This window comes from Besnoitia besnoiti, chromosome VIII, assembly GCF_002563875.1.
Source record: "Besnoitia besnoiti strain Bb-Ger1 chromosome VIII, whole genome shotgun sequence".
Classification (NCBI taxonomy): Eukaryota; Apicomplexa; class Conoidasida; order Eucoccidiorida; family Sarcocystidae; genus Besnoitia; species Besnoitia besnoiti.
The window spans coordinates 2,219,559-2,355,528 of NC_042363.1; the positions used below are offsets into that span (position 1 = coordinate 2,219,559).

General features: G+C 56.1%; 23 protein-coding genes across 23 annotated transcripts in view; 13 read left to right on the plus strand and 10 right to left on the minus strand.

Annotated features, from left to right (window-relative positions):
- Window positions 1-1,120: 1,120 nt before the first annotated feature.
- On the minus strand, window positions 1,121-8,873 carry BESB_084340 (uncharacterized protein; the record flags this gene model as incomplete). Its single annotated transcript, XM_029366784.1, has 4 exons — window positions 1,121-1,902; window positions 2,027-2,173; window positions 2,474-2,675; window positions 3,030-8,873. 4 exons carry the CDS (start codon window positions 8,871-8,873, stop codon window positions 1,121-1,123), a joined length of 6,975 nt encoding a protein of 2,324 aa, XP_029217244.1.
- A 3,027-nt stretch (window positions 8,874-11,900) lies between these two features.
- BESB_084350 (uncharacterized protein) lies at window positions 11,901-14,612 on the plus strand (the record flags this gene model as incomplete). The annotated part of the gene is made up of 4 exons (XM_029366785.1): window positions 11,901-12,360; window positions 12,654-12,908; window positions 13,448-13,846; window positions 14,089-14,612. 4 exons carry the CDS (start codon window positions 11,901-11,903, stop codon window positions 14,610-14,612), a joined length of 1,638 nt encoding a protein of 545 aa, XP_029217245.1.
- Window positions 14,613-15,566: 954 nt separating this feature from the next.
- Window positions 15,567-16,911, minus strand: BESB_084360 (uncharacterized protein; the record flags this gene model as incomplete). The annotated part of the gene is made up of 3 exons (XM_029366786.1): window positions 15,567-15,719; window positions 15,869-16,275; window positions 16,686-16,911. The coding sequence occupies 3 exons, from the start codon at window positions 16,909-16,911 to the stop codon at window positions 15,567-15,569; spliced, it is 786 nt and encodes a 261-aa protein (XP_029217246.1).
- Window positions 16,912-18,858: 1,947 nt separating this feature from the next.
- On the plus strand, window positions 18,859-25,770 carry BESB_084370 (uncharacterized protein; the record flags this gene model as incomplete). The annotated part of the gene is made up of 7 exons (XM_029366787.1): window positions 18,859-18,934; window positions 19,478-19,572; window positions 19,772-21,388; window positions 21,766-21,954; window positions 22,500-22,586; window positions 22,791-22,958; window positions 23,107-25,770. The coding sequence occupies 7 exons, from the start codon at window positions 18,859-18,861 to the stop codon at window positions 25,768-25,770; spliced, it is 4,896 nt and encodes a 1,631-aa protein (XP_029217247.1).
- A 1,512-nt stretch (window positions 25,771-27,282) lies between these two features.
- Window positions 27,283-31,338, minus strand: BESB_084380 (uncharacterized protein; the record flags this gene model as incomplete). The annotated part of the gene is made up of 3 exons (XM_029366788.1): window positions 27,283-28,006; window positions 28,329-29,436; window positions 29,598-31,338. The coding sequence occupies 3 exons, from the start codon at window positions 31,336-31,338 to the stop codon at window positions 27,283-27,285; spliced, it is 3,573 nt and encodes a 1,190-aa protein (XP_029217248.1).
- A 1,250-nt stretch (window positions 31,339-32,588) lies between these two features.
- On the plus strand, window positions 32,589-35,804 carry BESB_084390 (uncharacterized protein; the record flags this gene model as incomplete). Its single annotated transcript, XM_029366789.1, has 7 exons — window positions 32,589-32,654; window positions 33,037-33,285; window positions 33,694-34,007; window positions 34,179-34,286; window positions 34,842-35,155; window positions 35,479-35,540; window positions 35,784-35,804. 7 exons carry the CDS (start codon window positions 32,589-32,591, stop codon window positions 35,802-35,804), a joined length of 1,134 nt encoding a protein of 377 aa, XP_029217249.1.
- A 1,418-nt stretch (window positions 35,805-37,222) lies between these two features.
- BESB_084400 (3'5'-cyclic nucleotide phosphodiesterase domain-containing protein) lies at window positions 37,223-44,574 on the minus strand (the record flags this gene model as incomplete). The annotated part of the gene is made up of 13 exons (XM_029366790.1): window positions 37,223-37,518; window positions 37,912-38,091; window positions 38,229-38,420; window positions 38,773-38,927; window positions 39,261-39,408; window positions 39,723-39,884; window positions 40,274-40,528; window positions 40,888-41,160; window positions 41,511-41,691; window positions 42,162-42,989; window positions 43,600-43,918; window positions 44,157-44,246; window positions 44,519-44,574. 13 exons carry the CDS (start codon window positions 44,572-44,574, stop codon window positions 37,223-37,225), a joined length of 3,135 nt encoding a protein of 1,044 aa, XP_029217250.1.
- Window positions 44,575-46,204: 1,630 nt separating this feature from the next.
- BESB_084410 (uncharacterized protein) lies at window positions 46,205-53,004 on the plus strand (the record flags this gene model as incomplete). Its single annotated transcript, XM_029366791.1, has 13 exons — window positions 46,205-46,436; window positions 46,777-46,884; window positions 47,250-47,351; window positions 47,480-47,846; window positions 48,168-48,469; window positions 49,063-49,413; window positions 49,679-49,762; window positions 49,810-50,145; window positions 50,513-50,721; window positions 51,077-51,206; window positions 51,526-51,785; window positions 51,980-52,125; window positions 52,863-53,004. The coding sequence occupies 13 exons, from the start codon at window positions 46,205-46,207 to the stop codon at window positions 53,002-53,004; spliced, it is 2,769 nt and encodes a 922-aa protein (XP_029217251.1).
- Window positions 53,005-53,874: 870 nt separating this feature from the next.
- BESB_084420 (flagellar associated protein) lies at window positions 53,875-58,029 on the minus strand (the record flags this gene model as incomplete). The annotated part of the gene is made up of 7 exons (XM_029366792.1): window positions 53,875-54,116; window positions 54,505-54,673; window positions 54,926-55,018; window positions 55,251-55,996; window positions 56,509-56,658; window positions 56,858-57,054; window positions 57,722-58,029. 7 exons carry the CDS (start codon window positions 58,027-58,029, stop codon window positions 53,875-53,877), a joined length of 1,905 nt encoding a protein of 634 aa, XP_029217252.1.
- Window positions 58,030-60,684: 2,655 nt separating this feature from the next.
- On the plus strand, window positions 60,685-71,445 carry BESB_084430 (uncharacterized protein; the record flags this gene model as incomplete). The annotated part of the gene is made up of 7 exons (XM_029366793.1): window positions 60,685-60,914; window positions 61,289-61,488; window positions 62,031-63,646; window positions 64,012-64,174; window positions 64,565-64,773; window positions 65,953-69,888; window positions 70,399-71,445. 7 exons carry the CDS (start codon window positions 60,685-60,687, stop codon window positions 71,443-71,445), a joined length of 7,401 nt encoding a protein of 2,466 aa, XP_029217253.1.
- A 376-nt stretch (window positions 71,446-71,821) lies between these two features.
- On the minus strand, window positions 71,822-72,817 carry BESB_084440 (SAG-related sequence SRS28; the record flags this gene model as incomplete). The annotated part of the gene is made up of 2 exons (XM_029366794.1): window positions 71,822-72,237; window positions 72,361-72,817. 2 exons carry the CDS (start codon window positions 72,815-72,817, stop codon window positions 71,822-71,824), a joined length of 873 nt encoding a protein of 290 aa, XP_029217254.1.
- A 1,820-nt stretch (window positions 72,818-74,637) lies between these two features.
- Window positions 74,638-78,374, plus strand: BESB_084450 (uncharacterized protein; the record flags this gene model as incomplete). Its single annotated transcript, XM_029366795.1, has 6 exons — window positions 74,638-76,050; window positions 76,297-76,467; window positions 76,651-76,821; window positions 77,260-77,408; window positions 77,573-77,653; window positions 78,137-78,374. The coding sequence occupies 6 exons, from the start codon at window positions 74,638-74,640 to the stop codon at window positions 78,372-78,374; spliced, it is 2,223 nt and encodes a 740-aa protein (XP_029217255.1).
- An 898-nt stretch (window positions 78,375-79,272) lies between these two features.
- On the minus strand, window positions 79,273-85,170 carry BESB_084460 (uncharacterized protein; the record flags this gene model as incomplete). The annotated part of the gene is made up of 9 exons (XM_029366796.1): window positions 79,273-79,434; window positions 80,041-80,189; window positions 80,512-80,700; window positions 81,202-81,865; window positions 82,201-82,514; window positions 82,731-83,163; window positions 83,504-83,818; window positions 84,029-84,111; window positions 84,963-85,170. The coding sequence occupies 9 exons, from the start codon at window positions 85,168-85,170 to the stop codon at window positions 79,273-79,275; spliced, it is 2,517 nt and encodes an 838-aa protein (XP_029217256.1).
- A 2,887-nt stretch (window positions 85,171-88,057) lies between these two features.
- Window positions 88,058-89,830, plus strand: BESB_084470 (rhoptry protein ROP17; the record flags this gene model as incomplete). Its single annotated transcript, XM_029366797.1, has 1 exon — window positions 88,058-89,830. One exon carries the CDS (start codon window positions 88,058-88,060, stop codon window positions 89,828-89,830), a length of 1,773 nt encoding a protein of 590 aa, XP_029217257.1.
- A 1,135-nt stretch (window positions 89,831-90,965) lies between these two features.
- Window positions 90,966-97,181, minus strand: BESB_084480 (uncharacterized protein; the record flags this gene model as incomplete). The annotated part of the gene is made up of 11 exons (XM_029366798.1): window positions 90,966-91,189; window positions 91,555-91,591; window positions 92,306-92,491; window positions 92,906-93,076; window positions 93,652-93,804; window positions 93,914-94,019; window positions 94,266-94,375; window positions 94,646-95,056; window positions 95,277-95,729; window positions 95,866-96,891; window positions 97,053-97,181. The coding sequence occupies 11 exons, from the start codon at window positions 97,179-97,181 to the stop codon at window positions 90,966-90,968; spliced, it is 3,006 nt and encodes a 1,001-aa protein (XP_029217258.1).
- A 3,778-nt stretch (window positions 97,182-100,959) lies between these two features.
- BESB_084490 (uncharacterized protein) lies at window positions 100,960-103,016 on the plus strand (the record flags this gene model as incomplete). Its single annotated transcript, XM_029366799.1, has 2 exons — window positions 100,960-102,439; window positions 102,790-103,016. 2 exons carry the CDS (start codon window positions 100,960-100,962, stop codon window positions 103,014-103,016), a joined length of 1,707 nt encoding a protein of 568 aa, XP_029217259.1.
- A 1,316-nt stretch (window positions 103,017-104,332) lies between these two features.
- BESB_084500 (uncharacterized protein) lies at window positions 104,333-107,289 on the plus strand (the record flags this gene model as incomplete). Its single annotated transcript, XM_029366800.1, has 2 exons — window positions 104,333-106,616; window positions 106,850-107,289. 2 exons carry the CDS (start codon window positions 104,333-104,335, stop codon window positions 107,287-107,289), a joined length of 2,724 nt encoding a protein of 907 aa, XP_029217260.1.
- Window positions 107,290-108,564: 1,275 nt separating this feature from the next.
- Window positions 108,565-111,179, minus strand: BESB_084510 (peptidyl-prolyl cis-trans isomerase, FKBP-type domain-containing protein; the record flags this gene model as incomplete). Its single annotated transcript, XM_029366801.1, has 4 exons — window positions 108,565-108,740; window positions 109,030-109,376; window positions 109,723-109,885; window positions 110,093-111,179. 4 exons carry the CDS (start codon window positions 111,177-111,179, stop codon window positions 108,565-108,567), a joined length of 1,773 nt encoding a protein of 590 aa, XP_029217261.1.
- Window positions 111,180-112,447: 1,268 nt separating this feature from the next.
- On the plus strand, window positions 112,448-116,100 carry BESB_084520 (uncharacterized protein; the record flags this gene model as incomplete). Its single annotated transcript, XM_029366802.1, has 5 exons — window positions 112,448-113,134; window positions 113,645-114,158; window positions 114,714-114,791; window positions 115,324-115,541; window positions 115,960-116,100. The coding sequence occupies 5 exons, from the start codon at window positions 112,448-112,450 to the stop codon at window positions 116,098-116,100; spliced, it is 1,638 nt and encodes a 545-aa protein (XP_029217262.1).
- A 1,501-nt stretch (window positions 116,101-117,601) lies between these two features.
- On the minus strand, window positions 117,602-119,531 carry BESB_084530 (adenylate kinase superfamily protein; the record flags this gene model as incomplete). The annotated part of the gene is made up of 2 exons (XM_029366803.1): window positions 117,602-118,167; window positions 118,751-119,531. 2 exons carry the CDS (start codon window positions 119,529-119,531, stop codon window positions 117,602-117,604), a joined length of 1,347 nt encoding a protein of 448 aa, XP_029217263.1.
- A 2,477-nt stretch (window positions 119,532-122,008) lies between these two features.
- On the plus strand, window positions 122,009-127,194 carry BESB_084540 (putative protoheme ferro-lyase; the record flags this gene model as incomplete). The annotated part of the gene is made up of 7 exons (XM_029366804.1): window positions 122,009-122,561; window positions 122,940-123,026; window positions 123,683-124,643; window positions 125,098-125,374; window positions 125,653-125,724; window positions 126,371-126,499; window positions 127,078-127,194. The coding sequence occupies 7 exons, from the start codon at window positions 122,009-122,011 to the stop codon at window positions 127,192-127,194; spliced, it is 2,196 nt and encodes a 731-aa protein (XP_029217264.1).
- Window positions 127,195-129,396: 2,202 nt separating this feature from the next.
- BESB_084550 (rhoptry protein ROP6) lies at window positions 129,397-131,440 on the plus strand (the record flags this gene model as incomplete). Its single annotated transcript, XM_029366805.1, has 4 exons — window positions 129,397-130,354; window positions 130,521-130,932; window positions 131,203-131,240; window positions 131,349-131,440. 4 exons carry the CDS (start codon window positions 129,397-129,399, stop codon window positions 131,438-131,440), a joined length of 1,500 nt encoding a protein of 499 aa, XP_029217265.1.
- A 1,639-nt stretch (window positions 131,441-133,079) lies between these two features.
- The window catches only part of BESB_084560 (uncharacterized protein), a gene marked incomplete at both ends in the record, with an annotated part of 7,289 nt that continues 4,398 nt past the window's right edge, over window positions 133,080-135,970 (plus strand). Inside the window, 2 exons of the mRNA XM_029366806.1 lie at window positions 133,080-133,164; window positions 133,782-135,970. The exon at window positions 133,782-135,970 is cut by the window's right edge and continues 4,398 nt beyond it. Coding sequence (XP_029217266.1) covers window positions 133,080-133,164; window positions 133,782-135,970 — 2,274 coding nt within the window. The remainder of the gene's footprint in view (window positions 133,165-133,781) is intronic.

The following is a 135,970-nucleotide window of genomic DNA, read 5'->3' on the forward strand; positions in this document are numbered from 1 at the left end:
AAAACGCGGGCAAAACCTTTTTCAGGAGCACGGAGGAGGTCAGAACATGCGACGGTTTTATCATCTTTTGCCAAGAAGACAGAGGATAGTGGCATGACAGGCTTTTCTATTTGTCCAGATACCGTTTGTCCGGCGCGTACTCGTGGCCTAGTCAGTGTGCGTCTCCACTACCACATCCCTTTGCGTGCTCACGGGAAACGCAGACAAATCACGATACCAGGACTTCCCTTCCGTTTCGGACTGCGCTGCAGGGTCGCCATTCGATCATGGCATTCCCTTCGGCATGCGTTCTCTCCTCGGAATGCCCCATATCCGTAAGCACTGGATATCGACGCCCGCAGGAAATCGAAGACGCACATGTGTGCACAAATTCTTTTCCGCCTTTCTTCCTCGTGCTACATCTCTTTGCACCACCTCCCCCTCGTCACCATCACGTGCTGAACTCTTTCGCCACGATTCTTCTCGCGACAGAAACTTCAACCGCGCACTCACCCAACCCGCACCGTCTCTCTGGTTTGCTTTCTCGACGACACACCACCTAGCGGAGCCGCCATCCCTGTCACAACCACCTTGTCTTAGTTCCTGTTCGGTCAACGCCGTGCACAAGGAAGAGAAAGAACGCCACGGAATGGAACAAGATGCCTCTCCACACCTAAAAAATCGGCGCTCTTCGAGAAGATTCATACTTGCTACCTGACACACAATACACACACACGCACGGCAGCCACCTCAACAGAACACGCGGCCACTCTAAACCGTGATGCAAGAAAATCAGGTCAGTTTCAGAAGAACAGAAGAAACTACCCCTCTCTTCCAAGGCCTGTCCTTCAGCCTCTATCTCGAGCGCAAGCATCGTGACAGGCGCCGGTCACGCCCCCTCTCTCCCACCGACTGATAGCTTGAGGCGGGCCGGTGGACACGCGAGTCGATGCGCCATCGGCGAAGGGCGCTGCCGCTTGCTGTCTGCAGTCCCGTTTGGATACCCGATAGCCGATTTCTTTGTCTATGATTCATCGTGCTTCACAACTTGTGAATCAGGATCATCATTCATGTGCCTGTACGAGCCTAGAGTGCGCAGACCCATCCGACAACGCACGACCTTCCTCCACCCCCTTGCACCTCAGTATTGCTCCCCTGCAGGACTCACCAGCGAGCTATCTTCAGCATCCCATAGTTCCACAGTGATGGAGGGCAGATGCTGGTTGTTTTCTTTTGACTCTTCAGTATGGAAAGCCTCCGGCGGCGCCTGAATTCTTTGGAGAGAGGCTCTACCCCCCGTCTCGCCAGATGCGGCGCCACGTTCTTCGTCACCGGCTGCGCGATAGACAACTTCCACGCGTTCGAGCGAAGCGCGCGTGCTGAGGCGCACAACGGCCATCTCTACACATCTCCACGTTGACTGATTCTCTTTTGGCGTCTCAGCCTCCTCCGCTTGCTCTCCCACTCCAAAAGCTGACAGGAGCACCTCTTGGCGCCTTTCTCCTGCCGCTCGCTCCTCTGGTTCCTCCTTCCTTCTTCTTTTCGGCGGGGGACCCACCGGAATGCTTGCGTCGTCCCATGCAACGATAGCCGCTCCTTTGAGCACGTCGCTGACTACTTCCACGCGGCCTTCCTCAACGCGTTCCAGCGCATCGTCTGAGTCTCCCCATACTTCGCCATACACACGAATTCGACGGACACCTGCAAATATTGTGTCGCCCTCAACTTCGCGCGCGAGTCCCTCTGCCTCCGCGCACACGTCGCGGTCTTGCCTCCGCGCTGCGAGGTGCAGCGAAACTCGAAGATGCGTGAGAGGTAAACCGTCGGTCCTTAGAGCGAACACGAGACGCTCCTCGTTCGGGAGGAGCGGCTCCAGCGACACAGCGGACTTCCACACGGATGGTGCCTCGCCATCCAACAAACCTGCAAACCTCAAACAACGGACCCAAGTCTTGATAGATGGGGGGAGGCGGGGGGTCGGTTTCACACGAGCTACATCCACAAGTGCGCCTCGCTCGCTACCCACGTGGGTATGTTGTTGGCTTACAGGATTCATCCGCTCCTCCGAAAAGGGAGGCGACATCAAGAGACATCTTCGCATCGTCTAGTAGCGTTCCCTCTCTCTTTTCTTCTCCGGTCCGCACCGCGCCGGCTCCACTTTGATCCAGAACGAGCTCAATGCCGTGCACGATAGCTGCACATATGCGAGATACAATCAGACCATAACCTTGGTCACGCGACGCCACGAAGATTGCAAGTGAAGCCCTTTGCTGGCCACTGCACCGCGGATGACTCCTGGAGCCCTCTGGAGTCAACCGTAGAGACGCATGCAGCCTCCACAGAACTGCCCATGACAAGAACCCAGACGAGCGCACAGCTGCTGAGGGTCTGAGCTTGCATGCATACATTCTCGAGGGACTACACATACGTTTAAAGTACAGACGCATGGAAAAGCTAGCATCAACGAAGCGTTCGATGATGTAAAATACCTCACCCGGTGAAGCGAGACGAACGATGATGCAGACGTCTTTGCTCGCGTCTCCCTCGTTCCATTCTGAGATCGCGGTGTGGCTCTCTTCCTTGCGCAGATACCGACGTTCGTCGTCCAGCGTGAGTGGATACTGACTCAGCAGGCGCATAGCGCTCAGCCGCGCACTCGGCCGCGAGCCGCTGCAGAAAATGACTTTCGCTCCCAGCTGGAGACACATCAGAACCAGGAGCAGCTCAAAATGCACCACCCTAGATCACAGTCTGTATTTAGAGTACGTCTACAAAAATATGCACATAGATGGTGAAACGGTGGAGGCACGCGGCAAGGTAACTACACACTCCGCACGTGATCTACGCCAGCAGAATTAGCACATTCTTAGAGCCTCAAGCAGCAGGTTGGCCAATGCATGCACACTAGAGGTCCACGAATTCCAAACTTCAAACCCTAAGATGCAGTGCATGAAATTCTGTCGCAGGGAGCTGTTTGGTCGAGCAGCAGTTGCGCGCTGAGCGCAGAGTTCCACTGAGGACGCTGAACGGGCGAACTCAGTCTCCCTCACCTGCGCGCTCGCCAGGTTGGGCAGTTCGCAGAAGGCGGGCGGAAGCGCCATCGCCAGGTCAGCCTTGGTCTCTTCATCGAGGAGAGACTCGACAACTCTGGCGGTCGCCACAGCAGCAAAGTCAGCCAGCTTTGTTTTCCACGTTGCCAGCACCGACTCAACTTTCTTTGCCAGTGACAGCGAGCCGACACACTCGCCCAGCACGCCCTGAAGCCACGCCTGACCCCGAGTGAACATTGGAAGAGACGAAACACTCTTCGGCTGCTTCCTGCTGGGGCGCGTCAGCGGCGACGCACTGGGCGAGACGGTCGCTGCCTGCGACGGAGACGGAGGCGAGGGCAGGGAGGAGCCGGCGTCACCAGGCACGCGCGGAGGCAAAGTCCGCGCGGCGCGTGTAGACGCGCGATGCTGACCGGAGACCGAGGATGACTCCTCTTCGATCTCTAGCCTCCGACAGCCTGTTTCGCTTCTTTCTTCTCCGCCCCTGTCCGGCACGCACTGGGACCTCACGGCGGAGACACGCGTCTCACTGACCTGTGCAGCGCCCCCACCGTCAGAGTGCCCGCCTGCTGCGCCTGCTCGGAGTTCAGCAGCTTCGACCGAGAGTCGACGGCAGTTGTCCGCTCCGCGGTGCTGGCGTCTGCCTCCCTCCACGGGTGCGTGGTGGACAGCAGGGCCAGAAGAAAGAGCAGAGGGAAGCAAGGAAGATGCAGGCGAGCGAAGAGAACTTGTCAAAGGGGAAGAAGCTGTGGAACCAGTTGTTGCTGTGCCGGTCTTCTCCTCTCGTTTTCCCACCACGGATGAGGCCTCTTTACCCCGCAGCCTCTTGCTGCTGTTTGCCAGCTCGCCCAGCGCGCCCGCCCGTCGGGCACTGTCGTTCTCTTCGCTCCGCCGGGACGCACTCGGCTGTCCTTCGCCAGCCTTCGTCTGCGAGTCGCGGCGGCTGCGGTCTCCTTTCTCCCTGCAGCGACCCACGGGGACAGGTACGGCGATAAAGAACGACTCACGCCGACCAACGGGAGAAGGCGACGAAGAGGAGCAAGGCGACGTGCAGGGAAGCCACTGCCTGCCGGAGATGGGTGAACTCCCCACGGGGGACGGTGGCTTTGCCTGTGTTGTCCCCTGTTGCTCATCTCCGGTGGACAGTCTCCTCTTCTCTACTCGTTTATGCGCTGCGCCTGCATCGGCTGTCGCGGAGGTCGAAGGGTGCTCCGCCGGTTGCCCGTGGCCTGCGCGTCCTCGCTGTCGCCCGTCGCCGCCTTCCCCCAAAGCAGCGGCTCGCTCACTTAAGCCTGGAAGCGACAGCGGAGATGAGTGCCAAGACGCGCGGGGCGACGACGGCCGCCTCCTGTCGCGCGTCCAGCCTGCGCGGTGAGGCAGCGCCGCCGACTGCGAAGGACTCACTAGAGGAGGAGGCACCTGCAAGAGGGAGGGCGGTGTGGCGCGCGCCGGATGCAGCGCCCCGGTGCCTGACGACGAACGCGACGAGGCCAGAAACGAGCAGCGACTCGGAGCAGGAGACGGAAGCGAGCTGTCTGCGCCCAAACCCTCCTGCACTTTTCCTCCTGCCCCCGCCGATGCGCCGAGCTCGCCTCCGCCGGAAGGGTCAGAAGCGACCAGCGGAGCCACGCGCCGCTCTCCCGTCGTATGCGGCGCTGCCACCGTCGCCGACAGACAAAACAGGGGAGATGAAGAAGAGGCGCCTGAGGGCGCGACTGAAGAAGCTGCACCACCCAGGCCGAAAGGCAGGAAAGCCGGCGCAGCCTGGCCTACGGGGAACGGAAGTTTCTCCTGTGTACCACGCAGAGACGCGTCGCCACGCGCCTGGTTTCGCGCATCCGTCGCTCCACGACAGCTTGCATTCGCCGGTGAGGAGGGTGGAGAGGCCGCCAACACAGAGATGGTCCCTGACTGGCTCTCCTCCTGCGTCCGCTTTGCGGAGTCTCCGTCGCTCTCTCTTCGTTCCCGCTGTGAACGCCTACCATCCTTCTCCACGCGGCTTTGCAGCGCGGGCCCCCTGGACAGACGAAAATCCGAGCTCTCCGCCCGCTCAGCATCTACGCCATCCTCAAGCTGATCCACGTCGCCGCGCAGAACCCAGCCTGGCTCGCCAGCTGCACTCGGGTGACCGCCGCTCGACTTGGGCACCTGCAGCTCAGCCCTCAAGTCGGCGACGAAGCCGGCGTCGCGAGCCCTCTTCCGTTCCCCGCTGTCTCTCCTCGCAGACTCCCGAGGCGACGATGAACACGAGCCAGATGAGAAAGAGGAAGGCTGCGTCGGCTGCATCGCCTCAGTTGCTTTCCCGTGGGTGGAGGGGGGTAAGCCGCGTCGAGCTCTTGCGTCGCCGTTCAGTGGAGAAGTGGGCGCCCTTGCTCTCATCGTGGCCTCACCTTCTGGAGCACTCCGATCGCGCGACGGCTGCCGGCTGGTCAACGAAGAAGAGCCGTGGGTGCTGCGGTGCGCGCCTTCCACCATCGGGGGAACAGAAGACACATCACACGTCGTCGGCGCGTCGCTCACGTCCCCGTCGTCTTCCTTGTCGTCTGTGGCTTCACCGTCTCGCGCAGCTTCGAGCGGTTCACTGGTGGTGCCTACCGGCTGAGCCACGAAGGAGCGTCCTGCCGCCAGTCGTCCTCTGTGGAAAGCAAGAATCCCAGGCGCACTCGCGGACTCTGGCTGCCGGCCAGTGGCTGCGACAGGTGAGGATGAAGAAGAAGAGCCTACACACGAAGCCGGATGCGTCCTTGCCGCAGACGACACACAGACGCCTCCGCCGTCGTGGGATCCATTTTCCAGCGGGGAAGCGGCACCTGCTTCACTGTTCTGTTCTTGAGCCAATTCCGCTGTCTTTCCCTCCTCGACTGTGCTGTCTTCTTCACCAGAGCGAACTTCACCACTGCTGGTTCTACACGGCCCAGTAAAGAGGCGACCCGCGGAAACGCGACGAGAGGGGAAGACGGTGGAAGACACCGAGGACGGCGGAGAAACAGGACGAGAGGCCGACTGCTCTTCTTCATCAAGAATGTGAACTGAAATCTGAGGACTCGCATGATCAAGACCGGACTGAGAGCTGGGCCCATGACGCGCTGCACACGTGTCTCTGGTCACGCCCTTCCCTTCTGAAACTTCCCCGCTCGCCAATCCTGGCCCTTGGCGCCAGGCAGGAGCCTGACTGTCTCCCACGCGGTTCGCCGCATCCTGAAGATGCTTTGCCGGCTCCACTGCCCGCGTCTGGAATAGCCCCGAGGTCGCTGCCGCCACAGGTCGTGCCTCCATTGCTGGCGACGTTGCCTCCGGCGCCAGCTCACTTCTCTCCTGCGTTTGGCTTTTCCTTTCTTCGTCCATCGAACGAGAGCTTTCCTTGGCGTCGGTCTCCACCGGGCTTCTCTGCGCCTTTTGGGGAGGCACAGCTCCCGCGAAGGTGCTAGATATTGCACTCTGCGAGGCAAGCGAACTCGCGTTCACGGTCTCTCCACGCCAAGGAGACTGACAGCGTTTCATCGGGGCCCAGCTCTCTTCTTTTCCTCCTTCCCGGCCCGGATCCCCCAGAAGCTCCACGTACCTGTCTCTCAGCTCTGCTGCACTGGGCGTTTCTGCAGACTCTACACTTCTGCCACTTGTACCTGGAGGACCTGCCGCTCTCCCGGCAGCGGCCTTGGCCTCGGGCACCGCACTCGCAGGGCTTGACACAGCCTGCCGCGCCTGCAGGTCTTCTGAGATGCTTCTCTGCCGTCTCTCGCCCGTTCTGCTTCCCTTCCCGCGCATTCCCTCTTCTTCCCCTTCCTTCTGAGCTTTTGCCGTACGCCCATCTCCCCTTCCTTCAGTCACAGAGACGGCCTGCCTTTTTCCAGGCGCCTCCGCAGCATCTGGCATCCCAGAAAGCTCTTCTCCCTCCTCGGGCACCGCCCTCGCCCCCCAGGCACGCGCGCCGTCCCTTCCTCCAGCGCCCGCGCTGGGCTCCACCCTGTCCCCACTCAGTCCGTTTTCTGCGGCCAAGCTTCCTCGGCAGGCGCTTTCACTGGGCGCTTCGCACAGACCCGAGTCAGGGCAGGACAGCCGATTCTGCGGACGCGGAAGGAAGGAAGGCGGACGACGCGGAGACGACACGGAGGCGCGAAGGCATTTCTGCGAAGAAGGCGGCAGGGAGGCTGCCGACGCTCGCCTACTCCGCCGCCGGTATTTACTCGTACTCCTCCGCGAGATCGACATCATCGACCGCAGCTGTCCCTCCTCAGCTGCGGCGTAGCACACACCTCGAAGCTGGCGTAAGTCTCCCATAAAGGATGTTGACAAGGAATGCAAGGATGAAGAAACAACGGCTAGCTCCGCCGACGCAGAAGGCGCAGCATCGCACACGGACTGCGAGGAGAGAGAGGGGGCGGAAACAGCCTGAGGCCCCTGAGCGGCGACCAGTCCTGACGAGGCACGCGATCCATACGAAGAAGCGCCCGCTTTCGATGCGGCTGTGTGCCGCCTTCCAGTACTCGATTTGCCAGATTCAGAGACCCTTTCGTGCCCTCCTCCCCGTTCGCCTCCGCGCACATTGTCGCCGTGGGGCCGCCGTGATCTCTCTGGAGACGGAAGGGAAGGATCTTTCTGCAGTTCGGAAGCTGTGAGTTGGTCACTGGTTGCCACTGGGGCACGGAGTGGGTGGCGCGTGCCGCCGTCCAGGTTTTCGACTGGTGAAACCGGAGGAATGCCGCGAACATTGCCTGCAGCAGGCGCGTCAGCGTCGGCCGCAGACATTCCCTCGACCTGGGCGGCTTTTCTTGTGCAATCTCCCGCAGACCGGCTGCGCCCAGAAGACGTCTTCAGTCCCGTCGGCCCAGCTGCACTACTGGCGGCTCCTCCGCAGTTCCGCGAGCACGCGATAGCAGCCCCTGAGCTGCGACGCACTCCCGACGGCCTGCAGGCGTTCATGAAGAAGCTCCTCGCCTCTCGAATGCGAAGGGAAGCATCCGAAGACAGCAGGAACGGGGGAGTGCTGCGGTCCTTGCCCCCTGCAATCCGTCCAGCGGAGAGCGCTCGTCTTCGCTCTGTATGGAACGCGTTTCCACGTTGCTCGTTCTCTGCACTTCCGTGGGGCTCCTCCGAAAGTGATGATGCACGCGGAGGCAAGTCGGCTTCTTCGAGCCCTTTCGCCGCCAGCGATCCTTGTTCCTGCTGCTCATCCGGCTCTCCCACTGGCGCTTTTTCAGGCCTTGCTCCAGACTGTCTGGATCCCAGCTTTGTCCGACCCCCTCCCGACTCTGTCTCTGCACGCGGCGGAGAAGTTCGGCCGGTCACACGTGAGTTTTCAACGCCCTCCACACCCCGCTCAACATCGCCGGTGCCGGTCTGTGCCTGAGTCACACCGTGCGCGCCGTCACCTGGGGGTGCATGGCGCTCGCCTGGATCGCTACCTCGTGAACATGAACCAGCAATCGGGTTGTCTGAAACAACTTCCGAAGCGAGACCCTCCCGAGTCGGGAGGCCACTGCCTTGATCTCGGAAGCCGTGGGGAAAAGACTTCTCTCTTCCATCCGCGGGGGCCGCGCACGTTGACGCCGCATCATTGGATTCACCTGCTAGCTGAACAGCTTGTGTAGAAGGCGGAGCGGATGAAACCGACTCAAGCAGTGTTCGAGGTGGCGAGCATCCTGAGAGAAGAGAAGCAGCAGAGGGAGAGAGGTACTGCACCCTGGCGCCGCTCGCGGCGGCATGAGATCCGGCAGCCGCGCTCGCTCGCTCTTCTTTGCTTCGAAGAATAGGCGACGGCGAAGCAGACGGGAAGGCAGACTGGGAGGAAGAAGACGAAGGCGTGGGCGGGAGGAAGCAAGGGGAAGGGAACAGATCTTCCATCATTCTGTCTACGAACAAGATGATACAAGGAGAAGAGCGATGCTGGGGAAAGCCAATACCTATTCAGCTCGAGTATATTTCTGCCGTTTGCATCCGTCGAAGAGCCCGTTAAAAATAAAGGAAACCGTTCTCCCCCCTATGGTACCAAAACGGACAGCGCCGTGTAAGAAAACAACGTGCACACGGGTGCCGAGTACCCGGGGGGTGCGTGTCGGAAAGAACGGCGAACCAGCTGTTCCTGGATTTTGCGCCTCAGCCGATGACATTGGCCTAATCAGAAGCGCCCACGGATAACGGAAAAAAATCGATCAGAGGAAAGCTCCTGTGTATCAAGAAACTAACCGAGCGGACAGAGCACTCGTTGACTACGATCAGGCTAAAAAAAAATGGAAAGGGGGTGACCCTTCCCACGCGCCGAATAGGGATCGCCTTCTTGGTGTCTATCGAAGCAGCTCTACAGTGACACAGGCAAAACCATCTCAAGTAAGTCCACGACAGGGAGGCAACGAAGACACGCTCGCTCGAGAGAGGAGCGGAAAAGTAGAACGGAGGCCTGCATGCCCACCGCAACACCCTCCACAACCAACCGACCCCAGGACACTTCTTGCGTTAGCAATAACAAACAAGAGGTTCTTACCTGTTCTTTGACATCATGTTGATCCTACGGCAAAAAAGGCCTATCTGACGCTAAGACGAAAAGGCGTGAGTTAGTACATCTCGCATATAAATGCCGCTACAGGGATTCGCAAGGTATTTTCTCAGGGTGTATGCTGCGAAAGCCTGCGTCGAGCCTGCTCCCGTGGACGTCTGGATGGAACAGCAGCTGTGCCCCGGCCAGCGAAGCCTTAGATACAATTTCTCTTATTTTTCTACAGGCTCGAATTGCATGGCATACTCCCAGGCCGAACAAAGGAGAAGATATGCAGTCCCCTAACTGCGCATGAGGCCAGAAAAACATTAATAACTCCTAGCTCACCTTGATGCACACGAATATTTCGACAAGGGGCCAAATGCGGAGAATGTTCCGTAGAAAGGGAGCGTGCTGAATCTGAAGTGGTCGCAGCCCTAGCCGATCACTCGGAACCCCGTCGGAGTGGAGGTCAAAGAAGGCTACCGCCTGCTTGACCGTGGTGTAACGATCAAACGGCCCGGAGGTTGCCCATCCGTGTAAGGACCTGTAACTGCCCTCGAGCACGCTCGAAGTGCCGCATAAGTGTTGCAAGCTCGGTCGTGCACCGCTGTCGCCTTCCAACGGGCTGCAGCATTCCATAACTGTTCCGTAACTATGTGGTTCGAACGGTAGACACATGTGGTGCGAGGTGTACACTGCCACTGGCCTCACCTTCTTCGCCCGGTGCGATTTCTGAATGCAAGGCAACAAAGCGGTTTCATGGCAAACCTGGTAAAAAACTGACTGGAGTGGGACAATGGCGGCGTAAAAGATTGAGGTCAACGAGCGACACGAGCTCGTACCAGCCCTGGCAAAAAAATTGCGCACACGTTTCTGTAGCACATCCGAGTTTCGCCGCGATCCCACGGCGGGACGAGACAGCTGCTGATGATGCTGTGCAGCAGCATGCACATCGTCATATCTCTGTTACTGTGGCTGACATATCATTTCTTGTTATTGGACTGGATGTTGTTCATTACGGCCAGGCCTCAACAGAGCAGTGGGGCGTTCGTTCAAGGCCCCATGACGAAAAAATGTTAGCCAATGCAAAGAATACCCTCGAACCACGCCTGCACTGGGAAACTCGTGTTCATGCTGATGTAGCATATGGTGTACGCCAAGGCAAACTGAGTGCCGGGCATTTCCTCAAAGAAGAACAGTACCGCGCCTGAGGGTGGTAACGTGTACAGGCGCTCCAGCAATCGAGTTTTCTCTCGCTGTTAAGATGAGTGAGAACAGGAATCCATATATTACGCCTGGAACATAACCGATCTGGAATAATCTTAATGTAGCAAGATGCTCTATCGTTCACGGTCACGACCACCCACTTCCCGTGCTCTACGCAGAAGCTGTCCCGCTGATACTCGCTAGCACGGCGCCAGAAGAAGCATCGCTAAAAGAAGGCTCAAAATGATAACCTCCCGACCTGCCACGATCCTCACTGTTGTAAGGGGCATATTGTGTTGGTTAAAAAATTAAAAGGCAAACGAAAAGTCACGGACGCGAGAGCAATTTGTCGCACACGAACCGCTGAAACAAATCTGTTACGCCGCCATCGGCTGCAGCTGCTACATTGCTGGTGGCGAAATTATGACGCGGCGTTTTCTTAGCTTTTTCTGTGTTGGCTACCGATAGTCAAACGCTCTAATTGCTCTTGCCACGTCTGCACTCTCTCAACATCCGGCAGATCACTGCTTGTTCGGTTCTACACATGCCCGGGGCGAACACAACCTACCGGCCTATCCAATGAGACACACGCGTCTCTGTAAGCGGCGAGGCGCATAGCGGCCTCGGTCCCGAGCTTAGAGGGTGGTTTCGGAAAAAAATGTTCGCCTGTACTACGCGAGAGAGCGGTGTGCCCCCATATCAATAAACGACACAGATGATACACGGATCATCTTGCAGTGGGAATAGCGACGCTTCTGTCGAGGAGGAGGGCCACCGCTTGGTCGCGGAACAGCCGATCATTGCAGAAACAGCTCTTGGACCGCTCGGGCGGGATCTCACTAAGCGGAGGGTTTATCACGTAGTCTGTCACTGTCAAGTCCAGTTGCAAGTGAGCGATCGAGCTGAGAGGACAGTGGACACCCCTCTGCGTGATTTTCCGAATATCAGAGGACATTTTTCGCTTGGTGATTGCGTTTTATTTGTGCAATGTCCACCAGCAGTAGGCGACCAGAGATTTGATGGTTCCGATCTAGCGAATCCGGTACTTCGGTCTCCATCGTGGATGCGAAGTAGCGGCGCGTTCTGGTAGTGCAGCCAGGCAAACAGAGACTGCAACTTGTGGGTCTGGCATCGCTGCGTGCAACAGGGGATTTGCGGTGCGCCTCGACTGCTTATGCCGGTGCCCCGCCACAATGAGCGAGTTGGTGACGACTACCCATGGACCACGTGAACGGTTTTCGGTCCGATTCCTGTGCTTCCTTCTTTTCACATCAATTTGTCTGAGTGGCCAGGTCTTTGCGCATGCGGATTCCTTGGAAGTTTCTCTTTGTGATGGACAAGAGAAGGAGGGCTCGCCATGCGATCCGACAAATCAAGACGTGACCCCTCCTTCGTACATTGTGGTCTCTACCACAACCTCCGGTTTCCTGAGCAGAACCACTCTGCAGCCAACTGCTAGGGATGGATACCTTGAGGGCTTTGAAATTCCGAGGCCCGTTCTCGCGTTCCCTGACATAGCCATAGTTGAAGACCCCAAAGATGTTGCTAAGAAAGCAGGGCAACTGGAGGGGCTTCCCTCGGCGACCGTGGAGTATATCAAAGTATCAGACAGCCCCCGCATGGTCCTGACTCGCAAAGGACTGTGCCTGAAAGGTAGGTGGCTACATCGTTTTTTTCGCGGGTAGGGAAAACAACGGTGTGAGATAACTGTGCAGATATGCAAGCTTCTACTGCGTAAGCCCCTTGGCATCTCTCCGGGCGGACGAGTGACAGCTTAGTGCCTCGTGTTCCCTGTACTTTCTTCAGCTGGGGTACGCAGGAGGTGCGGCTGTTCTGGATGAAGGATTGTTGCTTTTCACAAAATGCCTACGTCGCAGCTCCTCTGGATTTGCAGCCCGGAAGAATTAATTTACCTCTTCTTTGCGTTGTCATGCTTGTTGCTGCAGAATTTGACAGCGCCTCCGTCCACGTAGAACAGATTCACGAATTCGCAGGCCGCCACCTTCTCACACTGGGTTTTCCGCGCGCACAGTCATTCGCTGGAAGCTCCGACACGGTGCAAAAACTGGTCGCTGAATCGATTACCGATGTGTCTATGGACCCTTCGGGGTGGGAGCGAAGAAGCGACGCCTACTTGGTTTGCCTTGACAAGTATCAATTCCCGAAGATGTGGCCCGAGAGAAAAGCTGTTAGTTTCCCGGGTCAGACCCCGCTTCGCGCGACGGAACAAGCTCATTGTTTGCCGGCAGAGTGCTCTTGCAGAGGGCATCCTGCCGGGCTCTGGGGATGATAATCTGATGAAGTCTCTTGGTGTGGCCTATTTCTTCTCTTTCTGCAACGCTTCCACTGCGGGGTATCACTTCCCGTATGCGCCACGGTGCTTCATTCACGCTTTTCCGAGAGGAACCTGCGCGTATGCGACGATAGACGCGCCTTTGGCCCACTAGGTGGACTGGGTGTCTTTACATGCGGAATAAACCGTTTGCAAAGACATCATCTAGGAAACCCGGGTCTGGCGAGCGCCCGTAGCTGTGTGACTTTCTTTCATATTTGAGACTCGTGGTCGACTTGTTCTTGAGAGATTTCCGCCGTATGTAACCTTACGTGTGTCGTCAAAGCGGTAGATACTCTCTCTCGTCTTTCCCGTGTTTGCTCCGATGGGAGCTGATTGGCGTACCCGTGGCGGCGCAGCCGCAACCTGTGACAAGAGTTGTGTTGTGCGGCCGGTGCGATTGTGCAGAATTCAAGGAAGGTTCTTGGAGAAAACGCGTCAAAGTCCTAGAGGTGGTTCCGTTTTCCGTGGCCGGAGAGAAGAGCACGCATTCGTATAATCTACTGCTGACGCTGTCAGTCACCGTACCATGGGTTGAAGAGACACACCGACGGTCTTCAGGATCTGTCTCTTATGCACATGGGGATGGACATGATGACTTCGACATGGAGATCTTCAAGCGAGAGGAGGATAACCTTCAGGTTGAGAAGTTCTTGTTCGAGATAAAGCTCGTTGTTAAAAAACCCTATCACTTCGCAGTCGCGGTTGGCCTGCTTCATGGAGCCGTCTGCATGCTTTCGAGAGAACGGGACGCTGAGCCAATTGACTTCAGCTGCCCGGTATTTGACAGACTATGGAAGCGACTGCGTAAGTTCCACGGACTTCCTGTAACACTCAACCCGCATCTCACCCTCCTCGCGTTCTGTGTCCTAGCCGGCTGTTTTTGTCACCCTCCCTGTTTCAACAACGCGACTAGCGCGCAAGGGTTGAAAATTTGAGTGTTCTCTGTGATGAAGTGTAATAAGGTATGTGGGGTGCCTGATTCGCTTCTGTAGAAGATAACAGTTGTATCTCACGTATCGTTGCGTGGTATGCTTGATGCGCTACAGAGACGCTCAGGGAACAGGAGACCAAAATCAAGAAGAGAGCCAAGGCTCATTCCATCCTAGCGTCGGCTGCTGCTGGGGCAGCAGCTCTCGGTATCTGGAGCATCATATGGGGCCTGACTCAGCCACGGAAGCTCCGAAAGAGGTTGGACAACACCCTTCCTCAGCTACTGGAATATCAGTTCAAACTGGCGCAGCAGACCGCTCTAAGCGATGTAAGCCTTATGGTGCGTCCTACCAACATGATGACCATGTGGAGCACGAGGCACCGCAACCCGAGGGCGGCAGCGGGAGGTATTGCTGAAGGCGTTGGATTCTGGACGTTTCTGTCAGGTCTCGTAGGAACCAGTGCTGCCATGGTCAATAAGGTCACAACAGTAGACGTAGAGGAGAAAGCAAACAAAAGAATCAAGGCCAGTCTTGGACAGCGATTGGCTGCTGCCGCTGCCTCGGCGGTCACACTGTTTCGGAAAGGAACTCCATCTGTCCTGAGAATTCTGTTTATAGTTTCTGACGATTTTCAATGAACATAAAAACGGTGCCGTTTTTTTGTAGTTTTCTTTACAAGGTGGGACTCAGAGCGGCTTTATGCTACCCAGTTCTACGGTTGGCCTGCGCCGGTAACGCCGGGCGATGCAGTGTAACAACCCCCGCAGTGGTCGGTCGTATCGTTGCCACTGGCACGACAATGAAGCATGCTTGACGTGGATACTCGAAGCCATGAGGCCATTCCATACCACGATGCTGTCCTTGACCTCGATATTACCATGACAACCGCAGGCCCCACTGAGCAAATTGGCATCACTGTTGGGTTGTGAATTCCGCCTGTTTACAGAATATCTGTGAGGGCAGAGTCCGTGTAGGAGCCTCTGGAGGGTATTTCTTCCTGTGTGAAGTAATGAGCTTCGCAAACGGTCCACGGGCGCGTGCGTCAGCGTGCTTCATGTGTCACAGTGTGCATACAGAGCAAGTACTCGATATACAGCTTCTACCTGCTGAAATGTGAGGGTACACGGGGTACTAGCTCCTTTTGTCAACTAGATATATGCGCACGTGCCTAAACTCGCTGAAAGGCGTGCCAACGTACACTATATATGTGTGGCCATTCCAGGAGACTCCTGTGCTCCATCGTGCAGCGAATTTTTTTCTAGAAAATATGCTCATGAATGAGCATCCTTATGCAGTTCAGTTGGAAACTATTTTTTACCTGGGACTCCCCGATTATACTGGAGATACATAAAAAAAGTTGCCATTTTCGCAACCGCAGCATTTGCTGAATACAGCCTTCTGCGTGGTCATGAACAATGAATGGCGCAACTGACCTGTACGAAGGAAGAAAATACCATGAGACATATATACCTGAGTAAGACAGACTGTGCTCCGATGACCCTGGCACACTATTGAAACAACCGGCAGCAATTTGCTTCCACAAAATCCTCTCCCCGGAAAGCTCAATATTCCCTTATCTGCCCCGCAGTACATCAGCAGAGAAACCGGCACCGACGGTTTTTCGGCAGCGATGGCGCGATCCAAGCCTCGTTCTCTTCTACTGCTGGAACTCCGTAAGGATATGACACCAAGTAGTTGCCCGGCACGTAGATCGGCGAGGGGCTTGTCGGCAACATTAAAGCGTTCTGCGAATCAGACAATAACAGCATGTTTGACACACTGAAAAAAAACTGTAATGGGCTGCAACCACTATGAGATCTCGCTTGTCCTAATGGACCCGACCAGAACCGCTGCATGCTGCATGTGAGCTCATCCCCTGGTACGCTGTGCTTACCGGATAAGGAAGATTCATCATTTTGTATTCGTTAAGCTCCTTCCAGTCATACATTGGGGGTTTGATCTCGCCAGTGAACAATGGCCGCTGGATCTCAACTCTGGCAAAGTCCATGCTCGGGTGATGTGGATTATAGACGAAACCACCTTTAGGCGCCAACGTATAAAATGGCGCCGGTCTACCTGCTAGTTCCCGCCTCAGTGGCTCGCACGCTTTTTGGCTGTACCCTGGAAGGCTGGTATGGAAAGGTGTTGCAACAGGAGGGCGCTTGTACGGCTGCACAGAGGGGTCTGTCAATGACTGCTCTCCCCATGTGCGCAAGTCTGCTCTGCTTTTGAAAAATCCGATCGGAGTGCCGAAGAGAGCTGACGTCAGCGACCGGATGAGCCCATCTTGTGCTTTGCCCTCTGCAGTACAAATCACAGAATTAAAAAACTGAGGGGGCTTCTTCCATAGCCGAGCCAACTCTCAGGGTGGAGGCTATAAGATGAGGGAACTTAACCCACGTCTACCCTGCAGCACACTCGAACCCATATTAAGCAGCGGTGCGACACACGTTGTAGTCATTTGCACAGAAACAGTGTATGCTACCTTGTCGCAGCAACAGATCCTACGTAATGCCAGCGCACCCATACTAGGTGTCCGTCCACGAGCACCTCGCGCGCCAGTTTACGGCGACGAGAGTCTGCCCGTTTCGGGTTGATGCGCCGCCTACAAAACATCACTCATTCGAGACCTACACACTGCCGCCTGCCCAAGAAGCCAAAAGTGGAGCTGCGAGACTTTCGCAAACCCAGCCGCGCTCAGCTTTCCTTACCAGCAGAGCTGTAGCCTTTTTTGAATTCTTGCGTTTTCGACGCATCTTTCATGCCATCGGCAAACCCTACTCCTTTCAGCGTATCTTTCCGGCACGTTCCCATGCCATGCTCCGGGGAGCCACACTTGTCACCTAGAGTCTCGCCTCCTTTCCGCGGAGTCGTAACCCCCGACTCCGGGCGGCTGCCCGTGGAACTCCGGGGAGAGCTCTTGCCAGACTGCGACATATTTACGGCACGCAAACTGGGAAACCAAATCCTTTTCTGCAAGGCGGGACTTTTCGAGCCTATGCTGCTCTTGCGTCGTGTCACAATGGGGAAGCAGCACGCCGTTGCGTCGCGAGCCGCGCCGCCTTGTGCCTCGTTGAGAATTGAGGGAGGACTGTACGCGGGAAAAATACCTGAACGTGGAGTAAAACCTGTGCAGTTGAAAAAGGGAAGTTAACCTCGGGGAAACTTTGAATGCACTCTCGCAAAGGGAAACCAAATTACAATGAATTCTGATGCTCGTTACAGCTGCCCGGTCGCCCGTGTGCCATCCAAGCGTCGCCTACGCGGGAGAGAAACCAACACAGCGCGTGGCAAGCTAGCTGTTCCTTGCTATCCGCGTCAGTGGCGCGGGGCTGCGACCGTGGGGGTGAGCTAGAGACGGCTCGCCGAGTGGGGGGGAGGCGAGGGCGAAACCGAGGACCCTCTTTGTGCATAGAAGGTACCATGCACAACTGGCGCGCTCTTCTGTCGCAGGCTATGCTCTGTGCCGTGCCTCTGCCTGATACCGTATCGCGCACGCGGGCGACGCCGTGTCGTTACACTTGTGTACCCCTGGCCACGGCGGACTACACGTGGCGGACAACCTATCTCATCACCTCACCTCGACAGCAATTTTATAGGTAAAACAACGCGTAGAATCGAAAATCGGACCGGAAAACTAAGGCCTAGTTATCCAAGGGTTACTTCGAGCGCCATACAGCAGGGCCCCGCGCGGGCAGCAGGACACAACAAGTTGCTCTTGCTCACCGCGCTGGTACTGCCGAACCTGGCAACCACGCAAGGTACCATGGGGAATATAAACCCGGAAAAGAGAACAGCTGCGTCTCCATCTTGCAGACGCCCCTTCTACCGCTGACACTACCCGCATTGATCCCGGAGACCGTTAAGACACCAATTTCCTCATCCAGCCCTGTCATTTGTATCGCTTCGCGAAAACTGTTACCCGGGGCGGCGAGGTTGAAGGCCCCGGAGACTAACTAAATAGGACACACTCGCAGCACCATATAAGGGCTGAAGGCAGAGTACTGATGAGAGGATGGAGAGGTGTTGACTTCGCCGCCGTCACAACCAGCCCCATTACGAGGAAAAAAAAAGCGACACTCTGAGCTGTTATCCTTCTTTTAAGGTGCTGGACGGATTTTTCGTCGAAACAAACATTACGCTGCCGTCTCGTGGTGCGGTCCTTTCGAGCTTGTGCAACTCCTCAGTCTCTCCCATACAGTGGCGGGAAGCTGAAATCGAAGCCGACGTGCTCGTAGATGTGAGTCACCTTTTCATATTGCCAACCTTGCCCAGAACGCCAAGCCAACGGAACACCACGAGGGTGGAAGGTGGGTGGGGGGCGGGGACACAGGGAACGGTACCCTCCACCCACGTACAGCTTGATTTGAGGACAACCGCATGTGCTGAGAATAAGCAGTACATGTCTTGAATTTTTCACCAGCATCTGACTTTTTACACATCGTAGCCCTTCTGTTACCTCTGACACTCTTCTATGCCCAGCAGGTTTCGAATGCGGCGGAGACGGTTCCTCCTGTGTCCGTGTAGGCCGTGCAATTTCCTGGAACACTCGGTCTCTTCGATGCAGTTGTGTGCGTTACCCGTCCGCTGTCCCAGCTGCCCGTGTGCCTGATTCTTCTGCCCTCGGGTGTGACAGTCGGGTTTCATTGTAGTTGCTAGTCGCACTGTTTGCTGTTGCAATCCCAAGGGCCTCTATCAGATAGTTTTCGGCACTCTTGCGCAGCTGTGTCATGCGGCGTTGCGTCCTTGGAAGTCCTGCACGACAGGTCAGCCACTGAGACAGCCGAATATCTCTGTGCACTTGCTTTTCGTTTCATTTGGTGCCTGCCATGTGTCTGGCGTTTTCCGTTGGATGAGAGCAATCGCATCCACTGGTTTCATGCGATGGCGGACTCTAAGCTCACGCCGCCGCTGGCGGCGGCAGTCGCGCAGCGGATGATTAACGTCGACCAGCTCTCCGGTAAGGAAGAAGACGTACAGCCGACTCTCTAGAGAGTCAGAATGACTCTGTTCACATGTTCAATTCCCGGTATGTATTCAAACACCACCTCGGAAAGGCTCGGGTGCACGCCTGCGACACCTTTCCTGCCGCCCCTTTCAGCTTCGTACAATGGTCGCTAGCGCCCTCGACGGGAAGCGGTTCTGAAGATAGCAGGCTTGGGTAGCACTCCGTCCATGACTGCAAACAGGTCACTACGCAGGTTTTCGAAACAATCAAACAGGGATTATACGTGCCCACCCCGCGACAATGTGCTCTATATGAAAAACGGATGTGCGACGTGCTTACTCCAGCCCGTTTTCCAGTGCCCGCATTCTTTTCCGCAGGCAAAAGCGTGTTGCTGAAACATAAAACCGAATGCGTATCTTCCTTTACGTACAAGGCTGGTAGAGGCAGGATAACGTCGTTTCCCTCGTGAGTACCGCTGGACTGGGCGGTCCCACGCAACGCAAGCTTCGCACTCCGCACAGACCTCGCAGAACTGATTGTTTGATTATTCCTCAGCTTTCCAAGATCTGGAATACGCGGCAGTGGCGAAGTTTCTCAAGGTCGGCGGCGACTCGCTTGCCCCCGCAGTCCGCGAAGTGAAGCTTCAAGAGGTACGGTAGAGGACGAGAAAGTCCAGGTCATAGGACTCCCGAGCGGTAGTGACTAATCCTCCTTCGTGGCGCAGTATTTCTGGGGATGAACGCTTTGTGTAGCGGCGCTCCGTTTTCTTTTTTTCGCATATGCTCGGTACCCGCTCGCTCCGTCGCGTTTTTGCAGTCCGCGCCCCCTTGTCTTCCTGCTTTTCTTCAGTTTTCAGGGAAAGACTTGCTGGGTCTGTCGCCCTCAGAATACGCTAGCCGCCTTGGACTGAAATCTTCTGCGCAGCGATGCTTGCTTCAGCAGCTCCTTGACAGCGTTCGGGGTTGGAATTCCTCAAAGGCCTCTCCTCCCTCCTCACGCGCCAATGGTTCTCTTGCTCCAGCGTCGAGTTCGACAGAAAGCGCACCGACGCGCACGTTGTCAAGCGGCCGGGGCTTTGGCTCAGCGCAGGACGCTCCTGCGAATTCCTCTTCTTTGCTCACGCAGAAACGACCACGTGTCGCCGGCCTCCGCCGCGGAGCCGCAAAAGTGTCTCCCTCCGAGTCTCCTCCACTCGGGTCTGCCGCTCCCTCCGCTGCGACGAGAGGCGGAAGGCACGAGACGAAGAGCGACGGAGAGGAAGGAACCCACTCGAGTGCGGCTGCAGACGGCGCCGAAAACCGCGGCCAGGGGGGGCGGAGCGAGGAGAAAGGAGCTCCCGCCGAGGCAGCTGCCGCCACTCGCAAACGAAAGGCTGCGGAGAACGGCAAAGACAGTGCGAGAGACCCTGTCGAAGAGGTGGAGACCGGATGCAAGAAGCGCACGTCAGCGAATGGGCAGACTGGCAGAGAGCCCCTCGACGCAGAGGCTGAGGCGGAGAACCTGCCTTTGGCGCGTCCGGACGACATCACTCAAAAAGCGAACGCCGCCAAGGTCCGAGCTGGAAAAGGCCTTTTGGAGCGACTGCAAGGGAGCAAGGGAGGTGCCACAGGGAAAAATGCAGTAGAAAAACGAATAATTTACGTGTGTGGAGAGCGGGCAAGACCTGCGAAGGCGACCAAAAGGTGCCTCACGGATGAGCAACCGGGAGCCACCCTCGCCCAGAACTCCGCACAGGGAGAAGGAGCGGCGGCTGAGGACCGAGCGCCGAAGAAAGACCAGCGAGGCAGAGCGATGGCTGGCAAGGAAGCCGCGAAGAAGGCAGAGAAGAAGAAGGAAGAGCAGACACCAGACGACGCGAAGAAGAAAGCACCTTTGAAGGCAACCGCGGTAACAGAGGTGGGAGAACCGAAGAGGTCGAACAATACTCAGTGCAAGGCGCGGGAGGGAGCGCCATGCCGGAAGGCCGCTACCGCGTCGATGTTGACCCCTAAACGTGGGGACGGACCCAGAGAACAAGAGAAGAATAGAAAACAAGGTGCCAAGGAGGCAGCGCCGCAAACCACAGACGCGAAGAAAGGCACGCGAGCTGCAAGCGCCTCGTCCTCTGCGAGTCCTCTGAAGAGGGAGCGGGAAGGTGACGAAGGCGCCCTCGCGCAGGAGAGAAAGAAAGGTAAAAAACAACCCGACGCGGCGACCGGAGCGGCGGACCGTGGAGCGACCACGCGTAGGCTGAGTGGCGGAGGGGAGACGAAGAAGGCCGCGGCGGTAGAGGAGGAAGACGCAGCGAAGGAGCCGAAGCAAAGCCGTTCCAGCAAACCACGAGAGAAGGAAGTCAGAAGAAAGCCTGGACCACGACGAAAGAGCATTTCAACTAAACGGGTCAGTCCGGCGACCATGGATGAACAGGTTAAACAGGCGGGTCACAGCTGCATTACTCAGAAGCAGGTTGTGCCGATTCGTTTTGCTGTGAGGGCCTGCCTGTCTTTCTCATCCGCAGCCTCTTGCTTTGTTGCGTACGACGTCGTTCGAACGATTGAACGCTGTCTGAAGTATATCTTGCCAGCATTTGCTGTGGATACCTGTCTCCAGGTTTTTCTTCGCGAGCCTCTGTTCTCTCTTTTGGCTCTCTTCTGTTCCTTCTAGCGAGAACGGCCCTGGTCATCATCAGCGACCGTTTCGATATCCGGTTGTCGACCTGTGAACGTGGTCTCCTGGTTCTTTTGGTGTGGTGCTTGACTTTCCGTCATCCCGTTGTCGCTTTCCCGTACCCCCTAAATGCTGTGCTTGCTTCACTCGACCTCTATTTTTTCTCACTCTCTCCCGGGCTTCTCGTTATGCTGCAGGAGGCTAGACAGGACGACAGAGAAAAGATTCTGTCGTGTAGTGGGCAGATCAAGAAAACTGGAGAGGAGGATCTCGCAGCTCTCTGTTGCCGCGTCTGCTGCACGCTCGCCGACGCCTCGCTGAGATTCGAGAGAAATCCCAAAGACCTCGAAGCTATCACGCATCTTATCGTGCCTCACGACCAAGAGGTGAGCTTTTGCTTTGAAAGAGTCTCATTCACTTAGAAAGGTTAGACCGCACAACGCTGCTGCGGTTCCGGCGTCGCTATAGAGTTTTCAAAACAGATCGCTCCCCGCGGCGCTCTCGCAGATTCCTCTCGTAGAAACAGATGAGCTTCCTACTCACAGATCTCGTGCTGCGGTCGTGGCTCGCGACGACAGATGTGCTTTCGCATCTCACCTTTCTTCAAACTCGCTTGGACACCATTCATCGACGCGCCCCTTTGCTGGCATGTATGGCGGTCGCGCACCAGCCTCCTCTCCTTGCTTGCCTGTCGGCCTTGACTCAGGCTTCGGCGTGTGAATTTCTTTCCTGTCTCGCTAGATTTCACATCCTTGGAGGCTCGCCCTGCCTACCCTAGGGTCTCTCTTGCCTTGCTTTCCTCGCGCGCGGCTGCCGGTGGATTCGACGCTTCTCAACTCTGTGCTTTTTGGCCTCTCGTTCACGTTTTTCAGCGAATGCGTTTTTACCTTCTTGCGTGTATTTTCCTGTCTGTCGTTACGTCGTTTCTCAGAGACCCACTCTGAAGGTGTTGTTTGTTCTCGCTACCGGTGGCCTGGTCCTGAACCCCCAGTTCGTGAAGACTGCCGACGAAAACGAGGTAGGCGCTTGGCTGCTGTGCCGAGGCTCGGATTGACTCACTCGCGCGGCTTGAGGGAGAATAGATTTGCGCCTCCGCTCTTCATCGCTGTCTGTCCCTCCTCCGCACTTGCATGCGCCTTTACGATTGATGCTTTTTACATGAGCTCGCCTCCTTTCGAATACGATTTTGGGCGGTTTTTGCGTTCTCGTGACCTCTCGACAGAAGTGGCCTCGCGCCACGCCCCGATTCGAGATCTATCACTTCCCCACGCTCCTCCACCGGAAGGCCGTTGCGCCTCCTCTCAAAGGCAAACGCGTGGCTGTTGCGGGGACCTTCCAGCGTGCAAACGCGGCGAAGGGCGGCATGACCAAGGCGCTTCTCTGCAGACTGGTGAGCGAGTCCCTCCGTGCCGCTTGCAGCGCCGAGCTTTAGAGGTCGTCCCGCTCTGCAAAAGTCTCACGCGTAAGGGCGATAGGCGTTGTTTTATCCATTTTTCGAGTAAGGCACCTGCCAGTCGGTGTCGCTGCGTTGTCTTCAGATCGAGCTGAGTGGGGGCGTCCTGCTGGAGCCGACGGACCGCGTGCCCAGCAGCCCGGAGTTCCTCGTCTGTCCTGAGGACTTCCGCGCGACGCCTTCGGAGAAGAAGGAGAAAGTCAAACCTGGAAGTGGAGACGAGGCGGGCGAGGACGATTCTTCTCTCGCCCGCGTGGACGTCGTGACGGTTCAGTGGGTCGTGGAAAGCATTCGCACGTGGCAGACCGAGCCCCGCGATCTCCACACCCATCCGCACGCAGACGCGATTCGCCGCGTCTTTGGCTTCTCGCCAGTCCCGCCCGTCGATGTCAAGGGCGAGCAGGACGCGCTGAAGCAAGAGAAAGGAGAGGCGGACAAGGCCCCAGCCGCGAAAGCGAGCCGAGACGTTCAGGACGGAGAGAGGAACTTGGGAGCCTCTCTTGCCACGGCAGCGAAAGTGAAGAATTCGGCGCAGAGGAGGAACAAGAAAGAAGGCGACCTCGGGAAGGAGGAAGCGTCGAACAAGGCGACGATGGAGAAGACCCAGGGCTCGGCGCCATTTGCCGAGACGCCCAACAGAGCGAGTGGGGGTGCTGCTGGGGAGAGACAGCAGAAAGGAGGAAGCAAGAAGAAGGTGGAGGCGACAGAGACAGCGACCACGGCCGCACCGAAGGGAACGGCAGGCCGAGCGCGGCACGGAAAAGCGAAAAATGTAGGCGAAGATGGAGAGCAGGAGCGAGAGGCGGACGCCCCTCGTGAAACGAAACAGGGGAGGAGCGCGAAACACAGCCAGGCCCCAAAAGCTGCTCCAGCAGAGCAGAAAGAAGTACAAAGCCGGCCGCCGTCGCGTGCCCTCTCTCGCAAGACTGCTTTGGTATCGTTTAACGCTGACAAGAAGAGAGAGACCAACGAGAGGAAAACGAAGGGAAACGGCGACAAGGCAGCGAAGCCAGGGGAACAGGACGGGCTAAAACCCTCCTCAAGCAAAAAGGAAAAGGAAGACGCAACGCGCGATGAAAGTGGCGAGGCACTTTCGGAAAGAGCGAAACAGACCGTGAGTGGGGGTCGAAAGACTGCAGGCACTGTGCGAACAGCACAGGAGAAAACAGCAGCTGAAGCTTCTACCGCGAGCAGAGAGGGCAAACGCACAACAAAAAAGACGCTGCCGCATCAAAGTGGCGAGGCGGGTATCCAAGAAAGAAAACCAGACAATGAAGAAGATGTCTCCATGGATGACGATGAGGGAGAATTCGACGACGATGAAAGCGAAGAGGGCGACTCTGGGGACGAAGAGTTCGCAGACAGCGGAAGCGAGGAGGATGAAGAAAAAAGCAGCGAAGAGTCAGTTGCGGACAGTGAAGAAGATGCCGGCGAAGAAAGCGAAAGCGAGGAAGCCCACCGCACGAAGGACGTGAGTAGGGCTGCCGCAGGCGTAGGACGGAAGGAGGCAAGAGCGAAGGAGAGACCAGCGAAGGCCAAGAGAAGGGCGCCTGCGGAAAAAGACGATCGGAGTGCCTCGGGTGCGGGGTCGCAGGCCTCGGGTTCCTCCGCGAAGAAGCCGCGCGGGCGCCCCCAAACAGCTCCCTCAGCCCACCAGGCGAAACATGAAACAGAGGCAGACTCGACCGAGCTAGAAGACGCCGAACAGAAGAGGGAGGACAGCGAGCGCCTCGTCGGGGTGGCATTTTCTCAGGAAAAACAGAGCCACCCGGTAGAAGAAGACCACATGCTTCAGAGCGACGCGGCGTCAGCACGGAAGCAAGAAAGGGAACACGAGGCAACACGTGAGGCAGAGCAAGAGGGAAGCGAAGGAGACGAAATGGAAGATCAAACCAACACGACTCCGTCCTCCAGATACGCCGCCGAGAAGGGAGACGTGCGAGCTAACAACGCGGAGGGAGCTCAAGAGACACAACCGAAGCACCGTAGCACACAACTGGAGTCAGGCGAGAACGAAACAGCGGAGCCACGCGCAGCACATGCAGCGGAAGAAGAAAGAGGGCAAGAAAGATTAAGTGCTGACGGCAGAGCCAGCCAAAGTGGAGGATCTCCGCGCGGAGAAGACGCAGGACACTCACCATGTCACTCAGAAAATAGAGGGAACGAGAAGGGACCCGGCGAGGAAAACGATACGGAGACAGCGGAACAGAAAGAATGGCTATTCGAGGACGATAAAGACCACGTGTTCATGGAGGAGCACGGCAGCGACGGAAGCGACGAGTTCGATCTCGGGCCGTCGCAACTTGCGCATTTCCATCTTCCCGACTTCGGCAGCGACGACGAGAGTGACGGAGAGGACGACGAAGAGGAGTGGAAAGATGAAGAAAAGGAAGGAACTGCCGAGGCCGAGGAAGAGGAAGAACCAGGTGTAGAGGACGCCGAAGTGGACGTGCATCGCGTATCCCGTGAAGAGCAAAACGAGGAAGTTGCAACGAACCTGAACGAAGACGACAGGGAAGACGAGGAGACGGAGGCTTGCCCCCCTCCCTCGCCTCGAGGCTCCGAGGCCTGCGGCACGTCTGCGCGTCCCTTCTGCGAATCGGCAGCGACCGGAGGCAGCCGAGCTCACGAAGGCTTTGACCTTTCCCTGCCCACACAAAACAGCCAGAGGGACAGGGAGCTCACTAACGTGCAGTTCTGGACTCATGCCTCGCAGGATAACGACGACCCAGAGAGGCTCCATCTCTGATGTAGAAGGCACCACGTGAGAGGACGTCGAAATCTCTCGCGTCACCGCGCTTTCCCTGGAATCAGATCCCGTCGCTGTGCGGTCGGCTGCGCGTCTCGTGTGAGCCGTGAGACGGTCTCGCGTCTAAATGGGGAAGAGCCTCTTGTGGAAGAACCGCTCGATGGACTTCCACGCGCTGCAAGTCGTGAGCGCGGCTTTCGATTCGGGGTTTCAGCGGGACTGTGTAGGAAGCGTGCGGTGCCGTGGACGCACACAGACCGTGTATCCTTCCTCCGCGTTTTTTTCAATCTTGCACGTGGGAATTGCCTAAGATGACTATCCAGTTGCGACCCTCAAACATGCCCTGCTTTTTGCAGACCGAGTGGGGTGGTTGTAGGGAATCTTCCCTGGATAGATTCTTGTGCAGACGACGGATGTGTTCGCGTGAAAAAACGCTCGCGTAAACATCCGAAAACACCCCTGCCGATGCCGCGAGCTTGACTCGACTGTGGGAGAAACTTTCTGAAGCCCTGTCAAAGTTATTGTCGGGACAAAGTCGGTTGAACAGTCACATTTTTTCGAATCGAGGAGACGGCGTCCAGTTTCTGTCGCACACGCACCTTGCAGCCGCCGCGGCCGTGCTGCAGATGATTGCTGCCCTCCCCTCGCTTCGCCTCAACAAGCGAACGCAGTAAGCTCTGCGCTTGCACTGCGAAGACAGAGTGCCTCCTGGAACAGATGCCCTTCCGCCAGTATGGCGGAAGGGCACGCGCTCTCCCATCGCTTCCAGCGGAAGAGTGAGCCATGTTTAACTTTTCTGGTTAACACATTCTGCGAAGGCGTTGAGAGCCCCAAAGATTGATACAGGTTTGCGGTTTCGTGTCGCGGTTGCAGCGCGTTCCTTTCTGTTTCAGCACCGCGCTGTAGAGCGATCTGCGTCACACTCTGTGCACTACAATATTCAGACGTACGAGAGAAAAACCTGCCTGAATGAAAAAAAGGTGAAATACTGATTTACCTCCTCACATTCTACCCTCTAAAGAGGCTCCACGCGTTGTATACGCAGACTCTCTCGCGCAAAAAGATACATCTCTCTACATGCATATATATATGCACAGATGCGATGTGGCAGTTCAGCACCCGTTCACACACGTGGCGCACGCGGATGCCTTGTAGCCCCTAGCGGTTTCCGCGCAGAGGCACTTCAGTGAACGCACAGACAGCCTTCGGTTTCGAGCGAGAAATTCTGAGCGAGTCAAAAGAAAATGCAAAAGCCGCCCTCGCGGCCGGACGCGCGCCGCGCCAGCTTGATAGGCGCTCTTGAAACGAAAGACTTCCTCCCAAACGCAGAGACCTGCGCAGCGTAGCCCGCCCCGAATAGGCAGACACACAGCTGCAGCGGAGCCAGCCGCTGCACATACTCCCACACTCAAACAGTCGGCCCACTACGACATCGGGCTGCTTGCAGTGGTGTCTGAATAACATGCTTTGAGCCTCGTTTGGCTTCTTCGGAAGTGACTGTTTTGCCTAGTCTCAAAACACCTTGAGCTTTTTCTCTTTTCCTTTATCGCTGATGAGCTTTACCAGCACATTTTCTTCTTCCTTCATGCGCCTGAGTTGGTTTTCTTTCGCGGCGGCGATGCCTCCGTAGTACCCCGCGAAGGACTCTAGCCCGCCTCGAACTTTGCCGCCTTCTACGTGTCTTCTTTGGTTCGCCGTTGCAGCTCCAATTTCCTTGTGTAAGGCCTTCTGTCTCTGCTGGAGGTCGAAGAGCTGCTTGCGAAGCGCCTTCTCTCCGAGGCTCTTGTTCCTTCTCAGTTCCTGCAGCCTCCGCTGATGCTCTGCTTCCTCTTCTCTGCGGCGTCTCTCCTCGAGCTCCACCGGCGCCAAAGTTCTCTCCACGCACTCCTCCTCTTCGGCGTCAGCCCCGCCCCTCGACGTCGCCTGCCGTCCCCTGCGGTCTTTCTTGTTGTTTGCCTGGCGGCCGCCTCCCGCTTCGCTGCTGACGACGCTTGCGAATCCACTCGAGTAAATGCGGTTGATCAGCCCAAACGCGCCTTCGTTCGCCGCCGCTTCCGCGCGCGCCGCGGCTCGCGCTGCAGAGGGGTCACAGAACGAAGGGAGCAGCGCGCCTTCCGCGTACTGCCAAGAACCTGCCTCAGAAGCCCCGTCTTCTCCGCGCGCGCCGCGCTTCTTGCGACAGCGCGCCGCCGCAGGATCGCTGATGTAATCCAGCGAGAGGCGCGGAGGCAGCACTCTGCGAACACACGCACGCACACGAAAGGACACGACCGCGGGGACTGCAAAGATAGAAGATTGCAGGCCGAACTGAGCCCTGGATGTGGAAACAATTCCGCGAGTTTGCGTACGTAGCTCTCCAGCTGGGGCCCCCCTCGTCGAGCCCTCCCTCCCTTAAACCCCTGGCCCCGGCCGTTCCCGCCACCGGCAGCGAAACAGCTCTGCGCCGGCTCCCTCAGCCTGTGTGCGACTAAAAACGCACGCCTCGGAGCGAGAGAAAGACACACTTCTTCAACGTGGCGTCGGCGTCTGGCAAACACAGACACGTCCGCGCCACTCACCTGAAACCGAGAGGGTTCAGCAGCGGCGGCAAAGAAACAAGCGGCTCGTCCCCTGCTAGGCCTGCACCGACAACAGCCCCTGCGTCGTCTTCTCGCGGGCGGCCGCCGGTCTCCCACTCGCACCCCAACTCGCCAGCGGGCGACGACGCGCAAGTTGTTTCGGCGCGACGCTGGCCTTCCTCCGCGTTGGCTTTCTTCTCCCGCTCGCTCTGTTGAGACATTTGCAAGCGTTGAGTGCGGCCTAGGCACTCCCCCGGCCGATATCCCCAACGGCGCATGAGGCGCAGACCGACGCCGCTGGTGTAAAGCATCCAGCAGCCGAAATGAGAGCTGCTGCTCAAAGGACACGCCTCCGCAGATGGCGAGGCGCGAGAGGCAGAAGCACTTTTCCCGCCCTTCTTCGAAGAGGAAAAGGCCGCGGCAAACCGAGCGCGGAGGTCGCGTGCCTCGACTCCCAGCATGAACTCGAGACGACGGAGCTTGCGCCACCTTTCACCTATTTCGTCGTCTTCACTAGAGAAAGAGCACTCCTCTTCCTCCTCCTCCCCTGAGCTAGAACTGTCAACGGTGAGGACGTCACTATCGCAACCAGCGTCTCCGCCCTCTCCTTTTCTGTCCCTGAGTTTCCCTCCGCTCGTTTCGGCCTCCGTTAGCGCTCGGATGGCGTCGTCTGCGTCGTCTCTCACTTCTGTTTCCTGGGATCGTCTTCCGCCGCCGCGGCCGCCCTGCGCCGCCACGCGCGGGCAGATGCGGCTCGCGCGACAGAGCAGTCTCTGTCTCCGCCCGGCGCTCTCCGGCGCGTCTCCTTCCTCCAAAACTACGCGTCCATACACGGACCATTGGCCTCTTCCTCCCTCCGGGGCGGCCTGTTTTTCGCCTGCGCGCTCATCGGCATCCCTCCGTCGCCTCTTCCGGAGCGCTTGCAGCAGTTGGGCTTTGCGCCACGTGCTGCAGCCCTCGGGGCGGACGAAAACGGCCTGTCCTCTAACGAAAGGCGAGTGCCCGCTTGGACCTTCAGCGTCCTGCAACGCGGGGCTGCCTCCTCCCTCCGCGGCCCGTGCGCCGGCAGCTTCAGGAGACGCTGCCTCGCCCCCCCCCCAGACGCGCGCTGAAGCATCTTCCGCAGCGAGAGCTCAGAATCCCAACTGACCAGACAGACGTCGCAAGCCGGAACCCACATCCCGTGAGAGTAGTGACATCTCCAACTGAATGGGCAGCCCTTCGCCTCGACTTCGGTCGCGCTCGCCACGAAGGGCGAGCCTGGCGCACCGCCCCGCGCGCCCGCTTCTTCTTCCGCCGCGCCGCCTCGATGCTGCGCGCGGCCGCTCGTTTCCTCGTCCTCCGCTGCAAGCCGCGGGGGCGCAGACACTTTGGCGCTCGCGGCGCTGCTTGCCAGGCGCGCAGCGACCACGTGGGCGTTCCCTAAAACCACGAAACCTGCCTCGCGCGCCACCTGAGCAGCCACGGCCGCTTCGGCAGGCTCGCGCGCCTCCCTGGCCAAGGCGCCTGGAGCTGGGCCTTCTCGCGGCGCGCCTGCGGCCTCCTTGCCAGCCGCCGTAGCCAAGCCGCGGACGAACGACGACAGGCAAGACGCGTGGGGATCAAGGAACTCGACGAGGTGCTGACAGGGGACTTCCTGAGGAGACAGAGGGCACTGCAGCGTCACCAGAGCCCAATACCGCGAAGACGCCGACGCCTCAGGGGCCGGTGCCGAAGACTCGCCTGAAGACGCCGCAGCCGAAGAGCAATAGAGCTGCAACGGCGGCTGCTGGGCAAAAGAGGACGACGCACTCGTATGGGAAGAAGCGGCCGCCGAGGCGCCTCGGGGCGCAGAGGGAAGGAGACGCTCGCGCTGCTGGTGGCGCAACTTGGCACAGACCGCCACTGGGCGAAGGAAATCGAAAACAGACGTTTCTTGCTCGTGCTCAAGAGGAGACATGAGGCCGGGGGAGGAAGCAGAGGCCGAAGAGGCGGAAGATGCAGAAGAGGCTGAAGAGAGCGATCCTGACGGCTGAGAGGCATCCGGGGTCAGCGGGGGAAACGTAGAGGGCTGCCGCGCAGAGGGGCACTGAAGCAGCCCGCGAACGACTCCGACTCGCCACTCCACGTTCCCCCCAAAGTGAACAATCGGGAAGATGCACCGACACCCTTCCGGCTTGCGTGCCCTCGTCGCCTTCGCGTCCTTCTCTGCGGCCTCCTCCGCGTCGTCGTCGCTGTCGGAAAGAGACATTGCAGAGGAAGTGTCGCTGTCGTGAATCTGGACGATGGCGCTTCCTGGCTTGCCTCGTGGGAGGCGGCCACCGGCGCCGCCTCCAGCTTCTTCGACAGACAGTTCGGGCGCGGCTCGCCTCACTGGCGCTGCAACAATGGTGCCGACGCACACAGGCTGCCGGAGCCGCAGGAGACAGCCATCCTCTGTGGCGCGCGCGCCTGCGTCTCCGCTGGTCCTCTCGTCCGTGGGCGCCGCGTCTGAATTGGAGCCCGGCGCTAGAGGTCCCTCGAGTTCGAGGAGGAGCCTCGCCCGCTTGATTTCGAGCAGCGTTTGCTTCGTCAACTCAAGCGCCGCCGCCAGCTCCTCTTCGGCCGCTTCAATAGAGGCGAGCGAGCCCTTTATCTCCTCACGAAGCGCCTGCGCCTCGTCTGCGGCCGCCTGAGCCGCCACCAGGGCCTCCACCGCGACGTCGGAGTCACCTGGAGAAGCCAGCGCCGACGTCGCCGCTGCAGTTCCAGAGGTTTGAGCCCACGTGTCTTCCTGAGTCGCTAAGACCTCGCGCAAGCTCTCTTTCTGCGACTGCAGCGCCGCGAGCTCCTCCGCCAGCCGCTGGAGCGAGGCCTGCGTCTGCGCCTCTTGGTCGCAGAGATGCGCCAGCGAGGGAGCTCCGCCGCCGGCAGATGCAGCCGCGGCGGGATTTGTAGGCCATTCGCCAGGCTCGACCCCGAAGGAAGCTCGTTCCTCCGGCTGAGCAGATGAAGAGACACGACGAGAGAGACAGGAGGGGGCGAAATCCATCTTTGTCCTCAACGACGCTATACCGATACGAGGCAGAAATCACGCCAGGAGCATGGGCATCCAGCGTACCATTGTCCTCTCGCCTGCTCGGCCTCTCTTCCCGTCTCGCTTCACACCCAGTTGCCGGCTTTTTTGCCCGCGCGCCTCGTTTTTTCTGTCGCGTCGGCTCTCCTCTTCGGCGTCCGCGGCTCGCCTCGTGGAGACGACATTCCTCTGATGTTCCGGGCCGCTCCCTCTGCTACTCACATACGCGAAAAGAGAAGGAAAGGGAAGACAGAAGAGACAGAAGAGCGAGGCGACGAAGAAGAGTAAGGAAAGAAAGGAGAAAACGACCAGGCGCAGGCAACGGCAAACGGGGTAGACACACCATAGAGACAGACAGCGTCGGAACTGGAAGCGAGGACCACGGACATACATTCGGTTAGTGAATGTCCAAGTTCAGCAGAACTGTTTTCGATTCAGAATACAAGCACACAACGGAAAACGCGCGCGAGTCACTCGGTCCTTAGCTTATCATGGATCGAAGAACGCGCGGGCGACTTTGCGCAAGCGCTCATGCATGTGACGACGAGGGGAACGAGAAGTCTAAAAACCGCGGTGTTTCCGCTTTCTCGTCACATTCCACACTTCCCTCTCTTCTGTATGTCTTTTCTCTCTTGGGCGTGAGCTGCCTCGTGTCTCTCCCTTCTTCCAGCTCGCTCCTTCGGCGCCCCTCTCTGTCGCCCTCGACTTCGCCCCCGATTCTCATCAGTTTCTTGCGTATTTGATCTTGTGACCCGGCTGGTCCACAGCTGACAGGCGAGTGCCGGAATAAAGGAATTTGAGATCGATTAGTACAATTTTTTTGAGCAGGTCCCGCTCCCCGTTTTCCCGTCCTGTCTCTCTGTCGAAGCTTTCTCCCCTTGGCTCGGCGCCGCCGCCAGCTTTTCCCCCGCCAGCGGAAATCTGCAGAGCTGCCGCGTGACAGAAGGCTCTCATATTTCTGATAGGCGACGCACCGCCCATCCCCAGCCCTTGTGCCTAAGGCCCTTAAAACCGACTTTCTACCAACACGCCAACTGGATCACCCACAGACGTCGAGTCATATCTCCATACATGTGTGGCGCGATCTACTGATGCTCTTTTGTAGTCGTCACGCTCGTGGCGGTGTGCGCGGACGTGTCTCTCTCTGGCACATGCCTTATTAGGTGGATATTTGATTGCTGCTCGTTGGCCTGCATGGGTAAACGCGCTTCAGCCCCACTGGAAAGATGAAGCTCGAGTCTTTTCGTCGGCTGCGGATCCCCGCGCAGAAGGACTCGCCCTTCTGCTGGGAGGTGAGCAGAGTTGGAAAAGCATATGGGGCGTGTGAGAGCCTCCACCATATAACGGCTGCGTCCGCCACGGGAAAGCGACACAACGCTTCAAACTTTAGACCTCAACTCCAGAGGGAACAGTGAGGCGTGATCGTCGGACGTTGCCGGCTGTGCGAAGCCACACAAACACAAGACCGACCTGCTCATAGGCTAGTCATGACCCCCCCCGCCTCCCCCGCCCCCGGTCCGATATGTATATTCTTATCGATACGTGCTCCATGTGCAGCCCTAGGCGTGAAAAATTTCAACAGCCCCGCGACAACCCCGTGCCGCAGTTCCTTTTTCGATGCGAGTTTGATCCACTGAGCGCGCAGTCGGTGTGCGTGTCTGTGTCACTCTGCAGGTGTTGGTCAAGCAGGATGGGTTCTTTCCCACGAAATCTGCTCTCGACGCGGACGCAGAGACTGCGCAGCTCGAGGGAGGAGTGGACCGCGAGAAGTCCCGGCGCACGCTGTTTGTGACTTCCGTTCCGCCGCTTCTTTCTGTGGCGAAGCTCTCTCGAGTGTTTGAAGAGGCATTCGGGGAAATCGAAGACGTGAAGGAGAAGGTCGTCGTGCAGAGAGGCGCGGAGGAACGTCTCCGCAAACGCAAGGTCCGCCAAAGCCGTGCGCGGTGGCCGTCGAGCAGGGAGGAGAGACCGCATGCAGGGCGCCTCGGGGGGGCGGGGGGAAGAGGGGGGTGTCGCAACTGCAGGCGACGACGCTTGGACAGGCGACAGGCCGGAAGCAGCGGACGGGACAGGGGGGAAGTACGAGAAGGGATGAGCAGATCCGAGCACGAGAACGGAATCCGCCGGAGACTCCTCCTGGCAGCACAAGAAGAGGACGGCGGTGGGCAGCCGTCTAGGGGCGGAGAAGCACTGCTGGAACCGGGAGACGTGGGTCTGTCGCTGATATAAATATGTCTACTTAGAGAAAGAGGAGATGGAAATGGAGGATGCAAGTCGGGCGAGGAGACACGCGCGCCAGGATTGTGTGCCTCTTCCTTGTTGTGCACGCAGGCATCGGGCTACGGTGTCTCGTCTTCAACCCTGCAGCCGTCGTGCTCCGCCATTCGTCTTCTTCACTTCGTCTTCCGCTCGGCTCTCTCTGTGTCTTCGCTTCTTTCTTCTGCACTTCCTGTCGGTGGCGGACAGCCCAACGGCCCCCAGAGCAAGCACACCCCAGACAAGGCTGAGGACGGCCGAGGACCAAGGGAGGCTTTAGCATCTGATGCGAAAGCAGTCGATGGCAGTCTTCGCCTAAAGACTGACGGCGCCGCCGGCTGGCTCCAGGAAGCCGCGGCCTTCGCTAGAACCCCAGACGAGCTCCAGCGGTACGTCTACCCCTCTGTGCCGGTTTGTTTGTATGTGCATGCTTGCCTTATTTTGCCTGCATGGCGTTCGCTAAGCTCTTCGCATTCCCCGCGACCGGTCAAGGCGTAGAGCCGTTCTTCGAGGGCAAGATGAACTGAATTTAGACATCCTGTGTCCTGCATTCGGTTCAGGGAGGTCGACGAGTTCATGGAGAACCACGATTTGAAGAAGGAGATAGAGAGACAACGCCTCAAGCAGCAGCAAGTGACAGACGAGGACGGCTTCACTCTGGTCGTTGGGTAGGCGGCGTTTTGAAATTTCTCCTTTCCTCTTTCCTCCCGCGCCTCGCCTTCGAGGAATAGCTTAATTCTGTATCATAAATTCCAGTAGACTCACGTCCTTGTCGTTCATATAAATCCATTGATGCTGGTCAAATTCCTTTTCCTCTTTCGTGTTCTGTTGTTTTTCGGACGAGGCTGAATCTAAGCGAGCGTGACGCCTTAGTGTTAGCGGTCTACGCCGTCGTTTCCTTGACTTCGTGTGCCTCTCGTTTCATTTCTCTTCGCGCGGATGCCCTCTTTCGTCTTTCTCTTTTCCAGCGTATCCGGATTTTTTTGGCACCGTTGGAGAGGCTCGTGGATCCTTCCGTTTTGGCCGTGTCTCCGCGGGGGGCTCGACTTGGCTCCAGCACGATCTCCACGTTTCAGTGCTCGCCTCGGCTGTGCCTCTCCAAGGAGACTTTTGTTTGTCTTTTTCTGCTCTGGGTGTCCACTAGCGGTGACCCGCTTTTCTCCGTGTTGCTTCTTACTTTTCTTTCTTTTTTTTTTTGGCTGCCTGTCGTGTGCTCTCGTCAGGTCCTCCGCGACCGCCGCTGACGGCACGACCTTCAAGGCGATTCGCCGATCGGAGGCTGGCGGCTCTCCGCTGGGCGTCGCAGTCGCTGGCAGCCGCGGCTTCGCTGGGAGAGCGGGCGCGAGGCGGGGGGCGCCGGACGACGGCGAAGAAGGAGCTGTCAATCTTTTTGTTCAGCAGAACGCTGCTGCGTGCGGAGTTAGCAGTCTGGACGAAGCACGAGGCGGCACCGGCGGACGTAGGAGAAAGAAGAAGAGAAAAGGCGGCATCGAAGAGGACTTCTACCGATTTCAGAGACGCGAAAAAAGACGAAAAGGTATGCGGAGGGGAAGACGGGTTTTCTTGCCGCGTGTCGCTGGTTGCTGATTGTTTTTTCGCTTATCTTCTCAAGCGGATAAATACGCACGACATGACATTCGTTTCTGCTTTCATCTTGGACCGTGGGGATGCTCCGTTGGTTGTCACATTTCCCTTCAAGTCTGAAGAGATTCTGATCCCTGTTGACTTTCGTATTACGCTGTATCGTGCGCCTCCCGTGCTCTACGAGCGTAGTCATTAATTGTGCTTTTTGATAAGTTTTTCCGTCGGCAATCCCTTGCGGTGTGTACTTCTGCGTTCTCTTCCTTGCAATTTATGCAGAATTTCTCGACGTGCAGCGCTCCTTGGCAGCAGACGAAAAACGCGTGGAGGCGATGGAGAAGGTGAGTGATGCGTGTGGAAGGAGTCCTTGGTCCCACGCCACGCTTACCCGCTTAAAAGCCGTTCGGAAGAAGCAACTTTCCGTTTTCTGTCTCTTGCCGTAGAGCCATTTTTTACGCGCACGTCTCTCGTCTTGTTCTGTGTGACATTCGGAAGGAAGCACCAAATGATAGAGGCACACCGTGCTGCGCTCATTTTTCTTATGAGCGTTCATGAGTGTGCGCTGTGCCTCTGTCCTTATTCAGGCGAACAAGTTCTCTCTTTGACCAGATACGGCACCGCGCAGGAGGATCTCCTCAGAGGGCAGGCTACCGCATCTACGGTTATGCTCCAACTTCTGTCGTCTCGTGTTTCTGCCTTGCTTCTCTGGTTTGCCTCTCTGCTTCTTTCAGACTTCTAATACTACGTAATCAGCAGCACTCTCGCAAGTCGGTCTGCAAGCTGATGCCGTCATCATCTTGACTGTGGAATTGCTTGGTGTATCTTTCGGATTGCTCCTCGTCGGCTCCTCTGCGTGTCTACTGCTGTCGTGCCGTTCTGCGATTCACTGGCGTGAGTCCGAGACATCCAGACTCATGACCGCACAGTTTTCCCTTCCTTGTGTGCGGAAAACACCCTGAAACTGCCGTCTTGACTGAATGCCGAGGCCGGTTGCCTCCGCGACCAAGCGTGGTGGCAGCGGAGAGGGCGTGGGGAACCAAGTTGTACGCTGCCACTATCGGAGGGAATATGTGCGTACGCATGCATAGAGCACTAACTCCCGCGCTGTGATGGATCGCGTCTAGGTGTGGCGTTACACGCTCTGACAGCTTCACACTGCTAACCCTGCCTGCTAGGACAGGCTGAGTGAGTCTGTTCTCCGTGGGCAACGGAATAGTTTAGAAAGGCCATCGGCAATGTACTAGAAGAGTTTTGAAGGAATACACGATCATTATATGATGTAGAGGTTGGAATGTAGTGCGGGCGAATATCCACGTGATTTAATGTGCGGAACGGGTCAATGTACACCCAGACGCAGTCCCAGGGGCGCGGAACTAGGTGCTAGCTCTTGAGCGCGTTACGCGGTGTTCTTTGTGTTCTTCGCCGAAAGGACAGAGGCTAGGGCCACGGAAGCAGTCTTTGCTATGCTGCGATAAGGCGGAGCAACGTTAAACTCGGTTTCTGAAATCGAGTCTCTGAAGCAGGTTGACGCGCAGCAATTAGGGTAGCGCTTTGTACGCCCTGCCAATAGCTCCCTGCACACACGAATCTGTCGAGACGAAAAGATGCGCCGGGCGCTCTCGGGGTCGCTCGTGTGAGTTTTAATAGATTCGACGTGATCTGCGGCAAATCAGCACGCGACCACCGCAGAAGCTGGTGCCACAGGTTCCTCGTATGCACCATCGATCCCAGCCGGTACTTCTCCGCCACCCGGTTGAAAACAATGTTCTTAGAGAAAATATGTTCGACCATACGTTGCCAACCGAGAAAGACAACCGAAACTTGTCTCCACAGACAGATGCATTACGCACACAAGTTGCAACGGGGAGCGCACAACGCGCCCGTTGCCCGGGCAACGAGAAAAGCGCCGAGTTGCTTCAGGAAGCATCTGAACGGCAAGCCATTGCGATGGGTAAAAGACGTAAACGAAAGCCTCCGGACCGCTCGCAAGAGTGGAACGCGGCCAAAACTCCCGATGCGATACTTAATCATTCTTGTCAAGCTTTTGCATAAGATTCTTTTGGTTGGCCTCGAGTGTGTCCAGAACATCTTTCTGGAGGTGAGGCGCCAAGCCGAGGACGAGCACTTTCATGAGAGGCTTTACGGCAACCTCGATGAAGGCCACATGGCATTTATCAACGTTGGTGAGCTCTCTGTCGCAAAACGGTGAGACTGTCAAAGCCAGCTGCTTCTCCGTGTCGCCCATAGCAAAGAATTCGTCGATCATCCTGTCTTTCCACTTGCTGTAGAGAGCCAGTTGCCGGCATGTGAAGCTATAATCTGCAGGGAAGGACAAACGGCATTCATTTTTTCGCCTACTCGAACGTCGATTTGCAGTCCTTCTTCTATTCTGAAAACGCCACCCTCGATCATTTCTAAATATATTCCCTCAAATCTCCAAGTCGGGTTCTACTGTCACACATATTTTGCAGGCTTGGGCACAGCAAGAGGCGCGTTTCCTCTGGTGTTTGCCTTGTCTGTTCTCTGGTCTCCCCCACCTGCTACCAAGCCACGCATGGCGCAGCACTTCGTTGCAATACACCGTGAGGGGCTGGCAAGCAGTGCCCAGTATTCAGATCCTTGCGCGAGGGTGCATTGGCCGTAGGCGCAGCCATTTGCTTCGTCGCTCTTCGGTTTTCTTGGATGGAAACCAACTTCACATCTCTTTTTTACCTGCCGCCCTCAATAGGACTGTCAGAAGCAGTTGCTTGTCTGCCGCCGTCGAGGCGGTGAACTTAATCGACACTTTGGTTCGGAGCATTGCTACTTGGTGTGCGGACTTGGATATGTCGAAATTGAGGAGGATATCGATCATGTGCTGCCGGAAGGCCTGCCAGAGAGGCACCATATCACCTGTATAACACAGACAAGCACGCAATCGCGGGGGCCCGCGGCCGTGAACTGCACACACAAATTCGTCTCACCGTGCGCACGCAGCCAAGAGGTCGAAAGCCCCTTTGCAGCAGAGGCAGTGGCCTCCAATCACTCACCAAAGAAGTTGTATTTTTCCCTCGCGACCAAACACGAGATAGCGGAGGCGACGTAGTTCTCATTCACGGAGTCGTCATCGTATCGGATGGCCCGTGGATGACGAGACTTCACAAGAAACGTGTTTGTCACTCCAGGATGCCCGAAATGGCAGACCAGCGCACAAAAGTGGCTCAGAAAGACGTCGTATTCGCCTGCAAAGATCAGGGGTAGTGAAGGTCATGGCCACGCAGCTAGAGAGCGTCACATGCCAAACGCGTCACTCCCCTGCGTAGAGGGCTGCAATGTAGAACTGCGGGAGGCGGGCGTGGAACCAGTTCCGCGCTACACCCCTACCAGCCCACACGCATGATGCACCGGCACTGATGCATAGCTTGCGCGTATCACTGCACCAAGAAGTGCCGTGGAAGAAGGCTCGAGGCATGCTATTTCGTCAGAGTGAAAGAGTCGAAGCGCGGTCGCCCGTGGTGCTGCCCCCAAAACTCGTTTAGGCCGAAACCCCGATGCGGCATGCCCATCGGCGCACTTCTGCCACGCGTTACACACTTAGAAGAGTGCCCAGCTTTCCAATCGTGACGAAGTAGTGGACTGCCTGGATCATGTCAGCGGAGTGCGCTGCGCAGTGAAACTTCACGTTTTTCTGAAAGGATCCTTGCACAACTCGCAGAAATTCGAACAGACGATCCAAGTCGAAGTTGAATCTGAACGCAGCGAGTCCACCCCACAACAGCGATGCAGCAACAAGTGTGGCGTACTTCACACTATCGGGGCCGCGGCGAACCGAATCACTCGGCTTTCGTATTGAGTTCTTCAAAGCGTCCGCTGAGACAGGCACGTGAGTGTGTCTGTGCCTCATCCGTGAAGAAAAGTGTGTCCGGATACCAGGTGTTCCACGGCATGCTCGATGCTTCTCCTACGATAACCCAGTTCACCAGGCCCTCGACACCATGGGGAACGATGGGGCCGCTCGCATGAAACTAGCGCCCGAAGAAAAACAGCCGCATGAGGATTCCTCGCCGAGCCTCGGCGCTGACTTTGTCATGATGGTTGGAAACGTTGCGATTGCGCGAACGAAGACGACAGGCAGGAGATTCATGTCGCACACGTCGCCGGCGTGCAACGCATCCCATTGCCATTCATCGAACGGCCGCATCACTTCGTTGACCTGCTCCTGCTCGGCGCCTGCAGCAAAAAGAAAGATATCAGCGGATGCGGGAAAATGCATCTCCACTTGCCCCTTCGCTCACAAGAAGGACTCCAAATTGTTTAGCTACATAGAGTATATATTGAATATATAATATTTTATGTGACAATACACATATAATATGTACTATTATATAATTGCGCAGAAGATCGCTGAGACTCTTTGACCAATGGTCGCCGCAGTGTTGTGCCAGACAGTCGAAAGATAATACGGCTACCAGTCACATTATCGATACGGGCAAGCGGCAAGTGAACTCGGAGCCCTGGCCGTTGCAGCGTCGGTTCCTGCTTGCCCGTAATTTGCGCCGCCTGGTACAGGACAGAGAGAATGTCGATAGCCTTTTTGTTTCTTTCTGTTCGAAAGGACTTGGACGCAGACGTTGCCATCATCGAGTTCGATTTGCTTCCCTTTGTAAGCATTGATGGCGCAGCCTTCATTCCGCCGACAGAGGCAGCTACATACGACAAGAGAAGCACAGAGCGAAAGACGCAGGTCACCGGCATGCAGCGTTTTGGTGGCTTTGTGGTGACTCGGTGTCGAGCAGTAGGTCAGGTGTGCAGGAAAGCGACGCCCTATCCGTTCTGCCTACGGTGCTGCTGGAGAGGCATCCCCGCGTTCCCACACTTGATCAAAGAAAAGACGCCAAAGGTACGTTGCAGTGCGCCTATCGTACCTCTCGCAGGATAGCATCGTGGTGCATCATGAGGGAGGAAAGAGGCACCGCCACACGCCTGCTCCCCAGCGGCCGCTGAAAGCTAAACTATCCGCCTCAGGAGTTTCGTAGAATACTCTGAAACTTATCTTGCACGAGTGCATCGCCTGCCTCGCAGAGAGGCAGCTCACTCAAGGGGTCGAGGCTGCGTGTTTCGGATCTATACAGCGCGGTGTCCATCATGCGTGGATCGGGCTCGCGCAAGTTCTCCAGCATTTGACTTGACAAACGGCCGTTTGTGGCGTCAATCACCATGCTTGAAGATCCGTGCGGAACTTTCGACGCGCGCGGCTGGGCTCGGGACGCCCGCACAGCAGCTTGGGTCTTGCGCGTGGCATCAGGAGAGGAGATGATCGTCTGCAAAACGAGGAAGCGCACGCTGCTTCCTGACTGTCGCTCCCAGAAGTGAAGACCTGCCGGTGGCAGTTGCTAACCTGAAAAACCCCCCGCCCCTGTTTAGTCTGGCTTCAGTTGTTCACGTGAAACTGTGCTCTACAAAGGCAGTTTTTACGCATGTTTCGTGATTGCCCCGCCGGTGTGCGGACACACTAGCGCATGCACAGAGTCCACGGGGTGGAAGTGAGACGTGACCAAGAGACTGGACTTGTTGAGCTCCAGCAGCGAGATGGTTGCGTCTGAAAAACCTTATACCGGGAACTAAGATTTTTTGCCGCTAAGCACGTGTGCGGAGTGTGTTTGTTTCACGCGTGTGCAGACTTCGCGTTATGGGGAATCGAAAGCGAACTTGCCTCAGCGGGCTGATCGGTTTCCTGCTCCTCGGTTTCAACGACGTGGGAATCGTAGACCTTGTTCGACAGAATCGAGTCCCAAACCCATTCGAGCTCTGTCTTGAAGTACTTTGGAATATGGACATTAGTCAGAAGTCCCTCGACTATCGAGGAGGCTTTCTCCATTTTCGAGGAGTTGTCGCCGGACAGTTCTGGGCGCTTTTCTTTCGAGTCAGGATACTTATGCAGCAACGCTAGTGCGCTAAGCAGTCGAAGAATACGTAGCAGCCCTGGACGCAGAAAAGATGACGCACGCAGGGTAGGAGTTTTGATGCCATGAACCGAGCCAAGCGTGAATAGGGTGGGACTAAACACGACTTGCCGCACGATACCTCAAGCCTCGCTGCCGTAATCTCCAAGCCACCCGCCTTCACATCCTGCGTTTATGAGCAGACACCAGCTGATGCCCCTCGTAGGAGAACTCTGGATCGCCGATCCATCCACCAGCTCCCTGTGACAATACACTTAAGATCGCAGAGGTGCTGCACGGGAGCACTGGCTAAAACACCATGCGGCTACTTTTCGCCATCTGCCTTTTTTCCATCTAGAACTTGAGCAGTGTCACCGAAACAGCTCTTACCAATGCCGGCGACGTAGAAGCCTGACGCAAACAAGGCGAATACTGTCAAAACGACTAGGGTGTCAAATGTTTCGACGGGGTCTTTCAGATACGCTAAGCCGTAGCCGATGAACTTTCCCAATACCTCCGCGGTGAACACGACCGTGAAGACATTGTCGATTTGTCTGGCGATCACCCGCCCCTACGCGCACAGGGAGCCCCAAAACCTCGCTTCTTTTCTTTTTGAGTCGCCACGCTTGCCATGTCCGAGACTCCAGCACAGACGTGTGTGATACGTCTGACCGCCGCGTGGCGACGGTGCCAAGGAATCGGTCGAGTGCGACAAAGACCAAGGCACAATCCTGCGATGATGTTTAAGATGCCATCAGCGTATCTAGGGTCTGAACTCTACCGACGTGCTGTACAGCGGAATCACGCAAGCGCGAGATATGGCCTTCGGCGGTTGATCCTTGGTCCGATCGCTTCGATCGAAGATCTTCATGTCAAAGCTTGGTAAAAGGTGGGGGAGACAGAGGGATCTCTCGCTCTCTCGGTCTCGCGAAGATGCTTTCAGTTTGTATAGCCCGTTTTGCCAGGGTGGTAACGGGTAGCCCTTGGAGGGTGACTCAGGCCAAAGCGGGCAGCGGACAAGATGCAGGGTCGCATTCTTACCTGATCAATTTTAGGGACGACAGCAAGATTATACTCTGCCACATTGTTCAGGAGCAGAAACTGGAGGAGGAGGAAAGCCGTATAAGCCAGGAGAAGACAAAGAAGGACTCGCTGGAAGACGACAGTGGCCATGATGCCGCCGACTGTCTGCCTTATCGTGTCGACCAAAGATGTTTCCGTTTGGAACAGCGTGAGATAATCATCGTCATATTCTTGCACTCCAGCAGGCGACAGCTTGCCACATCGGCGTAAGATGATCCACCAGAGGAGGGGCTGGACCAGAAAGAACTTGAATTGATCAAAAGCAAGGGATAAAAAGAACGAAGTGACCAGGGCTTTCTCCAAGCTCAGTCGCTGAATAATGGTGACGGCGCCAAGCGTTGCGAACATTAGAACGCCTAGAATTGCGGACATCACAGATATATACAGGCATTTCCGGCTACGCAACGCAAGCGATTGCTCTATGAATTCATTCGCCATATCAAGCACTCGCAGCAGCAAAATTTCAAATACAAGCTGGAGAAAGTTCGCGGCAAAGATTGCCCCGAACAGCTGGAGGGCGCCGAAGCACCAGACTGGTGACGCGAAAAGGAACGGGTCTTCAGTTGGATCAGTCTCTTCAGGACTGCGGTGAGAGTAAATGCAAGTGGATCCGACCATCTTGCCGAAAAATGTATCTCCCGAAAGATCGTGGGGATAGATGCAAAGCAGAGGAGGCACCGTTTCTTCGCCTGGGGTACAAGGTTCGCGATTGTCCGCGGTATACCCGTTCGCTGCTGTGTCCTCTGGGCGCCGGCAGCCAAGGAAGCAAGTGTGAAGTCTGTCCTCCTGTAAGTCACAGGACGTGCGGCACACATACACACGCCGCCGATGTTGGAAACAAGAGGACTGTCTGGAAGTGCATAGTCTTTGCGTAGCCTCAGGCTCTGATGCCATGGCTATGTGGTAGAACCTCGCAATCTATCACGTCACAGGTTGTTTCAAGGCCTGTCAATCTTGTCACTTGTAGTTTCTCATATTTGCTGGAACAGGAAGCAGCGAGCCGGCGGGTGAATTTTGCTTTTTCCTGCTCGAAGCTATCGGAACGCCAGACGTGGGGCAGCAGAGAGCCGACCCTCAATAAGCGGGCACTTATTATGCAGAGGCTATCGATCGGGGGCAGTCCTCCCCCCTCCCCAGCACGATTCCCGTAGAAAGACAGGGATGGATGGGATCCCACGCTGGGAAAACACTGTGAGAGAGATTGGAGTAAGTTCATGCACTTCTATTACTGTGGTGAGCCAGAACAGGGAAGTGACAGTCTCTGCTCGGCGTCAAGGCGAGCGCCGTATGCCCATGTTGCCACGCTGAGCAGCGCCAAGCCGTTCCAGCGCAAGGCGCTGCGTCACTCCGTTGGGTCACGAAGAAGTTGGCCGTGACGAGCCCCCGGGCCGCTCACCTGATTGTCACAAAAGTCCGCTGAAGACCCGAATATTTCGCAGAGCTTCACGTAATCTTGTTGAATGATGAGCTGCCGATACGATCGCGAATAGAATTGTCTCCAGAGGGCACCGGAAGGATCAAGCGCCATGTCTTTGCAGCGAGTGTACGAGTGAAAGTAATTGCCGTAGTACTGAGACTTGCTAATGCCGTCAGGAGCTGGGAAAGCAAAGAACGTTGTATACTTGTTCCCACGGTACTCGACCACCCTGTCTTGAACCTGCTTGCAGCCGCCTTCAGGGAAGTTCTCTTGCGTGCACGCTAGCAGGCAGTCTGTCCTAAGGAGATCAGGAACGCAGGATTGATCGGATAGGCCTTAGTTTATGAAATGGGCAGATCGACGCTCTCCGACAGTGTGAGGAAGCCTTCGCTATGAGACATCACCTACACTACCACGCGATTAGGGTGCTTTTTGGCGCAAAGGCAGCTGGTAATGATCTGTAGAACTACGCCATTGATGTGGTGACCACTGAAATGCTGCTCCGAGGGAGGCAGGTATACTACTGGAGCACTCACCTGTGTCGCAATGTAGCAGCTACGTCAGTCATCCCCCAAGTGTAAGTGTAAGCGTTGACCGCGAAGAGAATAAACATCGCCACAAGGAACCTGCAAATACGCCAAAATATCCCCAGCCTTTGGTGCTCTGGCAGAAAGTCCTCTGTGAATACGAGCTTAAGAAAATCGTTATTCTGCTTGAAATGATTCCATAAAGTCGGCACCCGGAGGTGGCCCTCCTCACTCCTGCAGATCTCGAACCACATGATGCCAGTCTCTGTCGCTTCGAAAAAGGCGGCTTCAGCCAACCATATCGATGTTACAGGATGATGAGGCGGGTTCCACCTTTATATTGCGGCGGCCGCAGTGAAGTAGAACCGAACCAGCGAGCGTTGAAAGCGAGGGACACAACCCCACGATCAGCGTTATTTCGCATCATATGCCCCATGGTCTCAGGAGGACGTGTAATACGTCCGAGCCGCCCACTGCAAAAAGCAGGCAGCGGAGTAGTCGGCAGGCCTCAGCTATGTACAAGTAGGCGCCATGGGCGTCTACTTGACTGATGGCTTCTTTGCAGTAGTGTGTGTATGGCAGGCAGATGCTTCTAAACAAAATTCTGGTTTGTGTGACGGGGCCGAGCGATCGCGGCAGTCGCGGAATTCGGCGCGTCTGGCTCCCCTTGTTTTGCGGTGCCTACTTGTTGGACGCTCTGAGATGCGAGCGTGGTACCGCCTAGCCCAGTGGAAGACGACATCACCCCCAAGACGAGTCTGACAGCTGGCGTGCCAGTGCCATGAGAGTCATGCCTGATGGGCATGGAGGATGGCGAAAGTTATTACGTGTCCGACCTTGTGGGAAGCAGGTCAGCGCTTCTGTAGTTTTTCTGCTGTCGAGGCGAAGCCTACACTTGCGAAGCGCATACGTAATGGAACGTTTTCAAGCATCGAGCAGTGAAGAAGCTGAGCCTCATAACGTGACTCGTAAGCGAAGCAAGTGAATTCGCAACGTGATTTATATGGCACTCTCGGATGCTGAGAGCAATCACACAACATGGGCACGACGTGGATACCCGTATTACTTTGCGCACGAGGGAAACTAACACCAAACCGGATCTCCCCTGCTTACGCGCGCTAACTAGTTATTGCGCAAAGTCTAAAACGATGCGTGTAGGGAGCTGCGAACACTTTTCGAGACCACATTTTGCCTTCATGCCGCCTAGTTGACGCGCATGTGAATTGCGTCTGTTCAAAGACTTTGCCCTTGCACCGCAGCTTGCGTGCATTCTCCGGCGGAGGCCATCGAAGTCAAAGCACAAACTGAAACTGCAAGGGGTCTGTTTGTAAACTCGATTTTCCGTAGCCTCCTGGGTCCCACAAAAAGCGAGGTGCGCAGATAAAGGTGCGTAAAGGCTAGGTGCCCCGGGCAGCGCTTTCGTACAGTTGCAGTGCAACGGCAAGTGAAGGCTTGTTTTCGCATGATCACTCGCAAATTCTCAAGCAGAATGTCAGAATTTTTCTCTCGCGGCAGTGTGTGCGGCTAAGCCACTGCACTTCATGTTTCTTGATGGGACGGAAGTTTACACGCTGCTGTTCACTAGTCGCCAGCCTTCAAACGTAGCCACGCAGAGAGGCTCTTGTCCGTTTGTGATTCGCATTTGTTTCAAGCCACACTCCATTCCAACGGACATCAGGGGGCTCCCAGACGCGTCGATGCTCAAGCAATCCTGTACGCAGCTGTGGACCACGGCTATTCCACGCGCGGGGAAATCGCCGGTTCCGGCGGCCGCCAACCATGAAACACAAAGTGATGGTGGTGTCGTAGGTCCTCCATTGAGCAACAGTGCTACCATAGAGTTGTGTTGTTCAAGCGCGGCCCGAAAACTGCTGTGATGCGCACCGATCCGCTCAGCCGCGCGATCGCGACTCCCGCACTTAAGACTCAGCTCGGTTTACTACATGCTTGGCTGGTTGTCTGTTCATGCCCGGCAGGGTCTGGATTTTCGAAGAACATTGGGAAAAGTGCCGCGTGAGGCGGGAAGGCAAGCCGCCCGTCAATGGCTTCGTTCGGAAATGATGGTGGAGCCTGCCAGGAACGTCCCGAGCAAGGCGGTCGCTGGCGACGAAGGCAAGAGGAATCAAGAACGCCACGATAACAGTTCCCTCCTGCGAGTCAAGCCGTCCGCTCAGGGCTCGGCGAATTTCAGCCGCAGCACCAAAAACATCAGCCAGATACGGAAGTCGGCGTTCACAGTTTCAGGAAATCAGTCGAACATCAGGAACACAAAAGAGAGCGACCTTGTGGGTGAGACGCCCCTGAACATCCACGGGACTGACGGGGAAGCAATCCACTGCGCTCGCTGCCACTCTCTACGCAGCTATACGAAAACGTAGTCCAGGCACCCAGCCTATTTCGAGAGTCGCCTCTTTCGTGCTCTCCTATCTGGTAGTGGAGAAGGGCTGATCCACTGCGAAGCAAGCATCCTGCCGATTTCTCCCGTGGATCAACGGAAAAGGCGTTGCATGCCAGATAGGATGACGACACGGTAGGCTAAGAAACTGCCCCAGCGCACCCAGGCAGGCCGAAAGCATATGAGCTTGCTGATCGAGTGAGGAAGCCCGAGCTCTCTGTGTATTCAATGCAGGAGGAGGACAGATTCACGTCCTGCTCGGTGGCAAAATAGTTACGCCAAAGCCGTTGGTTTCGTTCCCTTGCCAACAGAATGGCGATGCAACTGATGTGGATAAGATTTGTAAGTCCGAGTTGAGGCCGCTCTGCGAAAGTGGGGCCAAGGAAACACACGAGATGCAGAGTAGCTTGAACGTCGCACCACCGGCAGGCGAAAACACTTTGTGCGCACCGAGCTACGCAGCACAACAAATCATACAAGAGTGAACTATGCATATAAATATGCTCCTTACGTTTCTAGCAAGCACGTCTGCCGCAGCTTCGTACCTCCACAAGCCGAATGATGTTGAAGAAGACCGGTGAATGTAACGCCCAGTAGTAACCCAACTCAAAGCGACTGGTGTATCGTTGCCTCTCTAACGTGGGCGGCAGTGAATCTGATTTCATGAGTATTGTTTCTATTTGCTTACCTGTCTCTTTACTGGATAGTGGAGGAGGCTGGTCAACCTGGAAAAGAGTGGCACGGAGACGAAAAAGGAGGTTCTGTGCCAAACGCCGATGCCGACGAAGATGAGGACAATAACCGAGTCGGTGAGGATGAACGTACGCTAGCGGCCACTTGATTGCAAGCCCCCCGTTTTCAGCACAGCACGCTGAATGCAATGCTATCTTCCCTATGACAGAGTAATCTACAAGGGGCCAGCGTCCTGTGCGCACAGACGACGCCTTTCTGTACACCCCCGGAGGTCCGTGTCATGCGCCGGAAGTGGGCGAAGAGCTTCTGGAGACGGAGGTGGAGATAACTCTACGAGAGACAGCGACAGAGATTTACTTCTGCCAGCCTGGCCTCGTTGTGGTAGTCGACACTGAGGAGTACTGGCGCCTGAAGGATAGGAACAGACAATACGAGGACTTAGCGGCGTCGAAGTCTTTGACAGAAAAATACGTGACAAACCACTCGCAGACCTTCAATTTTTATCAGAAGAACAAGGAAGTCTCAGCGGTGCCTGCCGCCCCCGTGTCCACGGGAGCAAGCACCAGCCCTGCGGATATTTTCGATGCGTTCAACTCTTTCCCAGTTCCTCGGTAGGAGCAACTTTGTGAACGTGCTCCCCGCTCCCTCAGTTCTTGACAGAAGTTCAGCAAAACAGCAGAACTGGAAGAGAGACACTGCCGCAGTTCTCCTCTCTTATCAAGCTCGTTGTAGTTCGTGCTTACGTGTGAACATCCAGTCGCGTTACCAGAGCTCGTCGAATAGCTGCCCAGCCAAATTGTAGTCCGGGCATGTCAAGCAACGAGTTATTCTTTCACGCCATCATCAACCTCTGTACTCCTGCAGGCCCCAGCATATCTGCCGTAAATGACCTTTGAAAAATGTGCTCTGCGTTTGTTGCTGTGCGTCTGTAGCGTCCGAGAGCTCCAACATCACTGGGCCAGGGAAGCCCAGTGTTACACCGAGAAAGGCTTGCGCATGACCGGCAGCCTTTTGGACGTCAATAAGGCCTCGGCGCAGGCGTGCTACCACTTTGATGCAACGTTAGCGTTTCGAAGAGGCGCCGAATGGGGAGGGGTCGTCGAGGGCGGCACTCCTAAGGACGTGACAGCTGCTTCGTTTTCCAAAGGCTCGACGATGCTAAGGGCTAGAAGGAACGACGGCTTCACGACTAGGGGCGTGTCGCGGGAGGCAAGCAGGAAGACTGGTTTGGCGGGTAACGCGTGCGTCACAGAACAGGCATTGCCACGGAGCCGCCCTGGGGTGCTGAGTCACTTCGTAGCACGACTGCAAGCATTTAAGAGCTTGGCCATTGAATGACAGCGGGCTCACCACATGGGGCTCTCCAGCTTTTTGCCACTGCAACCCGCACAGAACACGTGTCGTGTTCGCGCTGTTGAGGACATCGGCGAAGCTTAGTGCTTTTTAGTTGGAGCTCGCAGGCTTTCGCCTTTCTTGTCGTCGAACTGCAGTAGATGCTTTCTCTCGAGTTGTGGTCTGCTGTAGGGCAATCGCTCACTGCGTGGACAGCGCCCGCCCTAGGCGCGTGAAACAGATCCGCTGAGCGGTGGCCTGAAACTGCAAAGTAGTAGTTCTCTTGGGCTTCTCTCCTGGCCCCTTGGCCGGCCAATGCAGAAACACAGACTTCTTTGACTACGGGCATATTAGGCGAAGACACTTTGAACGCGTGATTGGCTCTGCATTCTGTTAGAGGGTGGTGCCGTCGATACCGGGGGCACATGTCCTGCAAACGAGATCACGAAGTTCTTGTCTCTTGTGCATATTGTTGCTGTCTGCGACCCGACACAGCGGGTCCGAGCATCATACAGGGTGGCAATTCAACGAGAAGCGCACGGCGACATTGCCCTTCCATTCGCATCAACGAACAACCGCACGCTGCAGCGTGGATTATGCAGACTGCAGCAGAAGGGGATAGCCCACCGCTTGAGAGGCTCCGCTGGCAGCTTGGAAAGGAAGCAGTCCTCCCAGAGCATCTCCACAGCAGCTTGACAGTCATAGAGAGGATGCTAGCCCAGACCCGGTACCACAGTGACCACATGGCATACCGCAGCTTTTTCTCCGAGAGTCGCATTCTTGAGACCGCGGACCGACAAGTGGATAGGCTGGTGACCCGCTCCCCATCGTCAACAGCAGGAGAGGGTACGCTCACTATAGCTCGGTTGCTCCATTCGCCTGAGCGACGATAATCTGCGGAGTCTTCATCTCTTGCGTAACAGAGTGTAGTTTGAGCCGTCAATATCCAGGCGCGAGAAGGCCTGTGAAAACGTGATGCACACCCCATGTGCGTCGCACCAATCCCGTGTTGTATTCCTCACAAATTCGGACGGAAGCATGCCCTCTTCGTCACAGTCAGTGCATCGCTTGTGTATGGTGTGCCCTGTGGGTTGTGGGCGTGGCTTTACAGTACGACGCTGCCAGGAGGAAGAACAGCGTGCGAGACTGAATCAGAAACTGTTGCATGCGCCCTTCGTGCATGACCTCTTTCCTTGTATGTGGTGGCTGCTTTGCTGACGCTTTGGTGGTGCGCGTCCGCAGTGGCTGTGCAGCAAATCCGAGGGAACTTGCAGACCAACTCGGTTGAGGCCGACGCAGAGCCGCAGGGCGGCGATGAGACCACAGGAGTCGCAAGTGGTGCGGCGGAGGATCGTGACGACGACGCTGGCGGCAGCGACAAAGAGTTCACAGATGAAGATGAGGAAACCTCAAGGCAACCGTCTTCGGCTGCGAGCGTTAGAGAGCTTTTCGATTTTGATGGTCGGGCGTTCACCTCGTCAACGAGTCTTTCCACTATGGAGTGGAATCCTGCAAATCAAGACTTGCTGGCAGTAGCGTATGGAACGAGCCCCGCTGCGCAGACAAGAGCTTCATCGGGTCAGCGGCGGCGAGTCAAACGCCAATCCGAATTACCAGGAATCGCTGAGTCTAGCCAGCTTCCACCTGCCCGATCACCATCTCTCATCGCAGCACGTTCGCGGGGTTTAGCACAAGCTCGGATCTCACATAAGCCTCCAACCCGGAAGCTTTTGCGTAGCTTCCAGACCTGACAAAACATGCTAGTGACATGCGATTGATAGCCCTGTAGCTGCTACGCAGACAAAGCCAGGCAGTCGATGCGCTGACCTCTGATTCCTTTGGACATGCTGCCAAACCGCGTTAGCGCGATCCGGCGATGTCACCTTCGGAGGAGGCCTCCAGTACGCGCCTTATGGCAAGCAGCACCTTGCGATATTGTCCGCAGACGGCTGGATTCTGTTTTGGTCCCTGAGAAATCCGCTTCACCCGGAGAGACGAATTCGCACGCCTTCTGGTGCAGTTTCCCTGAGCTTTTCATCCTTCAATCCGAACCTCCTCGCCGCTGGCATGGCAGACGGGCACGTCCTTTTGTGGGACCTGAGGAAGCCGAATGAGCAGCCCGTCTTGCGTAGTCATTCAGTTTTGTCAATGCAGGTAGGCAGTCCAATGCATTATTGGCCCCCAGGAGAGGCTGCTTTGCGGCATGCGAGTGTGCGTGAAATGGTCACAACTGCACGAACTACCATTGGGTGCTAACATAGAGATGCGCAATAATATGTGCGGTGAACTCACAGATACTATAGATGCGGAAGATGCCTAGAGGAAAAATTCTGCCTTCAGCCCCGAAACGCAGTACCCTGGAAGGGGTTGATTGAACGCTTTCAGTGTCTGCACTGACAGACGGCCGTAGCAGCACCGTAGGCCGCTCTGTTAGTATTCCCAATAGTGCCATTACCACGGTTGAGACTCGGCAATACCTTGAGATTTCACGTCTTGTGTCTTACCACAGGCATCCAGTCGCCACACTGATGCCGTGTGGGATATACGCTGGGTTGACCGAGGGTTGGAGAAAGTCCCCAGAGAGCAGCTACTCTCCATCGGGGGGGACGGCAAGGTATATCAGTGGACCATGAAGAAAGGTGAGGGACAGCTCTGACTCTACGCCTCCCGTCTTCGCCGATCTTTCAGACCTGCGGCAGCGCAGCGGGTGCGTGTCTCGGGCAGAAGACCGAAGGAGTCCAGCTTAGAACGAAATAATGTGTACATACATTTTCTGTGAGCTTCACTTCTTGGTACTGTGCAAGATCTTGTGGAAAGCCGCCCCCTTGCCTCACAGGACATCATCCCTATTGTTGAGTGCTTAGCGACGGACGCGGTGCCCCCAGCGGGAAGGCCACGTGAGTATTTTTTTATAATCTATGATATCGCCCATGTGTGCACGGCTGTCTTGCGCCTTAGTTCTGGAAAGGACAACAATGATGTCGATGAAGCGCGCAGCGAACCCATGTGCTCTAACAACTTGGGCCAGCAGCGGCGTTGACCAGGCAAATGACAGCGTCGTATTCATGTACGCTGCCGGTTTATGCATGGACATCAGCGGCTACGACTCATCCACTTACATTGTCGGCACCGACGAGGGCCTCGTTCACAGATGCTCAACATCGTACAACGAGCAGTACCTTGATACTTACGTCGGACATACCGGCCCTATCAATCGGGTAAGATCCACATCCATCATCAGAAGATGCATCAGTTCTCTTCTGCCTCGTGTGCCCCATTGTCCGAGTAACGTTACCACAGCCTCTACGCTTACGCGGTCTTTTTGAAAATCAAACTAGGACGTTTTCCTCTGCTCCCACACTCTGCCTAAGATAGGTGCTCATCGTTCTTCCTGTTCATTCCCTGAACCCAGGTTCGGTACAACCCTTTCGATAGCGATGTGTTCTCGAGCTGCTCGGATGACGGCACAGTTCGGCTGTGGAATGTGAAGGCAGCCGAATCACCGGTTGCAACGCTATTTCCCTCAACGCAGTACAGCGCTGTCACTGATTTCTCGTGGTAAGTGAATACCTTCCAAGTACCTCGTAACAAGGTTATCAGCTTTGACGACGTAATAGACGCGGGGCGATACAGTCTCTTGCGAGGAAGACGTAATGCCACGACGTGCTAATGCTGCCGTAGGTGTACCCGCATCCGTCACCAGTATGAAGATAAAAAATTTTCACGGTCTCGGTTCTACCACTTTTTTATGCTCAGTCCTCTAGTGCCGTGAAACTTGTTCATGTGGAATGGTTCTATTGCCAGTAACCACGCATCCCTTGTGTTTGGTTCCATAAGGTGCCCTGCTAATTCAACAAGATTTGCCGCATGTATGGGAGATGGACGAGTTGAGCTCTGGGATCTCTCTAGACAAGCGGTGGATCCCCTGGTGGTTCACTACCTGGCAACAGAATGCAGTAGTACCAGGAGGTTTCTTACTGCAGTCCGGTGAGCGGAAATCGAAAGAGTATTCTAGTATTATACGCCGAATCCCACCGGCACTGTAACTCTTGCACTCCCGCAAGATGTGCCGACCCCTCTGGATTGTCGTGTGTGGCTAAGACTAAAGACGCTGAGAATCGCCTCGTCGTATGCGAGACGAATTGCCGCCACCCGCTCTGATGCATCTGAGATCTCGCTGCGCGGGCAGCCAATGAATGGAACAGCATGCTGGGGTTTCGCTTGGCCTTTTCAACAGCCCTGATGTAGTTTTACCATGCTGATCCCCGTTGTGCTTGTGCTAACACATGCCGCAGGTTTGCCCTCAACTGCCCGGTCCTGGTCGTTGGAGACAGGGAGGGCTGCGCCACTATTCTCAGGGTAGATGATGAAGAAACACCCCGATATTCTTTTCTCGAGCAGAAAGACAGACTTCACGCAGCACTTGGACGAACGTGAATGCAGCGCTTGGCAGAGGCGGGGTCGCGGGCTCTTCTCAAGGGAAGAACTCGACGAACGCCGACAACACTCTACGGATCACGTGCAGATAAACACCGGGGGTGGTCTCCCACCCGCTCGCTCATAAAAGGGTTGCTGAGAAGTGCCGAAAGAAGTCTTTCCCTCCTCACTCACTTGAATAGGAGTCTTTCGGTTGTGGCTTCCATTCTGCCGGATGCTGGAGCACGAAAAGGATTTTCCGGAGCAGTCCGCCCAGTAGGGTGGGCCGAAGCCCATGAGGATGATCCATGCCGTCGCCGGCGCTTCCTTTGAATTAAGCACCTCTCACCATGAGTGTGAGATGCTGAAGACGGGACAGCCTTTTAAATATTGGTCTGAGAAGTACTGTGAGCTGCGGCAGTGTGGCGGCCTGCTAGTACAACAGTGAATTTATCTGCCCGTCCACTGCGTTGTACGAGAGTGGAACCGTGGGCCGGCGGGAAGAGGACGCTCGCGTGTCGTGGGGCGCCAGTTAGCTCTCATCTGGCGTACTACAAAAACACACCTCCTTTCAGTTCTTACCCGAGACCCATGGCAGCTGACTGAGCGGAATTGTCATTCGTGGAGAGCCCATCAGACGGGACAGGAGAATATAGGAAACCCATGAACGGAGCCTGGGCAAGCCACGAGTTGGTGTGCATTCAAAAGGATGTGGAGCATCGCTTTTCAGCAATGTGTACTTTCAGCACCAGAGAAAAGAGACGCGACAGAAAAGCGGACAAATTTTCATATCGCATACGCAGTGTCGAAGGACAATGAGACTCGTCCAGAGCAGACAATGTACGGCCATTCCTTAATGAGGGACACATTGTCATAGCAAGCGGACAAGAGTCACGTGTGGTTACGTTTTTCTAGGGACGCATGCGGGAGCCTTTCTGGCTTGTCATGGCTGCAGCACCTAATACCCTTGGGAATCTCCCACACGAATATTGCTCCTTCTTGCCCGGTAGAAACAAGTGTCGTCTGATCCGGGCTGATGCAGCAGCAAGTGACTGCATCGGTGTGCGCTGTTCCACGGTAGAGGGGTTCACCGCTCTCGTAGTCCCAAATCCGCAGCATTTTATCATCGCCTCCTGATGCGCAAAAAAACAGACCGTCATATGCGAGACGCACCAAGCTCAAGTAAGACACAACGCAAGACTACTAATAAATGCGCTTATTCGTGACTGCTGTACATGGCGTTCAAATGTCTGGAGAGCCCAAGAATCACGATCACAAGCACAACTCCGAACGCTACAGAAGAGGAAGATGTGCTAGCTCGAACCGTAGAATACGAAACCAGTGTTCTGCGGACCGGTGAGAAGTATCGCGGCACTGTTCGGTATATGGATGCTTCCTCGATATGGGGGTCTTCCCAGAGGAAGCGCCTGTGAGATGCCCTCTGGTTTGGCATGGCTGGGGCACCTAACACCCTTCGATCCTCCGTGTTAGCTTCTACTGTACATCCCAGGCCTCCCCTACCTGAGCAAAAGTAATTTCCATCCCGCGTTATTGCCAGGCAGTTTGTTTCACTTTTGTCGGATGCCTCAATATCGCGTATCTTGCCGCCGTCGTAGGTGTCCAGGAAGTGCACTTTTCTGTCGCTTCCAGTCGCGAGGAGCTGGATTTCATCAGGGTGATACGCTATGCTCTGCGAAAACGCACTCGAATGAGGCCACGCCACTCTTGCGAGCGAAGAGTAGAGGAAGTTGTAGTATGCTGAAGCAACTATTTTAGAGGCGCTCGCCTCTCCACAGAATAATACACAGCAGATGAAGTGGTCAGGAAAAGACTACAGAACGCGTTTCGAGTCACAGCGCCGTCGCGCGACTGTATTCTTCGGGCTCGCTCAGCGACGAGGTCCGGCTGTTCGGTGTGCCTCGAACTCCTCCGCACTCCTTACCTTAAAGATTGTGTTCTCCACCAATGACATAACAGAAGTATACGTTGCGAGATCCCACACAATAACGCTTCCGTCCGCGGAGGCAGACACTGCCTGAGAATGTCGGAAACAGGGGGTGGCACAGTGAACTGCAGTTGTTACGTGAAAGTTACGCTGGCTTCAGTAGGCTAGGACTGCTCGACGGAACATACCGGCTGTTTCGTTGCGGAAGGCCAGTTGCTGCACCCTCCTACTGCACTCCAACTCGGAGGCTATCAGGCGGTGATGCCGCTTCGTTACACGCGCTTCTTGAGGGCAATCTTGTCGCTGACTGTGAATTACTTACATGCATGTCATTCTTCCGCAACTGGAGCGACCAAATCCGGCTTCTGTGTTCTTTCAGACTTGCAAGCATCTTTCGGCTCAGTCCGTCGATGTTCCACACGCGGACTGTTCCCATAATCCCACCACTGATGATCCTTTTGCTGTCCTGGGTTCCGGCAATTGCTGTCACCCCATCTTTATGCGCATCATTGATTTCATACATCAGCCTTCCCGACTGAGGTAGAAAAGCCCTGATCTTGCCGTCGGACCAGCCTGACACGATCGACTCTCCATCACTCATAAATGCCACTGCGTAGCATTCCACGAGAGGGATTTGGATTCGCAGTAGCTCTCGATAAGTTCTTGCATTCCAGAGGCGAATCTCATGCAACGACGCTGTGGCGAAGAGCTCAGAAAGGTCTTGAGGGAAGGTAACACAGTTTATTCTCTCAGAGTGACAAGTGTACCGGATGTCCGGCGTCAGCGAGGCCACGTCCACCCAGTAAATGTTACCCTGCCTGGTCCCCGCGAAAAAATGCTGATGGTCGGGAGTGACCACAATGCTAGTCACTGGTCCAAGGATTTGGCACGTTCCTTTCGTGGCGAGGGACTCTGCTTCTATCTTTGCAATTATGCCTTCACCAGTCCCGATGAGCATGTCTCCATTTGGGAGGTGTGCGCCACTTGTTATTCCTCGAGGAAAGACGCCGTTGGTGGGACCCGACCGCTTATATAATCCGTGACGGAGCGAGATCTCCATAACATCTCCTGCTCGAAACACACGGCAGACAAGGGCGCTGCAGACTCACGGGGGGACGCCGCTGGTGTCGCCGAAGGCCGCGAACCGGGTTTGCCGACCCACACGACAAAATCATCAAAGTCACGAGGCTGAAAACTCCAGAGGACGAGTGAGCACTGGTATCCTAGAAGGCCACGCATTTTCGCCGAATTCCGCTCTTCTTGGCACCTATCCCATTGCGTATAAACGAATCTCATAACAAGTGAATCAAAGAAAGTAAATGTCGCGTTTCTTCCTGGTCCTAAAAATTGGATGAGAAAGGCATTTCCAAATGGCTCAGAGAGTGCCACCTCTCTGGCAGCATGTGAGATCGACGTACATGTATGCAGGCACTGGGTATGCCGTAAGTGTTGCCAAACGGTAACCGGCACACATTTGCCACCGGATCGCAGCATTCGCAGAATTATTTCATACACCAGGCAACTCATGTTTCAGTGTTCAAGGAATCCGTTAAACCGATGTGAACTAATTGAGAGAGTACCCGACTGAGTTCCACAGTACGCCAGTGAATCGTCGGGCGTGATCAGGACGCATTGCGTTACACGCTGAAGTTTCCCCAGCTGGCATTCATTGGGTCGAAGCTTCTTGTTCTTGGCATCTAGCTGCCAAATCCTGACATGATAACAGCCCGCTGCATCACCGGGCAGAGAAAGGAAAATACCAGTCAGGCACGAAACTGTTGACGTTCGGCTTATTCTGGAGTCCGTCCAATGCGCGGCGCCATAGTTGGGCAGGTAATGAACGAAACTGCAGAATAGCCCATGCGAAGGCGTCGCCTGCTTGCCATGTCGCGAGACTGGGTGCTGCTGTTATTTAGTGTCATCTGATACCGGTGAGCAGGTAAGTCTCAGTTTTGTTGAAGAACTTGACACAAAGCGTGGCGTCCGCTGCAGCTGTTGTGCCGCAGATTGCCTTTCCGTCCGCCACGTTCCAGACAACCAAGTTATTGTCATCCTGGCCTCCAAGAGTCGCCAGGTAGGTCTCATCTTTAGAAAACGCAAGATCCTGGACAGATTCTTTATGCAGCCTGAAGCATCGGAGAATTGTGCAGAGTGGAAGCCGACTTCATGCACCGATGCTACATCTTTCAATGGTGCTCCAATCGTGGCCAAGCATTTACGGCCCTAAAAACGTGTTCTCCCAGCGGGTCATTCTCCTCAATCGCGTATAATATTCATGCCACTCATACTGAATGTTACCTCAAATGCAAGATCACATGCGTTTCCGCATTACTTAAACCGCGGAACAGGGTTGAAGAGGCAAGTGTGTGTGTCAAGATGCGGATTGTGAGATACGCGAGTGCCGAGGCACATCCCATATCCATTTTACATCTTCGTGTCTGAGCATGAAACAGAGCCCTCAATCCGTGTCATGCCGCCAATAGTGGCTCTCTCCCTTTTCTTGCGTGCCAGCTCTCTACTCTGCTCTGCCGCTGCAAGATAGAAGCAGAGCAAGCGTCACCACTGACCTCGCGAAGGGGCATGTGAAGACAAACCAAAGTACGAAACGCTACAGGGGGTGGCAGCGGTTCGGGTGTACGCCAATTAAGCCATTCGAGTGACATCACAGGAATAGAGGAAAGTGACGCCGGGAGTCTCTCATATCTACACCGACAAGCGTGTGGTGGAAACACTATGAACCAAAGCAAATACCGAATTCGACGTGAAAAATACCAGTGCCAGGCAGAGTCCCACCGGAGCCTGTGGAGCTCTTTGGCTTGAAAAAAATCCCAGATAATGATGTCGGCGAGGAACCCTTTATGTGTGCGTTGGCCTGAGGCTATGAGCCGTCCAGATGGACTCAGAGCAATGCAACTGATTTTGTTGTCGTGTCCTTGCAGGAATTTCTGCGATTTCTCTGTCACGTTTCGAACGACGATGGCGGAGCCTAATCCGCAGATTAGGTACGTCGGATTTGGATGAAGTATTAGTCCGTTTGGCAAGGATCCACTGAAACCGACGACGGCCTTCAGCTGCAACTCTTTTTCTCCAGGTTCTACCATTGTCAATCACAGACTAGCTCCAAAACGGATGCGAAATGTGTCCGTCACTACTACAACAATATAAACCCTCTCGCAGCTTTACACCGCCTTATGTGTGACTGGTGATAGAGGGATGTTAGAGCGCGGCGAAAAGCCGCGTGATAATCTGCTAGCTTCTGGATACGCGTGAGGAGTCACAGGCTGCGGGTCACTGGATCGATGCAACGCGGCCACCTTTGCTTCCGCAAGCGGTCATCCGGATTCATTTGCGGAAATAGGGTCAAGCATAACGCTGCCTTCAAAAAACACTAAAAACCAACTTTTGTGGGAGGCAAGCCCCCACAATTGTTTCGTCGTTGCATTGCAAGCCCGGTATGGCGCTCATAGATCGAGGGGCGGCTCAAGAAAAAAGAAGCATGCAGCCATTTTTTTTTGAGGCCACGCCAGTCACGATTGAGGCATCACTATTGAGGAAGACCCTAGATAGTTGTGCGGCGTATAGGTTCTCCCCTCTGGGCACTGCGGCCTACGTGGAAATCTCCCGTATCTAACCACCAAGCCAGTCCCTGAGAACTCGGCCAGGCGATGCTCTTAGTTGATGCTTACTTCCCCGCAGCGTGATGCCACTAATTTGACGGCTTTAAAACGTCAATGCCCCCCGTTCAACGAACCAGTACAGTTACAGAGCAGCGATACTTTTATTTTTGAAGCAAAAAATGAATGCGTTAGCCGATCTGACTGTTCGCGTATTCTCCAGCTTCCTCTGTTTTTCATTTTTCACCACTCTGCATCCTCTCAGCATTCCCACGCAACTGACCCAGTAATATCAGGATGCAGACCGACAATTGTTTTAATAGTGAACTGACGGCTTTTATAAGGACAGCCGCTTACGACAGTGCCATGTCCCATGCCATGTCGTCCTCAAGCGCAATATGACGAGTCGTGCCCGGCACCGCTGACCCCTGCAGCCCCTTAACTTCTTAACCTTAAACCCGTTGTGAAATTGGTAGCACGAAACTCTTCATGTCAGATCATACAGGACCCCAAATGTCAGTATGCCGCCTTTCGAAAAACTCCCTGTCGCCGTCTGGCAATGGTAGTGCCGGCACAAATTCAGACGAAAGGCCTGGGCACACTTTGAAGAAACTGAGAACTCTCTAGGCTTTGTGAAACCTTCTCAACGTGACCTGGAACCAAAATGGGTGCCGCATTCTCCGTTATTCAAGGGACCCGTGATCGGCCTTCTGTACCACGTCCTGCCCAGCTGTTCATTTTTCAATAGCGACGTCGTCAGTGTCTCGCACGAGATATTTGTTTCAAGCCAAGACTACTCGGAACAGGCAGATTATACGGGCCGCCAGCACAGCTGCACCATTTAACTCACCACCATTGTCCTGCGAAGGATACTCCTGACCTGTTTTGAATTTGCCGCAGGGACAATATACCTATCTCACGGCGTCGAGCGCCTAAGGCTGACAGCGTTTATCTTCTTCCGCAGTCTGCGCATGTAGCAGCGGTGTGAGGTCACGGCAAAGGTGAAAAAACTGGAGTGGCCAATGTCTTTTTTGGGCACTCCGTCTTCTCCTATGTACGGAATACAGCAATCACGACCCCGCATGTCGCTGCAGTAGATCCCAGCTCCCACTGAATCTGGGTGTAGTAATTGTTGTTCCACCATAATGTAGACCAAAAGTCTTTGCTTACTGAGATTGAGCCGTAGCTTCACAATCTGTGCGCAACGAATTCGCTCTAGTTCAGGCGCGGCGGTGTGAATGCACAGGGAGGTCCGCTGCCTCAGTAGCACAGTTCCTGTGGGGTGTGGATATGAAGTGTTAGACGACCTTCGTTGCGATATGCATATTGGCTTAACACTCTCCCCCAACCCTCCCACCCTCCCCAACAAAAAGTTTGTGATTCGCGTGATGCAGTTTCCGTTTGGCTTCTGTTGTTGACATGCACCAGCGGAAGGACATACCTTCAAATCAATAGCGACCATCTGCTCGCACAGCTTGGCCCACCTCGAGACATGCTCGCATTGGCGGCGTCGCGTCGCCTCCATATCGCCACACTTGTAAATTGTGCAAATACACAAACCCGAGGGGGGCTAGCGCGCAATAACGAATTGAGACGCTCGGCAAGAACGGCCATACGCTTCCGTTCAACCATCACGGTGGCATTATGGCCGTTCAGCAAGACTACTCGGCAGGTGGGGGTTGAAAGAAGCTGATGAGCCGTGAGTCGGTGGGTCATCAGGCATCAAGCCCACATTCTGGATGGCAGCCCAGTACACCGGACCACTACCGCATAAAGTCCGTCGCGTTCCTGCGTTGTGCGGTAGAACAGCTCACGTGGGCACGCTCTAGAGGCGCTCTGTCTGCGTTAACTGCTCACATTAACTGAGTGGAAGCGAGCGTTGTGACGATCCGGTGCCTGATAAATTCTAAACCGGAAAAGTTTGCTCCAATTGCTTCCGCCTCTTCTTTTTCGATGGGTTGGAGGTGGAGGTCAGATCTATCCGGCATGCGTCTCTGTTCGCCATGCCACCGACACCGTTCTTAGAGACACACATCGTGTCCGACGTGTCTCGTCGGGTCGCCGATTGATTTCTCCATTCTGCGGTATATCTGGGATGCGCATCGCCTTTGAGTGCGTTCAACAGTAGCTGTGGGCATCCAGATGAGGGCTGCATCATGGAACACCGAAGAACGTTCTCTCCTTCGCAAGTGGCACACACTCGCTCCAGCGAGCAGCAATGTTGCGGTGTTGGTTACAAGTCTCAGCGTGGAGGGCCTCGCTTGGACTCACGGAACAGGACGCAGTCGAATGCTGTGTCTCGAGACCAGGGCGAGACCGACGCTGCTGGTACCAGTAACCGCAGGGACACTCTGTCCTCGCTCTGTCTGGCAGTAAGACCGGTGCCGACGCGGGAAGCGGTCGATTCTACAACGCATGTCTCTCCCCACTCTGTTGAGACAAAGGCCAACAGCGCGGCTTGTAATCCTCTGCACACGCGTTACAGTGACGTGCCGTCTCTGTGTCATGGTCCCCTGGCGGTGCCAGCTGCAGCAACTGCTTCTTCTAGCAAGGACGTGTGTGCGCGGCTTGTGGGGGCGGGACTTGATCTTCACAAAATACGTGGGTGCCGTCGTTCGCTGTCAGATTTTCGTGTGTCCGGCACCCTGCAACGAAGGGCGACTGCAGACCGTCAAAGGAAGCCATTACGGGAAACACATGCTGCACGAGGCCCGTGCGACCTCGCGTCCGGCGTAAAAGTGTGCAGGCCTCCTGCGGAAGACGTGAGCGTTCCCGTTGACGAGAAGAGACAACCATCCGATCTTGTGTCTGCACTCCCCGAAGACGCTCGCCCGCCGTGTAACGCGGCTGGGAATGCCGGGGAAGGACCTGATCAAAGACCTTTCGACAGCTCGTCTGAACGCGGAGTGACGGTGCCCTTCATTTCTCGCGCCGCCGACGAAGATGGTACGTGTTTGCCACTGACCTGCGCTGGGCCGCTCTTCACACTACAGTTGTCAGTCTCAAGCCACCAAGGCCCGTCGTCCCCTACAGAAAAAGCAACTCAGGAGCCGAAAGGAACCCCCCAATACTTGTACTGGTTTCAGCAGCATCCGATCACATGACTGCATCTCACCTCTTTCCATGCGTTTCTGCGAGACGTTGTTGCTTTTCACACCGCGTCTACGGGCCGCGGATGCCGACTGCATGTCTTTCGTGAACAATAACAGGCACTGCTTCTCAGATACCAGGGTCCAGCGTAGAGTCACACCACCGACATCCACAGTCCGTCAGGGTCGGACACGTGAGGAAGAGGCTCTGACAGGGCGTTGTCCACAGCAAGGACAAGCACTATGTTCGTGGGTGTGGCAGGTGGCAGCAGTCCGGGGTGCTTGCGACGACTGACTGGGAACACTCACTGGGCTGAGGCGGCGTCATCTGGGGGTCGCTGTAGATTCTCTATCCGCAACACTAGTGACGCATCCAAAATGTGTCTGGGTCGCTTGCAGGAAGCACCATTGCAGCGCGTGCAGAATGTGGGTCCGTTCGGCATGCGAGACGGCAAGCCTCAGAGACCCACGACTGTCCACAGACTCGGTTCAGCCGTATGTCGGGCATGTCGAGTGGCAAGCGTCAGAGACCAGAATGCACCGGCTTTGTGAAGCTTACGCCAGGTTCTACACTACCGCCCCGTCCCCCGCCAGCACCGTCCTGGGAAGTGGGGGCGGCCAAGCGCTCATGGCGCACGACGGGGGGAGGGGTCCGTAGTGGTCTTCGAAGTCCATGCAGTTTTTCCTCTAATCAGCATGAGACAGCCGCAAGCGCCGACGAGTGGGGAAGCAGCGCAGGGACCTCCCTGTCTGCCGGTTTGGAGAAGCATCAAGAAACTCCCCGTTTGCCTGAACATGAACACATTGTCGTCGCCGCAACCGACAGCGCAGAATTCTTTGACAGCGCGTATACATTGGATCCGATAAAAGCCAGTGAGGATCATGAATTGCAGAATGCTGTACAGGTTGACCCCCAGGAGCTGCCAGTGCCGTCGGATAAAATTGATCAGATGATATCATCACGACTTCCACCGTCTGAGAGACTAAAGAGAGAGGGAACAGGGCTCCGGTCACGCCAACACGAAGAATGGCGCCTTCATCGGCATGAGCAGCGCGCGCTGCCTTTCCGTGCGCGCAGCGAGGCAGGACCTCTTTGCAAGGCCTGCCGGCGCGGTGGTATGCCTAGCTCGGTGATACGACCATCCCGGGGTAGAGGCCCTCCGGCGGTGAACAGACATGCTAGCTATCATAAAGGACGGGCCAGTGTTCTCAGTCACAGCAGTTCGCGACCATCTACCGAGTCATGTGAGGGGCAGTCAGTGCCAAGCGACTGGAACCGATCGACAGAACCGGCACGCCCTCAAGCGTGCTCAGGCCCTTCGGAAAGCTCCAACCATGGACAACGCCAGACCCGTGACTTCATTCTCAGGTCTGTGCTTCGGCGTGCCCGGGCCTCGAACCCGAAGGCAACACATTTGAAAGTGTTTCTAGTGAACTGCGGAGCGACAACGACTGTGCCTCGATCTCAACTCGGGCTTGACAAAAGATGGCCTGGCCAGTCTTGCAAGACGCCGCAGGCGGCGAATGGCGCCAGTGCGCCACGCGGCCCTCGTACTGACCTCGCAAATCATGGTTCGGCAGCTGACGGTGCAACGGAGGGTCTCTGGAAGTCTGAGATGAGTGTGAGCTCCCCTTGTGGCAAGCTGAGCCGGTTGAAGGAACAACAGTCGCAAGGCACTTCGAAGGATTGGGAGAATGTCCAACAGCTCGTGTCTGATGGAGATGGAGACCCACGGGCAACTAATTCGTCCACGGTTTCTTCCAACATGCCAGATCAAACGTCACCTCTTTGGGTTGATTCAGAAGGGAATACGTTGAAGAGTGAGACGTGGGCGGATCACGCGAGGGTGGAACATATTTCCACAGGCTCATCCGCAGGCTGTCCGGCGAGCATTCAAGAGGATCTCGTTGAGGTGCTAAGCAGCGAGGGCCAAAAGCAAGCAATTGCTGCCGCAAAGCTTCTCCGCCCTATGCGGTTTGCGATGATCTACTGTAGTGATGACATTCCATGTCAGGTATGGCAGCATCACACGGTATGACTTGGCTCTCAATCTTCCTTCTTATCCGTTCCGGTCGACTGGAGTCGCAATGCTAGTTTGCTGAGTAGAGTGGGCGAATCACCGGGAAGGTGTTTTTTAGGTTGACGTGGCGGCAGGCTAAGCTAATTTGCAGGGTGAACACTCAAGCGGGGGTTCAGGGTTTTTACTAGTCGCAGTATAAGAAACTTCTGGCAAAATACTCGAAGACTTCTCTGAAAGTGGACCCACGGCATTTTAGCTTATCCATATCATGTTCAGCATCCTTTTGCTTCAACCGATGGGCTGTTCTCTTGAACATGAATATTGAGTGACGAGAGGGCTCTGCGTCTGTGTGCAATTAGGAAATGAAGAATGTCATCCTTACAGTAAACCGAGAAAGCCCGTACGTAGACGACAGGAGGTTGCACAGCAGGAAGAAAGGCGAGCTCGCGAACGTATCAAATGCTGAATTTGTGCGGAGAGCGACAAAGGCAGGCTTTACCAAGGAAACATTTCGCCCTCCAGGTGCGTCACGCATATTTCCTGGGCTGCGGATCGTGTGGTTTAGGCTTGGACTGGGTGTTACTACAAAAATGAGCCCCAGTGTAGCCCATGAGCCAAGTGGGGCACGCGAGCATGTGGCACTAGCTGGGGTAGTGGGCTGCCACTTTGACGGTCAGGCACTCCTATAAAGTGCTGCGGCTAAACAATAACTAGGGGCATCCAGGATATTTGAAAAGTCGGGGTGACGCGCTTGAGGTGGCGATGGCAAGCAGTTTGCCACATGGAGAGATGTGTAGGGGTAGACGGAAATGTAAGATGCACCGGCAGTTTCGAAGACGCGGTATATGCTCCGACGCTTGATTGAGGGTTGCTACTGTTACGCCATGGTCCTCTCTGTATCTCGTCCTGCAGGCGGGGAAAGCTTGGAGGATGTCCGCGAGCGTATGGTTGTTTTCTTCTTGGAAGCTCTCGTTGGTGAATTTCTTCTCACCCTGGATCTGAAAGACTTCATAGCGAAGGCAGCAATGGATCAGCAGCGCGCAATAGCACGCGGAAGCTTATGTGCTGTCCAAAACCTGGAGGCCCACGCATCTCTACGGTTGCCCATACCACAGTCTTCTGTGCCGTGGCTAGTAAATGCAACGGAGAAATCTATCAGTGCAGTTTGCTCACCCGGGTCGACCCCGCTTTCTCCCGCTGCTCCCAGCCAGGCGAATGCCGTCCTTATGGCAGACGCCGCCGATGAGAGTGAAAAACGGGAGCTTGTGGTGTCTACTGGGCGGGCCGTGATGACGTCCTCAATGCTCCTAGAGCGCATGGCTACAGATTGGGGCCGGCAGCTCGGTCCGGCCTCCCTCATGATGGAACCCTGTTTCAGTGATGATGCTCGATCAGCAAGCGGCGACAGAGTGGGTACCCTTGCAATGGAAGGACGGGAGGCGTCGACGGGGCATCTGCTGGCCTGTACGAATGGATATGACACCAGCTTGGATCAACCCCCAGCGCCGTCTCTGTCTTTTCTTCCACCAAGGATGGCTGCGGCTGTCGCCAATACGGTCTTTAAGCCGCAGGGTGACTCCTGCAGTGCATTCGATTTCAAGGCGCTCCTGCCGGCCCACCACGACTCGCCCTTGGGTCTTTCATCGGTAGCAGACAGCCTACATTGGGAACGTATGGTTAACCCGTGCATATCTGTCTTGCAACTTTCTGTCGATCACAGCGTTGTCAACTACAATTCCGAAAGGGGCATGGTACTGAGTTCACAAGGAACACCGGCAACCCTGCCGTCAGTGCCTGGCAGCTTGATGACACGTCCTAGTTGTGGAAACGGCATTCGAATGAATCCTACTCTACCAATCTGTTGCACAGGCAGTGCGGACAGCGGTAGTATGCGTGAAGACGCGCTGGAGGTGCATCGGTGTGGTGTCTTTTACCGCAAATGGCGTGAATCTCTCCCAAGCGTACTCGCTTCGCCGCAGTCTCGTCGGTCGTCACCCTCCATCCCCTGTGAGGAAGGTGGATCTCCTCTCCCGGTGATCACTGAGCTTTTGCAGCCTTGTCTAATCGGGGAAGGCTCAGACCCGCCGGCAAATGCTGCAGCTGCGATGCTTCTAGCGGACAATAGTGGCCGGCCCAGTGACGGGTTGCATTCTGCCGGTGATGCTCCTTTGTTGATTGAGGGAGCAAACCCCAATTTTTCAGTTGTTCAGGTATCCTCGTCCGTCTCTAGTGCTCACTACCATTCCGGGGCCCCAGGTGAGCGATTGGGGAGTTATCTCGCTCCGGCCTCAGGAGGGCAGTCACCAGAACTGGGCACCCAAAGTTGTCTTGCCTCAAGTGCAGGCAGACGCTCCAGACGGCGGAGAAGGCGGCGGAAGAGATTTGGTGTTGCCGGTTCTTTGGATGGCGAGGCAGACAATGACCATGAGTCGCGATCTGTCGCAGGCCCTGGGCGGACGATTGAGGCGGCTGAGGTGCATAACCATATCTGTGATGGCACTGATTTGTCATGCGGCGTACGAAGGACTGCAGTGAGAGCGACGGAACAGATTTTGGAAACCGACTTGGGACGGGAAGCATATGAGGAAGTAGAGTTCTCGAGCGTTGCGTCATGTGCATCTACACTGTATCAAAATGCTCTCTCGACAGACGACGAGGAGCACTGCTCCCAGGGTGAGTGCTCTCTGGTGGATACGCAACATGAGGAAGCTGTGCTCCCTAGCGTTACTGTTGGAGGGTGCCGGATTCTCGAAAAGGCAGCAAAATCGAAGAAGGCGTCGGCTAGATGTCTTCCGTCAGAGGCAGTTCAGCCCATCAGCAGGATGTCCTATGAGCTTCGAGGCGATGAATCCCTCGTCAACAAGGCATGGGTAGGAGGTGCAACACTAGCAAGAACGACTAGCGGTTCGAAGGGGACATCAAGCTGTTCGCCAGCGAATACTGTACATCAGTCTGCGGTTCCTGACGCTGAGGAGAACAGTGCCGACGACCCGCAGACGACGGTAGGGTCAAGTACGGGGACTACTGCGAGGCGTGGTCAGCCTGGTAAATCAGGTTTAGCTAACGGTGTAGAAGACGCAGACGATGCTTGTATGTATTCGGCGGCATTCAAGGACGCCCGCTGTGGCACATACGCCAGGCATAGGGACGCCGACGACGACGATACAGAGGCAAACAGCCCTGGCGCGTCTATCCTCGCGCTCCAGTCCACAAACCCGGCGGCTGCAGCCCCCGGTGTCACATACGGGCAAGGCGCGCCGGTTTTGTCTAAGGCTCGGGCAGACGACTGGTTCCTTCCGCTGTCGGTTTCGCCGGCTACTGATTCCCACAATGTCCAGCCACTGCCGCCTCTGTCTGAGGAGCAAAAGAGCATGTTCACGCAGTTTCTTTTTTTTGATGAAACGGCGAAATTTGCCAGCTCGAGCCGTAAGTCTGGTTGTGGCATAATCAACGAGGGCATGGCGGCCAACGCTAGGGAAAATCAAGCTGAAATGGCTGGTGCTCACCATGTGGGCAGCAGTGCAGTGACACAGGCAACGGCTGCGGACATTAAGCAGTTGGATTCAAGCATGTCACAGGGATCGCAGAGGCTGACCCGTGGCGGTAGTGGAGGCCGGCAGAGTGCTTTTGCGTCAACAAATGTGCTGGCCTCGACTCAAGTAGAGGGCCACCGCCAGGCGTTAGCCGGCGACAAGCAGCGAGAGTTAGCGCGGTCTCGAGAGGACGACACCACCGGAAAAGCAATTTTCTTTGGTGCTGGGGGCGCAGGAATTGATGTAGAGAGTACATTTGCCTTCAGCAGCCCTCAGCAGATAGAGGAGCTGTCTGATCTTCATGAGAGGCTCCATCTCGACACTGAAAAAGAGACTTCACAATCGCGTTGTGCGTCAAGAGAAAAATCCGGCCACGCCACCGACAGACAGACGAAGATATGCCCTGAAATGGCATGGCAGCAAGAGTTGTGTGGCGACGAAGACGGTCGCAGATGCGAAGCAGGCTGTGGTTGCGAATGTCAAGACCTCCAACATCTGAAGGCTTCCGGGCGTGATCGGGATCATGTTGGCTCCATTACGTGGCGGAACAAGACAAACGCGCGCTCTCTCACGTTATGGCCGCCTGATTTCCGAGGTGATGAAACTACTGCAGGCTTGCTGCAGGTGACTGGGACAGCCTCGTGGCGTTCCATGGACATCTCCACGGGTGTCCAATCCGTCATCGGCGGTGAACCCGATAGCCGCGCTCCAGCAGTTAGCGGCACCGTTATTTCTTCCTCGCAAGGATCTCAAGGCAGTGTAGATCACTGCACAAGTGCCGCAAGCATGAAAACCGCCAGTTGTGGGCGGCAGCTCCAATTGGAATGGCTAATGGGAGCGCCGCCGGCGGATAAGCAGCCGCTCAATGCGCAACGAAGAAGGTCCATCCACAGTGTGGCCGGTGGGCCATTGCTCGCAGGGAGAACCACTGCTTTTGGTGGCCACAAGGCAAAAGATTTAGTTGAGCCCCAGCGCACAGCGAACGCAGGGGATGCTTCAACCCCTGATGCGTTTAACAGTCAGTATTTTCGTCAGGGGTGTGGAGAAACACGGTGTGTCCGCTGTATTCTGAGCCAGACACCCTGTACGGGACTTCGAGCAGGAACCATCCGACCCCGTAACGTACACCGGCGCTGGTCGTGGCCTCCTCTGCCATACCACGGAATCTATGCAAACCGCGCATGTAAAAACCACCTTGAGGACGTGAAAAGAAGGCTTGAGCTAGGTTCGCTGTCACATTGGCGCATGGGCAAGTTGTATCGGTCGATGTCTTCTGTGATGGAGGTCCTTGCTAATCAGGAGCAGGAGCAGCGCACCCCGCCTGCGGAATTGCTGCCGATTTTTCAAGATGGTGGTGGACTAGAGAAGGAGATGAATCGCCGAGGAACGCATCAGCGCAGGCTGCAGATCGCAAAGCGAGGTGCAGGGTCTCCGCCCACACTGAGTCCCATTTTACATCGTCAAACTCCTTCAGGTGCCAGCCCCTCTGCCCGTGGGGAAATCCCATCTTCGGATGGACGCAAGCGTCGCTGTGCGACTCGTCGGTGTCGGGCCGCTCTGATCACTATTGAGACGCGACAGCACTTTGACAGCCTTAGGCAACGGCAGAAATCCCTTTACAAATCGTGCTTAGCATCCAAGGAGGGCGACAGCCAAGGGTGTGAATATGGCGCCGTAGAAAGCCATGACGGGTGTAACCTGCGTTGCGCCGCCTCGCGCTTTGTGACTGAGCTAGTGCATTCTCTCGCTAACGGGATGGCCGAATGCGCCACTGCCGGTTTTTCTGTGTCTCTCTCGCCAATAGGTGGCCACGAGTTCAGTTCTACCGGAAGTGGAACAAGCAATCACGATTCTAGCAGCAGCAATGACGACAGCGATGGCTTCAGTGGCACCGGCAACGAAGGCAACTCGGGAGCAGTTGCATGTTTGACGGGGGTGCCAGTTACTGGGTCTCCTGGTTCCTCCATCTGTTCTGCAGCGAGGCAAGAGAAAGGTGGAACCGATCTCCGGAACACATGCGGCGCTGTCCAGCATTCCTGCGAGGGAGAGCACGTGGAAAACTATCGCAGTGAGCGTTCCAGTGCAGCAAAGTGTGGCAGGAGCTCCACTGTGCAAGAGCAAACGGCGCGGACCGTCGCGTTGTTTCGCGGGTTCGATTGGAGGCAGTGGAGTGGCAACTTGTTGGTATCGTTGCTGGAGCAGATCGGGCCGTATCCGAGCCACAGCGAGGTAGAAACTCAGAGCTCACCAGAGGACAGCAAGGCTGATGAAGCACCGCTCGATATCAAATCTGTAACAAACGGCACGCCAGCGGATGTAACCGTGCGCCGGGGAACAACGTTTCTCGCATCGCTCGAGGAAGGAACACGAAAAGAAGCAGGTGTTGCCGGGAGACTGTGGGATAATGGTCATGCACGAATATCACAGGGAAGCTGCAAAGTTCTTCTGTTGATGAAACGGACAGTGGCCCAGTGCGTAGCAGCCAGCATGCTTTCAGGAGCGTGGCTTCCACCAGGAACCTCGTTCGAAGCTGGTCAACCACCGGCGTGGCTTGGCGGAAGCCACCTCCCGCGGTCCATCACGGGACTTGGAACCGAGCGCCACAGCAGCGAGAAGTTAGACGCTGAACGTGGCAGCGAGAGAAGCGGCTCTCTAGCGGTTTTGGTGATCACGCATGATTGCGCAATACGAGAGCTTCTGCAGGTACGTATTAGCGATGCAAGGTGTTGACACAGCGAATCCGGCGCGGCACCAGTGGAGGGTTTCCAGTACTACCATAAAGAACGATGCCTCGCAGAATGCGCGTGAGAGGACACACACCTCGGAGTCAGCACAACTCGGCTCACTCTGTGCAGTTACCCGTGTGTAGTATTATCTTCTACCAGATTTGAAGTATGTGCCAGCCGCTTACATCGGAGACTGTATGGCAGTCTTGTTCTCGAGCTCCTTGGATTTGAAGTCTCTGTGTTGGTGTTCAAGTAGAGCAGCTCCCGTCAGCCATAACATCGAGTTGTAGGGATCGATTGTATGATGCAAGACGAAAGACGAGCTGGTACTGCGCAGGCTGCACGGACGCTTTTCCAGTCCGCTTCAGGTTGAAAAGTGATGTTTAACGAGAAGTGCTACACCTTCATTTTCTACCATCGCGTTTTGCTGACAAGAATGATTGAAGCGCCGCCCTCTAACACCCACATTGTTCGTGTGTGCCTGCAGGCGTTGTGCGGCCGTCGTTTCGGCAATACTATCAAGGCAGGAAGTATTACTGTACTGGACGTGTACACAAGGCGAACTGGAAACGCAAAACTACAAAGAAGTTTAAGGCGACGGCGCGCCGAAGCATGGATGTGGCTCACTGGCCGTGGCTCGAATGGTCCCTGTGTCGGGAACGATCGGGACCATAATTCCGACACAAGGTCTTACGCGGTCAACAACTTTGAAAAACCACCCTTTGAGCAGAAGACCGTCGACGGATGCGCAGAAGCCGGTTTCGCCAAGGTTTCTTCCGACCAACAGCCTTCGACTGCTCTGCCGAGTCTGCCGTTCGCGAAAACTATATATGAAGAGGAAAGCCGCCCTGTGCCGCAGATGCCAGGAGTCCCCGACGTTGGGGTTATGCTTTGCACCGGAGATGGAGATGGAACTTCCGACAGCACGATGCCCCTGCAATTGGAAAATGTTTGTGAATCTGTGGATGGGTATGTGGAGTCCCCCAGTGCCGACGGTGCGCGTGCATCCAGTACCTCAGGGCGTCAGGAGAGCTCTGGAGAATCGAATTTTCAGGAGGCAAGGGACATGGGTCTTAAAGAACTGCAACGGATTGGTCACGGCGGTTGTGCGCTTCATGATGGAAGCGACGACTGCAGTGGCCAGTGGCCACCTAAAGAAGATAGGACCACCGTCTGCATCCCACATCGGAAATACGATGTCGCGGAGCACGGCCGGTACCATCATCAAATAAATTTCTCCGAAGAAACCTGGTGCCGAACATTCCAGAAAGAATCTATTGATAGTTTCAACTCCGGCTCGATTATTGAAGATTCACGTCAAGGAGAAGGCAGCTTGCCGGAACAAGGGAAGCGTTGTCCAACGGAGGATGAGATCGACGACGAAGAAGTCAAAATCGACCATTCAAATATGAGTCTATTGGCAGCTCCATATAGGAGCAAGCGTATGTTCGCGTGTGAGCAAAGGACGGAAGCAGTGGATGCGCTTCTTTCAAGGGTTCAGTGCTGGGTGGAAGTGTTCAACAAGAAAGAGTGAGAACTGGCAGGACTACGTATGAGCTATCGGGGTGTGCATGAGGAAAGCACTAAAGTAATCTCTTCGTCGCAGATTTAATGCCGGTTAGAAGTGGTCAGTAAGGACGTGTCGACGATGTGAGCCTTCAGCGCTTCCCTGAAAACTCGTCTATACTAGTAGGATGAGTGGTAGAACGATTCGAAAGAGTTTTCAAACACGTTTTGACTCCAGTCGATGTTAAACATACAGCGTTCGAACGCGCCCGACCTTGCTCAGTGGCCCCGCACAAGGGAAGGCCAAAACAACATCATGAGAGATCAGGTCAGCCCTGTTCATCATCCACATTCTAGACGAAAACGCACACAACGGGATGCGAGCGGCGCGTCACTGAATGGGCCTAGGCGGTACGCGCCAATCCAGCAAAAGCCAGAAGAACTCCAAGAGCTGCTTGAGCAGCAACAGATGCTGCGTCCGACTTAGTTGAAGTTGAAGTTACAGTCTGCGCAACTGTTACAACAACTTTGCAAACATCGTTGTTATAGGCTTCGCACTTGTAGCACAACTTTTGTTGCTGACTTGGAAGGCTAGTCACAGACAGCTTGTTCACTCCGTTCTCCTCGGTGACTGCGCGACTCGCCCCGGGGACCAGTGCCGCCAATTCTGCTTCTGTGTCGCAGTTGTCTCCTTGTAGTACCTTAGTTACGTCATCCGGCTTGACACTGAAGTCGCCTCCGCAGATGAAGGACGCAGTAGAATTTGCCTCGCCCACCTGCAGTTCGAGGGTCTGATCTTTCTTCGAGCAAACCGGAACGTCTGAAGGACAGTAAAAGCAACAGTCTCTGCCGGGATAAAGAGAGCTTCAGGGGAGATTCACTGTGACACACCGTAGGAAAAAACTTTCATGCATGTCAGTCTGTACCCAAGAGCGCATCTCACCTGGCAGAGCCTTGACGATGATTTGAATGCCGCAAGCACCGGCTGGCACCTCTGCAAGCCGGCGTACTCCCCTGACCACGGGACTATTCTGGCACAGGAAATAGAGCGTTTGATCCGTAGAGGGCAGCGTGTTGACCGTTAGCGTGTAGTCTTTGCCTTGGCCACCCTTATCCACTTCATTCAACGCCGCGTCCGATAGCAGTGTGCTCAGATCAACTTTCTGTGCACAGTCGATTCCTGTGCATACTTGCTGAGAGCCCGGCGTGTATTGCGGATTGAGATTTGCGAACGTGGTAGGGCAGTTGAACGTTGCAGAAGTGCCACTTTTTTGAATGACAAACTTCAATCCAGATTGCGCGGTAGCGCACGAGTTTGCTATTGCCGCCGCGCTGGCTGTTGAAACTGCACAGCTCAGTGCAACAACGCTCAAAGCGATAACTCCACTCAAGACCGCCATCGTGGACGTTTTATACGCTGGAAAGCCAACAAAAGCGAATCAGACTCCCAAAGAAGCAACGGAGGATCTCTCGTATTCCCGCAAGCACAGAAATAAATCTCGTACGGAGCGCAACAAGAAACCCGAAACAAATGAACTGAAATTATCCGAGGCCGGCCTCATCGACAGGCAAGGCCAGCTCCTTCCGAACGACCGCAGATTTCGCACGAGCGTGCGTAGCGTTCTGCCAGCCACAGCCGGCGAAACGCCAGGATGCTCGTCCACTCGTCATTGTCAAAAGCGCAGAGACGCCAGGTTGATAGAAGTTCGCGTCATTGCAGGCCGATGGCTCGCCGCCCCGTTGATTGTTGCTGCATTAGTGTCACCGGCTCGTCCGGCATTGTCGTTGCCACATCGCACGTCGTGAAGCAGGCGGACGGAGGGCACCCCGCCTGAGCGTGATTGGCGGCAGAGTCAGAGACGCCTGAGGCAGTGTTGGGTCCGACCCTGGCCTATAAGCCGGTTCAACTCCCGTTACGCTGTGTGGTAGCGCAGCACGATATTGGCAGACTGCAGACCGCACCTGCTTGTTTTTTCTTTGGTGGCGCAGCAGACTTTTTTTTTCCACACACAGATACTTCTTCTTTCCGTTCTCAAGTCGCTAGCGTGAAGACGGCCACAGTCAGAGGCGTTGCTTCCTCGGGGTCGGAGCGTGAATCAGATGCACGCGGTCCCCTCACAGCCAAGAGCCTGCGTGAACCTGATTTGTTTTCGCGCGTTGTGTGAAGTACTGTGTCTCCGCTGTGGGGGCTGGCACAAAGTCTCTCTCTCTCTGGCAAATGGACACTCTGGTTAGAGACATGATTGACTTGCAAGGCCGCGCGAGTGCGAGAGACGCATGCAAATCTGGCAGCAGGGGGGTTGCCCTGTAGGCATGTCGCCGATTCGCTCGCACAAGACACCACCCGAAAATTATCGCCAACGGAAAAGATGCAGTAGCTCTGGGCATGAATTGCAGTCCAATGGCAGCGGTGCGTCTTCAGCTAGACTTGTTGAGGCTAGCTTTTTCTCCGCGGTGCGATTCGTGTCGTATGGGCCTTCCCTCGTGCTCGCACACTTCGACGCGGAGTGCTATTCGTATACTTTTAGCCTTATAGTTTGCCTTCGGTTAGCGACGTTGTTCTTAGTTTTTTTCGCTTATCAATTCTTCGCTGCTGTATTTCCCAGCGATGAACTACGCTGCTTCCATATCCGTCCACGGAAGATAGATGCTCGGAACATCCCGCGTTCGCCATTCGGCTGTCTCCCCCCGTCAAGTCTCCGTGACTGTCACCCTTCGTTGCGTAGCTGCCTCGATGACAAACATATCATAGCAAGCATGTTATCCTTTCCCCCGCCTCAGGGAGCGCACGGTCAGTGTATACGTAGGAGGATAGTCCCTCACAAGCAGCCGACGCGGAACTGCGAGCGTTTGTTCATCATCATCAGCTCCTTTGAGCTCTATTTCCGGGCGTATAATACGACATAATGGACTCAATTGTTGCGCCAATATGGCTTTCCTTCGCGTTTTCTTGAGCCTTGCTTGCGTCCGACTTGTCGTTTGGCCGTTTCTACCGATTGCATGCCATACCCAGGGGACTATTTGTCCGCTCCGAAGCCAAACGCAGAACGGAGAACTATTTCGACCCTTGCCGCTGAAGGGGCATGACTCCTTCTGCCCGTCATCCCGCTGTGTCCACTGTGCCACTCGAATGCTGGCAATAAACGCGTCGCACGGAGGTGTAAGACTTCCGCGCTGCCCGTCAAACGGGGTATGCTGCTCCACGGTTCGTCCCCTGCCGATGTATGATTCATATCAGGCGTTTCTCCGGTGGGACAACGCGCGAATGGAGCAAACGAAAACAGCGGGAGTTAAACGGAGTTACGAAACGAGCAGTGGCTTTGCGAATCAGCCAGATGCCTGTCCACAGGCAACAGCCAACATCGGAATCTGCGCAACCCCAATTGGCTTCTTCTACAGATGTCCACAGGACGGCGCGGCACCGCCATCTCGCGACGCTCTCCTGCTTGGCTGCCAGGTGGGCCTCAAGCGTCACTCCCTCTTTAAAGCTTCGGCGTGTGTAAAACATAAGGGACGTTTCCGCCATCGCCTGCGTGACAGCGAATCCACTGGACTGTCGGTTAACCAGCCGGATGACTCTCCGGTCCACTCCTCATTCTTTCGACCGCATAGTGTCAACCGTTTCACTCTGCTCACACCTCCCGACGAACGGGACGAGACGTCTGAGGAGAGAAAACGAAGCACCCCTCTTTATCACACCGGTGATGCGCAGGGGACGCCTGGCCTCGAAGAGAGCAATCCCATTCTGTCTGCTCCTTTCCCGCCAACTAGTGCGGAGCGGTTCGCCATTGGCCGCGATCTTCTGTACGGCCCCCGAAAGACTCGAAATATAACTGCGCCATGGCGTAGAGAGCAGAGGTGCTCCTCCGCTGCAGAGAGGGGCGCCGGCGTACCAGACGAACAGCGTTTTCCTGGTCCTTTGAGTTTCTACGACGACCGCCAACTCCCTGGTCCTGAAGTGATGCTGGCCTCTCCTGAAGATGTCTATATTCTCGACTTCGACCACGTTATTCACACCAACACACGCGAGCTCGTTCAGACAGCTGTCCGCGCGTGGCGCAGAATAGAGAAGGCTTCCCAAGCATGTAAGTCAGGCCATACCCGACAGCATGCGGGCATGAGCGCTACTCGCGGACGGAAGTTGGAAAAGGCACAGCGGAGTTCCAGGTCTAGCTCGAATTCCTCGACAGCGCCCCGAGTCCCTCTGTCTTTGCTGTTTTCTTCTGCGCGTTTTGATGGCGAAACCCCTTTCTGGTTCTTGGAGCGCGCCCGTGATATTCGCCGAGCGGTGGCGCTTCGAGGCGTTGCAGACTTTATGGTTGCAATGCGCCACGTTCTCGACGAGGTCGTAGAGGCAGAAACGCGCCGGGGGGAGAGCGTGGACGCGTTCGTGGAGGAAAAACAGCGAGTCTTTCGTGCGGAATGGAACACAATGGACGACTTAGAGAGAATGTGGCTGCTGACGCGCGAAGGCGACATGGGCGACGTGCGAGACGTTCTCGCGTTCAAAAGGGGTGCTGGAGGAGAATTTCCGTGGGCGGTTCGACGCCTCCGCGGGTGGGAAAACCAGGACGGAGCCCGTCGTTCGGAGGTGTATCGTCGCTATGGGGTGACATCCGAGGAGCTTCAAGAAGTAAGCAGTCAGGGAGTCACAGCACACGTGATGCATCGAAACTGCTCAGACGTAGTGGATCGTAACGCGCAGATGCCTTTCCGCGCGTAATGGCCATGCAGACGTGAGCGGGATGGGGGCCGCACGGACGGCGACTAGAGTGGAAGGTTTTTGATGGAACGGCTTACCATGTATTCCAGCAAACTAGGGTTAGGCGAGACGCCACGTTCTGTGCCTGTGAGAAGCGCTGCGATTTGTCTATCGTAGGCCTTTGACATTTCGCGGCGAGAGTGGCGGGCGAACGACGCCGCAACGTGGAATGAGCATGTCAAATACCGGAGCGACACACGGCACCTCGACCCAGTCGACGTCGAGCGACTTGAGGCTTACGAGGGCTTCAATCCTGCAGCTGTTTGTCTTATCAACAACCACATCAACGTAAGCACCTGTCGGAGGTGAAAGATGCTTCTCAGCGGAGCGTCTCAGCACAGTGACCTCCTGGTTCTATCAACCGTCGAGGACGGTGGAAGGTCGCAGCGTGCCTGATGTGTCCTCAGCAGCTATTCGGGCATACCTGTACTGCCGCGGAAGGCGGGCAGTTGTTTTGGTGTGTCTTTGCAGAGCTGGCACCGCCCGGTGCACATTATTTCCGCCTGGGAGCGCTCAGAGGATCTTTTCCGCATACTAAAGCAGATAGGCCTCAAATTCGACCACGACGATGCGAGACGACTTCTATTTGTGTACGGGAGAGATGAAATGGAGGACGCCGCGGCTGCCCAAGCCGACAAACAGGTGTGTGAATCCCTGTCCGTGAAAGCATGCCTCCGCACAGTGAGAGAGGTTTTGGGCATCGCATGCATGGACGAACCGAGAGAGCGTGGAAAGGGGCACACCTATATGCGTGGCAGCCATTTTTCTAGGACACCATAAGCAAGATACTTACACCCATTATCTACTCGGCTTGCTGCACAGGCTAGTGAGGTATAGTCTTCTGGGATCTGATTCGCTGACTGTGGAGTTGTATGTCCTTCTAAGCGGCCCCCTCTAGTGAAGCGAGAAGCGGTGATCAATCTTCATGCGAGTCCCTCTGTCATGGTGTCTGTGCATCTTCACATCCGTTGGTTGGGTGGATCTGCGTACCGTTTGTGCTTTGCGATTTACCGCTGTTACTCCTCGCAGTTGATCTCTAGATGTGTCACTGCGTTCGAGGTATTTCGCGTACAGGCTCAGCAAGGCGGAGGAAATCAAATTTCGTGGAAGAAAGCGGCGCTTGTGAAATCCATTCTGCAGAAGTGGAAGCCCAAGAGCGACTCCTGGCGACCAGTACACGTCATTGACGGTGATGTGCGGGCTTTACTGGTCTTCGCCCGTGACAGCGAGTAAGCAGCCGCGGTCTGCGCTGGTGATTGACAGCAGTTACCGATCATGGCGGGCGATACGTTCGGAGCATCAGTGGGTGAAATGAAACGAGCGAGATTGGCGGCGGCTGCGTCGCGTTCCTGCTAGGTTGCCTGCTGTGGTGTGCTGGCTTTGCATGTCTCAGGCTAGCTGAAGCACATCTGTACTTCTGCGAATGGGGGCATTCAGCGATCGACGACAAGGTGAAGGCGTTTTTGGCTAGCAAGTGAGAAGCCCGCTACTCTGGTAGTTCCTGTCCCCGCTGAAGGCATTTGGTTCGAACGCAGTGGCAAAATGGAAATGGTGGAATCAGCTCACATGAACAGGTGGAGGATCACTTTGTTGAAGGCTTCAGTTGTGCGTTCACTGACGGCGGGGTCACTATTGAGGAATGAGTGTTGCCATGTGCAACTGCCCACGTGGGGCGCCGACAGTCCGCAATGAACGATGGTGTTGGCGTGGTCTTACACGGAGTTCCATTGGGATAGCATGGTTTCCCACCGTTCCGTGATGTGAAGGCAGGCAAGGTTCACGAGAGGGCGCGGTACTTCGTTTCTTGGATTTCAGCTGCCCTATCGGCGTAGGCAAATGGAGCATATTTCCTCACCGTGTGTATCGAATGAGAGGGGGGGAGCTCACGTGTTCAATGAAGAGAAAGAGAGAGAGGATGCATGGTCGTAGGAAGTTTACCGGCGTGTGATGCATGCAGAATTAAGTACTTGAAAGAAAGCATGCAGCTGGTCAAGTTGATGGGCACACCAGCAGACATTCCAGCTCGCCAATGGACACACGGGTTCACAAGCTGCCCCCCGGAGTGGCTGGAGGCCTACAAGATGATGCCGTGGCTACGGTGGGCCGATCTCAATGACAAGGAGGAGGTCATCGTGCAAGATTTCGCAATGCCGCCTCCAACAACCTCTCCTATTACCAGTTCCATCAGTTTTTAACAGTTGGGGAGTCGTTGCCGCGGTTCAACGGCAGTCTTGCGGCGGGAAACCTGGCACCGCCGCTGAGAGTCGTCGGACACGAGATGTACAGATAGCAGCGGCCTGTTTTGCGGTTTCGTCAGGTATAAGATTGAGTGAGCCACTCGAGCCGTCGAAGGGTTAGCGGCCTGGTATCTTGAAGCTGATTTGCTAGGTCTGCTCCTCAAGCTCTGTATTTTCGATGCCGTGTTTTTGGACGTGGTTTCGTGCCACATAGTTGGCAAGCCGCTACTACACGAGGGAGTTGCTTTCGGCGGGCAAAGAGCCATGTTGTATCCGCTCTCAAGCAAATTTTGTTTCTGCTCATGTCCTGTGGTATCTTGGCCTGCCGACATGTGCTTGCGGAATTTGCGGACTCGGGGGCCTTATCCGGAACACATGTCATACATGTTTTCTCTTGTTTTTCACAGTGAACTACGCTCTTCGTTCTCTTAGTAGTCAATACTGTTGACCGAACGCGCCGGGTGACTCCTGGTGGCGTCCATTCATGACTTTTCGCGACAAAACTACACCTGGCAAGCAGCCACGCCGTACTGTGGGCAATGCTGCCTTCGAGATAATAATTACACCATTTTTGTTCCTGGCGAAAATGGGCAAATTGCCTTTGAATCGTGTATGACTGTATCTGTCCGCGCTGACCTGCGCTGCGGGACAGGGCCCGCAGCGCAGGTCAGCGAGGAGATAATCCATAGGCGCCTATATGTTCGCATGGCGCAGCTGACGCATGTCGTGTTTCCGGCGAATAGACAAACATTTCCAGTAGCGCAAGGTTCGGGACACCAGCAGGAATCCAGATTGACGAAACTAACACAGCTACGGACTCAGCCAGCCTGGTGTTGAGGAGGCGACAGACGGATCATCATCCTTCCAGAATGTTCAACACCCGCTCCAACGACACGCCTGTAAAATCGGGGTCTACATCTTCCTCAAGTTGTGGCGCGGTTCTCTTGTTCATCTTCGCGTCCCGGTACAGGTTCATTGCCGTGGCAATGAGGTGTTTCCGGCGGTAGTCAACCGCAAGCTGAGCACGCGCGAACGACGGCAAAACAGCGCCTACATATGCGGGGGTACCCACTTCGGTGTTAGGAGAGTGTAGAAAGTTTCCTGAACTCGCTCGCAGGGTACTTTCCCGGCAGCGCTACGGGATTTTATCTGGTCTGCGGACTGATGGAGGCTGTCGCGCACACGTTGCTCCCCTGGTCATCCGAAATAGAAACGACAAGCCGCGTTTTCACACTTTGAACACGAGGCATCCGGGTGCCTACAGAGAGCGTGATTCGGCTGCTAAGCTTCTGGTGTCATGGATAAAGGATGTAGCTGAGCTGTAGCACCTGACACGCGGAGATGGCATCGCACGGTTCTACGAGAAGAGGCAGTCTCCGGTAGCGTAAAGTACCTCCCGGCATCGACTCATGTTTCACCACAAAACCGAGGCCCGCAGCCGCTCGACAGCCAGAAGTGAGCCGGTGTGCGTGCTTTCTCCGACGTGGACAGCTAGTACTTCCCAGTCTAGGCGGCAACGATTGGGTGACCATCAGCAGGAAAAAGGCATCTTGTGATAAATCGAATCAGTGGCTGTAGAAAGGAGTATTGACATTCAGTCTTCGAGCAGACGGCATAATCTCACCTCCAACCACCTTGTTAGTAGGGCCAGGGACGAAAGCGGTGGGGCTTTTTCGTCCTCATTCGTCTCTTCAATCAAACGCACTATCTGCAGCAGAAGTGCAGTTTCTTGTTTTGGTACAGACTCCCTGAAAGGGGCCTTGTGCCGTGGAGCTGCGCACAGGCCGACACAAAGAAGTACGCAGTGTGGAAGCGCGGTACCACCAGCCTGCGTCTCCTTTCTCTATCTGCGCCTGTGCATCGCTCAGTCGCGACACCGCTCGAGCTCAAGTGTTGCGTCTGATCATGTGTAGCCCTCTTGTTCGCGGAAAATCTTGAGCCAAATGCCTCGTGACGGTTTGCGATTAAGGTCGCGTCTTGTCGAGGTTGTTCAAAGGCACTCGACACCTTCATCCTGATTCGAACTATCCGCTGTCCAACGCGGGAGATGCTGCCTGAGAGGCAGCACGTTCAAGTGTGCTCTAACCCATCGTACCTGCCGGGTTAAAACTGGAAATGCGGTCGATGAGGCTAGGCTCAATCTTGCTGCGAATCTTTTCCCAGTCCAGCTCGCTTTCCGGCGACGACGAGTTCACGCGTAGCGCGGCAGGCGAGTCACCAAGCAGTAAGAGGGCAGCCGCCGTGGTGGAAACGACAGCAGGCGTTGTCGGGATGAACATATGTTCTGAAGTGCAGGCAAAGACAGCCACATGCCTGTAAGCCTCAGCAGGTGCCCGACGCTCAGTAGGGGGTTTGTCGAGGTTTCTCCCGACAACAGGACGCCTTGGATCCGACGGACGAAACAGTCAGGGGAACTTGTGCACGAGCCGTCTACAGCACCTGCGAGCATCCCGTCGTTGTGTAAATCAAGCGATTTTCATATCATGCAGCGAGCGTGCACTAACTACTCGAAGGGTGACAAAGTCTTGGCCTCACGAGGCGGGGTGAACGGCCTTTCCCGAGAGGAGAGACTGCATTGTCTGCTGGTGCGCCGTGTTCCGCGGAGGCAGAAAAACAGGGTTGGCGAGAGTTGTCCGCAAGCCAATCACGTGTGAGGTGCTTCTCCGCAAACAGCGTGTTTTGCATTCAGATGAGTCACTGCTGTCAGCAGCGGTAAGGAGCGGGCGTCGTCTCATCCCGAAAGGGGGTTTTCCATAGGACCGTGAGAGTCCATTCATTGCCTTACGCATGTCGAGCAAAACGTCCCCAAGCTTGTAAGTCAGTGTGTGTGTGGCTTTCTCGAACTTCACCCTTGCCTCAGCCTCCTCGAGAAAAACAGAAGGATCAAGCGGTTCGACTAGTTCTCCTTCCTCCTGGGCCTCGCTGTCTCCCTCCTGTGCCGCGCCTTCCGCTTCTTCCTCTTGGTCGCGCTCATCCTCGTCACTCAATTCAGCGCGGCCGCTTTCGTATGCTTCTCTTGCCTCCTGCCATTTTCCTTCGTGCTGTGTCAGCCCATCTGTTTCTGCCTGTTTCCCGTCTCCCACAGTGTCCCTGCTGTGGATGGCTACCCGCTCAGAGCCTGCGCTCTCTCGCTTAATTTCTGTAGCTTGCTGTTGTTCTCCTTGCTGCTGTCGCTGCAGCTGTCTTTCGCGCATCATCCGGCGATCTTGCTCTCTTTTCTGCCGTTCTTCTTCTCGACGCCGCTTGTCCTCTGCGCGGTTTTCAAGCCACACTTGCCGGCGAGCTTTACATTCCTCCTTCTCCCTCTGAATCTTGGCTTCGAGTTCTTCAGCAAGTTTCTTTTTCTCCACCTCTACTTGTGCGGCAGTTTCGTTTTGTTCTTCCTCTAAAGCTGCCTCGACCAGGCTGATGCGGTTGTTCAGTGTTTCTTCATCGAGCGCTGCTTCTGCCTGAGAGGCGACGTACAAAGCCACAGCCTTCTTGACCGCGGTAAAGTGCGTGTTTCATTTAGGCACTCAGCGCTAGATGATTGCATAGTTCTGCTTCAGTCCGGCGTGAGCTTTGGGTGTTTGATGAGCGTATTAGGCAAGCGTAGTGCTCTTCCCTGGGCAGTCCGCCTTACAGCTCTATGCAATCGGTAGTGGATGTTCGTGGGAGCCGTCGCTTGAGAGTGGTCAATTATTCGTGGGCTAAGCGGGCGCGACCGTGATAGAACGGCACGAAAGCATAATGTGTCACCCCCTCGAGTTCGGCTCGTAGACTTGGCTTTGCGCAAGAAGCTAACCTGCTTACGAACGGCGGCCTCTCTAGTGCGGAGGCACTGCTCTTTCAAGGCTACCGCGAATCTCTGGAGTCTCCTCAATTGCTCCGGAGACAGGCCTTCTGAGCCGCCGAGTGTATCCACGCATAAAATCATTTTCACACGTTTCTCCACGAGTTCCGGCTCCGGCACTGGAGGGGGAAGTTCGTCCTCCCCCTCTGCATCGTCGTAATCGCCTGATTCGGTCTCATCCTCGTCGCCACTTTCCCCTTGAAAAGTTGCAGCGATTCCGTTCCTGCCGCGCGAACTAAGCGCGCCCGCTTGCTGCCGGGTCTTCTCTGAGGAGAAGGCATGGCACCACATACACAAGCGACCATGAAAACGCACCGCTACCTAGAGCGAAAGCATAACTCAAAGTATAGTCTGGAGCTCACGCCGGAGCTGCGCAGTTCGGCTGCTTCGGTTCCTCTCGCATCGCATGAGAAAAAAACGTCGATCTGAAGCGTAGCGTGCCGGTCTTCCAGCGAACCTCGCGAGAGCTACGAGTGACGCACGTTTTTCTTGTCTCGCCTGTTCCTTCGCCTCCTGCCTTTCTTTGATGATTTTGTCACGGTCTCTCGATTCTAGCAAGTAGCGTTTAATCGCGTCAACGCTCTCTTTACACGCAGGATCGTCGAAAATAATCGGCACCGCCGCGAAGCTTCCGGGCCGCGTCATGGCCCAGAATTTCATCTTGTCTTCTTCCATTGTGTCCGGAATAAAGAGTATCTTGGTATTGTTGTAGGCAGGAGAGTTCGCCCGCCGCGCCGCTCGCTTCGGCCCTCCCACATCTGTCTCAGCTGAGGATGAGTCCCGGTTCGCTTCTTCCTCTCCACCGTCAGTGGAGCTGTCGTCCTCTTTCGGCTCTTCTCCCACTTCCTCTTCGGTCTCGGCCAGCGCCTCCCATAGAATGCCTTCATCCTGTACGTACGGCATCGACCTTTGTAGCTGGTTTCGAGACACAAATTATGAAACTTATGCGAGACCAGATGCCATATTATTCGTCAAGGAATGCAATGCAGCCACTAATGCGACGGTCGACACACAACCCCGAAAAATAGCCTGTCTTGCAGATACTACGCTGCTGTTTCTCTAGTTAATTTTATCCAGGCGAGAAATAATGCCGGTGGCGCTACGAGGAGCCCGATTCTTGATGGAGTGCAGCTGCTCACGGGGAGTAGTGCAGTGCTTCAGTTACAGAAAACTAGGGGCTGATTAGAGGACGAAAATGTTTGTCCATCCTTCTGTCCCTCGCTTGCTTGTTAAGTTGATTCGAACGAGCACTCACCTCTCGAAGCACACGGTCGACCAGAAACTTGCTGTCGCTGTCCGCGTAAATATAGTGAAGAGTTGGGTCGGTCATACTGTTGCTATGATGCAACCTTGTAACGTAGGCCGCGCAGACACCCAGAGCGTCCCGAAGGTAGTCGAGAGTGTTTTGGAACTCCTTTTCACCCATCCACTCAACTGATGCAAGAGACTCGAGGAATGCATTGTCGTCGCGCCTGTGCCCCTGAGAATCAAACCTTTCTGCCTCTGCATCCCGTTCCCTCTCTACAGCTTTCGAATGGTCGCGTACTTCTTCGCGCCGCGCCGCAAGGGACTATAATTCACATAACGCAGGCAGTACCTTGTCAACACCATCGTTATAGCAGGAATCAAGAACACCGCTCAGTTCTGCTTGTGGCAAAAGAGCGTGGTCGGGTTTTTACCGTCTGTCAGCTTTAGTGAGCAGTCCACCAGGACTCTGGTTGGGCCTGTCTGAGAATCGAGGGGATGAACCGTGAGCTGATCACCGTTATATCACAATCACCTGTTGCTCTTGAAGAGAAACTGCATTCCTCTGTTCGCCGCCCACGTAGTGGCGGAGCCACTGCACCAGATAGCCAGTAGCGTCTGATGAGAAATCATCACATCAAAGGTCATGTGACTTGCTATTCAAGCGAGGCTGTGAATGCCAAACGAGCCACGGAAGACGTGTGCCCAAGAAGACGGGAGCGCCATGGCTTTTCCGCAGTTTCGAGAGCCGTCTGCCAAAGCGAGATCGGGCCCCACGCGGCGACCATCTCGATGCGTTTCCGGAAAGAAGAGTGTGGTGTTTCGCCATCGTGTGCGGCCCAGCAACTAGACCTGACCGCGCACCCCTCTCAGGCAAGGCAGCACTGGCTTTCTCAGGCTTCACGACACTGGATTCGTTCATGTCGAGTCAATCCTTCATACATCAGTGCGATGGCGTGGATGTGACACCTACTACCACGAGCACGGCACCCACTTCGTGTTGATGTGAGAGTGCGGAGGAGACGGCTGCCCATGGATTCCCGAGTCTAGCGTTCCCTCGCATCAGGTTTCGAGCGTATGACGCCCGCACCAGCGACTCTCCGGTCCCTGACTCTTTCCCTTCTGTGCCAGCAACGCGAATATGGCTGGTGCGCAGAGCGCTTCCTGTACGCAGACCGCGCACCCTCTCGCAACTCTACCCCTTGTCTGACATACCCGAAGGCCTCAGCCGGATGTTGCTCCATGCCCACAAAATCTGTAAAAATACCGGCTGCTGAAAGTAGAGAACTGTGGGCGAGTGGCATGCTGATTTCAGCGTTCGATCATGCAGGCGGCGGTTGAATAGCTTTAGTCAGTGTTAAACCTACTTCCCGGCATGTTAACAAGAATACGAGAAAAACAATTGTTGCGTGCTACTTTATAAATTATCCACGCCGATGATGGTTCAGGTTCCTTTTCGACGCACTGACCAAGAGGCTGAGCCTTAACGACAGCAGAGAGGGCGAGGGAGAGAGGGCGAGCGAGATGTTTTTCCAGGTACGCGTTGGTTTCAGCCTGCGCCTTCTTATGGTGGTCAAATATTTGCTGGAGAGATTCAGAGATTTGTTTTTCGTGCGGCGCTGCGGCCGCCTTCTGGTCCCATTCGACGTCCTTCGGGATTTCCGGACTCTCTTCCATCTTTCGTTAGGGATCCAATGTGGAGAGGAGACACCACTCAGCGTGTCAAAGATGACACCTGCCCAGCGACTTTGCCAGCAGTGCCTTTCGGGAATCGCCGATGAGGAAGACTATTATTCCTTTCAAATCCGCTTCTACAACACCTACAGCGACACAACTATCGTTGAAGCCAAGAGCGGGTTGTTTGTTGCCACCAGACGGGCAAAATGATCGTGCGGTCTCACTGAAGAGGCGCCCGCGGTGTGTACTATATTAATTAGTTGACTTTAGAGCGGATAATATTTCGTTTCATGTGTGTATTCGCTCTTATGAGGTCGCGACCTGGTGGAGGCACGCCGAAACCCGTGTGCACCAGGGATATGTCCCATACAGTAGGAGTACCGCGTACCGCGAGAGCCGAAAGTCCTGCGGGACACGTGTATGAATTCAGTGAATGATGCTGCGTTGCGTACTTGAGTGACGGGACAACGACGCGTTCCTCCTTCGTGAAGCATTGCAGGTGTCAAACCCAACACGGGATGGTTAACACAGGACTGAATGTACTGCGCATGCGCATGCTCGGGGTGCCCCACTGCGCAAAGCGCCAAGAGAGAACTTGTGGCTGCGGATACTGCGGGCACTAAACGGCAGAAGACGCGATCCATCCAGACACAGATACACAGAGCCATGCGAGAGTTCCATTATTGTCCGTGTTGAGGGGCTCTCGATTGTAAATCCTGCCAGCCCATGTAGTGCACGAACATTTTATTTGGGATGATATGTCAATGAAGCTGACCATACCTGTAATTTTGTACCAACACCAGGCACGCGAGGTTGCTTTTGTCTTACCAATATGGGATCCAGCAACTGGATATCACTACCGTTGAGCCGAATAACCATTCTTCACTGAACCATGCGAAGCGGCTCCTGTCGACAGGGTCGGGCAGCCGGAATAACTAGTTTGACTACTGTAAGTAAAATTACACGAACCCACTGCAGATATAGCGTGGCCCTCCGCGTTTAGGGTCACTTCAGCGGGGGGACAATTGTCCGCAGCTGAGGACACAAAACGGGAAGGAGCTCTTTCTAGTTTTCTCATCTCTTTGGCGAAATAGCTTCGTATGCATTAGGGCACACACCTAGGCATCGAGTCCCTACTATCAATGGACAGTTGGCGCTTTTAGCGGAGTGTTTGTGTGGTGTCATCCAGCAGTTGGTGCTAAAGCGCTGCACGTCGCACATTTGGCCACCCTCGTTCGGACTCACTTGCCCGTATTGAGCGGGTCACACGTACTGCCATCAGGCGAATCGAATATGGGGGTTAACAGTCTGAGCGCTTTCGGGGATCAGTCGTCAATGTCAGACGCCTTTGTTATTTGACGTGCTGACGCTAATCTCTCCGCTGGAATTCCGCAACATCGTGATTTGTTTCTGTAGTACGATAGCCCACTCTAGCAAGCACTTGTGTTCTGCTGGCTGATTACCTTGTTCAGCCACTGAGCTCGTCAGATGTCATAGTGCGCCAGTTATTCCACGTTGTATGCGGAGGACAGTGCGTATTTGCACTCATGTTTACCAGGAATCCCGCAGCTGCGTCCGCAATCTTGGCATCTATCCCTTCAAAGACGCGAGCGTAGTTACTAGGCATCGATCTCCGATGCCGGGAACACCGAGTGGGCAACACAGGATCCTAGGTATAGGCGGAACTGCGTCTAGGTGGCGTCATTTCTTGAGTCCTCATGCCATGGATTTGCGTCTGATGTGTGCGCTTGAGCTGAAAATGAGGATGCAATCATTCGACCGAAATATTTCAGCGCTGTCCTTCTTACGATTTTGTGACTATGAGACCCAAGAGACGCTCAGGCCGCACGTGACTCGTTGCGCTGATGGGTAACAAGACACCAACAGAGAGGGTGGCTCCAGTGGTCACCTGCCCCAGATCAGCCTCACCAGTAGGAGAGACGGAGCGAGCGGCAAAGTTTGGGGCCGCGACGGCTACCTAGGGTGATGCGCCACCACAGCAGTCATTAATGCAGAGCTTGTTGCACGGAAATGCTAGATCACTCACCGCCCACAAATTTCATGAGACGCACGAAGCTCGAGGACAGGTGGACCGGTCTTGACAGCGACTAGTACGCCGCATGCGACCCCGCGACAAACGCGACACCGTTATTTCTCCGCCAGTGTCATGTGCGGCTGTGCAGCGTGGCCCTGACAAATGCAAGGGAGACATGATTGCAAAGACGCGCTGGAATACGTGGCGTCTCCTTGTTGTCTGGTCAGCCACGCCGGAGAACAAATTGTAAAGCAGACAGGGCCAGCGCCACCTTAAAAAAAATACGCGGCAACTCGCGCCCACGAAAGCGGCCCACCTGAGCGCTGTTTCTCGCTGTCGTTCATTCAGATATGTCATGGATTAAGTAATATCGGCGGCTGGGTCCGGCATCATCGGTTTACCCCCGTCACCCTAGATGCGTAGGCCAGAGGTCTGATGACTTTTTTATGCATCATCGGGAACAAGCTGGCTTTTACCTTGTGTCTACTGCTTCCTTGTCTTGCTGTTCTTAGGAAGTTGCGGGATAATCGAATCAGGATTGGTTCCATGTCGAAGGCCCATGTGATTCGCTTTCCCGGGCTAAGAGCATTCTGTTCAAGGGTAATGCCTGGAGGCTATCCATACGCACCCACAAATCTGTGCCGTCGGTCTGAATAAGCATTCCCGAGCCTACGCGTTTAGTCGTGCTGCCAGAACCCGTGTTCGTGCAAGGATTCGAACTATGTTGAACCGCCGCGGATCGTCACGGAAGTTGTTCGCTTTGGCCGTAAACGTAGAATAGAATCCACCATGTGGGTTGCTGTGCTCCTTTCTGCGCTTGTGGTGAAAAGTTTGCTCCAAGGGAGTGTTGCCATGCCTCAATGGAAACTGAAGGACGGCAATCTCTCCAGCGGCGTCGCTACGTTGTCACCGACCCGCTCGGCGGGACGCAGCGCTGTAGCACGCGTCAGGCCCCATGAGTACGAGAGCTCTAAGCGCACACCGTATACATCAATGGTTGGTACAACAGATACTGGCGGCGACCTTGTAAAGCAACGAACGAATAGTTTCTCCCTAGCTGAGATTGGGGCGAAAGGTGAATCAGCGTCGTTCCAAGGTGCCTCGGAAAGGACGCCAACTGGTGCGCAGTTACGCGACGTAGGCATTCCCTCTCCGTCGTTAGACCCGAATTCTGAGGGCCATCGTCATCCCAGGAGGACCTCATCGATACCCGCACCGAGAACCGTTTCGGGTTTACTCGCCCGGATGCGTAAAAAATATCGTGGATTGTGGAAGGCAATCGACAACACGTTTCGAAGATGGGGTAAAAGCACCCGCCACAGGGTTGCAGACTTTGTCCGAAGGCATGTGATGCCCCGTGTGAGAAGGATGGGACTCAGTGGGAAGGGCTTTCCGCCTGAGGTGCCGCCTCTGACGGGTGTGGAACCTGGTCAAGCCGTTGTCGCACAAGTGGCGACTCAGATGCAGGCTGGCATCCGCCCAAACTATTTTAAATTTGAACAACTTACACTTCGCGAACAACTTGTCGGAAGGTATCTCATTAGTGCCATGCAAAATACTTGGTTTATCTCTGTTCCAGAGGGCCGGTCTATCCTACTGGTCAAAAGAGGATTGATCGGCATGGGCGGTTTCGGTCTCGTCTATCATGTCGAGCATCCTGTGACTAAGCAGGCGTTCGCTCTGAAGGTCTTTGTTCGCGACAAACGCAAGGGGGCATTGCTGGAGGATATGGACTCCGAGATTGAGGAGGAGTTTGATATAGTGAAGCATATCGCCCCAACGTGGACACCGTTGCGCATCTATACGGATCTACATTTCATGGTACCGCTCCTGAAGCTCAAAGTAGACGGAAAGCCCGATTTTCAAGATGTGAGAGATCATTTCCGAATTTCCAACACTTGTCTTCTATTTCCGAAAGCCCAAGGAGACATGCTCGAACTGGCAGACCTACTCAGACACAGCGACGAGAAAGTGTCGTTCACGGTGCGCATGAGCTCTACAATTCAGATGGTCAAGCTGCTCGCGAGATTCCATAGCAGGGGGCTTGTCCACGGTGACGTGAAGCTCAACAACTTTTTGGTTGAAGCGTCAGGATTGCTTCTTCTGTCCGACTTCACCACAATTTTCAAAGGTGGCAACGAATATGTACCACCGCTTGCTACGGACTCCTATATGCCTCCGGAAATTGCGCATAGCTGGGTCACCCGTTTAAAGAGAGTCGTAAAGTATACCTCACGTACAGACGCTTGGATGCTGGGAGTAGCAATATATTACCTGTGGTGCGGTACGCACCCCTTCGGGATCATGCCACAATCCAAGTTAATACAGGTTGTTGGGCTGCTGCTCCGGGTCCCTGCATCCGCTCTGGATTTCAGCAACTGCCATGGAATACCGAGACAGTTCCGCAGTATGGTAAGGCGCTTCCTAGACAAATCACCGGTCTTGCGCTTAGATCCTCAGGGCGCTTTGCAAAAATACTCGCTGCTTCACTGGACGGGGCAAGACACCCCCGAACGCGATACGATGGCAGGGCCGAATTCACTGGAAGAAGAGATGGGAAGGGCGAGAAGCTCTGACGTCCCTGAGACGAGTGAGGAAGCCCATGGTGATGAAGTGAATGCCTGACACCGGCCGCAAGAAAGACATTACCGTGCGGCAGATCTCGCAGATACCGTGGTTACCCGTTCTAATTACATGACAGAATACAGTCATCCGAAGAGGGGAGTGTGACAATCAGGTAAGTCGGACGGTTTGGTACTGCTCGCATTGCTCTATTCCTCCTCTATGTAAGCATGAATTCAATGGTAGGACCCTCAGACTTGACGAGCGCCTGAAATCTTTCAACTGAGTGAGCGCCCTACGCTACCCATGCGTAGCCCACATGCCCTCCACATCTTGACTTTCCGCTAAAGTAAAACATAATACGTGTTCGTTGTGGGACGTTGCGCCAAGTTCGTCCCAGCAATCAACGACTCAAACTTCCTGACGCCTTCGCCCTTGTCGCCTTGCCAGTTTTTATTCGGTCCTCATTAGTGCATATTAACAACTTTTCAAGGAAAAACCGCGTGGAGCCTTCCGAAAGCAGGTACGGTTGGCCTGTTGCTTCGGTGACAGATGACCTCTATGGCAGAATCGCCTGAATCTAGTCCTCTCACACCTAGCCTTCAATTCAGTCTGGAAGTCATTCCTTGCCATGATCCTCTGCCTGTAGTTCTGGGGAGGGTTCCATACTTGAGGCGACGCGAGCGCGCTCCAAGGCGTTTAAACGTGACTTCCAGCGACACATCAGGCAGCCGGAACAGGAGTAGAGGCGTTTTACCTCGTTGTGTGCCGCCGATTGATCGCCACCAGCTGCTTGTTTGAGCCGCACAGTGCCGACTCTTGCATTAGGGGGTTTCGCCAGCAACACCGGTGAAAATTTCCCAGAGCATTCCCAGGACTAGGAAAAACCGTTCGCTGGGATTATCATATGTGCCGGCAGGCCCACATATGACTTAAGTGGCACGGAATCCTCAATGGAGAGCGGCTGCTTTGCATCATTGATCCTGTCGGCCAGACGCTGTGCAAAGCAGGAATTCAAAAGTGAGCCTGTAGAAAAGCACTGTGTGCCGCGGGGGGCACAAAGAGACGCACTATCCGAGCTGCGAACAGAAACATGCCGCCAGTCATGGTGCCCGAATCCCGATGCCGTCACGCCATGTGTGTGGTGTTCGTAGGGCTCCTGCCCTGTGTTACCTCGTGCGGAATACACTTCCGATATTTAATTGCACACCGGAACCTGCAAGGCCAATGTGTCAGCTCTGTTCCAGTGATCGAACTGCGTACTGACGTATGGTTGTGCTCCGGTTGTGCTATCTGGAGAGGCACGGCGTTCCTCGGAACTGCCGTCGACTTTCCCTGCAGTTTTTTCTGTCGCTACACGAGAAATTGTGATGCAGAAATTCACTATAGCGTCGAAATACGGGTCGGGTATGTACTTAGTACCTGCGCACACGCAAGGGTGAATCTCTCTTGCCGATCTGCACTGCACGGGCCACCCATCCAGCAATACAATCATACGAGAAGCCAACAAAAGAACCGGTGGCCAGCACGGTCTCATATCCCATTCTCAGACAGCTTGCTCTGTCCCGCATTGCTGGTAGTATCGCTTCCAACTGTAACGGGCAGTACATTTGCGCTCAATGCCTCATGTGCAGGTTCCGTGCGTCGTCGTATGTGTACCGTCATCCCATCGAACGCTGCAAGCACTCGGGGGGATAATGGCAATCTCTTTCACTCTTGAGCTCTGTCTTGGCGTCGCTTGTGGCGCCATCTCGTTGTTGTTTTTGGTGAAGCTCGTCAAACCTCACCTGTCCTGACAGCCGCTCTGCTTTTAGCAAGGCCCCTCTGAGCGCAGTTCGAAAGAGGCACAACACAGGCACCAGGCCACTCCTGAAACGTGCCTTCGTTGCCAGCACCGTACCACTGAAGCGCTTGTTCATTCTGAGGTGCACTGAAGATCCGTTGTCATCGCGCTTGTGACTCCCACGATTTGTCATCCAATCTATCTTGCTTGCGTGTCGTGCGACACGTATCTGCGCCGGGCACGCTACCGTAGATATGAGCCTGAAACCCTTCACTGGTATTTCTTGTACGCGTTTGTGTGGTGACTTACAAGGCCTCCCGTTCAACACACTTCATCAGTGCAACAGACGCAAGACTGGCGTCTCCCTTGTATCTCTGAGAAAAGTGGGTCAGAACGAGCCTTCTGGCGCCCGCCCGGCCTGCGAAGCTGCTCAAGACAAGAAAAAAGAAGACACACCCAAGCGCCCCGACTACGATGTGAACAAATGGTCAAACTTGTATAGGAAAAGCTGAGGCGAGCACCTAAACTTGCCAACCGCAATGGTATCCTGATGGGTCACTCGTTACAGGCTGCACCTCAACGTTCCCGTCAATCTCCCTAGCGTCTCTGTCAGCGTGAACACTTATGCAGAATGAGCTGGAAAACGGAAGAGGGAAGTCGTACTCGCCAGCCATCGCAGCAGTGGAGTGCCCCCTGGTGAATGCCTCTTCGTCCAATGCGGTCCACCTTCGTCGTGCCGGCACCCTAGATCCCACCTTGTCGATATTCCCTCCAACACCTTCGCTACCGTTGATCTCTGTTTTGCTCTGCTGTGCGAGGCGTCGCGTCCTGCATGTATCTTCATCGGGAGGAGGAAGATCATCAGTGGCATCGTATTTCTCGTCCGCACGTAGCCCAAAATCTGACGTAAGCCCCGCCTCGCTTAGCGTGCTCTCGTGGACCTGGCAGAAGAAAGAAAAGACATCGCACCAGTATCGAGGCAATTGTATATAGGCTGTGCAATTCTCAGGGTTCCATACCTTCGAACTGTTTAATATTTCACCAAATAGCACTGCATTCAAATGTACGATGCGGCTCACAAGAAGCTTCCGCTCATCAAGCTTTCATCTCGATTGGTTGAAGGCACTCCAACTACGCGTAATTCCGGTTGATCTATCGGAAATGAACAAATTGCAAGGGTTGCAGGAATACATGACTGTCTCGTCTGTACTTTGCCGCTTCATGTACTCACACATAGCGGGATGGTATGTTGAGGGCGAAATGGGTTCCCGGCATGCAACAACGGCATCACAAGACAAGCGGAGGTATCGAAGGCTATTCAATATCATCTTTGAGAGGAAATATCGCAGACTTGCCATCAGGTCACAGCCTTTTGCAAAGGGTAAAATAGGCGAAGCGTCGCATGTGTCCACGCAGATGCAAAACTTGCGGAGGTGCTGCGCTTCCTTTTCGAAGGCATCGTCGTAGTTTACACGAGTGCCATCTGGAAATGTGAGTGAGTCTCCTGGTTCAAGCGCGGAGAGTAACTGCAGCAAGAACAGTTTCACACGGCGCAGACGTCTACAAGTTTTTCTCTGTGTAGGAAGCGATCGAATGCGGTCGTCAGGTATGTGCGACAGTCGCCTCGCGCCACTAAGTTCGGTAGAGAGTCGTGTCAGGTGTTTGCCCGCGAAGCGAATGAATTCTGCAGTGGAAATAGAGACCACAACTGCCGCACGAGAGCGAACGCGCTGGCGACGCACAAATAAGATTACAGTGGCGAATGGCGGAACGTAGTGGGAAAAGGGCCCTGCGCCTCGCGCGCGATCGGTGCGGGATGCCTTTTTACGAATATTCGCTTGCCAACCGCGGAGCAGCTGCGCAGCGCTCTACCGCTCGTCCGCCTCTCGTACAAAGCGGTACCGGAGGCGAAACGTCTGGAGATCCGAAGCAGTTAGTGGCTTAGTGGCTAGCAGCCGGGAAAACACAGCTACGCTCGACATCGCTTGTGGGCAACAGCACAATCAAAGATGCCCTCACTGTGGGCGTTGTCCCCAAACTGTGCGCGCGGCCACGTCTCCTGCAGGACGAGATACTTCACTATGCCAGCCTTTCTGCTTACCTGGTAAACCGCCTTCGGCTGGCCCTTTAGGGCTGGCCAGCCAGCTAGCGCGTCAAGGTTTCTTTGCACAATGGGCTGAAGTGCATCGGCATTGAGGTGTCGGCGTGTCTTCCCGAGTTCTTCAACAACGTAGCCAACAGTAGGCACGTTATGCTGGACAAGTTAGTGAACGCACAGCAAAGGTGCACAGAGAGTTAAAGGATGATCTGAACGCAGCGAGGGGTCGCACAATCTGAAATGCCCACGGCGTCGCAGTACTTACCCGAATTGGGATAGCCAGCACCCTGATGTCTGAGTCAGTGAACACGTCGTAGGAGCCATCTGCAGCTGGCCACAAATCAGCTCCTCCCTCTGCTTCGAAAGAGACTCTGTGCCATCGACACAGCACATCGGCACAACAATACGTAAAGTACCCGCGCCAGAGTCAATGCTGTCCGAGCGAGTGATTGAGCAGTCCTCATAGATATTTGCCGTCACGAGGCCGTTAGAGATCTCGAGTTGCAAGTCGACTCGCGGCTCTGATAAGAGTGTGGAAAAGGTCACGCTGAGGACTCCGCATGCGCGGTGCCAAGACCCACGCGGTATTAGTGCACGCGAACGAAAAGACTTCTTACTTAGGAAGTGTGGGAAGCACCGCGTGAGCACATCGACGTCCATGGTGAAGGCAGGGCACGCCCTTGAGCTCGTGAACCCGGTATGGCGCACACCTCCTCACGTGAGTTCCCTGCAACATGTGAAAGCCGAGTCTGAAAATTCCGTGCACCGTGTACCGGACTTCTCTTGAACGGATGGCGGTCTGATGACGATTGATGCATCTGGACTGGGCACAGAGGAGGTCTGGCACCGAAAAGCAGTGCCACTGCCACTCGAAACGCTCCTTGAGGCGCTGTGTTTTGGAACTCTACATGCCAGTGGCTGACAACAAAAGCACGTGGTATTCATATAAAGGAATGCTGACATCTATTTTCTTTGATGGGGACTCTTGCTGCCTTACCAGGAAGATTGCGCGCAACAGGTTGCGGAGGCCCTCCGGACCAAAAATTTCCACTACGGGCATGTCGTCACCGCCAACACTGTGTGCTGTGCTGCCGTGTTGGGAGGCTATCCCCTCGAAACTGTCCCCGGCTGTCCTTCCCTCTGGTTGACTCCCGCAGGGAGCCTTATTCATCGTTGCGGCAGGCCCGTAGCCCTCAGGGGGACCTGAAGCGTTTTTTTCTTGCTCGGTCGCTGTGTCGTCGGACTCTCTCCCGCGCTTGCGGCGAACCGAAACCTTGGAGTCTCCTTCAGCAGATTCACGTTGCATCATAGCTCCTGCAGCTACTTGGGAAAGAAGCGATGGTATGCCGAGACAGTGGTCGCCGTGCAAATGTGTGACAAAGATCTTGCCGATGCGACTGACTCGCTTCTGTGCAAAAGCAAGCGCATTCAAGCCACGAACGGTGTCAATAGTCAGGCAAGCCAATGCTGTGCTCATCCACGTACGTCCGCACGTGAACAGCGCGAAAGAACAGTCATCTGCATTTTTAAGTCTTGCGGAGCACTTGCCGCCTGGTTTCAGAACTCTGTGGCATCAATACGGTTCGTCGTGCGCCGAAGATGGGCAGCCTCCCACATGATGTGGTTACCTTTCTCGCGGTTTGAGGGGTAGCGGACGTAGGCATTCCCCGACCGCCTCCAGCCTGCCAGTCAGCAGCATCCACTTGCTCGCCAGAGCCTCTGTCAGCCACTGCAGCTGCTGCTATGGATAGTGCCGCCGCGTATGAAGGCTGCACAAGCAGTCGCTCCACAGCGGCATGTTTTCGCTGGAGCGCAAGCTCTCGCAGTCGGCGCATCTTGGAGTTCAGACACTTTGCGGGACCCAGAGTCAGCACGCCTCCGTCGTCGGAATGCAAGTCAGGAAGGTCTTGACGCACCGACGAAATGCTAGCCAACCTTTCCAGCATGGGTGAGAGCCGCGACCGAAGCGCAGAGGAAGGCATGGGCGGAATGACTGCTGCCGACGCACCACCGCCACAGTCAAACAGCCAGGACACGCCGTCCCCTCTGTTGAACAGGATAGCTGACGTGTTGCGTGTCACCTGTACGCCAATGGAGAAGAGAGTCGCGCGCATTTTCATTTTAAAACTATGGCATGCACGGGATCCATGGGTTCCAGGCTTACGCTGGCCTGCCTCCGCCCCGTCTCCCCTCTTCTGCATTGCGTGTTAGGCTTACAGATGCTTGCATGGCTCCAGTGCCCAGGAATCGCAGTGTCCAACTGCCTTTCGATGATTCGCCAAGCTCCTTCATCAGCTCCTGCCGGTCCACCATCAGCCTGTACTTGGTGGTGTCGAACCACACACAGCTTTTGCCTGTATTTCGTCCTCCAGTGGTCGCCGCAGCATCACCCCCTGCACCTGGCAGATCTGCTCCTGCATTTGCTTCGGCAGAACCATTTTGCTTCTCTTCCTCACCTTGTCGCCTCGTCTGAAGCCCAAGCAGACCCCGCGCCGCATTCTTGAACTTCGACACCGCCTGCTGCACTGGCTGAGGCAAGCCCCCCGCAAGCTCGCCAGACTGCGTGTGTGGTCTCCCAGATTGGCACAGTCGCCCGCCTGCGACCCGCGCACTAACAGCCTCATCTTCTGACCTCCCAGTGTGCCCCGGAGGGGTATCTGTTTTCCGCACTTCGTCACTCCAAAAAGCGTCGCCATCTGGACGAATGCGTTCAGCGCCAAGGTCTCGTGCATCTGGCCGCGAATCGAAGAAGCGTAGGTCAGTGCAGCTTCGAACAAACTCCGCAACGTCGGCAAATGCTGCCTCTACCTTTTCAACTGCATTCAATTCATTAGAGGTTCTGTCGGGCTTTGGCCCGGATGTAGAGCGTTTCGCGCGTGTTGTCGAGCTCTTGTTGACCACGTCGGAGTTTCCGTGTTGCGCTCGCCTTCTTCGCCCCGCGCAGGTTCGCTTCTTGCAAGGATTCACACCTGTACTCTGATCTGGAGTCGAAGAGGCAGCATCTCCCGCACTGAGAGAAAGCGCATCAACCGCGCCTCGCTCTGTCACAGGGCGTTGATGCCCAGGCGCAGGCGGTACCGTGACGCGCTCCACCAGTCTGTCTTTGCCCCCAGGCGTCTGGCACCATCCACAGGGGGTTTCTCCAGCGGCACGCCCGCGGCCGGTGAGGTCTTTAGCAAGCCTCTTGTCGAGCAACTTCTCAGAGGCGCGTGCGCAGGCGGCTGTCGAGCGCTGGAACGCACCCTGCCTCAGAGCACAATATCGCGTAGAGAACGCTGGAAAAAACCTGTAAGCGCGCCACAAAGTTGTCCTCCCATCGAAAAAGGAACGCGCAGCGAGTGCGTCGTGATACGGTGCGATGAAGCACTGTGAGCCCCTATGCCGCCCCCTCTGGGCTAGCCCACGTGATGGACGACAGGCACCTGCCCAGTAACACGCACGGGGCCTGCAGTTCGAGCCACGGAAAGTGCTGAGAGCAGTGGATTGTAGGCGTTCTCCTGGCTCCCGCAGAAGTCGTAATTCCTCATCGTCATATCTTTTCAGGGACCCCGCTCTCCCAGAGCGGCAGTGGTGGTGCAGACCAACTGGCGCTGGGGCCCATGACGCGCCAAAGGGCGGAAAGAAGGAAGACGACTCACGGGCAGAGAGAGGCCTCCTTCGAAAAGAGAGCGCTGCAGAGAACAGCGTGTTGTTTCCGCTAGGCAATAGAAAGAGAAAAGCATGAAGCCATAGCCATGGTGCAACGAGCAAGGTGTGCATCATTCTGACTCGGCGACTCAGCAGCATGCCGGTATCCGCCATCTTCGTCCACGCAGACGCAGCATATTGAGAAATCCGGTTGCTGTCAGCCTCTGTCAAAGGGTGATGGAGTCACCCGGAAGCAGCGCATCAGATGAGCGGGCAAGGTGCATCAAACACTCGCCGCTTCGGCTCGTGTCTCTGCGACATGGAGGCACCTGCGACGGCATGGTGCCCTGTACAACTCTCGAAAAAATACTGACGTCTGCACTGCTCCATTGAGCTTCACCGAAAAAACGAGCATCGAAAGGAATTCTAGTGTGTGGCAGAGATCAACGGGTGTATTACCTCTGAAAATGCCACGATAAACCACAAACTCCCTCCTCGGGTTTTCCCTGGCAACCAGTGCCGGAGGATGCTTGGGTATGGGAACGCATGTAGACGCTGCCTCAGAATTGAAGCTCCTGGGTCAAGGAAAATCGAGTTTAGTGATTCATGGTATCTGGGATAAATCGTCCGTGATTACCCCCATGCATCTAGTCCACTGCCGTCTCCGTTGCATGCGAGGGGTCTTCAGCTGCGGCAGTCTCGCTAGCAAGCCCCAAGAAACCTCTCCGTTTTGTTGAAAAAGCAGCGACCGATTGCTTCAGAGCCGATGAAATGTCGCATTAGGCAGTCTACGCCGAATCGACTACCAAAATAAAGACGAAGAGAGACTTTAGCGCCACACGAAGCAGGAAAATGTACCCTCCTTCAAGACACGGGAGTCTTCTTGCCGCCACGAATCGCATACGTCCATCTGCCATCGCACACCGACGTGCGTGGTCCGGCTGAATGAGATAGCTGTGTTTTCATGAGGGGCAACGTGAGCGTGCGCCTTCTTGAACAACTGAAACAAAAACTGTATCTGGTAATGCAGCTGCGACCGAACGGGCTGCCCACCGTGGTGTGCGAGTCCGTCTTGGAAGTCGCTACCGGCCAGATGCATGGAAGCGTTACCACTGTTGCATGAGATTTCCTCTTCAAAATGTAGGAGATTCTTCTGCTCTGCTCCTTGTGAGAAGGTCGGAAGGACCGTGTACTGCGACTTCCCTCCGAAGCAGTCGGAAACTATCGCTAGAGTGAAGCCCCGTTTCGGAGCGATGGGGGTGGGAAGTGGGGGGGGGGGGGGGGGGCGGAGCGGTTCAGGAGCTGAGTGAGCACATGTATCTTGGACGAGGGCACCCACTGTGCGCTCCCAGCGAGGTCACCCCGATAGGCCTTCCATCAGATGGGCTTGCAACAGGTAGCCACGTGATGGCGAGGCTCCGAGACGAAGTGGATTACATCTTCGCGACCAGATTAGGAAACAACCGTTGGTTCGTGTTCGTGGTCTGGTGTGTTTTTCAGCGAGCTCTGCACATGAGCGTCGGAGATGCAAGGCTAATCCCCGAATGACACAAGTTATAACCGTGTGTAATGTTCGTGTGTTACTTACCCTTCACGCTCCCCGCTTTTGCCGTCGTTCCTCGAGAAACTGGGCTTGCGGTGCGACTATGCGTCGCCACCCCGCATCAAGCCCTACAATAAGGCGCTCTGTTTTTTCTCACAGAGCTCACGATAACGGTACTGAAAGGCGTCCGGTTCAGCAGTCACTGACTGCAGTCTGCGGGGTAAGTTGCGACCCAACCGAGTCAGAATCCGCGCTGAATTATGTGCCACCCTTTCTATTGCTGGAGGTTACCATCAGAAGGCCGGTGCTCTCGGGGTATAGAGTCCATGGCTGCTGCGGCACCATGCAGACGTGAGAGAATAGAAACAGAGGTGCAACGCTCAGTGGTTCGAAGGCGATGAATGAGCGGTAGAGGAGAACGGCAGCGACTGCGGGGTCGAGGTTTCCCATTTGCTCCATTCGGTCCACAGCGCCAAAACAGGCAATTGAGGCCGCTCCTGAAATGCTGTTATTGCCTCGAGGTTAGTGGTAAAACACTACTGACGTAAGCATTAAATGGAAGTAGCTGGCTATGTTACACGTGTAGCCAAAGTGGCGCGAGGTTACCAGCACCGTCAATCGAGTAGAGTGTTTACGCTTGGGTTGCTATGCCTCAATCGCGTTTGCGGTGAGGGCCGTCGAGACTCGACGTCAGACCAGAACCCGGAAGTTGAAGTTGGTGTGATTCAGCACAGTAGTGTGGCAGGATTCAAATATAGTGTGGAAAGGAGTCATCTCCCAAAGAGGCAGCGGTTGCACAGCATAGATAGAGGTGGCAGGCTTATATATCGCACAGAGCAAGACCGTCGGCTCAGGGAAATAACTTAGTGGTCCGTTTGATATGCATACCGAGGGTGGATTCAAAGTGAGGGCGTCTGCCCAGAAACCTCGCGTCCGCGAGTCACCGTTCTGGCATCGATCTTACTCTTGACGCCAAGGGGTCCCCGCCCGGGAAGTAAGGATCGCCCTTTGTCTGCGCCAAAAGGAATCGTCGCTGAGAGCGACGTCGCTCAGTGGCTGTTTGTGGTGGTAAAAAGGAAAACCTCTCAGCCACTAGCGTACGGCCAAAGTTCCCCAGCCACCGACGGGACATCATGGAAACTTGGAGTCGTTTATCGGTGGCCTGGATTCACAAGGTGGGCTATCGTCTTCCAGCTGATGCAGGCACGCCTCATCGCGGACGATCGCCCGTGATTATTCGCTGCCATAACCTGCAGTGAATAATCATGATGCGAGTGCCGTCTTCACAAGCTGAATGCGTTTGGTGACACGTAGCGCCTAACATGCTACCTCTATTCTAAAACAGTACATATCTAACTCATCGCGTGTGAGTTGACGAAACGTGTCTGCTCGCACCTGCAGGGACCTCACACGAGATACGCAGGCTCACTACGCCGAATCTCGAATCCTCAAATATGCATCTAGTACTAGTGTCCTCATGCACCATAAAGTATTTGAGTTTCTGGTTTTACTTTCTCAGTCAAACATCTCTCAAGTGAGCCACGCCTTCTTCCAGTAGTTGCAGGTTCAGCCCTGGGCTATGCAACATCCAGGCAGTGGCGGCCGCTTGCACGACGGTCCGCGACTGCTGCGCAAAGAAGAGGCCCTTCTTGTCGCAGACTGTTTGCGCAACAGTCGCTGTGGTCGCTACAAGTGTGCTCGGAGTTTTTACATGATTTTTTTATCACCACTCTGTCGGATGAAACGGAGTGGATCCTCGCGAGCGCGCAAAGTTTCTGCAGTGTGCTCCATTCACCCGCCTGAAGTGGCATGCACGAGGGCGGCACACTTCCCGCCTGAAGGCGTCGTGTCTCACGTTTCAAGACATCACCATAAGACCTCCGCCGGTTCCCCATGTGCTGTGAGAGAAAACACAGATGACAAAGCTGAGATGGTGGGTCTGAAGTGTTTGTGATAGAGCTCCGCTCCCTTGGAGGCTGGAACCCTTTTTCTCTTTCCCAGTCGATTCCTGTCTGCTCACAAATCGAGTCACTTTGTTTCTCGCTCTTCGGCAAGCGTACTGCGGGATGAAAACGGCATGGCCTTCTGCATGTTGAAGACGAAAGTGCAATCGTGAAGGGGTCTCCACAGCCCCACTCGACATGCCGGGACGCTGCGGGCGGCTCGATGGCAGGCAAGGCCGTCACAACGTCCCTGGCTGCAGGGAAACAAGTTTTGGCATGTTTCCGGAAAGTGTCTCTCTTGCCTATTTGCCATCTGAAGATGGAGTGGAGCCAGTGCCGCTTCACCAGCTCGGAAAACGCTGCAGACAAAGCTGCCGCTACCTGGCGTCAGGGCTCTCGCCCGTGAGCGCCCTCCTGATTATATGTATTGCGCTTGTCGCGGCGGCACGGGCCTGCTGCGCATCCTGGTTCTTTCCGTCACATCGCTGCGATCCCCTGAAGCAGATAGGTGACGGAGCTTGTCTTCCGTTGACAGGGCACCTGACTCAACCCGTCTGTTATACTGTGGCGCCCAGTCCGCGAGCTGGGCACGCCGCCCCGAGCCTATATCTCTCACCTAGGAACGGCTCCAGCATTTCCCGGCTTGATCGGCGTGGAGCGCTAGATGCTTGCAATGACGCAGCGCTTCTGGATGAGGAGGATAAAGCATATGCATGGTCTTCGTCTTGCGTGCCGCCGTCCCTGCTCCTGCATTTATCCCCTCCAGCTGCCTTCGGTGGTGGTGCCCTCCCGTGGATTCCGCATCGCTCTAGCACAACATGGTCGCCTCTCGTCAGTACGCGTCCAGCCAGGCGGTCTGCTCTTGATGAAGGACGCCGTCTCTTTTTGTTCCTGTCTCCTGTCGTCCCCGTGGCCTCTGTTGTCCGCGGCCTCTGCTCCCCAGGCGCGTCGTCGCGGCATCTAGCATCGGAGTGTGCCTCTTCGTCCGCCTTGTTTGTTTACCGTAACAAAGTCCTCCACATCAATCCCGTGCGACGGGTGAAGCACTTGAAGAGGAACAGTGGGCGGTCTCACATACACGAGCTTGCGCGCGAGCGCTACCTTCTTCATCGCCAGAAGGACGTGCGGGATTACTACCGGATAAAAATTCATCCCCATGTAGACAACTGTCCACACAGCCAGCGCAATGCAGCTATAAAGAAGCCGTACCGAGGTGTGAACGAGGCAAGACGGGAAGAAAATCGGCGGCTGAACGCGGAAGATGACGCGCGCGATGAGGCAAGGATTTCCGCCCTCAGAGCGTTTCTTGATGCTCAGGCGGCGCTAGTCCGTGCGGCAACGCAACAGAATACAGGCGAGGCCGCACAACCGGGCGACACTGTAGGAGGCAGCAGTGCTGAATCACAAGCGGGAGTCGCCAATTCTGGTTTTGTCGAACATGAGCTAGAGGCCACAGAGGGAAAGCAGAGCGAAGCAGCACGCTGGGCGTCTTTCGATGAGGTGAAAAAGGCTTGTGAGGAACTGCAGCTGCTGCTACGGAAGCGGCGCATGCTCCGGCCTCTCGGGAGTAACAAGCTCTTTGTTAGCGGCGTAGATGATCGCTTGATGAATTCAGATATCGAGGATTTCTTGGACTTCTTTTTCCGAAAAACCAAGGTGAAGCTGCACAAGAACGCAGGTAAGGCTGGCGTGGTACGCCAAGGATGGAACGCAAAGCATGAGGCTTCCCCTTGAAGTGAGGTTGAGTGAGGTCTTAGTAGGGTTTGTTGGAGCATGCCATGGGTTACGTGGAGAGTCGTCACCGGTAGCGGAGGCCTCTCGTAGAGCCAGCGTGAGGGAAGCGGCACGCTCGGTTGAAGATGTCCTCTTGGTTTCACCGTTGGCCTCGGGTCTTCGATTGCGCTTGTGCATTTCTCTGGGTGACGCAAGCAGGCGTGCGTCCTCATATCTATCCTGGGAGGAGCTAAGATTGCACACGAGCCCCTACACTGTGTGAGCTGGGCGTTCTGCCGTGCTGTGTCTCTTCAGACGGCACACACCGAGGAAGTGGGCTCATTACCTTCGAGACAACTATGGATGCTACACAGTGCCTTCTGGAGTTCAACGGCGTTCGCCTCGGTGCAAAGCGCCTGTTCCTTGCCGAAGCCCTGGGGCCTCCACTAAAACCCAAAGCGAAAAAGGTCTACTTACCACCTACTTTCCCTTTTGGAACTTCTCCTGCGGCTGCCCCTCCTGAGGAAGTTCGTGAATTGTGACGCAGACGGCGCCGCAACGGGAACGAGTATCATTTGCTTTTGTTGTTCCCTTCTTCTGCCTATCCTACAGCTTGAGACCTGTTTTTTTATACAGTGGGAGTTTTGGCCGCCGAAATCCTCTCTAATGTTCACACCGACGGCAAAGTAGCATGACCGTTGACATCCAGCACAGTTCTACACGTCAGACAATCTTGTAACAGAGACAGCAGCTTTTTTCTGGTGCAAGGGTTGTTCTTTTTGTCTGTCCAGCGGCACCCCGAGGGGGTTCCGGCAACAGAGCGAAGCTGGCAAGCCGTGTCTTGTTGGTGACCACGAAGCGCCACCTTGCACTCACTGTCGGGGGTGTTGGGACTGGCAGCAGGGTCGTTGGGAGCCGCAGCATTCGCGCTTTGAAGGCTCTGTGTCACAGGGTGGACAGAACACCCAGCGTGAAGAGCCTCTCTTGGGTGTCCAGGACGATCGTAAAAGTAGGAGAGTGGAGCGCGCGAGATCACCCTTTGCAGAGCAGCCAGAGTCTCGCCACTGTTTACCACACCGTAGTGACAATTCTGCATTGGCGTTTAGCATGAATGCGTGCGCCTACCAGCTTTCCGGCTCTCTTCAAGGTGCTATCCGGTGTGATGGTCCGCAGTGGTGTGAAGAAGTTCGTCGGCGTATGTGTGAAACCAAAGCGTACCGCTGCTACATGCAGAGAAGACAGCCGACCTCGTCATGGCACGACTAGCGGCGTGCATGCTCGCACGTTTCCTATGAGGAAAGCGTTACTACCAGACAACAATCACGAGTCGTGCAGTGCGTTTAGGTTCCATGACCTCGGTTCCGGTGCAGTGCCTAGGTCTATCGCTGTTGAATGTTGCCTTAAATGGACGGTAGCGTAGGAGAATTTGCTTTCCAGCATTCTGTCTGTCATTTGTATTCATTCACCTGGGGACACCGAAGAACGACAGGATATTGCGATATGTGTCTAGCTTGTAGGAGAGGAAACATCTCCTGCTGTGGATGCAAGTGCAGTTGCCACCTTGGGATGAAGTGGGGTCTGGCGGTCAAATTTTGGCGTAGCCAAGAGGCAACCGAATGCGTGTTCGTGACGCAATTCAGGGACTTGGTCGCCTTCATGTCTTTTCAGTATGCTGTGTAACCGTGGCTGACTACATGTCGCACCGTCTCGCTCGATATACGGAAAAGAGCTTGAATTTGTAAAGTTTTCTTTTTCGAACTCCGATGCTTTCCGAAAGCTAACGAGTAGTGATATGGGTGAGCCGGCTACTACCATACAAGTCTGCCGCGGTTGACCATATCGGTTTCTCGACCGCACGATGGAAGGTGTTCAAACAGCGATGGGACCACCCATAGCGTTTATTGCTTTGTGCATATTGCTGCCGTCAGCGGCAGCGTCAACTAGCTCAATGATCGCTCCTTTGGGCTCGCCAGTTAGGGAATCTGCAGTAATAGCGAGGCACACCCCCGATCTCATGGCGCTTCAAAAAGCAAAATCGCCGTTGACTTCGTCTCCGCAGGGGGGCGCGACGTACCCAGGAAAAGAAGTTATTTCTCTAGACTCGGGTGATTTTTCTGGTAAGGCTGGTGCTGAGACACTACTACTAACCCGTCCTGCCCCTGTCACCCAAGAGGGAGAAAGCATTCGCTCGCTTCAAGATCAGCGGCACTCTACCCAGCGCACCAATGAAAAGACACGCAGCGTCGGCGACGTGAATGGAATCCTACAGGGCGTACAAAATCAGGTGTTCGGTTTCGATGTTGGGGCCCCGGGAGAGCTCCTTGGTGAGAAACTTCCATCTGAGTTACCCGGAGGCGAGGTGCACGTCCAAAGTCAACAGGTATTCTGGAATGCTTCAGGTCGAACCACGACTCCCCAGCAGGTGAATCTGTCGCAAGTGCTTATTCAAAACGCCCCTCAGTTCTTTCTCAACTGGGATCAACCTGGCGGAGAGAAACAAGACGGAAGTGATAAGGCCAAGCAACAATACGACTGGAGGAAGCACGTGCAGCGCAGGCCGAGCAGGAGTGAGGCTGGAGCTGTCTCTCGCGAGCAGCAGTTAGCCGAGCGGGCACGAGAGCGGGAATTATTAAAAGATGTCTTTTCCCTCTGGCTCGAGGTAGACTCCCGTCAGCTTCGTCTTACCGAGCAACAGAAGCTGCGACAGCAGCTGCAGGCTTTAGTCGCAAAACAGTTTGAGCTTCTAAAACAACTTTATCGTCTAGAACACGAGTACAATTCAGAAACTCCTCAGGCGTCGTTACAACCCCGGTCATCAGCCCTCATTGTAGAGGGGAAGTGTTCTCTAGCAAACACTGTCATCGCGGATAGCTATGCACAGGTAAAACAACAGTCGCAGCTCCTCCTCAATCTTACCCTGCCTGCTCCGACAGTATTCTTGCCAGGACATCCGACACTGGCGTTATCTACGGCGGTAGGCTATCCGGTTCAGTTACGTAGCATGCACCAGGGTACCATACCACAGTTGACAGGGACAAGTATCTCGCCGTCAGTGAAAGAAAATGAAGGCAGAGATACCGAGCCGATCGAGCACACAAATCCTCCAGAAGCGCCTAGCGCACTGCAAGCGCCTGCGCTCCCTGACAGTCAAGAAAAACAGCTCCAGTCCACAGGACCTCTGCTGGCACAGGATCTGCGGCAGGAAAAGAACCTCCTCGCGTCTTCTCAGAAAACACATCAGCCGATATCTGTTAGCTCATCCGATAGAGAACTAGAGTCGAGACCAAAGCAGAGATTGCCGGGCCCGGATGTTCCTCGACATCGGGGGGGACTGCACGCTTCCGATGGCCGTGCTGAGATCCGTCCTCACGACGCTATGCCTGCTGTCAGCCAGCCCTCAGCTGTCGTTGCCTTGCGTGATGAAGAGGAAGTGGAGGTGAAGGAGGCTGACACCACGCACATCGATTCGAAGGACCGTAACGGAGCAGCTACACTGGAGAGTTCAGTGGCGGGTGGGTCCTCCGTTGATTCCACGTCGTATGTTCTATCGACGGCAGATGGTGGCAGTCAGCACTCTGAGAGCGTTACGCCAAATCAAGAGTTTTTTGGGCGTGACTCGAGCCCGTTAGGTCTGTCTGGTGGAAATGACCTTAGCGCCCGTCTCCGACACCCGGACCCGATTAAGTCCGACGAAGAACGAACTACGGAGATACCGGATACGCGGGGATCGGCACACGTTGCCATCAATGGGGAAAGACAAGATGCAGGAAAGCCGGAGCCTGAGAAGTCCCTGCCGCTTGGCGGCACTCAACAGAGGCGAAACGGGGGCGTCGAATACGATGGACTCATGAGCAGCCGCCTGCGCCAACTGCAGAAACAGCAAGAGGACCACCTTGCAGCGCTGTTCAGGCAGCTAGAGCTTCAACAGGAGGAGCTCGCTACTAGGAGCCGTTTACTGGATCGGCAACGTGAAGAGCTTCTCCGCCTACAGGAGCACTTTCGCGAACTAACGGCACGAAGAAATTCACTACATCAGCAGCATCCCGCGCAGGCCACCACTACCCCGCCAGCAAAGGTATATCCAGTGGCGCAGAAAAGTGGAGGACCGCAAGTAGAAGATGCAGACGAAGTTGACTTACAGAGTAAGGTTTTCCGGGGTGAATACGAAGACAATGTGTGATCATTCCCCTCTGTTTGGGCCATTAATAGATGTGTGAAGGCTGCGGCCCCAACGGTAGCTAGCGTTCACCGCACTGGTGGGCTTCGGTAGTGTACTCACGCGAAGTCCGCGATACATTCATTTCTTGCCCCTCTATGAAGTATAACATTCTGGACAGAAGAATGCTGCCTGTTTCATGTCGGTGGTGCGTCGCAGATACGTTTCCAGCAAGGGAGCCACTGCTGGAATCCGATGGCGAGCGGCGGCTCCAGGCACTGAGTGAGAACACACCGATACACCACTATATATGCAAGGTGATTGGGCACGCTTGTAGCAGTGACGAAGAATGCTGTGAAGATCTCATGTGCACACAGCCATCATTCATTCGAACGGAACCTCAACGACCAGACGGCCGCGGCACGTGTCAACAGCCTTCGAACGTGGCGGGATTCCCATCCACGCCGGCCTGGATGACGGGCCAGGATGAAGTTGCGGAAGGCTCACCGTTTTTTAGAGATTACCGCAGGCGTGTGGGGAGCAGCAGCGCCCCCCTGCCTCAAAACAGCGTCGCGAGCTTTGTGAACAGATACAGAGTGCCTCCTAACTCCCGCTTGCTCAGCGACGAGAAGGACGTCCTCCAAATTGAGGCAGAATGACTCGAGGCAACGGAGCGCAATTCATGCCAGTGACAAAGAACCACATGTTGACTGCTTTGAAAGCGGGTCTCAGAGGAACCGCGCATGGATTTGTCGCCATATGCATGTAGGAGCGTGGAGCTGGAAGCCGGAAACCGTGGTCTCTTTGGGTGTTTTCTTGAAACCCACGGAAACCAAATCCAAATCTTCTGTATCTATTTTGTTAGGACGGCGTAATCCGCAGATGGAGAACACCATCACCGGTGGTAGCCCCGCCTAGTTTCCCTTGCGTTATTGTCCGTCTGTTTTCCATTTGTTCCATTCGCTGAATTTATTCGTAGAAACAAGTTTCTAAACAAAACTGAAGTGGGTATTTGAAGCGGAAGTAGTCGGTGCCCCCTCGGGGCGAGCCTCCGGTACTGCGATTGCCTAGTTGAGGCAGAAACAGCCGTCAACCTGGCGTTGGCTTCCGTGCTTGTGTGGCTCTATTCTTTTATTTGGTGGTGTCCACACTGAAGAACTTTTCCTCAGCAGTGCAGCATAGCGTTCAAACATGGCACCCGTTTTGCATCCGGAGTGCGCTGGAAACCATCCCCGTCCGTTGTGAGGAGATGTGAGGCAGATGCAACGGACTCATGGCACTGTTTCCCAGCAAACACGGATGCCGTGGATGCGAATATGTTTCTTTCTTCTGTGTCGAGAAGGAAAATAGCTACGCACACCATCCGAAAGCCCTGAAGACGCTCCAGGACGAACAACGATCTTTTCCACATGAGTGAAGCCTCGAACTGCCTTCACGTCGATTCGGTATCCCCCTCGTCCTTGGATGCCCAAATAGCGTCGCATGCGCGCTTGAGTCGGCCCAAAAGCGAATCCGACCTCGGCAGTGTCTCACCAATCCAGAGGACGTGAACTTCATAAACGAGAACCTGCCTCGCAAACAGTTCATGCGCCGCAACCGCATGAAAAACCCGTACAACCCGGATTTGGACTTCCTACAGCGCAGCAAGAATAGTACGGACGCAACTACACTCTGCATTGTGAGGAACTTGCTAGAATGTGATATCACACCGAAAAACACGTGGAAGCTTGTGCTCGCCGCGGCCGCTCCTTTGCAATGCCCGCCCCAGTAGGCAGCGTTGAAATTCGAAGAGTCGGGAACATTGGCATCGGTTTGCCGTAAGTGTACGTGTGTGAGAGAGAGACGATCGCGGAAGGATCTGTGCAAAGAGCGCTCGATGTAAGACTTGCCTTGTCGACTATTTTTCGTACCCACAAACCGCATGACACTAAAACCTAAACTGACACGGTTCTAAGAGATTTGGCTGCACCCTGTAGCGCCACTTTCTTTTTGCTGTGCCGCCCCTCGCGTCTGACGGGGCTCTGCGACGAGTCCCGAGCGTCCCGCCAGCTTACGTCATCGCAGATCGAAGGATAAGCCAAGTGCGGAGGGACAATGAGTTCTCGGACGCCTAAAAAGAAATCGCCGCAGCCATCCGATGGACACGCCTGCGGGTGGACGCAGACACGAGGGTGGGAGAACGAGGCTCCAGACAAGGCATGACCGAGAGCCGGCAGGGCTACCAGCGGCCGTCGCGTGTCGCTCAAGTAGACAGAACACTTTCTGGCTTGTGGGGAAACTGTTACGTCGTCGAGCGTGGGCTCGGCTGTCTACCCCAGGAGGATTCTGCGTGCCAGATTACCTCCCTCGTTCTGTGCCTCTGGCCGTCCTGCAAACTTTCGTCCCCTTCACTTCCTTACCACCCACGCGCATGCCCCGGATGCCCTCGTCGAGGGCGGGAATGATCTGATGGAACCCTTTTTCCAACGCGACTGGGCGCGGCACGTCATCTGCGGCTCCCCGGTGGGTAGTAGAGCTCGGTCGGGCGTCACCTTTTGCTGGGGAACCGCGAGAGAGACGCGCGTCCGATTTCGCTTGCCCGGCGTCTGCTGCCTCCTGAGCACCGAGGAGCGCGGCCGCATCTGTCTCCGCGCGGCTCTGCGCTCGGGGAGGAAGAGACGAACTTGACGCTTCGACACCGCTGACTCGCGCACGGATATACGGCCCCTCGGGCATCGTGTCGCAGGTGTCATGCCGGGCTCCTAGGCTGAGACGAAAGAAGACAGCAACGCATCCAGAACGCACCGCGACGCGTCTGCATCCCCACGGCGTTTGACAGAGGAATCGGCGAGAGCAGCCCTGCCGCATCCCCAGCTCGCAACTTCGCCTGGCCGCGCACTGAGGGGACATGAGCGCACTCTCGACGCATGGGACCTTATCCAGACGCCATCGCTGAGGTCGCGATACTCAGCGCCAGGGCTCTTTGACGCGCGTCACAGATGCCGATTTTTGCCGATTTCGAGCCAAAGTGCGACGGCTGTCTCGCTCCAGCGAAACGACACTCGAGAGAGAGAAGACACGAGCTGGCGGGACTAGGGTGTATGGGTTCGTACATGTGAAACAGCTTGAGAAGGAAAGTGGGGAGTCGCGCAGATGAAGTGCTCTCGAAAACCTGGTCATCGCTCGCCCGTCGCGCCTCGTACTGAAGCCACACGACATCGCCGGGCTGAACGACGCGGTCGCCGCGCCCTTCCTCTTTATCGCAGATGCGCATGCCTGAGGCGACGAGGCACACAAGAAAAAGCGCGGTGACCGCCACTGAAGCGTGTACCGCGGATCGCCTGGGTCGTCTACTGTCTCACATGTGCAAAGGGGTACAGAGTTACTCGAGTGATGAAATTTTTTCTCTCAAAAATATAGCGCCTAAACTCTCAGCCTCAGAGAAGGCCTCCAGCAGCCCCGCGCAGCGCCCTCTCTGCTCACCTGAGTTTGTGCGCCGGTACTCCGAGGCCTTTGAGAACTTCTTCTCGATGTATCTCTCCTTCGTAATCACCAACGGCCTTGTCCGCGGGGCTGGAGACGCCGCGTTCGTCTCTCTATCGCTGGGGTCTGTCGCCGCGGCGTCTCCGCTTGCTCGCGGTTGTCTCCGATCTTCACTATCAAGTTTTTCTCGACAAAGTGCAACAGCCCCGCAGCCCGAGCGCGTGCCACAGACCGCCGCCTTTGCCAAACTACTCTGCGTCTCTTCTCCGCCTTCTCGCTTCCACGGCGGGCGGCTCTCTAGGGGCGCCGCCTTTCCGCAGTCTGGACCCTCGCCTTCCGCGATGCACTCACCTGACGCTGCATCCGCACCGCTTGCCTCGCACTGGCGCCGCGCGACCCCCAGACCGACGCCCACGGCCACCGCTGCGACGCCTCCCGCGGAGAAAAGGCGGAAGGCAGAACACGCGCGAGGCGCGTGGTCTTCTTTCGCTCTCTCTCCTTCCTCGCTCCCGCGAACATAAGGAGGACTAGCGGATGAGCTCTGCCCGGAGCAGACAGCGGAAGAGGAACCCGCGCGCGGCGAGAGAGATGCGAAGGCTCGCCGCGGGCTGCCGGCGCCTAGAGAGGCAGAGACGGCGCGAGGGTGCGTCTCCCACGGGCGCCTCTGAAGAGACGTTTCTCGACCTTTAAAAACATGTTTGCCGGCAAGGCAGAGGCCCGAAGTTCCCCCTCTGAGGGCAAAAGAAGAGGAGTGGAGAGGTGCGTGTGCGGCGTGAGCAGCAGCCGCCACTGCGAGGCATACAGGAGAGCCCAGCAGCGAAAGAGGAGTTTGTTGATTCCGCGATCGCGGGATGCCTGGCGCCCTCTGCAGGCACGCCATGCCAAGGAGAGCCTGAGAGGCACCCAGGAGAGTGCGGAAGGGATTCGTCGTCTTCGCGTGTCTCTGGCCTTCGCTCGCGGCGCGGGCGGCGGCGACAGAAGCCCCTGCCACAGCGCCAGGCGCCGCAGACCTCCCGCAGCCGGGCGGGCGACACGGAGGGGCGAACCGCGAAGCGGCGCAGAAGGGAAAGGAAGGGCGTTGCAGCATGATTTTCGAACAGAAAATGAGCGAGTGACGCCTCGGAAGGCGCACGCGAAGTCAGCCCCTGCGCAGCCGGGCCTCTACAACGCACTGAAGTCGCAGCGTGCGCGACAGAGATCCGCTTTGAAGAGCAACAGCTATCTCATGCCGAGGAGATGCGAGAGCTACGCGCAATGGAAACCTCACGGTGCGAAGAGTTCGCTATCATTTTTCAAAGCTCGTCTCGAGCTGGGTGGCGGTCTCGCTGCGCACTTTGGTACCTCCGCCGCGGCCTGTGGCAACGCGAGGAAAGCGAGCGAGACGCGAAGAAAGGCTCAGGTTATTCGAGTCGATCTCTCAAATCGTCGCCCGCGGACACGCGCAAGCTGAGAATCCCCTGCGCAATCCGAGCGTGGAACGCAGAAGACCGCACACGAGAAGGGCTTGGGCGATAGGGTTAGGCGCACATGACCGCAGAGGTCGCCAGGAGACAGCAGTCGGCAAGCTGAGCGCAGGTCCCACAAAGCCTGCCAGAAAAATGCCTCGAAGAGGGAGGAAGAGGCTTGTTTTGAAAGACGAGCGCGACACACCATGAGGGCCGCAGGCCGCACGCGTCGCTCAATTTGCTCGCGAGTCTCGCGGACTCTGCATGCGACTTTGCTAGATGCAACAAACACACAGTCGAGGCTTGTGCGGACGACGGTGCTCTTGTCCTCCAGAAAAAAGAATGCTGCCGAGCGGAAATACGCACACTCAAATACGGGCTAAATCAGTTGCTCACAAGAGCCTTCTGCGGACGGAAACGTCCTTCTCTTTCGGTGCTCTCTAGGCGGCATGCAGGCGAGCCGGGAACGCCCAGACATGCATCGAGGCACGCCGGGAGACGTCGTGGGATTTAATGAACAGAGTTTGACGCTTCTTCTCTCTCCTGTAGGCAGGGGGATCGGGGCGTATTGTATCTGTGTTCACGGGTCTCTTTGTATTTTGGCTCGAAACTTCAACTTTTTCTTATTCCCGTACAGCTGTCGGGACCAGCGCTCGCCGCGGCCTCAACCCGCCACAGACACGCGAGAGATAGGCCTTTTCTTTTTTCCAGCCGCCCAGAAAGAAGAACAAAGGAGAAGAGAGAGACTCAACGGAAGGCTGCAGGGAGGAGTGAGACGTTCTTTTCTTCTTCGCCGCGGGCGACAGAGAGGGAGGAGAGAGAGAGCCCGACGGAGCCGCGCCGCCGAAAGGGCCTCGTTTTAACGTGTGCGTGTCGTCTGTGGTCCGCCCTCGCATCTCGTTGCGGCGCGATGGCCTCCAGGAGAGCTGTAGATTGCAGGGGCGCTATGCCTCTTTCTCTCTCTGGGGAGGACAGTTCTGCTTCGGTCTCGAGACTGTGGCGCCCCCTCCTTTCGGCTCTGCAGGCGCGGCCGCGGCCCGCGGCCCGGCTGTTCACGAGTGCCTGCAGGCGGCCTGAGCGTCTTTCCTCTTCTTCTTCACCTCTGGAGCTCGGCTTGCTAGCCTCGCTAGCCTCGCGCCGCGGTTTTTCGGCGTTTTCGCTCTCTTCTTTGTCGCTGCGCTCCGCGTGCCGCTTGCGCCCTGCGTCCTCGTCGCGGCCTCTCACGGCCTCACGTTCTTCTGCCGCCTCTTCGCTTTGCAGCCCTGCGTCTCCCTTTCCTCCTCGCGGCACTGCTGTGCCACTGTCCTGCTGCGAGCCCTCGTGCAAGAGGCTCTCTTCTCTCTTCCCCGGGTCGTCGTGCGCGTCTGTTGGCTGTCTATCGGCGCCCTCGGGTTCCCCTGCCGCGCCCTCGTCGTCTGCGCTCTCCGCTTCATCTTCTGCCGCACCCGCGCGCGCCTTCTCCTCGTGCAGCGCGCTTCTTCGGCCACGGGCGATTCACCGGCGTCTGCGGGACTCTGCGGTCGGCGCGCTACGCCTCAGCCTCAGCAGGCCCCCGACGCGGTCGTTCGCCTCCGCAGTGAGTAGAGCGCAACGCCAGGTGCGAGGCCCTACTGGCTGGCTACCACTCACAGCACGTAGCACCGGACAATTCAAGCCTTCTTACATATACATATATATACATTTTTAAATAAAAATATGTACATAAAATATTGCATATATGTATCTATATGTAACATATATAGTATGTATGTATTTAGGTATATATGTGTATATGATGTGGATGCACGCCGCCAACGTGGTACGCTGAACGAGCGCCGGCGTAGTTACTTTCGTCCTGACCTTCGCCCCTCTCGAGCCAAGTGCTGGTCAGAGGCTGCCCTTCGCCCACAACGTTGCCGCGACTGTGATTGCTTCTGAGAGTGTTTTCGACTCCGTATGAGGTCTATCTTTTCGCGGGCGCTGCCTGACACCGCGGAGTGTAGCTGGCGGACCCCCAGTGGTTCGTCGCACTTGTTCCTTTCCTGCTTGCCGCCAGTGGGTCTGCGCACCAGTGCACCGACGCTCCCCTCTCTGTCGATCGAGCTGCGCGTCTGTTGGCCTTTTGCAGGCTGAGGACGCGCGAGTCCACGGAAACCTTTTTGCGGAAGACATCGCGTCCCTCTCCGTTGTGCGCGTCCTCGTGGAGGCGGCGGCCCGCTCGGGGGAGAAAGCGACTCGGCGCGAGCTTCTGGGCGACATGTCCGGCGCGGACGCGCTGGCGGAGGCAGAAAGGCGCGGCCTGGCGGCTGTCGTCCTCGCGGGCAGCAGCGCGAAGCTCCCAGTCTGTCTTCTCACGCCGAGCCTGCAGGCGTTCCTCGCGCAGCAGCAGCGGCGCCAGGCGCGCGCGCGCGCCTTCCACGTGCCTCCGCCCTTCCGCGAGACTCGTCGCGGCGCGCCCGAGAGCGAGGAGGAGACGCACCCCGAAGGAGCCGAGGGGCGAAGAGACAGCAGCGACGCCTCTGGCGCGACCGCCGAGGGCGGCGCCGGCGGTGACACCGCGAGACGCAGAGAGGCTGAGAGCGCCAGAGCTCGCGAAGAAGACACAGGGACATTCGCGTTCGACCCTTCCCTTAAAGTAAAAAGTGAGGAAACCCCCTCCCCCGCGGACGCGAGCGACTGCGTGTAAATCCGCGTGACGGGGCGTGTATGTGTGAGGCAAGGGAGTTCTTTGAAGAGGCAGTGCTGCGGGGATCGCACCGATCGGGACGCTCCCAGCCTGATGGTCGCACAGTTTCAGCTCGTAGCAGATCGGCGCCCACGGAAAGCGTTTACCGGTTTGAGTGAATCGGTCCACCGGATGGCGCGTCTGTCTGTCCAAAGGAGGGCGAGAGGAGAGAGAGCATCTGTCCTTGAAGAGCATCAGCGCTCGCCCGAGAAGGGACTTCATCGAGGCCTGCACGCGGCGGGCTGTTGATGCAGGACACTCCTGCGAGTAGCAGGAGAGCGAGCCCTTCGTTCGCGTTCCCTGCGGGCTGGCTGGCGTGAAGAGCAGAGTTCATTCTTCCTGACGGGGCCTTCTGCGGAGATGGGGGGACTGCGTGGTATTCCACGAAAGCGCCTGTCAAAGCTGCGTGGCGGGCCTGTTTTGAATCTTCTCGGTGTGCCGCTTTTTGTGGTGTTCCCTTGCCACACTGCAGCTGTGCGAATCAACGGCGTGGCGGATGAGCGCGATATGCTGCGGAGTGCGCAGACTGCGAAGAAGTTCCTGGCTCAGGGTACGTCGTCGGGTTTCCAACTTCTCTCGACTTCACCTGCTCTAGCTGCTAGTGCCAGTTCGTTCTCTTCCCAGTTCGTTCTCTTCCCACAGAGCGTGATGGGTTCCCTCCCCTTTTTTTCGAGAATCTCTGCGCAGCGTGCGCCTGCGCGTTTGTGGCTTCTCTCCGTCCTTTTTTCAAGCGTTGGATGTCGTTTCTTGACAGTTTTGCACCATGAAAAGGCGTCTCATCCCGTATTCACCGTGCTTCACGTTCAAAGAGTAGTGTATGACCTGCAAGATCTAAGCTAGTAGAAAACACGTAGTGAATACTTTGCAGGAGTGATTTCAGCCTGTGCGCCTTTTCCCTCTCCGTGCCTCTTCCCCCTTACCGAGTCGGCTGAAGGGCGCTGTTTTTTTCTGTCAAGGGTTGTTACCTTCCCCCAGTGCGGCGCCGCTTCTCCGTGCGTGGTTTCGGTGTCTGCCGCATCGCGGAGTCGCCTCGACGTCTGCGAGCACCTTTCTCTTTTATTTCTCGCTCGCGCCTTCCGCAGGGCACCGCGTCGAGCTGCATGTCGTTGCCCAAATGCATCAGAAGAAGACGCGGGCGCGCGCGTGTCACCTCGTTCTCCTCATCGGCGGGTTCGTGCGGGAGTGCAGAGACGTGGGCAGGCCTGTGCATCTGCCGCTCAACGCGTCAGTTCTCGCCACGCAGCCGATCGTGAAAGTCCAAATCTGGCCCTGCTCTAAAGAACAAGCTGCGGCCTTCCAGGTACGCGCGCGGCGACACTCCTCGCAGGAGAGAGCGATTCTCGCGCTTGCAGAGAGTCCTTCTAGAGTACGGAACTCCATCGCGGCACCGCTGTAGGTGGAGGAGGCACTAGGCTCGGGGCTTGCCACGGGCGGAGGTGCCGGGAGATAGAGGAGTCCCGGGTTAGTGGCTGTTTCGAGTTGGTCTCTTTCTCTCGTCGTCGCGGCTGTCTATTCCGATGCCTAGGCTTTTTTCCCCCTGCCACTCCAGCAAGAATTTGGTGCCAAACAGAGTGCACAGGCGCCAGAAAGCAGCGCGCTGATTCTCGTAAGACGCGACCGAACCCTTAGTATGTAGAAGGGCTTACGGCTTAGGGGTACCGCGGTATAGGCTGTGCGAAGCTGCGTGTACCCGTGTCTCTGCTTCGTGTCCGCCGCAGATGCCTCCCATCATTCTGGAGAGCCCGAAGAAAGGCAAAGGAGACGACGACGGGCGCGATGACGGCAAGCGCGGAAAAGGAAAGGGTCACGAGAGGAGAGGCGATGCGAGGGCGGGTGCCAGGCAGTGTGACGAGGACTAGGAGTCCGCGGGAGTCAGCGACCACTCCGCAAAGTCGCGGCGCCGCCAGTCAACAACCGACAAAGAACTTATGTTGCCCATTGGGTTTTCCGCAAGCACACCCCGCTCCTGCACTGCCGCCTCTGCGCGACAGCGTGGAGATATAGTTTTGTATTTGCCCGTAGCGCTCAAGGCAGTTTCCGTCGTTCATTTAGCGATGCCGCTTTTTCTGGAGCGTTCTGAACCGCGTTCGCCTGGCCTTCTCGTTTCGGTTCATCTTTCCGTAGGCTGTTGGCCTTTGCTGACGCGCCGCCTGAAGTGCGCTTAATGTCAGCTCCTTGCTGCTGCGACACCCCCCCTTGCTCAGTGCTTCTGCACTTCCTGCAGAGCTTCAGACTTTTTTTTCTGTTGCTGCGGCTCCGTCGGGGAGCGCGACCACGCGAGAGCCGCAGCAACTTCGATGGTTCAGCTAGTGACCTGTCTCTCTCGCCGCGGCTCGGCTTCGCTGTCGTTACGCGAGGCAGAGACGACGCATTCGTGTCGTCTCCATCCACGACGATAGCGAGCGTAAACGCCGATGTACGTGCGCACTTTTCTGATGCGACAAATCAAATGGCAGTTTTCATTGATCTGAGGGTCATCCCTCCAGCACACGCTAGAAAACTCTGAATCACCTAAAGTGGAAAGGAGACCGCGGCGCAGCCCCGAGCTCGCCAGAGGCTGAGGCGGTGTTGCAGACGGGGATCCATGTGGCTGAGGCTACGTGTTTGGTCTAGCGCGCGATTACACACCGACAGAGTTTTCAAAGAGACCCCCGTTCGACGTTGAGTCCGGGAGCGAGTGCCCAGCTCGCCCGGCAGAGCTGTTCGACAGACAGGCAGCATAGGTGGCGACAGCCTACTGAGCTGAGCCAAGCGCAGCGTCAGCGTGCAGCAGAGTCGCCGTGAAGCGTGTAGGAGGCCTGCAGCAACAAAATTCGTTTCGCTGCCACCGCGAGAAATGCTACGCGCGGCCGCGCGCCCTGCTCGCCGCCCCCATAGCGCAACCGGCGGTATCTGTGGAGTAAGGTAAGTAAGGGGTACGAGCCAAAATATATTTTTAGTTCATTCATGAACTGTTGCTACAGGCAGACGAAATGCGGAAGTTGTACTGAGCAGGAGAGGAGCGGAGGCCATAGGTCACTTTCACACACAAAGGCGTCTTCGCTCTGCGACTCGCAGGACGCCCGCGCGGCACCGTTACATAGAGAACGCTTTACGCAGAGAAAGGCACTATAGGAGTCCACAGGGGATCTGAGACGAGTCGTCGCAGACAAGGTGGCGCGAGAGAGCAGAAACAAAGTCCACAGAGAGGCAGCCACAGATGTACTGAAGGACAGAAGGGCATGGACTCAAGCGCAGAAGGCGCGAAAACCAACTCGGGACAAGAGCTGAGGCCACACATGCCGGAAGAAACCAGGAAAGGGCGGCGACGGTGACAAGTTGGATCGCAGCATGCTTCAGATTGCGCATGCAGTCTGAGCCCTAGCTGGCGGGTGTCTGGAGGGTTTGCTCTTCGATTTTGTCACCGAATTTCTTCCGCAGGAAGACGAGGACATCGCCGTACACGTCCTCGATGTGCCGGCTGCCGTCGATGATTCCGATGTCTTCGTGCGGCTCCTCCTCGCCCACCTCGCCCGTTGTTTTTCCTTCCGCGTCTTTCCGCTCGAGCGCCTCCACGGCGGCATGCAGCGTGGCGTCCTGGAGCCGCTCCACGCTCCTTCTTTCGCGTTCCTCGACGAGTGTGTGCCCCCCGAGGTCTTCCGGCGTGCGCCCTGCGCGGTAAAGCGCGCGCTCTTCCTGCTGCAGCGCGCGCCACTGCGAGTGCGAGCGGAGGCGCCTGGAGATATCCCTCCAGCTCCGCCTGTAGAGCTCAATCCGGTTCTCCAGAACGTCCTGTTTGTCGTCGTCGCGGCGCACCAGGCGATGCAGAATCGCGGCCGGAGGAGGATTCGCCGCGCCATAGACCTGCGCAGTCTCAGGGTCGATCAGGCGCCCGCCCATCCGCTGGAAAAGTACCGTGTCTTTGACGTCCAGGCACACAACGGCGTCTGCAAACGCGCACAAGGCACGCCCCCAACGCGACCCACGAGTCAGGACGGAGAAAAAAACGGAAGCAGACACAAACAAGCTCGAGCGACGTCGCTGGGAAATGCATCAACAACGAAAACAGAGGAAATTTGAGAGACGAGAAGCACATAGCCACCCGACGAACGTGGAGCGGGGAGATGTGACGCCGAAATCTAAAACGCATCGCCGATTAGCATGCGGTCATCACGCCCCGACGCGTCGACTTTAATCGCTCGCGCGGCAACTGGAAAGCCAGGAAAGTAGCATGTTGAGACAGCCCGATGAAGGCGCCAGAGCGAATCGCGAAAGCTCCACAGGGCACGAGACAAAAAAGAAGGGAAGCGGAGGCAGCTACGAAGAAAAGACAGTTCCAGATGCAAAGGAACATGCCACAAACGACGGAAAGCTTCCCAGGGCAGATGCTGAGTCCAGTTCGTTTCTCTCTCTCGTGTGTGTGTGTGTGTGCCTCGGTTGGCTGGCGAGTTTTCCACTTTTTTTCGCCTCTTCCATCCCCAATAGATGTCTTGTGAGTTCCCTGCGGGTTTTTTCAGCACGCGCATTTACCTGGTGTGCAGTTGATCGCGTACAGCATGTCGACCTGCTCCGCACTCCTCGGGAACCCCTCCAACACGACTCCGCCCCGGTATCCGCGTGCGCGGCCTCTCTCTTCAGGCGCCGCGTGGCTGGGCTCTTCTTCTTCCTTCGCGTGTCTGCGACTCAGTCGCTCCATCTCCCTGTGCAGAAGCTGGACAATCAGCGCGTCCGAGACGAGGCCGCCGCTCTGCAGCGCTCTGCTGGCTTCGTCGGCGTGGCTCGACTCGTCGTCGCGGCTCTTCTTCGACGCGGCGTCTTCTGCGCCTGCAGCCTTCCCTTCCCCGGCTCGCTCGCGCGCGTCCTCGGTCTGCGCCCGCGCGGAGCGCCGCTGCAGGAAGCGCCGCAGCAGGTCGCCCGTGCTCACGTGTGAGAAGGCGAGGCGCCGACAGAGCAGAGTCGCCAAACTGCCCTTCCCGCTGCATGGAGGGCCGCAGAGGAGAATCAGCGGATGCGGCGGGCGCGCGAGAGGCGCGGGAAGCGGGCACGCCGAAGCAGACGCGGCGCCCCCCCCAGAGGCCAAGGAGACCGGAGCAGAGACTGCCGAAGAGACCGACGAGACGGAAGAGGGCGAGGCGGCGCAAGGCGCCGCTCGCGAGAGGGATGCGCGACGCGACGGCGCACTGCCTCTCGAGTCTGCAGGCGAGTGAGATGGCGAACACGCGCAGGGGGTGTGTGCACCTCTCTCTCTCGCGGCTTCCAGAGACACCATCTCAGCAGCCGGATGAGGGAGAAAGGCCCGCAGCGGAGACATGCGAGTTCGAAGGAAAGAACGACGCTGTGTGTCGATTTCTGCAACGAACGCGGGCTCCTCGCCCTTCAGAAGCGAGACTGGCCTTTTAGCGCGCAGCTCACAGCCTGAAGCGCCGCACGCCGACCCCCAGGAGGCGTCTGAAGAAGCGGTGCAGAGAGATGTAGATACGCACGATGCAACCGGGGAAGAAGGCGAAAAAGATGAAGGCCTGAAGTGCCCGCCAACCGCGCCAAGTCGCACGTGTTTGCCTTCTGCCGCAACGACGAGGGCAGTCCACTGTACAGTCTGGGCTGCGCGCGAGAGAAGGAAGGCGGGAAGCGGCGGGACGAGAGTAAATACGAAACACAGAGAAAGCCAGAGAGACAAAAGCAGCGGGCGACGCGCCCCACTGCCGCATCGGCAAGAGGGCGATGCCGCAGCGGCACGTGAGGGCAAAGAATTCTCTACCTTCATCGCAGATGAGGAAGCCGCAAATACACACAGCCTCGGAGGTTCGACAACAGCTGCCGAGAAAAAGGCGGAGGACACCTGCTAAAGAGGCAGACGAGAGGCGCACCGACGCAGGAGTGAGAAAGAGGGTTACGAAGGCGCGAACGCGGAGAGGTTTGAAGGTGCAGGGGAAGCAGACCCAGAAGGCTACGACAGCCTGCCCTGTTTCCTCACGGCGTACTTCCAAACGAGCGTGCAGCAGCGGCAAGACGGGCCTCTCTGAGACGCGCCGTCTCCGACATAGTTGGTAGTATCCCTCGTTGGCGGCCCTAGTCCGCGGAATACTGCTGTTCACTGGCTCCGCTATGCGTCGCCCTCCATTTCGCCCAGGACGCAAGTGACAAATAAAGAAAGTGCGGCGGCGCGTGTACTGCACAAGTGTGACTCGGAGGGCTTGCAGCCTGGCTCAACCGCAAAGACGCGCGCTCTCTGGAGCGTCAACAGCGAAGTTTTTGGTTCCCTCGTCACCTCGCAGCGTCCACAGATCTCGCCATACAGGCCCGAAGGCGAGAGCACGAGAGCCTTCCCGCGCTACAGAGAACCGCTGCGTTGACAGACCGGGTGAAACCGGCGAAGACAAGGCACTCCAGAAGGCGACGCTCGCCGTCCTGTCTCCATCGAGACGAACCCGAGAAAAGACACCGCAGCGGCGCCCCAGCGCACAACACCCGCAGGGGTCACGGTGTGCAGCAAATCAAAAAACTCGCCTTGAAAAGAATCCAGCCTCGAACGGAAGAGAATGACCTGCATGGAGAAACACGGCTCGTCGAGAGTTGAGACTCAGAAAGGAAAGCGTACGCAGAACGCGCGCATGCGTACTGGAAATCTGCGCCTGCAAGGCGCATGCAGGATCGCAGGACAGCCCTCTGCGTGTCCTCACGTCGCCAGCCGCGTCGCGCTGCATGTGTGTCAACGACACATCAAAACGGAACTTTCGGGAACGCGCTGCCCGCTGCGGGAGATCCGAAGTGGCGAAAAGGATGCGCCAAGCGCCCAGGGTCCTGATCCGCAACGCCACAATGCGGCCCCCGGTTCGTAGCAAGAAACAGCAGCCCAGCCGCAGAAGCAGACCTCGTTGTCACGGCTCTGCCGTCACCTGTGTACTTGCCACAGCGACGTCCATGACCTGCTGCTGTGTTTGCGGGATTTTAGACAAACGCTTACGCCGAAAGTAGCTGACTTCAGATGTCATCTCGTTCGCTCCTGCGCTGCACGCAAAGCCGGGGCCGTTTGAGCCTGTATCCATGTCAAGATCCGCGCGCTTCTCGAGAGGCGGACAAGGCTGGCTTTTCTGTACATTTGAAGTTAAGTCCGGGCGCCCGGTTCCTGCCTTGCCGCCCTCCGCGGAATTTTCGTCGGTAGTTTTTCCCCTACACGTCATCGCCATGCTGACGAGTTGTATGTAGAGCTGACTCGGTGTACGCGGTGGATCCACACCGACGGACTCGCGCGATGAAGCATTGCTTTTTCTTGCGGTTATTGTCGGACTTGCCGGCGTGACTGAGGCCGGACCCACAGGACCAAGAGGCGCGTTCTCGCCGGACCCCTATATCGCCGGGGGAGCCGCTTCCTAAGGGCACGCGGTCAGGTTCCGCGTGAGCGCCGCCTTTGTTCCGCAGGGTGCGTGAATGGGCGCATGCGTCGTGTCTTCCTGCATTTTGGTTTGCGTTCAAACCGCCACTCTGTCCATGATGCATCGAGGCATCCTTCCTCGTCTCCTGCGTGCGCGAGCGAGAGCGGGCGCACGCAACTGGGCGGGGTCCTGCCTCGGCGCCCGCTGGTCCCCAAACCCGGTCGTCCCTCCTTTTCCTTGGAGGTCTCCGCCATGCGTGCCACGCGCGGATTCACTGGCTGCAGAGAGGAGGCGAAAAAGGGAGACGAGCGGAGCAGGGCCGCCGCGTTCCCTCGGCGAGGCTCAAGGGAGACCGATTGGAGACGACCTGGGCTCGCAGTCGAGGCACTGCGCGCCGCCGCGCCGCGGAGGCAAAATGCCTGGGCGAGTGAGAGGTCTTTCTGTGCACGCCAGACGGTATTTCCATGCTGGAAGATCTTCAGGAGAAGCGCAGCGTACAGATGCCGCAGTCCAAGGAACCGCGGCGACAGTGTGTGGAGACGCCCAAGGAGAGGCGTGGCGGACAGAGGACGGATCTTTCTGCAGCAGTGCGGATGTCCCGGTGCCTCGACCGTCTGGCAGCGAGCGGGGGAAGGGACGTCACACTGAAGGACAAGGGGAAAAGAGCAGCGGATGCCGCGGCTATCGCGAGGACGAAGAAGCTCTGTGGCAACAGGAGGTCAATTCGCTTGGCGCACAAGCTCGCATGCTTCAGTGCGTTTACCACGAAAACAGTCCATTTCTTCGAGGTGAAACGAGGCATCGAAGTCACGCACTCGTGCCCGCGTGGCTTCTGCAGGGAGGCCAGAAGGGGGAGACACAGGAAGGAACAGGGGGAAAGTCAGACGGAGCTGCTGTCTGTGTCGTTCTGGTCAACCTCGGCAGTCCCTCGAAACCGACCTACCGGCATCTCTGGAGATATTTGAACCGTAAGAAAGCAGAAAACGACCCACTCATGGCGAAGGCGCGCGAAACAGCTCCGCGCTGCCCAGGGAAAGCATTCCTTTGCCTTCCAGAGTTCGTTCAGCAGCCGAAATCGACAACGCAGAGTACAGGGAGACACCTGCGCAGAGAGGAGGAACGAACGCATGAGCTGCAGAGAGCGATTTCGGTCTCGATACGTATCCTGTTCCGGATTTCTGAGCCGCCGGCTCGAGGTTGGATTCCTGCATGTCTGCTTTATTCGCCGCGACGGAAAGAGGGTGCGCTGTCCGGGAAGCATGGAAATTAGGGTGCTTTACCAGCGGAGACTGAAGTTTCCAGCGTCTGTGCAGTGTGCTCTTTAACTCTCGTGTCTTCTGCTGCAGAGTTCCTTGGAGACTCGAGGGTCGTCGAGGTGCCCACGGCTCTTTGGTTCCTCATCCGTCACAGCTTCATTCTTCCATTCCGCAGTTGTGCGTACGCATCAAACAGACGCGACCTCTGCCAAGCGAGAACAAAGGCCCCATCTCTCAGCTGCCAGGGTTTCCTTGCTTCTCTAACGGCAGTCTCGACGAGTGACTGGTCTTGGAGGTGTATCCGGACGTCTTACTCTGTCTGACGGAATTGGCGTAGCTTTTATTGTTGGGGGCCGTCGTTTATGTCTTTTGGCCCCGTGTGTGCAGTCGACCCTTCAGTTGGCGTGTGGGTCTTCTCACGGAGTCTACTGCGGTGTGCAATCGTGTGCCCTGGGAAGTGTCGCCTCGGTTCAGGCAAGCAGCGCGCCGCCCCTGTGTGTGCTTTGCAGCGTAGATGCGTGTAGCGTAGATCTATTACAATCTAAAACCTCGATTCCGGCAGGTTTCTTCGGGAGAACTGCGGCACGGGTCCCGTATCGCACCCCGGTGGTCGCTTGACAGTCTACCTGTTTTTGCGACTCTCTGTGCTGAGACCTGCGGAGTGAGCCCGTGGGAGTGGCGGGACTTTTTGGCTCGTATTGGATTTCGCGGCGTTTTCGCCGCGTCGCTGCCGGTGTCGCGTCTCGCGGGTCGCTGGCCTCGGTCGGTCGCTGGCCTCGGTCGGTCGCTGGCCTTCCACCAAAGTCTGTTTCGCGTCGCTGCGTGCTTTGCAGATGCCTCTGCGAAGAAGTATCACTCTATCTGGCACCTGGACCCCGGCGCTTCGCACTTTCCGTCTCTGTGTCACCGCCCTCACTCGCCGCTGCCCGAGCGGCGCCTCCAGGAAGCCGCCTCTGCAGTTGGGAGAGTGCAGCACGCGCACGCACGGCCTCACGCCGCGCCTCAGGCTTCTGCAGCGGCTTGCGGAGCCCACAGCCACGTGGCTACAGGCGAGGCGAAGCCCGCGGCGGCCCGCGCCACAGGCGACCTGCGGCGGGCGACGGGGGGGAAGGCGCGGGGCTCGAGCCGGGAGGCAGGGGAGGAGCCTGGGCGCGAGCTTTCCGCCACGGAGGCCGCCGGTCGCGTTGTTGGTCAGGTCTGGAGAGAGGCGCGCGCGGCTGCGCGGAAAATGCGTGCGCGGGACTTCACAGCGCCAGCCCCGCTTGTGCGCATCACAGAGGCGCTTCGACGCGAAGTCCAGGCGCGGTTCGATCGACTTGCGGACGAACTGCGAGCGGCTCCGCCAAGAAGAGAAGAGGAGCACGGCAGCGCGCCGAGGTCTGGCGGCGGGGCGGACGCGCACAGCGGAGGGGGTTCGCTCCGCGTGGAAGGAGGGGCGGGAAAGGGTCAACTGTCTGCGGCGCGAGTCCCTTGCGGCGGCTCCGGCGTCTGTCCGCCGGCAAGACCCGAGGACACAGCGAGGAGTGCAGGGAGGGCGGCGGACGAGGAGGCAGGGGCACGCCAAGATCTGCATGTAGTCGACGCATGCGGTGCAGACGCCTCGCGGCGCCTGAGGCCCGGCATTCGCGTGCTGATGGGCATGCGGTATGGCGAGCCTTCCCTTCCCTCTGTGCTCCGAGAGGCTCAGCGCGGGGGGTGCCGGAAGCTCTTGATTCTCCCTCTCTATCCTCAAACCGCGAATGCGACGACTTCCTCCGTGTACGACGCCGCTCTCGAAGAAATCATGAAGTGGCGGTGAGTCTCCCCGTGCGCCTTCAGAGAACTCGAGGCAAACGTGCGCGAGCTTTTGCGTAAGCCTGTATGCAGTTTGGCAGGCGCACAGATGTGGCGGCACTTCGCTGGCGCAGGCCGCGCGAGTGCGCCGTAGGCTGCGGGTCGCCGTGTGCGCAGCCGCGAGGGGATTCCAGGCAGAAGGGGGGTGCCTTCTGGCGATGTCTATGGCTCGCCGATGCTAGAGAACGTATTCCGGATTGCATGCCCTGAAGCCGTTCTCTAAGGTGATGCGTAGATGTAGGCATGCAGCTTTCTTTCACCGGTACAGGCACGCGCCTACGGCTACACTCCCCGGTGGAGGGTGTCTGTTGGATGGTGCATCGCTTCTAAAGCTTAGAAAATGTCCCGTGTCGCGTATTGAGGGAGACTTGTAAAGAGTCTGCGCTGCCGCGTCCACGTTTTTTTTTCGTTTCAGGGTCATGCCCGACCTCCGCATTCTCAGCGGCTACGCGGACCACCCCGCGTACATTGGAGCTCTCGCAGCTTCCATTCGGCGCTTCTGGGAAGCGGAGAGGCTCGCCCAGGAGTCGGCGGCCGAGGCGGCTGTAGCGCGCCTCTCCTCCGGAAGGGGAGAGAAACTGATTTTCTCGTTTCACGGCATCCCGATAAGCACGGGAAGGCAAGCAGGAGAGATCTACCAGTGCCTGTGTGCCAAGACCGCGAGACTGGTCGCCGAAGAGTTGCATTTGAAAGTAAGTCAACACGGAGGAGCGGATGAAGGGACGCGCCAGCAACGGCGGGAGGGGACACGCTGCGCCAGGGTAGGACTTTCAAGAGTTTCTAGGGCGTCAAGAGGGTCGAGGCCTCACGTCCTCTTGGCTGGCCGCTTCTTGGGTTGGTGAGAGTCTTCGGCGCGGAGAGAGAAAGCTGCGGAGGCGTTGCGAGACTAGGCGGCGTCTCAGGTCTTTCTCGAGCTCGTGGTTCCGACGAAGAGACGTTGCGTGCCTCTCCGGTGTGTGCTGATTCTCAGCCTGAGGAGTGTGAGGTTGCCTTTCAGTCGCGCTTCGGGCCTGCGGAGTGGACGAAGCCCTACATTGACCGGGTATGCAGGTTTGTTTTTCCTTTCACAGCGCGCACAGTCTAGTGGAGGCGGAGGGGGGGCGTACCACGACTGCTTATGATAGAATGGCTGTGCGTGAACGAGCCCGCGAGTCACTCCGCCCCTTCCAGCGGTTTGCACTCCCGGGATATGCTATGTTGCGCGAGAAAAGCACCGATATGAATGTCTTCCAACATTCAGTTCCGCTTTATGGGCGTCGTGAAAACGTATACCGACGACGTTTGTCGAGGCTTATCTACTCAGAGCTCGACACATGTTTTGGATCGCGAAGGCCTTTGATGTTCGAATCAAAGCTCTACTGATATTAGATCGGGTTCGTCGAGGGACATCCCGAGACCGGAGGGCTGCCAAGCAAACTCGCAGGGGACTCGACGCGGGCGAACTTCACAGCTTTATCCGGCGTGTTTTGTCTCGCATCTCGTGAGGCATTTCACGGCTGCGAGTCGACTTCCGCGGTGGGCGCGGCGGCGCTGCTGTGGTACCCCGTGTAGTGTCTCCGTGTCCCATGAGGCCCTCCGTTCTCCACGTGTAGCCTTCGATGTTGAGGCGAGAGCGAAGTGAAAGCTTCGACTTTCTTCCATAGCTGCAGATGAATGCAAAACCGATGGGTGTGACGCTGTGAGCGCAGCGCCTTGAGGCTCTGGCGGCTGCGGGCGTCCGCGTGGTCGACGTCGTGATGCCTGGCTTCGCGACAGACTGCCTCGAAACGATTGAAGAAATGGGGTGTTTCTACAGCGAGAAATTCCACGCCCTGACGGTAAGCTTTTTTCGGCGCCGGCTCTCTTCTGCGGGGTTGGTCACGGCGCTGGACTCAGCTGCGATCTTCGCGGCTGGTTTCATCCATGGATGGAGCTGCGTCCTTTCTAGTCTAGTTGGAGTGCGCGACCGCATTGGAAGGTGAAGTAGCGTTTCCCTCGCAAGCGTGCGAGTGCGTGTGCGGCGAGGATCCGTTTTCCTCGCCGCATGACTTCGAAGTCAGATCAGTGTACGAACTACAGCGGCAGCTCAGTGGAGTGGCGCTGGCGGAGGGACGCTCTTACGTAGCTTGGCTTCCGGAGGAGTCAAGCAGCATTTGAGCACTCGTTCCACGGGCGATGCATGTCTGCCGGGTGACGCGTGGATGGAAAGCGGGGTTGGATGCTTTTGAGCAAGGCTGTGCACGACTTCTACGTATGAGTTTTGTCGCATGTTTTTTCGATCTTTAGGCAGGTGCTGTCTTTTTCTGCCTGTGAGGCGTTTTGTTATGTTCCTTTCGCTCGCGGTGCGGCGTCGAGTCACGCGCTGAATCCGTTTTATCAGGGCGAAACGCGTGTGGTTTTTCTATGCTCTGCGCAGAAGGGTCGAGGGAGGCTGCGAGTCATTCCCTGTTTGAACGCAAGCGCCGAAGCCAGTTCAGCGATCTTCACTATTGCGAGAGAGCAGATGACTGACTGGCTGAGGCTCATGAAATGACCTCGCCGAAGGCTGCGTCTTCGGGCGGAAAGACGAAGACGACGATGTCAGAACGGCCGCGGAAACGCTGCTTGTTTCCATGCCTCGCGTGCGGCCGCGCTCTTTCGCCTCTCTGTGGTACCTGACACTGCGGAAGAGTGGGCATCGACACATCCACACGCATGTGTAGACGTAGTTTTTCGCATTTGCTCGCACTCAAACCGCCACTCTTTCACCCGAGAAGCGAACCACGTCTCGTGCCGAAGCAGGATGGTCGGAGTCTTCCACGGATGCACATTCAGGGTCTCTCGACAGATTTTTTGCCAGGGCGGGTCCACTGTCAAACGGCACAGCTCCGGCACAAGTGTTTGCAGATGCATGTGCGTTCGCAACTTTATATGAGCTGCTGAAACCAGAACTGACTTCGAAGTGAATTCTTCCAACCAGCGACCGGCACGCGTTGCGGGGATTCTACGTGTTGCGTCCTCGTTTCAAACCGGGGCGCCAGAGAGCCGCCCATGTTGATGTGGCGCTCTCTGGTGCTGAAGACTGGGAATTTCGCTCCGTCTCTCCTCGAGCTCTGCGTGGCCGCAGCCTGCTTTACTTGTGCCTCTCTTTTGGCGGGTTGCCTCGCGAGAAAATGTGGAAGAACTTCTCTACCATACTCGCAAATGGTGCCCGCCGGTAGCAGGGACTGCCTTCACTCTCTTACTGGCATTTCTTCTGTGTTCGCTTCGTCTATCTAAAATGTGAGCGCCCTCTCATCTTCGAGAGGCAGGGTATCGAGCGTGGATACGCCCCAGCAGCGGGTAGATGTCTGCAGGGCTCGTGGCTACTCGCGATGAGACTCGGCTCGCATTGTAGGATACCCACATTCGGGCGAGTTTCGCAGACGTGAGCGTCGCGGGGAGTCATACGCCGTCCTCCGGCATCTGCCAGGCGTAACAGAGTGCAGCGGGTGCAGCACTCCGCGGTAAACTCCCATGTCGCTCGGCCGCGTACAGAGCGTAAGGCGCCCGTTAGCAAAGATCCGCTAGAACTTTGTTTCCGCGGGCGTTCACTCGCTAGAGAAGCCGTTGCTTCAGTGTCAAGTCTAAGAGATTTCCACCGTGCCACAGATACGCACTCCGCAACTGCTGTCCGACCGGGGCGCGGGCAACACTCGGGTCCTCTGTGAAATAACAAATAGGCTCCGGTGCATGCGTCATCTGCGGCGCCAGCGAAATCCATATGTTCTGAGTTTTCTAGACGTCGGCGAAGAGAATATCTAGTCACCAGAAGCTGCCACGGCGACGGTTAGACACCCCGCGCTTGTGTCCTAGCGGGCGCAGCCGCCTCCGGATCTCGTCGATCAAAAGGTACATGTACCCCGCCGCCGACACATGTAGCGCTGCTCTTCGCGGCACATTTTTCCACGTTGGCTTGGAAGCCCACAATACACCGGAGAAGCAGGTCTGCAGACAGGAAGAGCTCGTCGTTTGCGGCCCGCCACGTGTCTGGACCCGAGCGCGGCCGCAGCTTGGAGGGAAACACCCCCCCGGCGTTTTTGGAAAGTTCCCCACAGACGAAAAAGTGGCTCGCGTACTGAAGGTTTGGCGTTTTTCTCGCAAGGCACCCCCTGGAGGCCGCAAGCAAGCGTGTTTTCGAGGCCTTTCAGCAGTGACACTCCATGGGGTTGGCGCGGAGGGGAAAGAGAGGCACCGCTGAGCCGGGGAGTTCAGAGGCCTCTCTCTCTTCGTTATCCCCGCGGCGCGTCCGAGTCTGTGAGCAGGGCTGCGCACGGTTTGACAAACTGCGCCGGCGATTTCTCGGTCGTCTCGGCGTTGTGCGTCATCCACAAGTAGCTTTCGTGTTGCATACGAATTTCCGTCCGGAGGGAACTCCGTTTCGCTGCGTGATGCTCGTTGTTTGCTCGCGCGCTAAATCCTGAGGAGCTTTTCCCCCGCGACGGGTGACTCTGTGTCTTGCGCAGAAGAAAAGGCTCGCGCGCCGGCCTTGCTCGGACGCTGTGGCGCGAGAGAGAGAGGAGTCTTTCGCGGCTACTAGCCCAAGCCAAAGGACCTCTTCAGAGGTTGTTCTTCGCATCTTTATTCGATTCAAGTTTCGTGTTTCCTCCGGGCGGGACCTCTCCTTGCCTGAATCGACGCGTAACGGTATTCCATTCCGTGTCTGCTGTCTTCCGTCCGAGCTAGCTGCGACGACTCCCCTATCGTTTCCGCCAAAATGACGAGGGGATCCAGCCGCCAGTGTCGCTTGACTCACTGCCTTTTTCCGGGCAATGCCGCTCTGAAGACGGTGGCTGTGGCTCTTTTGCTGGCTTCTTTGTGCGTCTTCGTCTCCAGTTTCACGCTGGACGGTGCGGGGCGTGGCAGGAAAGTCTACGCCGCGGAGGGTGCAGATCAGGGCGTTGACGACTCGAGCCTCGGAGATATCAAGTTGGCGGGTGCGGGGCAACAGCAGCTGCTGAATCAACTCAAAAAGGAGCTTGGAACTGATGACGCAGATCTGAGTTTGTTGGAGCGGCAACATGGCGTCAGTGAAGTCGAAAACGCTGTGCTGCGGGACGCTGTCCCTGGGATGAGCGGAGACTTAGAAGACGAGGAGCGAGACAGTGCGTCCGAGGAAGCAGACGAGGACGCGAGCGGCTCTGCAGAGAACGACAGTGCATCCTTCGTGGAAAGTGGTGAGGCCGAAGACGCAGACAACTTCGAAAAGGAAGGAGACACCGAGATGAATGACTCCGACGACGAGGCGGCGGGCTCCTTCGTGGAAGACGACCCAGATCAAGAATCGGACGCCGCTTATGACAGCGGATCTGCCTCCTTCGTGGAAGGAGAGGACACGGCTTCAGAGGAAGCTTCCGACTCAGATGCGTACCACGACGAACCCGAGGATGAAGAAGAGGAGGCCGCGACTCTGGCAGACCCCTACGGCGCAACGCCCGTCTCCTACCTGCAAGAGGACGCGGATGACAACGATGTTGAATTCGAGGAGGAACCGTCCTCTTTTATTCAAGTCGGTGCGACGGATCGGTTGATCAAGAAGCACGCGCACCAAAACCGCCAATTGGCACACGACCGACCTGCTTCGGCGTTCAACCAGGATCGCATCAGACTGCGACTCGCAGACCAGACCGCAGTTGAGGACGAGCTTCTCAACGAGGCGTCTGATCTCGAAGGCGGTAGGTTTGGAGCTTCATTTTTGCCGTCTCCCGTGAATACGAAGGCAGGTTTCAACGTCGGTTAGGACGGAGACTCTGCCGAAATGAAGAGAGGGTGCACCTGTCGATGAAAACGAACATACTCAGTGTCTGTTTATTTCCGGTCGGTGGTGGTGTTTGTTTCCAGGTCAGGGCGTGGTGTCTCCAACTGACGATGGGGCTGCAGAAGGCGAGGGCAGTGCAACAGATGCTGACAGCATCGCGGCCGAAATGAAGGGACCGCCGATGGAGGAGAACGGGCAGGAACCCGTTGCGCTGGCTGGAGAGGCTGAGTCTGCGGAAGAGTCTCTTTCTAGTGAAGAAGCGCCTGTGCTGCAGGAGGGCATGCCGTCCGGAGGTTCGGCAGAGGAGACCGCAGAGCCTGTCGTCGCGACTCCAGAGAAGGCTCCGGGTGCGCTGGATGTTGATGCGGCGGAAGTGGCGCCTGCCCGGGCTCCTGAGGCGGAAACTGTCGAGGGGACGGCTGCTCAAATCGTGGAGGAGATGAGCAAGCAAGACCAGGGCGTCGAAGAGTCCAGACCCCAGGAAGTTCTCAGTAGGTGCTAGGCAGTTTAGGGCTTCTAACCAATCGCGTGGCGCGCAAATGTGATAAGACTCCTTGAGACGTCATCCTGTGTTAATGAGGCGTGTGCGACATTTCCCTGTGGTGTGAATGCAGAACGACACACCTGGCAAGATATGGAGACCCAGCGTAAGTGGTAAAGTCAAATTAGCGCATCCAGCTCAAGTCCTCATGTAGCTCAGTAACCGGAAAGCCGTAGAGTTTTTTAACTTTTATTTTTTGTGATGTGTATGCGATGATTTTTCAGAGGACCTGCGAACAAGAGGAGACTTGAGTACGTCATTCGTACGATTCTTAGTGAAGCAGGAGAGTTAATAATGTAGAATGTATTGCACTGCCAAAACGTCTCGTCCTCAACATTTTCTGCTCTCTCTTGTTTGCTTATGTTTGCAGGCGCAAAGAAAAGTGACCAGACTGCCGTTGCTGTGGCATCTGTCTCTTTGGTCGGGCTCTCCGTTGCGTACCAGTTCCTGTTCAGCGTCTGAATGACTACCGAGTAAAATATTGTTCCGGTCGGTCGTCAGGAAGCATTTTCTTGACCGAGGGAACTGTTTGATAATTCGATTATTTCCCGGCTGTCGAGGCTAATGAGTTTTGTGATTTCGTGAAGTCTGACTCCTGATTAAACCTAACTATTTTGGGGAAATCGCAGATGATCTGTGTATGAATACCCATGTACCTTCGTGGTGGCGTCCCTCCAAAAGAACCGGAATGTGCAATCGGCTACGGAGTTCCGGTAAAACGTCCGGAGGGAATCGCGCCTGAGGACGGGGGAAAGGTTAAAGTAGGAGGCGACCTGTAGAAGAACGAGTATCGTTGGAGTGTCATGTCGCTTTTGTGCAAGAGAACACTAGATTATCCGTAGAAAGATCATCGTCTGGTTTCACGTCTTATAGTGTCTATATATCAGAAAGGGCTGAGTTAGCATCATGGTTTCGCTATCTACGAGCACGTGAAGGGGAAAACCTACTGGCCTTTCGAGACCGGTTGCATAGTGTACTGCTTGTGCACCCCCTGACTAGTCAACAGCTAGCACAAATATGCTCGCGGAATACACAGAGTTCATTGCAATCAGGACACACCCCTCCTCCATCGGAACATACCTTGGATGAAACCCCGTCACACACGTCGGTTGTGCAGCGTAGAATCAAATCTGTGTAGATTACTACGGTAGCTCGGGTTTATGTCTTGGGGCGTAAAAAACACTTCATTATGCTAACTCGCAGGTTTTGTGAGGGTGGCGTGCTTCCCAGAAGCATGATTTACAAAGGCCTCATATTTTTGCTGCTCGTACTGGTGCATCTTTCAATGGCACTTTCTAACTAGCCGCACGCTGACTCGGTGGCACCGGATTCGATGTCGCGAACCGCGCGTATCCAGGAGTGTTTCAGTTCAGCTTCCTATACGGTATGCATACGTCGTTCTTGTAGTCGGCTGGTCGATGTGATGGTGGCTCCGATGGGTACACCGTGTCTGCGGATAACTATGGCTGTGGGGATGTGCGTCCACGGTTCCATCTGAAGTCTGGGTGCGGTATTCTGTGACGTCCGAAGTAGTACCCGTGAGACCACTAATTCCCAATTCAAGAGGATGTGCCACACGAAATACGTGGCATAAGACACGCATAGTATCACCATCATTTCCCACCTTGGGTCCTTGGCTGTTGTCAGTGCTGCGGGAGAGTAGATTGACTAGACTGCGTGCCACTACGTTTCGGCTGACATGAAATAGCAGATGAGATACGCAATTTGTCACTTTGCTTCTCACTGCGCCAAAGAGGGTTTCTCGCCTTTTCTGGGCAAATTTTGTGTTTCCACTGAGTTTCGCACGTGAATTCGGGTTCACGTTGGTTCTGGCCCGAAGCCTCCTCTTTTGACTAGAATTTGACACTACCAGGTTCTACCTACATGTTTGAAAAAGATTCCGTGGTTGGTTCTTGCAAGTAAAGGCTCCGTGCGTAGGACTGCTCCGTCAATATCGCTTCTGTCAACAACGAGCACACAGTCACATTATCGTTCCAGCTGCTTGGTCTTGTTAGCCGTCTGCCTTTCAATCATCGTTTTTTACCATTTGTTGACTACAGTGCACTTTCGCTCTGTACATCATTATTCTCTTGCAGCCCTCATGAATCCATGTGGATGTTCGCGATGGAGAGTGGCGACTACATTCATCGTTGCGCTCTCTACTGTCACTTCGCTCGTCGCTGGCGGTAAGTACGTGTTCTTTTAACTTGCACAACAGTCATTTGCGCCAGGAGAGCAGGTCACAAACTTTTTCACAATCTCAGATGACCCCAGGCGCACGTCTTAAACAGTAGGGATGCCATGGAAACTTCGATAGCTTGGCACAGGGTTAGCTTACGGCCTTGGGAAATTCGACCTGCTTTGTTTCACTCACAAGTCTTCCGGAACGCCCAAGACAGTGCACAGTGAATGCTGGCTGGCCCCGCGCAGCACAGCTTCCACAAGACACTACAGCCTGATGCTGTTTTGTTAGTTCGCTTGGTAGGGGTCGCGAGCTGTCTGTAGACGAACAGAGAAGGGAAAAAGACTAGCCAGAGCATCTCCAGAAAATGTGATACCTCCTGCCAGAACCGACCACCTGAAGAGACTGGAAAAAACCCCCCGTGCGCACTACCCTCACCACACTGAACGATGACTTTGACAAACGTCCCTCCCGCTTGCGGCCCGTGGACCTCACGATACCGAGGATGAGTTTTGCTTGGCCTCTCTGTGCAGTGTGTAAGTTTTTCCGGAGGGCAGAAGCAACGGGGGCTGTCATTTTTCCATAATCTTGGAAAAACTGTGGCTTCCACGTCTCCTTCAGCAAGGCCTCGAGGAGGCTCGCCACTTGGCTCCTCAACAGCTCAGAGATACAAGGCTGCTACCGCCTTCACCGAGCATATGGACCTTTTGATGGCGGATAAATCAGCTGGTCTCCTGAATGATGCAGAGGCAGTCCGAGCTGTAGAACAGTTCCTCACGAGTGTTTATGATGAGGTTGCTTCGGCCCCAGAAGAAGAGGCCGGCAAAGCTGCACCCCGAGAAGAAGCGGAAGGACATTCGACCGAGGACGCACAAGGGGCTGATGCTCTCCCAGATAGTTGGGAGGAGCTTGCTGTTGACGATTTTGACGGTATTCTTGTCCAGTTCATTGAGGCTGTAGGCGTGATTCCCAAGCCTGTGTTAGTTCAGGCGGGGCTTGAGAAGTACCGCGCATATTTGTGCCACCAACAGTTGTTGGCGCGATGTGCCTCAGGCAGAAGTTTGCCTGGCGGGAGCAGAGTTGATCCAAGCCCTGACTTTGTAGTGACTTCCGCCAATCCAGATGAAGGCCTCGCGGCGCGACGGTCTCCAATTCGTATCAGTATCTCGGTGCCAACGCCGCCTTCGCAGTCTCCCCGGAGGTCACGCCTGCCACCTCACAGGGAACGAGCCGGATCGGACTTGCCGGCGGCAACTGGCACCCCGCGAGAGAATGCGCCCGCGAGAGAGTTTGCTGAATCGAGATTCACAGCGGCGGAGACCCGGGAATCCCACTCAGATCCCAGGGTAGGGCAGCAGAACCCTGAAAGCTCTTCAGAAAACGATGGAGGCGGCACCAGTGAGCAGGCGACGAACACAGCTACCACACCACCTATGGCGCAGGCCACAGGTCCTCCTCAGCCTCGGCAGGTGTATTATCCGCCGCCCTTCCCAGACGCCAATGCCGCGCCCTATTTGCCCTTCTTCGCTCCACCGCTACAACATGTGCCGCTGTATGGCGGGATGCCGTGGCCCGGCGGTCCTCCTGTCGCACCCAGAGGCTCTCAGGGGAGTCCGTGGACAGCCAAGCAAGAAGGGCGTGAGACCAGCCGCGACAGCGCGCCTGAGGACACACCAGAAAACAACGCGCGAGAAAACGGTAGTCCTGAGGCACCGGGAAGCGCCAGCAGCGGCAGGCCCGGGGCAGAAGCAGATGCAGGTTCTGCCGTGCCCTACAGCCCTCCCCACCATGGTCATCGACCGTGGGACTGGGGGCCTGCGCCGCCGCCGTATTTCGCTCCCCCTCCTCCACCCCCGCCGCCATACTACGATCCGTATTATGATTACTTCCCGCCATACCTTCCGCCGCCTGGCGCGCCTCGTGGTGCATACGGCGAGGCAAGGAACGCCACTCAGCCAGACTCGCCTCTTAAAAACAGCGGCCGCCAGCAGCTGCCGCTCCGCCCCCGGCCTTACCTGCCTCCTGGAGGAGGGCCTCCTCCGAGACCCGGACCCGGCGGCGGCCCCCAGAGAATGCGGCCTCCCTCGCCCCCGCGAGCTGAAGCAGGAAGGGGCAGAGGCCCGCAACGGGAAATTCCGTCGTACCGCGCTGCTGGCGCATCACGGGCCTCTCCCACCGCCTCACCCCCTGTCTCCGCGGAGCCCTCGCCGGCGTCCGAGGTGAAGCAGGAAACGAATATGCCTCTGTCGCCGTCTGCGGCAGACGATGCATCTGGTGGACCAGCTCTGGGCGTTCCCGGCCTGCTTCCACCGGCGACAAGCCCTGATGAAGACGTCAAACGGACCCCGAGCCCGGCGAACAGAAGAGGGTGGGGGCAGGACGCAGGCAGACTGGGAGGCGAAGGGCAACCCGTGACGCTCGAGCCACCCCCCCCACATAGCGATAGGAGAGGTGCGACGGATGAACACGCCATTCCTCCGAGTCCCTCTCCCCTTAGCAGAGGAGAGACGCCCGCGGCGGGGTCGACAGAGAGGCGGTCTCCGCCTTTTGGCGTGCTGCCCACAGTGGACGTGCTGGGGACTACGGCGGGCGGCTCTGACACACAGCCCGGCTGGCTGCCAAGAAGGCCGCCGCCTGGCGGCCGCCCGCCGCCGACCATCACGACGACCAGCACTGTAACGACAACACAGGAGCCCGACGACATGTACTCAACGCGGCCAGTTCGGTTCACCAGACCCCCCGACTACCTCCCTCCTGAGCGACGCCCCCCGCGGGCCGCTTCGCGGGGCGGAGCGGCCGGCGTGGACGTG